General features: G+C 41.7%; 4 protein-coding genes and 1 long non-coding RNA gene across 10 annotated transcripts; 2 read left to right on the top strand and 3 right to left on the bottom strand.

Moving 5' to 3' along the window:
- Window positions 1–7709: 7709 nt before the first annotated feature.
- Window positions 7710–8198, top strand: LOC122668470 (putative B3 domain-containing protein At1g78640). The gene has a single exon (XM_043865031.1). It carries the CDS (start codon window positions 7710–7712, stop codon window positions 8196–8198), a length of 489 nt encoding a protein of 162 aa, XP_043720966.1.
- An 8275-nt stretch (window positions 8199–16473) lies between these two features.
- Window positions 16474–21179, top strand: LOC122667539 (protein FAR1-RELATED SEQUENCE 5-like). Of its 3 annotated transcripts, none has more exons than XM_043863844.1 (6): window positions 16474–16537; window positions 16659–16865; window positions 17653–17770; window positions 17898–20623; window positions 20705–20780; window positions 20856–21179. In XM_043863844.1, exons 3-6 carry the CDS (start codon window positions 17695–17697, stop codon window positions 20897–20899), a joined length of 2922 nt encoding a protein of 973 aa, XP_043719779.1. In that variant the 5' UTR covers window positions 16474–16537; window positions 16659–16865; window positions 17653–17694; the 3' UTR covers window positions 20900–21179. The 3 variants fall into 3 exon arrangements, with proteins under 3 accessions (XP_043719779.1, XP_043719781.1, XP_043719780.1); XM_043863846.1 differs by lacking the exon at window positions 16474–16537 and having other exon boundaries at window positions 16680–16865; window positions 17898–18497; window positions 18957–20623; XM_043863845.1 differs by lacking the exon at window positions 16474–16537 and having other exon boundaries at window positions 16680–16865; window positions 20705–20778; window positions 20855–21179.
- Window positions 21180–29451: 8272 nt separating this feature from the next.
- Window positions 29452–33282, bottom strand: LOC122667831 (protein FAR1-RELATED SEQUENCE 5-like). Of its 3 annotated transcripts, XM_043864278.1 has the most exons (6): window positions 33179–33233; window positions 32518–32572; window positions 32283–32389; window positions 29888–32154; window positions 29732–29805; window positions 29452–29645 (listed from the first exon to the last, which is right to left on the bottom strand). In XM_043864278.1, exons 3-6 carry the CDS (start codon window positions 32356–32358, stop codon window positions 29627–29629), a joined length of 2436 nt encoding a protein of 811 aa, XP_043720213.1. In that variant the 5' UTR covers window positions 32359–32389; window positions 32518–32572; window positions 33179–33233; the 3' UTR covers window positions 29452–29626. The 3 variants fall into 3 exon arrangements, with proteins under 3 accessions (XP_043720213.1, XP_043720210.1, XP_043720211.1); XM_043864275.1 differs by lacking the exon at window positions 32518–32572 and having other exon boundaries at window positions 32283–32402; window positions 33182–33282; XM_043864276.1 differs by lacking the exon at window positions 33179–33233 and having other exon boundaries at window positions 32283–32400.
- A 5352-nt stretch (window positions 33283–38634) lies between these two features.
- Window positions 38635–104007, bottom strand: LOC122668131 (aspartic proteinase 36-like). 2 transcript variants are annotated; one of them, XM_043864710.1, is made up of 10 exons: window positions 103612–104007; window positions 103226–103355; window positions 102740–102987; window positions 93412–93636; window positions 90117–90279; window positions 89960–90030; window positions 71773–71860; window positions 61224–61302; window positions 60259–60330; window positions 38635–38938 (listed from the first exon to the last, which is right to left on the bottom strand). In XM_043864710.1, exons 1-10 carry the CDS (start codon window positions 103824–103826, stop codon window positions 38790–38792), a joined length of 1440 nt encoding a protein of 479 aa, XP_043720645.1. In that variant the 5' UTR covers window positions 103827–104007; the 3' UTR covers window positions 38635–38789. The 2 variants fall into 2 exon arrangements, with proteins under 2 accessions (XP_043720645.1, XP_043720644.1); XM_043864709.1 differs by having other exon boundaries at window positions 61224–61299; window positions 71770–71860.
- LOC122668133 lies at window positions 65362–65831 on the bottom strand. Its single transcript, XR_006333906.1, has 2 exons — window positions 65776–65831; window positions 65362–65497 (listed from the first exon to the last, which is right to left on the bottom strand). It is a non-coding gene; the product is annotated as an uncharacterized LOC122668133 (long non-coding RNA).
- Window positions 104008–107454: the final 3447 nt, after the last annotated feature.

Genomic DNA, 107454 nt, shown 5'->3' on the forward strand with positions numbered 1-107454 from the left:
AAAACCCTAACTCTAAACCTTTTAAGGGCTAACGCCCCCTGCTATGAGTAAATAATAATAAGGCATTTTCTTTGTGATCTACAGCCGCCCTCCTCAGTGCTCAATTCTATTTCAACTTAAGACTCTATCATTGCAAAATTTTGGCAGGGTCAGTTTGAGAATAGGAGGTAAATCTCATCAATTACTTGGGCTGATTGTTGCAACCCTAAATCGGTCTTGGGTTTAGGTTTAGTCCCATCCATAATGAAAGTCTTTTAATCCATCTAAGTTGGAGCTTTTAAAAGAAGGATTCAGATCTTCCATGGCCTAACAGGTAGCAATCGTCCTGCCCTCTATTGTGAGATCGACACGTGGTATAAGAAAGATCTAACTCATCCATAATGAAAGTCTTTCAAATTTGCTTTATGGCCGGAACATGGTTTGATGAGTTAAACCGATAATAAAACAAAACAGACCATTTCACTTGGACGAAACCGACCAAACCAAAAACAAAAACAAAACAAAACCTTATGTTCCCATTTTCTTCCTCTCAAAGAACTGAACCTATCGTCTTCTTCCTCTCACAAAACCCAATTTTTTTTCATTTTCAAGTCAGGGCATAAACGGGCTGTACGTAAACATGTCAAGCTAGGTCATGTCAAGCTAGGTCGGGATATTAGTCGGTCGGTCTCGGTCGGGTGACCCTCAGGCTGGACCCTTGCACTGGAAACGACTGACTGTTATTCGGGCCGGGCTGAATCTCGACACATGTATTAAACGGGCCAAGCCGGTCTCGGGTTGGGCTCAGTCGGGCCAACCGAACGTAGCCCTACGGTGAACCGTCCGTACGAGATAACAAGCAGAAGTTTGCATGCATGGGGTGTCTCGTCAAAAAGACACAACCGTAGGTATATACGTGGGTGTCTCTTCCAAAATCAAAGTCGCGACACTAGCTGAACCTCTCATGGACAAAAAAAAAACCGTTTCAAAACGTATAAATACTCACGCACTGCTCACCACTATTCCCTGCCAACCCTCCCCAAGTCACGAATAATTATCAAACAAACACAAGAAAGAAAGAAAGAAAGATATATATAATGAGCAGCAGCAGGGCAAGGCCAACCATTTTCTACAACTTCTTAGCACATGAGGAACCACCCCAAGTAGTGTACATGAGGGTGGAGCAAGGTGGTGTCGAAACCAGAGATCTGATGGGAGAATGGCCAGTTAAAAAGACACTGACTTCAAGAGACATAAAGTATAGTCAAATTGTACTGTCCAGGGATGATACTGAATCCCGAGGAGCAGAAGAGGATTAACAGCGGCCAACAGTTGGCGGTTACGGTGAGAGACCTTCAAACATTAACGGAGCACGAGTTGAAGTTGTGGGAAAATGGTTTTTCCTATGTTCTTACTTCTGGGTGGACTCCTTATTTTGTAAGGCGCAGAGCACTGGAGATTGGTGAAGACATAGGGTTTTGCTGGGATGAGAGACTCCGTGTGCTGCGTTTTTCTGTGATTACTCGCCCACCTGCTACTCCACCTGTTGCTCCACCTGCTCCTCCTCGGCCTGCTCCACCTGAAGAGTGGATCAGTTTGGCCATGAGATGAATAAATTAAGGCCTGAGAAGGTCTCGTTAATAAGAAGAAGTACGTGTGAAGTTCGGACTTAATTGGGGTGGGGTGGTTGATCATGATCATTGCAGCTGGCAATGGATATTTTAATGAGTGGTGGGCCAGGTTTTACTGTCCATTAATTTGTATGCCCATATTTTGAAATTTCCATACTGTTGCAATGTTGCTACTTAAATAAATAAATAAATTGGTTGCATATAAGAATAAGAATTCTCGTCTCAAGGATATATCATAAGGGGGAGAGGGTCGTGGTTGTAGATTTGAAACCAAATACAGGGCTGCATGTGATAGAGAGGCTCCACGGATCCGGATCCTCCAAATAGCAGAGGCTTTGCCACGTGGGAAGTCAATGTAGATCAATAGCACAAATGTTTATCTATTGACAAATAACCATGAAATTGAGAACATCTTTGACAAATGCTCTCCTTCCCCTTTTGATTTTTTTTTTCTATTTTTCTTTTTGAGATTTGAAATTAAATTCAGGTTCAGAGCACTGAAAGAAGCTATTGTTGTTAATAATCTGTTGTTATATTCGATGATCGATCAGATTGTAGTGGTTACATAGGTTTTCTGGATTTCATTTTTAGAACCTTTTCATAAATCCGCCACGGTTACAAAGAGAGGGAGAGAGGAGTGGGAGCAGATCTGTTGCAGAGGTGTGAGAGATCCTTCGCGTGCGAGAGAACCGTGGTTGCAGACCATCAACGACTGATACGTCTCTGTATCAGAGAATTAGAAAGTAGACGAAGGAGAGAGAGGACGAAGGAGAAGAAGGAAAGAGATAGAAGAAGAAGACGAAGAAGAGACAGAGAATTGGGTGGAGATTGAGAATTCACTATTCATGCCCTCTTACATGGGGTACTCGCCCCTATTTAACCATCTACCCCAACTTGCTTATCCATCTAGCATATTGACCCATCTACCCCCACAAACTAACCAAATACCATAGGTTCTAACTATTTTCTGTTATACTAGATACAAGGTTTGCCACATCAGCCTATGATCGTATCATTGCCAACCCCTTCGGAGAACCTTGTCCTCAAGGTTCAGTTGCATACAATGCCGCAAGTATAGCTTCCCACAATTGAACACCAAAAGTATTCTAATCGGTAGCTAAGTGTTTACACCTTCACAGGAGAGATGATTGTCCTTGTCGACAGAGATCTTCGTTTCTGCGTCAATAGTGAAACCGAAATGCTGGAAGGGGATTTCAGAACACGGTGTTTCCTGTGTAAATTTATAAAGCATTTGACCTACCTCAATCACTCCACAGCAAGTGTACCTTTCAATCATTTGCACTTTCATGAAATTCCTTTTCCCTGCCTTCTTTGCCCATCGACCAAAACCACCATAGACATTTGACAGAAGCACATAATCTCCATTATAATTAGGATCAAGCATAGAGATCTGCTCCTTTACTCGCTTCATCAATTCAAGGTTACCATGACAAGCACAAGCCCCAAGCAGAGTCCTCCAAACAACAACATTGAGCTCAATTGCGTGCATTGAGCTCAATTGCGTCCTTGTCAAACCCATTAACGGCCAAACCAAAAATCAAATAAGTCCAAGAGACAACATTCCTTCTCTCCATCTCAAAAATTACTTTATGCGCCTCTTTAATGCTCCCACATTTTGCATAGGGGTCTACAAGGGCATTCCCATTTAAAGCAAGAATCACAAAGTTCCATGTCATGAGGGTCCCTTCAGGCATTAACCCAAACAACTTGTGTGCGCGCTCAGAAAACCCACAGGCAGCATACATGTGAACTAAAGTGTTTTGAACAAAGACCAATGCCTCACATCCATTTCTTATGGCAGTGCACTGTATCTTCTCACCCTCTATGGTGGTAAGTAGCTTTGTGCAGGCCTTGAGAATAAAAGGGTAGGTGCTGGTGTCAGGTGTAACGGAGGAAATCTGCAAAAATGGCCGGTACAATTGAATGGCTGGTGCAGGGTTTTCACTCTCAGCATACTCCAAAATGGCCCAGTAACTCTCAAGATTCCCAATGATATCTTCAGCTCGAAACGAAGGGCTTCTGCTACCTTCCTTGACATCCATCGGCATGAGCCCAGTAAATCCAAGGATTCCCTGCTCAAGGTCATCAATGTGAGATTTCCATGGCGGCTTCGCCGTTGGCCGCACGTCGCTGCTCGACTCATTCAGGGAGTTTTCTTTAAGAGAGAAGAATAAAAATGGGAAATGAAGAAAAACAAATGGAAAACATGGGAGCGATGGATGTGGATGAGAAAAATGGAGAAAACGGGTTAGAGATGTAAAACTAAGAAGGTCGGTGATCTGATGTAGGAAGAAGATAGAGTGAAAGTGGCTGTCGGGTTTGTAAGGTGGGTTTATGGAGAATAGAAATTGAGAAAGAAGAAATAGGAAGAAATAGAAAATGGAATCCTTGGTGTCCATATAGGCCGGACCTTCGCTGGTCCAACAGCTGAGACGCCGGCAGCTGGATACGTGCAGAGGTGGTGGAGGCTCCGATGGCGGCCGAATAATCACATCCTCCTCTATTTCTTGTTTCTTCATTTCCCTCCAAAGCAGAACAGGGGAGGGAGTGAGATGAATGCATTGGATGTGCTCTGCCATCATCGTGAAACGAAGAGCTAGAATGAGCTCTGTTCCGGTGTTCTCCAGATCGACTTTGGGCATTCGGAAAGATACGAAGGCTGGAATGAGCTCTGTTCCGGTTGGATTTTGACCGACGAAGGAAGGGAGCTGTGATGCAACGATTACTGAAGCGATCGGTTCTGGCGTTGGTTGTGTCGCCGGCTGCGTCTGGTCGATGCAATCGGTATGAAGGTGGTCATCAATCACAACGCTGGAATCTGGATCTGATGCTACAAGAGCTGAAACCAGTGAGGTTTGGTGCAGGGCAGTAGGAGAATGATGGAAACTAGTTGTGAGAGCTTCAGTGAAGGTGGACCAGGTGGTGAACGGTGTGGAACGATGTACCTGTCGGAACCATTGGCGAGCTGATCCATCCATGTGAACGGAAGATACAAAGAGACGCAGATCGTCGGAAGTACGATGAAAATCAAAAAACCTTTCGGCTTTGAATATCCAACCAACTGGATCGGGGCCAGCGAAGCGAGGAAACTCGAGAAGCACGGTGCGGGCCTGAATTGGCGGAGCAATGGTAAGATCACGGGCGGTGGATGATCCTGGAGTGGGTAGAATGCCAGAACGCCGATCCGGCGACGTTGGAGGTAGGCGTAAGACCTGGTCTAACTGGCCGGTGATAGCAGCGAGTTGCGCGGAGATATCAGAAATCGTAGCCTGCTGGCCAACGATTGTCGCACGCAATTCCTGGAGAATGGCACCGTGAGCGGTAGATCGCTCCTGCAGAGCTTTGACAGACTCGTCAAGTTGGCGCAAATGGGTACCCTCTGCCATGCTGGAAGAGCCGAGAGCAGGTCGGACCAATGATACGTCTCTGTATCAGAGAATTAGAAAGTAGACGAAGGAGAGAGAGGACGAAGGAGAAGAAGGAAAGAGATAGAAGAAGAAGACGAAGAAGAGACAGAGCATTGGGTGGAGATTGAGAATTCACTATTCATGCCCTCTTACATGGGGTACTCGCCCCTATTTAACCATCTACCCCAACTTGCTTATCCATCTAGCATATTGACCCATCTACCCCCACAAACTAACCAAATACCATAGGTTCTAACTATTTTCTGTTATACTAGATACAAGGTTTGCCACATCAGCCTATGATCGTATCAACGACCTTGGACTTCGCCGGAGGTTTCAGACCAAGAACTGCCTTCGTCTTCGCCTTTGCCGGAGGTTGCTGACCAAAAAGCTCCTTAAGCCTTCGCCGGAGGTTGCTGCAAAGAGGGGTTGGATTCCGGTAGGACCGTGCAATCCAGACACGGTGCTGTGTGTAAAGACCACTTTATTCCCACTTGGACAAGGCATTTGGACAAGAATAAGGTGAACATTGCGTGCAGGACCATGTCTGGCAGCACGGTCCTACCGGGCAGGCAGTTTGACAGTAGAGAATCCAAATTGGATTTCACCGGTTTGGGAGGAATGGAGAGAGAAGTGGGCCAGAAGAGAGAGAAAACCCAGAGAATGGAGAGAGGAGAGAGAGATAGAAGGTATTAATGAAAAGGTTTTGGAAATCGTTTAACTTTTTTCAAAATCCACCGTTGGATACAAAATATAAACGCGTTGACTACTATTCGATAAGAGAATAATAGGAACCGTTGGGTGTCAGAACCGTAGACGATAAAAATCCAGGTTTCGGGCCAGCAAATCAATTATCACAAATCTAATACATTGTTCAGCCCCACTACCGGCTCAATTACTAAAAGAGATATTATTAATCTTCTATATGGGACTAAGTGGGAGCCGAAACCGTGGCAAAACCTTGGTCTTCCTACCTTCTTAGGAAAATCAGAAAGGAAGTTTATCAACCCTCCTCTGCAATGTCTGTGATCTTCTCCCTCGTTTTTTATTTTTAGGGGGCGTGGGTGGGAAGGGTTCTCTAACTAGGACTGTGGTTTCTGCACACATGCAAGGGTCAATGGAAAAGAGCATGGGGGCATCAAGTGGGGAGTCATTTGTGCATTTCATGGAGATCGGATAATCATTTCACCCCATGTGTCTGGGCGTAAGGCGCACAACTCTCAGACAGAATTCTTTATCCTTTTTCTTTTATACGTACCAACTCCATTTCATTCTATGGGAGAGGGAGAGGGAGAGGGAGGAAGATGAGAACCAAGAGGCTTGAATCCAAGACGTCCTAATAAGGTGGGCTTTACAATCCACACTTCTACCAAATACACTTGGCAGTTGTTCTCACTTTTTCCCTTCATCTCTTTGCAAGGAATCTGACAAATTATTCTGGAATAGGGAGCGATGTAAATGGATAAATGAAAATCTGAATTCAATCCATATTTGTATCCGTTTAGGGACATCTGTATTTATTTAGAGATATCAAAAAAAAAATCTGAATACTCCAATAAAAATCCGTATAAAAAAAAATCTGAAACTTAATAATAAAAAATTAAGTAAATAATGATCTTGAAGGTTTTTGAAGATTCAACAGGCTCTAGGATATAAGGAAAAGAGAATCATGATTTAAGAGATATGGATTGAGAGTGAATGGTATCCACTAGGGGGAGGAAGGTCCGGGTTACACAAGGCAGAGATGTTGGATTAAATGGAGTACCCTTTGTCGCACAAAATGTAATGGTGGCATTGGTTTCCGTACGTCACTTTGAAAGTTTTAATTAATCTTTCCCATCTTGCAAAATAAGGGGGTGTTTGCTTGGGCAAAGGAAATCATTCTTAAGCACTAGGTGCTTCAAGGGGAAGTATTTCCTTAATACCTCCTTTCTTTCCTTGAAGCTAAAAGACATTATAGGCTAGGGGTTCATGCACGGAGTTCTTAATTAAAGCCCATTGAAAGGATAATAAGATGATGTCCTTTTAACTCTCCCAGTGGTGGCATCGTTCAACAGCTCCTACTTTTCTCTTGATCTAGAATGGATCATCTGCACGTATCAACAGGTGAACGTACATCTCAGAGCAAATCACATTTTAATTTTATTTTCATAAAAACCCCTCCTTCCCTTGTAAATGACAAAAATAGAACAGTTGATTGGCTCCCACATGTACATTCACCTGTTGATACGTGAATTTTTATCGTCTCAATTACACTGCCCGTACTTGACCATCAAGTACATCTAATAGAGGGAGGTGGACCCCACGGCGGGTAGTGTGTTCGGGCAGGAGATAGGATAGTCATTTCTACCTCCTCTGTTAGATGTACTTGAGTCAAGTATGAACAGTGTAATTGAGAAGATAAGATCCGGTTGATACGTGCAGAAGAACCGAACTCAATTCTGCATGGGTTTCTCATCTAAAAGACACAACCGTACGTCCGAGATTTCCAAAGAAGAGTCACGAGTCCCAAGTCTTAATTAAAACTAACTTACGTTGCTGTCTCTTCCAAAATCAAAGTCGCGACTTTTCAAAAACCTATAAATACTGACTCACTGCTTACCACCATTCCCTGCCTCCCCAAGTTGCGAATTATCAAATTAATGAAACACAAGAAAGATATATATATATAATGAGCAGCAGGCCAAGGCCAACCTTTTTCTACAACTTCTTTGAACCAGAGGAACCACCTGAAGTATACTACTTGAGAGTGGAGCAAGGTGGTCTGGAAACCAGAGATCTGATTGGAGAATGGCCGGTTAAAAAGATTCTGACTTCAAGAGACATAAACTATAGTCAAATTGTACTGCCCAGGGATCAAATTGAAAACTCTATACTTCCAAAATTAAATCCCGAAGAGCAGAACATGATTAACCGTGGCCAACAGTTGCCGATTACGGTAAGAGACCTCGAAACCTTAACGGAGCATGAGTTGAAGTTGTGGGAAAATGGTTCTTCCTATGTTCTTACTTCTGGGTGGAGTCCTTCTTTTGTGAGGCGTAGAGCACTGGAGATTGGTGAAGAAATAGGACTTTGTTGGGACGAGAGACTCCGGGTGCTTCGTTTTTCTGTGATTAATCGTCCACCTCCTCCTCCTTCTCCTTCTCCAGGTCGTTCATAAGTGTTAAGTTCGGACTTAATTGGGGTGGTCATGCAAAAATGGATATTTTAATGAGTGGTGGACCAGGTTTTACTTTTAATTTTTTATATATATAAATTGTATGCCCATATTTGAAATATCCATAGTGTTGCTACTTAAATAAATAAATTGGTTATTTTTTCGTATCAAAATTTTTTTTATATGAAATCTCGAAGTAAACCTAATATATAAGGCATGTGATAGAGAGGATCATCGATCAGATTCTAAAGGCCCCCCCCCAAAAAAAAAAAGAAAAAAAAAAAGAAGAGAAAATTTGGGTTTCAATATACGTTCCACCCATAATCTATTTCGATAAATGCATATCATACAAAGCGGTTTGTCTATTCTATATTGAATTTACGAATCGGTTTCGCTTTCTCAGTTTTTAAATAGTTTCGATTTATCGGCTCTAAGTGGTTTTGATCACGGTTTTAAATACTTGGTTCTTAAGCGGTTTGTCTATTCTATATCGAATTTAATGCTTGTTGGATGTATCCAACAAGCAACGTTGAAAAGAATATGATTCTAATGTATAGAAAAACCAAAATATTGATAGAAACATTCAATACTATTATAATAATTCAACCCAATCATTTTATTACAAATTTCACATGCACATTTTCTACCAATCCATGTTTGACTCTCATTGTTTTGAAATTTTGCAACAACCTATTATATTAAGGCACTAATGGTCAATTATTGCCATTACATATTACTAATATTTGTTTCAGTTTAAACGGTTTAAACTATTTAAAATGGTCCTAATTTTTATAACCAAAATCGAACATTTAATAAATGGTTTCACGTTTCGGTGTAAACGGCTTGGTTCAGTTTCGGTTTGATTTTGACACCCGTACTACACATATTTGTACGAATCATGGAAGAACTCGACCGAAATCTGTTGAAACCACTGAGTTAACTCGGTTTCGCAGGTTTCCGAGACGAGTTGTAGGGGGAATTTTTAAAATCCATGGTTTCGACTGGTTTCGATCATATTTCAATAATTTCGACACTTATGCCCATCGAACTTGGGGAAATTTGGCTCGAAATTAGGACATATAGGTATTTATGCCAGAAACTAGGACAGACACTTATTTATGCCAAATATCAAACATTTACTTAAGATATTATTCATAAATAAGCAAATAAGAAAATACCCCCTATTTGAATCCAATAAAAATATTTTAAAAATCAAATTCCAAAAGGAAAAAAAGTCAACCCCTGAGTTCAAGAAAAAAAATTGGATTTTCGACGGTAGGTGCAATTTTCAACTTTCTAATGCTAGGGTCTTTCTCAAATTTAAAAATTCCATAAATCTTAATATGGTAAAATATTGCTAAAAACCCAAAAGTGCGGTAAAATATTCATTTGCTTTGATGTCCAAAAAAATATTTTCATTCAGAGCAATTTTGACAGCATTCGCTTACACCAAATTAACTTTGACCGGTACATAACAAAACTTTCAAACAAATCCAAGATTGCGTAAATCTAATTTATATTGAAGAAGTTATGTTCCGATCAAATCTTATTCGATACCATGTCCAAGAACAATATACAATATCAAACTTGGATCAAAACCTTGTTCTCTATGTGAAACTAATGCATGGATTGTGTTTAAAATGTCAAAAATAGGCAGCAAAACAAGAATCAGGACAAAAAGAACAGCTTCTGGCCCTCAAAACCAAGGTTCGAGTTAGCCTAGAGAATGTCTCAGGTTTCGACCAAAATATAGTTGAAACCAAGACGAACTCGATTTTTGACTAGTCGAAACCCGAGTTTTAGACCCTTGGTAAGAATACATATTTGTACAGAAGAGACAATCTCTCTCGTAGCAAATCCAATGTGAGATAAATCTTTTTATGTGTAAATAATAATATTGTGTCGAGTGAAAGAATGTTACCAGGCTGTGTAAGCTAGCGCCTTCCAATGTTTATCTCTCTCCTCCCCTCCTATGAAATGACAAATTTACCCATATTGTGGGAGGAGAGAGAGATACTGGAAATCGCTAATATGTTATGCAGCCTGGCAAGGAACTCAATCACTATTGTGTAATATTTTAAGGAAAATGATATAAAAACTGTCTGAATATTAACCCCCTTCCCCCTCTCTCTCTCACACAACAGGCTTCATATGTGATGAAAATGGTAGTCCAAAAGACTTCTAACTTAATTAAACTAGGGTCAACTCCCTTTAAGCACAAATGACTAGAGAAGCCACCTCTGCCTTTGGTGGTGATCCATGCCATTCTGGTTTTGTTATCTACTACTATAAATGTACGTAGGCTGACTCCAATGCCATGTGACTGGCAAGGCAAACATACGAAGCAGTGTCTGGTCACACATTGACCGAACTTAAATCAAAATTCGATCGTCCCATTTAAGCGAAATAGATTGGTCCAAAATTGCTTATAAATGTTGGGTCTCTGTGGCAAAAAATGGACTTCGGCATGCTATGCAATTTGAAAACATGGTCAAAAAAGAGTTGAGCTGCACTAATTGTTGCATATGGATTAAATATAGGGATGAAATGGGTGTACTTGGATAAATAATTGACCACCATGAGGGTTGCGCGCGTACCAAACAGTTTTTAAATCAGATTTCAGATGAATCCAACTGACAAATTCAGGGTAACGAAACAGTTTTCAGGAAGAATCAACACACAAAATCAGGCTAACTAAACATGTCACACCCCCATCCCTGAACCACGGGGAATGCAACTGGAGCGTACCAATACGCTCTCTAACCACCAGAATCACTGATGCAGTACCCAAGACTAACTCATTCACAACGACAAATAATAGGTAAAAGGAAAGGATTAATATTAATAACATCAGAGTTAGCAGAAGCTAGGTGATAGCATATAAAATATTGTCTATTCAAATTTACCCCTTCATATCAATGGGTTCTAATCAGGATCTATGTATTATCACTGTATAATAAATACACTTATCAAGAAAGGAATAAAAGAATACACCTTTGAATCAGAAAATAGTTTATCAAAGTGTAACAAAAGATGGCCACCACCAAGAATCATTGTTCCTCGTGGAACACATCTCACAAGAGCACTCCGGTCCATGATCCTCATACTCCAAAGTCCACCACTCTTCATGACCTTCATCAGAGTCTTGAACTCCGTGCGTCATGCTCGAATGTACCGCATCAACTAAAAATATGTTTCCTCGAGGAGTGAGCTCCAATCGAGCCCAATGAGTGGCTAAGCCACACAAGCATACACAATAATAATAATGAATGGGGTTGATCGCAAACCATACATGATGGACGGATACCAAGGTGTCCCATACCACCAAGGTAGACCGTACATCACATACAATTTACAATCATGCTACATGAATGAATGATGATGTATAGTTTTATTGTTATCCACCTAACACACAACTAAGTCAGGTATAGTACTATAGCAACACCTTAGGTAGCATCCCCGACATCGGTACCATAAACGGATGGTATACGGCGATGACAAACCCGAGTCGCACTGAAGCTCTGTCACTGGTCTCCACCAAGAGATATACGCAAACCCCGAGTCAAATCCCGTCCTGGCGTTCGCCCAAAATACGGTTGGCGCCCGAACTTCCCGGGTGGGTATACCCGAATAACGGTCGGAACCCACGGATTTGACCGACACCTAACCCCCGTCGGTAAGGGTCATAGTCTTGGGTAAACATTTATCCTAGCCAAGCATTCACCTATTGTATGAGTGAGGACGCATGTGCATAGGCCGAGGCCGAGTCCATAGATACCGAAATACGGTCGCGGCTATCCTCTCGCCCTCTAGCCCATACGTACGTATACAAGTACGAGATGTGAATACCGAAGGCGCGTCGGTCGGTCACCATCCGTTTCCACCTAATGCAACGGACAACTCTAATGCAATTTCAAGCACGGCAATCTCAAGCCCAAGACCCACCGGCACTTGGATCCCGCTCCGAAGCCCTAGATCTACATGCCATGAGTGAGTCCATATTATGGAATCCTCGGTCCAAGACCAACCAGCACCCGAGTCCCATAACTAATACCAACACCATTCGCACCATAGTGCAGAAATAAATAATATCGCAAGACAAGAATGTAAAGTCCTATCAACATCTAAACATTTATATCGTCCTATATCTTACTAATAATTATATATTATAGCACATATGCATGAATGACATTCGCAAGACACGACACACAAACATTCCATAAATTAAGACGTTTGCTTAACTCACTCACCTTGATTCTCAGTCAATCGTCAGTACGGAGCTCTTCAAATCGAAGTTCGATGCCAAGTACACTGTCCCACGTACTAACACGCCCCCGAGCCGGGTCGGCCAACCTAAAGAGAGTGTACAACGTGGGGAGAGATTAGTGCCTTAGGGTTAGAAGAGTTGGGCCCCATAAGTTATCAAACAAGGCTAAAATAGGGGACCGGCACATACAAGAAGGCTATATCATGTGCTGTCCATGTGCCTGTCCCTCTCGGACTTTCCCACCAGCGCAGATCTAGGTTCTCGGGCGGCACTTGCATGTGCGTCCATGTGCCTGTCCCTCTCGGACCTCCCACCGCAGATCTTTCTTGCATGTGCTGTCCATGTGCCTGTCCCTCTCGGACTTCCCACCATGCAGATCTAGTTTCTCGGGACGCACTTGCATGTGCCTGTCCACGTGCGTCTTGCTTGTTCATGCCATTCCGAGAATGGTTTTGCAGCCCCAAAGTCTTGGGCTAAAATGGGGTATTCTTAGGGGTTTTTAGGGGTCTCTTTGGCCATGAGAACAACTCCAACCAAGGTGCCATAGCACACACCCAACATGGGTTTGTAAACCCCATGATCGATTAGGTTTTTATCCATTAAAATACATATGAAAAGAAAACTCATGGGTTTGGGTATTGGGGTTTTGAAAGGGGCTTTAATCAATGTTATTTAACAACCCACAAACCACACCTCTATGGTCTTCCATGAGGGTTGGTGAAACCCATAAATGGAGGTGAATCCCCAACTTAGGGTTCATAAATGGAGAAAGGGTGAAAGGGGGTTCAAGGTAGGATTAGGTGTCTTTATAACTAAGCTTCAAAGATTAGCCATTAATGGCCTTTCCATTAGGGTAGATGAAGCACTCATGGCTCATAAGTCTAAACCCTAGGTCTATAAATTAGGAAGTGAGAGAGAGAGAGAGAGAGAGAATGCTCACCAATGTAGGAGAGTAAGCTTGGGTTCCACCTCTCTTCCTTCTTCTTCTTCTTCTTTCGTTCCTTCTTCCTTCTTCTTCTTCTTCTTTTTCTTCTTCTTCTTTCTTTCCTTCTCTCCTTTCCTCTCCACGATTTAGGTTTTCTATTGTGAGGTGAATAGTGGATTGACCCCTATTTACCTCACTTTAGTCTTAAGTCATGTTTGGTTGTCTTAGGTCTTTAGGTCCATTTTAAGTTATTGGGCCCATTATACTACTAGGCCCATAATATGATTAGAAGGAACATCAGGTCCTAAGCCCATTCTAGTATTTATACTCATGAGTTATTAGGATATTAACTTACTCCCAATCATCTATAAGTGGGAACGGTTACACCGGGCGAGGGCCGGGCGGATCCTCGAAATAAGGAAATGCTAGGAATGCACCCTCGAAGACAAACTTTCCCCTATCTCTGTCGATGTACCTATCCTCGACGACTTCTCTAGAGTCACGGTCAACAATCTTGTGGGATGGCTTGAGTATCATGGTCCATAGTTCACGAGCGTACTCCGCTCCCGGTTCTACATAAAAGGTTCAAACCAGACCGGTGGTCAGACCGAATTTTAAACCGGGTTTTGGGCACGGATTTAACAAAACAGTTATTCAGGAAGATTCATGTTACAGAATCAAGGTAACCAAACAGTTAAATTTCTAAGTTACGAATCCACAGAAACTGATTTCATAGAATCTGATCCAGAATCAAAATCTAATTTTTCAGAATAACTGAACCAAACACTTCCTAGAGCAGTCTCACTCGAGAGAGTTTCTCAGATTTGTGACGTTGACAAGTATCACATTGAGCAACCTTCTTGTGGATAGTGCTCCTCATTCCCATCCAAAAGAATATTTGTTTTACCTTTCAAATGTCTTTTGGATGCCTTCGTGCGAGTTGTTATGAGAGACATATTTTAAGAGTAAACACAATAATTAAGAAAACAACAAAAGCATGAGTGTATGATCACCATCTAGAGAGATGGGATCACACACCTCTTGCAAGACAAAACATAAAAATAGAGCGATAAAACTGGTAGAAGTAATTAAAAGGATCTTACCTAACTGAAAGAGGCTTGAACTAGAAGAGGTGGAGGATTCCCTTTGTGACTTAGGAGAGAGGTGTTCAGAGACAATTTTACCACTAGCAATGGTTATTCTTGTCTCCCCTTTGGACAACACTTCGTTGTTATGCACCAAAATCACTAAGTATTGATGATTCTAAGCCGTGAACTAAGAGCTTAAAATCCAAAGACCAAGTAGAGACCAAGTACTCAATTGGGGACCCTTCTTAACGTGGGAGATGGTGTATATATAGTTGTAGAGAGTTGTGTGCACTCCTAAATTCAAGGATCAAGATTTTGATCTGGATTGTTGGTAAGGTATCGAAAGAGGTCTCTTTGCGTTGACGGTGAGTGTTTGGTCAAAGTTATGGCTAATGGGATGTGGGCAAGTGGTTTGTTACCAAAATTGAGGTTTCTTAGGGCCTAAGAGAGCCAATATACGAATCCAAGTTGCCAAAATTAAGCTTGGCCGTGAATGGAAGTGAAATCAGAGCTAAACATTGTAAGTTTTGGTGTTTCGAATTTAAACAGAATCAACATTGAAGTGGGGTCGAGTCGACATCAAGTGAGGGTGTAGTTGACATTGATCTGATGTCGATGAACAAGTGTCGACATCGGTGTAGGGGTTTTTCAATATTGGTGAAAAAAGGGCTTGAGTGTCGAGGATATATAGACATTCAAAGGATTTTGCTCGACATTCACAAGGGTGATGTTGATGTCGGTAGAGGGTAGGTTCGATGTCGACTTGAAGTTTTTGGGTGTTGGTCCCAGGTTTGAGTTTCGACCATGAATTTTTGGCTGTTTGGGCCGGTTCTATGCTGGACCAGACTAGTTCCAAAGAGGACTGGGTCGGGTCTAGACCTTCCAAGGATGGTTTGGAGTGTCTAGGGACTCTTATTTTGGCTCCAATGAAGGTTTATGGGTTTTCCCTATCAGAGTTATTGTGGATGAACGATCTGTGAATGAAATTAAGAAGTACACACTTGCGCTACGTCTACAGATACATAGACTCCACGTCTTGGATGGTGTTCATCATTGTCTCAGGAAGTCTTCGAAGAAAATGAAAAAATGAGGTGTCTAGAGAAACCTTTCTCCTTGTCATTCTATTATATGAATTGTGCCAAGTTCTCATCAGTTGCACTTGAGAAGTGCAAACGATACTGGCGGCATAGGAAGCTTCCTCTCATTTAGGTTTTTTTTCCCTAATAATGGCTAATTAGCTTCCTCTCATTTTTTTTTTGTTAGAACTTAAAAGTTCCTCTCATTTAGTAATTATATTTTGGGCTCATGTTCTCTGTGCCGCAACGCAGATTGCGTCCAAACACATGGGCCTGCCACTCAGGGGGGTAGGGTGGTCATTGCGCCCACCCCCATGTGTCTGGGCGCAGCCTGCACCCCGACACAAAGATCATTCTCCCTTATATTTTTCAGAGGTAATTTCTTAGAGATCAATATGTTATCAGTTTGAGATGGAATCTCCACTGCCAAGCCAATTGGAGAATGGCAGGAGTCGCCCTATTTGTACATAGGGGGCCCACATTCAGCAAGGAGAGGTTTTTTAAAATTTTTTTTGGTGAGAACAAAGAGAGTGAGAGGATGCATGTTACCTGCTGTGTGGCCATATCTTTTCAATTATTTATTTATTTTAAAACCAATGGATTTTTTTTGTGGGTGAAAAAACCAATAGATTTCATTACAAAGCATAGTAAAATTTAACCAAAAAGGATCTCAACACAGCCAGCTTGACAAGAATCTCCAAGAAGAAATACTTTTTAGCCGTAGGATTGAAGTAACTTTAAAAAACAACCGTTGAATGTTTATCTGTCTTTCTAAGACAATATGTAATAATATATTAGTAGGTATCTTACATACGACTCCAGAACGATTTTAATATGAATGAAAGAGAAAAATACGGAAAGCGTGCCCCCTAGTATATCCGTAGGTATCCGTTCTTCCCAGTATAGGGTTTTCTCGGGTTTCTCCTCTCTGCTGCAATCTGGGCGACGCCATGGGCGAACAGGGATGATTCCCTGTATTCTTCCAGGTATTCTCTCTCTCTCTCTCTCTCTCTCTCTTGATTCTTCCCGGCCTTCTCTCTGCTCCCTTCGTCCTCTCTCTCTCTCTCCCCGGGATCTTGAAACTAATTCTATGTCATTAGATTGCAGGTTTGTCTGATCATTTTTATAAGAGGCTGAATCTGTCTCCAGATTGCCAAAAAAATATGCTTTTTTGGCAAAATTCACTTTTCAATTGAACTTGTACACAAACATTCTTGTCTAAACCATTACTTTTCTTCTTGTTTATTTCTATTTCAGTATGAATCTCGATGGTTGGGATGGAATGGTGTTTAATGGAATAGATGCTGCTATAAGGTAGAAGATATAGACTCTGACCCATGTCCTACTGCAGTACCTAATTTTTGGCTGCGTTTTGTTACTCCTTTTGCTTGGGAGGGGGAAGGGTTTAATTGCATCCTTGTATCTTATACTGATTGTGGGGATGTACTAGTGATGGTGTAATGTATTTGAAGTTAGTAAATGCTTTGTGTCCCTGTAGTTTTTCACGGTGAGGGTATCATGGACTTGTCCTTTCTGTTTTTCAGGTGATTTTTCAAAATCTCTTATTGAGTTCCTCTTTCAGTGTTCGAGTCTCACATCCGCTAATGTTATGGATGGGCAAGGAGGGTAATTCGTAGAGAGCTTGTGTTCGATCACGTTCATATTTGTAAATTTTTTTTTTTTTTTTTGGGGGGGGGGGGGAGGGGTGGGTGGGTGTGTGACTGGGGATTGATACATGGCATTCTTTTCAGAATTTTAGTCGGTACAACACAAAAGACTTTAAATGTACCCACTGTCACTGAGTTTTTAGTTGGAAATCTGTTGGGTTTTAGTTATTGGAAAGGGTTTTTGCTGTGTAAATTTTGGAATTCTGTAGTTTCTTTAATTTTCGTTGAATACTAAGATTTCACAGATTTGGTTCACTGTAGGTTTCCCTTAAATTTATTGCATCATATATTGGTCTAATTCATCTTGAATGATGTAAGAGTTCCAATAAAATATTCATGCACTTATACTTTGTTGAACTATTTTTTCCAGTGATGGGTTTTTATCTCGCCAACGAAATACGTATCACTTGTATGTGTTGGGTAGGGATGTGCAGTTGTCACTGAGACCCCTTCCTCATAGTTGAAACCTGTAAGAGATGGTCTCTTTAGCTTCATCCGTAGAGATGGAGGAATATGACACGGTTAGGAGTACCTGGTTGTACATGGAAACAGGTGAGATGTTCGGGAAAAAAGTGGTAAAACTAAGGACATTATCATTTGTGTACCCAATTGATTAATATGTCATAAGCAAACTGGTTATTTGTGTGATTGGATGCTATTTTGTTTGATATTTTGACAGAGGATGTATATGGTAGTGAAGAACTGTCAGATTTGGAGAAAGCAATTGAAGCTGATGCTGCGGAGTTGGTGCCTCAACTAGAAGATGGGGGCGCTGAGACACAACAATCTGCAACCTCTGAGCATTTGCATAGTGATGATGAGGGTATAGAGGATGCGATTGATTTTGGAGAAGAGAATGACCAGCAGCCTAACAGTGGCAGTGCTTCTAAGGATGCAAGCGAAGCAGGAACAACCTGTGGAAGCACTGATGAAACAGAGATATTGCCTTATGTTGGGATGAAATTTGTTGACTTAAAAGCAGCCTATGCTTTCTACACTAATTATGCCAGGATAAAAGGTTTTGGTGTTCGTATAGATCGGACACATCTATCAAGGAAAAGGGAGTCAGATGGTTCAAGGCAGGTTCTGTCAAAGAGGTTTGTATGTTATAAAGAAGGTTTTCGAAATGACAACGACAAGCGACAAAAGGGGAAAGAGGTGCGTCACCGGACAGAGGTTAGAGTTGGTTGTCCTGCATTTATCGTGGTTAAATCATCTTCTGATGGTTGGGTAGTTGACAAATTTGAAGCAAATCACAATCACCCAATGGTTTTTCCAGGCCAAACAATCAAACTCCTATATTTTGGAGAAGAGAATGACCAGCAACCTAACAGTGACAGTGCTTCTAAGGATGCAAGCGAAGCAGGAACATCCATTGGGAAGGTTGATATAAAAGAGATATTGCCGCATATAGGGATGAAATTTGTTGACCTTAAAGCAGCCTATTCTTTTTATAGTAATTATGCCCGGATGATAGGTTTTGGTGTTCGCATAGATCGGACAAACCTATCAAGGAAAAGGGAGCCAGATGGTTCAAGGCAGGTTCTATCAAAGAGGTTTGTATGTTATAAAGAAGGTTTTCGAAATGACAACCACAAGCGTTATAGGGGAAAAGAGGTGCGTCACCGGGCAGAGGTTAGAATTGGTTGTCCTGCGTTTATCGTGGTTAAAGCAGCCGCTGATGGTTGGGTAATTGATAAATTTGAACCCAATCATAATCACCCAATGATTTTTCCAGGCCAAACATTTAGGCTCCGATCACCCCAACATTTGATGGATAAAAGTTATATTAGAAGAAATGAAAGAAAGATGATTGCGGAGGATTGCCAAGCTGTTTTAACATATTTTGACTCCATGCAAGTCAGGGATCCCGGATTTATTTATTCCATCAAAATATCTGATGATGGAATGGTCAGTGGAATTTTTTGGGCTGATAGCATAGCGAGGTCTGCTTATGAAGTGTTTGGTGATGTTGTGGTGTTTGACACAACATACAAAACTAATAGGTATAAATGGCCATTTGGGCTGTTCACCGGGGTAAACCACAATGCTCAATCTGTTCTGTTTGGATGTGGTTTGGTTGCCAATGAAACAAAGGAGTCGTTTGAGTGGCTGTTCAAGGCGTGGATGAATGCAATGGGAGACAAGACACCTAAGGCCATTATTACTGATGAGTGCACCGGTATTATACCTGCAGTGGGCAGTGTTTTTCCCCAAACTGTACATCGCCTTTGCTCATGGAATGTTTCGAAGCATGCCCTAGAACACCTCGGTGCCCTATGGTACCAACACCCTGATTTTAAGAAGGATTGGAAGGAATGCATTTATCGTTCATGGACAAAGGAAGATTTTCTAGCTCGATGGGAAGCGATGATGATGAAATATAATTTGAAAAACCACTCATGGCTAAGTGATAAGTTTGCACAAAAGGAGTATTGGGTGCCTTGTTATTTGCGAGGCTCATTCTTTGCTGGATTGAGCTCAACACGGCGAAGTGAGGGGATGAACAGTTACTTTCAGGGGTATTTCAAGGACACTATGTCATTGTGCAGATTTGTCAAGCAATATGAAAGGGCTGTCACTAGGCGTAGAGAGAAGGAAGCTGATGCAGAGTTCAAAACGTTTCCCCAATTACCTCGATTGTCATCACAAAGTCCACTTGAAGAGCATGCAGGAAAGGTGTACACAAAGAGGGTGTTCGAGATTTTTAAGAAACATTTCAATGCAAGCCTTAGCTTATCTGCCCATGAGGAGTTGGCCAAAGGGCCAGTTCGGAAGTTTAAGGTGGGGCCTTTTAAGGTTCCAACTGAGCAGAGATGCATGGTGGAATACAACTCCTTGGAGGAAGAGGTGCATTGTAGTTGTCATATGTTTGAGTTCATGGGGTTAGTGTGTAAGCATATGTTGAAGGTTCTGCAGATGATTGATCGTGACAATATTCCCTCTAAATACATACTATTTAGGTGGACGAATGAAGCAAGGCCTGGGCTGCCAGTTGTTAATATTCCAGATATTGCCCCTACGACTATAACAAGAAGTTCAGTATCAGGCTTATCACATGCAATCAGGAATATGATGGCCATGGCGTGCTCATCCCCCGAATGTTGTGAAGTTGCTACGGGAACATTACATGGGTTGATTGAGAAGCTTGTCCCCATGGTGCAAAATGCTACCGGAGTTGGGGTCAGTGATTCCACTATAGGCACTCAAAAGTCCACTGTCGAATCATTGCCCGTAGCACATGAGCATTTGAAGACACTGCCTCCACCCGTGGATCCTGGCCTGCCGAGTCAAGTCCATCAGAAAAATCCAATGGAGCAATCCATAGAGAAGGGTAAGAGCAGGTGTAGTATATGTCGCGGCATTGGGCATAACAAGACAAAGTGTGAAGCAGTAAACAAAGAGGTATGATCCATTCAACATCATGACTTCTTATTATATCTCGCATCAATAGACTAACCCTAATTGTCTCCTTATACAAAACAGACAGGTGAACCTGGGTTGAAGAGGGGTTTGGCCGTGGATAAGGAGCCTTCTGAAACGTGTCATTTATTTATTAGGTACGTCCATTCTCGGCTTCCATCATTGTTCAATCTAAAAAAAGGGTTTAACATGTTCATAGATCATCTGTCACAGGTTTTGAGATATGGTCTGAGAGGTATGGGGCCTGCTGCCCTATGATTGGTGCAATAAAAGGTACACTGGTCAGTTGAACTTTTAGGTGAATCTCGAGAAAAAGTTTAATTTACTAAACTACTGTCTCTCACTGACTGGACAGCTTTTATCAAATTTAATCTAGGCCACCAGGGGCTCTTTAATATCTTTTGTGAAGATGTAATCTCATTCTCTTTTACTCTGCTTTTCTCTTCTTGAATCATAACTTAACTATATGAAATTGGACAGAATATCGAACAGATCATTTACTTGAGTATAATACTAATTCAGTTTTAGTCATGAGCTTTATTTTATTGGCACAGACATGTATCTTATATTTATTGAAATCTTAATTCTGCAAAATCTGGAAGGGTCAAGAATTAAGGGTGGACTTCCATTTTCCTGTCCCTACCATAGCAGTAATTTTAATACCACCTGAAGGAGTTGGTATATTGTGCTATCAAGTGCAGGCTTTGAGAATGTCCATAACCAATGGCAATCAGTTGGTATCCTGGGTGCACAGTGGTCATACCTTCTTCCATTACTCTCCGAGCTGTAGCTTGTATAGCATGTAGCATCTGTACTATTTGTGTATATCATATATGGATGATTCATATCTGTGTTGAAGCTTTTATCTAAGAAGAAGCAATGTATGATGAGATGACAAATGGAACAAATAGAGGAAGGGAATGAGTAGGGAAGAAGCAAACATTTCTAGATTGGCTTTACTGTGGCGTAAGAAGCTTTGACAGGAGGGAGGGACCTATTGGTCTCATCTTTTAATTGTGCATCTCTTTTAAATCATGTAAATCACCTCACTTACACCTTCCCACAGGTCAAATGCAGGGAGCCAGCGATGGCCAACAATCATAAGGTAAAGGAAAAGAGCCTAAAGGTATGGTCGTGGGTTTTTTCTTTTCTTTTTTTGGTAAAATTTTTTTTAATGGGTTAATTACTGATCCGGCTCCTCTCCAGGGAGCTCAGCGCCCAGGGAGTGCCCAGAGGGCATCCAAGGGTTGGGCTGTGTCGCACACATCTCGACGCTCACCTAGGGATGTGTGCAGCACAGCCCAACGGCTGGATGCTCCCTGGGCGTGCTGGGCTCCTTGGAGAGGAGCTCAATCCGTAAATTACAGTTGATTTACTTCACATTTATGGAAACTACGTTTAAGGTAACGCTTAAAAAACTTCGTTTATAATAGAACCATAAAAGAAAGAATTGAGCGAACTGTAAAATTGCACCACCAGCTGAACGATGACCGCCGCCTCTGACCTCCGATCAGTTTTCCTGTTAATAAGAAATAGAAGAAAATGCAAGCTCTCAGATGATGAGCTTTCCAATCAAAGATCGTCGTGTCTCCAGTTATTTTATTGGTTCAATAAGAACTCTTCACCTAGTGTCAGCACTCAGCGGGCACACCCGATGGAATATTGCCATTCAGGTTCCTGTGACTCCTTGGTCGATGGCCCAGAACTGAGGTGCCAGTCTTCTTGGTATTGCTGTACGTCTCTTTAGTGTACTAGTTTCTGTTTAGTTTTATCTTGATTCACAACTTCTGTTCTGAAAAACTGAAAGACTAATGCTGCGATGGATATGCATACCAAAGACAGCTTAAGATTTCAAAGAGAAACCAATTGTCAGTTATTATGGTTTGGAATTCAAAAAAATGTGATAGTTGGATTGCGAACTAGGGATGTAAATGGATAACCGAAATCCGAATTCGCATCCGTATTCGTTTAGGGGCATCTGTATTCGTTTAGTGATTTCCGAAAAATAATCCAAGTACTCCGATTAAAATTTGTCCCAAAAAAAATCTGAATATTTAATAATAAAAAATTAAATAAATAATGATTTTAAGGGTTTTTGAAGATTAAACAAGTTCTAGAATATAATGAAAAGAGAATCATGATCTAAGAGATATGGATTGAGAGTGAATTGTATCCGATAGGGGAAGGAAGGTCCGGGTTACACAAGGCAGAGATGTAAACGGATGGTCGAAAATCTGAATCCGATCTGCATCCGAATCCGTTTAGAGGTATCCGTATTCGGCCAGGGAATATCCGGCTCCGATCACATCCGATCCGTATCTGATCTGAATCAGATCCGTTTACATCCCTATTGGGTTTACATCCCTATTGGGAACTGTTTGATTCTTATAATGACAACTTGAATTGTAGAGAGAGAGGTCCCAGTAGGGGCCAGCTGAGGTGAGGGAGTGAGAAATCCAGGATCACACAGTAGGAAGAGGTAGGATTGAGGGGGTGCACAGCAGAGGACTGAACAGGGAGAGCAGAGAAGGGGTTTCTGGGGTGGGCAGAAGCCAATTTATGAGTTAAAAAGAGAATCAATTCATATAAAAAAGGGAAAAAGAATTATGGAAGAGTATGCACACTCCTCCCAAACGCATAGGAGGTGAAATGACCATCTCACCCCCATGATTCTTCAGTGTATACTCCCATTGGCTTGCATGTGCTGGGATCAAGCTCCCCCACAGGAAAAACTTCCCCTTTTCAAAAAGAGAACAATGCAAATCAAGTTACAGCATGCCTAGCTTTTTCACTAGCGCCTGATGCCAATAAGACAGCCTTGACAATTATGGGGCCAAGGGCAGCAAGCTGCACACTTTGGAGAGTGGTGGAAGGCGGATCCGGGGAATAGTAGGTGGTGGCATGACGTGAGGTGGTTGATTTGGGTTGTGGGGGGGGGGGGGGAGAGCACGAAGTAGCAGATCGAGCTCCTCTCCAGCAAGCTCCCAGCCCAGGAAATGTCCAGTGAGCATCCAGCTGCTAGGCTGACATGATCTGCATCCAGACACACATCCGGTGTGGATCATGGCGGCCCAACCTTTGGATGCCCGCTAGAGAGGAGCTTGATGCCCTAAGTAGCATATGCAACGACGGGGTTGCAACATTAACTAGGGTCAACCGCGATGGGAATTTCCAATGTGAGGAGCTTGTGGGAAATGGCCAGGTTCAGAACCTTGAACTTTGCCTCAGAACAATGGAAGACATCGAGAAGCGTCCGGAGCCATCCAATAGAGAGGAGGTTGTTAACATCTTTGTTGATGACCGCGATGTTAAAAGAGAAAACCTATAAGAAATCTATTTTAGAGGTGGTGGTTGGATGAGGAAGTGAAATTGAGGGAACGATCCAAATCTATCTTAGAGGTGTTGGCATAGGCGAGGCTGGCTCAGGTTTAAGTACGAGAACATTCTTGTATGTGAACCTGAGCCTCTCTTGGTATAGGCAAAGTTTGAAATATGAAAAAAGTATATGAGACAACCCCTCCTATGGATTTAGTATGTTCAAAATACCCTCTCTATATCCATTCCTGCCCTCTCCTGCCCCTCGGTGAATGGATCTCATTCACCATGGGTGGAGGAAAACTCAATCCTATTTCAAATAGAACATTTCAAATGTGATGGAATTTAAAATATAATTTCCTTTGACGTTAAGTACCTCAAGTATAATTTATCTTTCGGTATTTGTGTATGTTCTTGGTTAGTGGATTACATATGGTTGGCATCCAATGTACGAAAATGTGATCCGAGCTTATCCCAAACACAACATTTCAAACATGAGGTACCGAAAATGTAATTTCTTTAAACATTAAGTATCTCATGTGTAATTTACCTTTTGGCATTTGTGTATGTTCTTGGCCAAGGCATTAATCATGTTATGTAGCTTTGTTTGTTGCGAGAGCTTTGATTCATACTAGATGAGACAGTGGACCACCTAATACTTTTTTTGCCTCTATCTAATGTTGAAAACTGAAATGCCTTGCAAAAACACCTTTATTGAATCAAAAACCTTTCTTAAGTATGGCCTTATAGCAATTCGATTCCTTTACTTCTGCCTACCCCTACTGTCGTGTGTGCCCCACACACAAGCAAGACGGAATGTATCACTTTACCCCTGCCCGAGCGGGGGTAAGACAGTACTTTCCACCACGCTTATTTCTGGGGGTGCACAGGCGAAAGTAGAGGAGTCGGATCCGGCCTTCTAGTCATAGTTTCATCAAGTAGAAATGACGGTAAATGTACATTTACCAAATTGTTTTCTGTGCCGGCTCCCATGCATGGATTTCCACCACATACAATGACTAAACTGATGAATTAAGTAAAATTGAAATATAATTTGATGAATCAGGTTTGGTTCTTACTCGATTCGTATTTGGTTCGGGATGTAATGAACATAAATTGAAACCAAGTCGATTATTAATTGGTTTCAAGTTTTTGGTATTTTTATTTTGGTTCATTATCAGTTTTGATTGTATGATTTGCTATTGGTTTCGGGTTCAATTCTTATTTGGTTCAACCGTAAGCTAAAGCATGGAGATGTAGGCATTGTGGTGAAATCAAGTGAGGAGAAGACTAGGGTTTTGATTGAGAGAGAGAGAGTCGAAATGGCAACCAAAAAATGGTATAGAATTGCCGGTACAATGTGATAGATTGAAAGAGAAAATTTGGATAGAGAGAGAAGGGAAAGAATACATTTGGAAAGAGAATAAATACTAAATAGAATTACAAGGACTTTTTTTTTTGTGGAAGGTGAAGGTGATGTGGTAATGAGATGGCCTCCTCATCATCCTTATTACTCCCCCTCAAATGCGGCATGGAAAAGAAAGAGAAAAAGCCAATTTTGACACGTAAGTCAGTGAATGGCGCCCGTGGAAGAGGCTTGGTAAAAATTATCAGCTAGCTGATATGTAGAGGGAGCAAACCTTTTTCACTCACAAATTGATAAATAATTTCAATATGCTTAGTATGAACATGGAAGATATAGTTTTAAAGACTATATGGGTATTTCAGTAAATTTTCTGTATAGGGTTTCGCTATAAATCTGTAGCGAGAGTTTTTTTTCTATATTGAAAATCTGTGAGAGGTGTAAGGAACGAGCGACTATAACCCTATTCTCCATTGATAGTGAAATAGATCTCATCTCACTGTGGACGTAGGCAACCGTGTCGAACCACGTAAATCTTTGTGCGCATTATGTGATTGTGTTTACGATTTCTATTCTTCTCTGTATCGTGTTAGGTTTTCCACAATAGTGCATTGTTGCTTAGAACTCAATCCGACTAGTTCAAAAAGCCACAGTAGTCAATGGTAGATCGATATCAATCCTCAAGACCAATCCAAAAAGAAAAATCTGTCAAGGTAGAAGACTTTAAAACTATCAATTTTTATATTATCTCTTATAAATTATTGCTAAATTATTTGCAAGTAGGTTGCATTTGGTTTTAGGTAAGTTTATTTCTCCATATCAGGCAACATTTATAAAAGAGAGGTAAATTGTTGATAATGTGTGATTGCTCAAGAGGTTTTCCATTTTTCAAATGGATACAAAATTTTTTTTTTTTATGAAATCAAATGGAGACAAAATTAAAAAGGGATGGGAAGAACTAAATAGTGTGATATGATAGGACATCTTGTGTCTTCTTGCGCATATTCTATTAAATTTGAGGGGAATAATTTTGACTTTATTGAGCCCTGCAGGGGTATTTCAACAAGGTTGTCCCTATGCCTGCAATAGGGTCGGGTTAGGCCGAGCTTTTCAAAACCCTAGCCCAATCCTGACTCAGTGTTAGAAAAATCGAACCCTAACTCTCCCTCAGGGCCGGGCCGGGCCGGGCCGGGCCGGGCTGACCTTGATTGGCCCTAGCAGGGGGGGGGGGGGGAGGGAAGAGAGATGTAGGGGCAGTTGTTGCAGGCAAGTTTATCAAGGTTTCAAAGTGGTAACGTTAGCTGCTACAAAGTGTTTTGGGTAAGGATTGGCTTAAGTTAATTTCTGCAGGGATTTGTATTTCAGTAATGAATATTTGAGTAGTTGTATTAGTTTTTCCCTTGGAATAACAGAACTCAAATTTAGCATTTATTAAGTGTTTAAGGTTTTACAGGGCCAAACTTGCCCCCACTTTGAAAAGATCTTAAAAAATATTAAGAATGTAGTTCTAACTTCCAACCCAATCACCTCTATACATTCTCTAAGTATATTTTATATATTTCTAATCTAATTTATGAATGGAGATTTGAACTCTTTACATTGACAATATGATATTCTCTGTTTTTTATTCCTAACAAAAGCCTAATTGCCTAACAAAAATGAAACCCTAAAACTAAGAGAGTAAAAGGATAATGAAATAGAAAGTTGCAATTTGTGACATGGAAAGCGAAAGCTTAAAACTAAAAGAGTTAAAACTTAAAAGTAATATATGATAAATAATTAAATATAATAATAATTATAAAATCATGGTCGGGTTAGGCCGGGCCAAGCTTAGCCTGAGGCCTCAACCTAGGCCTAGCCCAACCCTGACCTCAGGCCTGAAAAATGAAACCCTAAGTCCCTAATCCACCCTCAGGGTTGAAAAATCTGGCCCAAGCCTTGTTCAGGCTTAGGGCGGGTCAAGGCTCACAAGGACAAACTTGCACCCCTACTTGCCTCCTTAACCCTCATTTAGTTTATCACTGCAATCGAGGATTTATCCAAACTTCTCAATGTTTATCATGATCTAAATTTATTTCATGGTATCAAGCTGAATAGGTTCTGTCCAGAAATTTCATATTTGTTATTCGATGATGATACATTTTTTGTAGAGCTAATAAGAATGATACTATTACTCTAAAATCTGTTCTTGCTCTGTTTCAAGATCTATCAGGTCAACAAATCAACTTCGATAAGAGTGGTATGATTTTTAGTAGAGCCGTAAATAATGAGACTAAGTTGTTTGTATACCATACTTTGTGAATTAGTGATTTAGATCTTGAGTTTTTTCATGTTTGGTTAACTAGGTTAAAAGCCGGTTGGGGAATTGGAAAATGCCCATTCTTATTAAAATCCGTTCACAATGCTATACCAACATATCTCATATCTTGTTTCCTCTTTCCAACCAAGATCTATAAAAAATTAGATTCCATTTGTTCCCCATTTTGGGTTAGGAAACAAGTTGGTAAAAGGAAATTGGTTTCCCTCTCATGGTCCTCCATTATTTGCCATCCCAAAGATATAGGAGGTTTAAGTTTTCGCACAAGTTCTATCCATAACCAACCACTTATTATAAACAGTTGTTTTTATCGTCCAAATATGCAAAATCGACTTGGAATGCATACCAAACACAGCCTAAATCTGTAAATATTCAGGTCAAGAGTAGTACAATAATGTTTGTAGTAACTAGATTATCTGAATTTGCTTGTTCTAGGAGGTATAGGGTACTCATATGAAGGGGGAAGGGTGCTTTAGTGTTTGGCAGAACCAAATAAAAACCAAACCCAAAACCAAAAACGAATCGTACAATCAAAACAGATAATTATCTGAAATTGAAACTGATAACAAACTTTCTGAAACCAATTATATAGGAACTTGGAACTAATTCAGAATCGGTTAAATTTCAGTAAATGTCCATTACATCTCAAACCGAATAAGAACCAAATCGAACCGAAACTGATTCATCAAATTATATTTTGTTCTTACCTGATTCATCAGTTTAGTCATTGTAAGTGGTGGGCATCTGTGGATGGGAGTCCCTACAAAACAGTGGTAAATGCACCAGTGCCATCATTTGTAATAGATGCAACTATGGTTATAATGCCATAATTTGGAAAGGATTTTGATTCAACATGGTGTTGTTGCAAGATATACAGTTTTCAACATTAAATAGAGACAAAAGTATCACAAGAACAAAACGCCTAAGGAACGTCCCTACTCCAAGTGGGGATTAAGGTCTCTAGCTCCGTATCATATCTCAAATGGTTCAGCTGGTTCAAACTTTCTAACCAACCTCAACAGAATATCCACACACACACACTAGCAATGTGGCAATAATACTCCCATAAAGGTGGCTCTTTGTTTTTGATTTTTCTTATCCAGTGTGAACCATAGCTCTGGCAAAAAACAAAGCTACTGAGGTGATATATATGCTTTAAAAGGAATATGAACAATTAAAATAGAGCATTAGGTCCACTCTACTGTCAAAGCTTCTTATGCCACAATAAAGGCTACCTAGTTATGTTTGTTTCTTCGACTACCTAGTTATGTTTGTTTCTTCTTCTCTACTTACTCCCCCCCCCCCCCCTCTCTTTTTCTATTTGTTTGATTTGTTATCTTATCATGAATTGTTTTTTTAAGATAAAGTTCAACATGGTTGAATCATCATATATGATGTACAGAATAATAGTACAGGTGCTACATGCTACACAAGCCACAACTTGCAGAGTAATGGAAAAGGCTTGATAATTACATGCCCAGGACACCAACTGATTTTCATTGCTTGTGGAGCACTTTCTCAAGCTTGCATTTGAGAACACAAGAAACCAACTCCTTGGAGAGGTATTAAAATTACTGCTATGGCAGGGGCACAAAAATTAAAGCCATCCCTTAAATTTTTTATCATCCCAGATTTTGCAGAATTATGATTTCAATAAAAAATAATGGCAATCAAATGAAGCTCATGACTAAAACTGAATTAGTTATACTTGGAGTAAATGATCATTGAGACTACTGTCCAGTTTCATATACTTCTGTCATATTTCAAGATGAGAAAAGAACGGGGGGGGGTTCTATAAGAGATTGAGATTATATCTTCACAAGTAAGATTAAAGAGCCCTTGGTGACCTAGATTAAATTTCATCAAAGCTGGAACCTTGACAGTCAAGATTCAGTAATTTAGTAAATTAACTTCTCTACATATTCGCCTAAAAGCTCAACTGGTCAGTCTACCTTTGATTGCACCAATCATAGGACAGCCCCCATACCTCTCAGTCCACATCTCCAAACCTGCGACAAATGATAGACTTACTCTATGTACATGCTGAACCCAATTTTTTAGATTGAACAATGACAAAGGCCAAGAATGGACGTACCTAATAAATAATTGCCGTGTTTCAGAGGGTTCCTCATACACCACCAAACCCCTATTCAATACAGCTTCACCAGTCTGTTTTGCAAAAAACAACCATTAGGGATTAGTATATTAATGCCTGACACAATAACTAGTCATGATGTTGAATGGATCATACCTCTTTGGTTACTGCTTCGCATTTTGTTTTGTTATGCCCAATGTTGCGACATATACTACACCTGTTCTTCCCCTTGCCTATGCTTTGCTCCATTGGAGGTTTCTGATGGTCTTGACTTGGCCAGCCACGATTCACGGATGGAGGAGGCATCTTCAAATGCTTATGTGCTTCGGGCATTGATTCGACGGTGGACTTTTGAGTCCCTATAGTGGAATCACCAACCCCAACTCCAGTAGCATTTTGTACCATGGTGGCAAGCTTCTCAGTCAACCCTTGTAATGTTCCCATAGCAACTTCAGAACATTCCTGGGATGAGCATGCCATAGCCATCATATTCTTGACAGCATGTGATAAGCCACATAGTGATCTTGTTGTTATAGTAGCAGGGGAAAATTCTGGAATACAATCAACCGGCAACCCACACCTTGCTTCTTTCGTCCACCTAAATAGAATGTATTTAGAGGGGATACTGTCACGATCAACCATCTGTAGAACCTTCAACACATGCTTACACACCAACCCCACGAACTCAAACATATGACAACTACAACACACCTCTTCCTCCAAGGAGTTGTATTCCACCACACATCTCTGCTCACTTGGAATCTTAAAAGGCCCCACCTTAAACTTCCGAACTGGCCCTTCAGCTAACTCCTCATGGGCAGATAAGCTAATGCTCTCATTGAAATGTTTCTTAAAAATCTCAAACACCCGACTTGTGTACACCTTTCCTGCATGCTCTTCAAGTGGACTTTGTGAGGACAATCGAGGTAATTGGGTGAATGTTCTGAACTCTGCATCAGCTTCCTTCTTTCTACGCCTAGCTACAGCCCTTTCGTATTGCTTGACAAACCTATATAACGTCATATTGTCCTTGAAATACCACCGGAAGTAACAATTCATCCCCTCACTTCGCTGTGTCGACCTCATTCCGGCAAAGAATGAGCCTCGTAAATAACAAGGCACCCAATACTCCTTTAAGGCAAACTTATCCCTCAACCACAAGTGGTCCTTCAAATTATATTTCACTATCATTGCTTCCCAACGAACTAGAAAATCTTCCTCTGTCCCTGAACGATAAATGCACTGTTTCCATTCCTTCTTAAAATCAGGGTTTAGGTACCATAGGGCACCAAGGTGCTCTAGGGCATGCTTTGCAATTTGCCGTGAGCAAATGCGATGTACTATTTGGGGGAAAACATTGCTCACTGCAGGTATAATACCGGTGCACTCAACAGTAATAATGGACTTTGGTGCCTTGCCTCCCATTGCATTCATCCATGCCTTGAACAGCCACTCAAATAACTCCTTTGTTTCATTCGCAACTAAACCACATCCAAACAGAATAGATTGAGCATGGTGGTTCACGCCAGTAAACAGCCCAAATGGCCATCTATACCGATTCGTCTTGTACATTGTGTCAAACACCACAACATCACCAAACACTTCATAAGCAGACCTAGCTTTGCTGTCAGCCCAAAAAATTCCACTGACCATTCCATCATCTGATACATTGATAGAATAAATGAATCCGGGATCCCTAACTTGCATGGAGTCAAAATATGCTAGAACAGCCTGGCAGTCATCAGCAACGATCTTCCTTTCATTTCTTCCCATATAACTTTTACCGGTCAAATTTTGGTGCGATCGGAGCCTGGATGTTTGGCCTGGAAAAACCATTGGGTGATTGTGCTCTGCTTCAAATTTATCAACTACCCAACCATTAGAAGTTGCTTTAACCATAACAAATGCAGGACAACCAACTCTAACCTCTGCTCGGCGACGCACCTCTTTTCCCCTCTGTCGCTTGTGGTTGTCATTTCGGAAACCTTCTTTATAACATACAAACCTCTTTGACAGAACCTGCCTTGAACCATCTGATTCCCTTTTCCTTGATAGGTTTGTCCGATCTATGCGAACACCAAAACCTTGCATGCGGGCATAATTACTATAGAAAGAATATGCTGCTTTTAAGTCAACAAATTTCATCCCGATACGTGGCAACATTTGTGTTTCATCAGTGCTTCCACACGTTGTTCCTGCTTCGCTTGCATCCTTAGAAGCACTACTACTGTTTGGCTGCGGGTAATTCTCTTCTCCAAAATCATCCACATCCTTAATATCCTCATCATCACTATGCAATTGCTCAGAGGTGGCAGATTGTTGTGTCTCAGCGTCCCCATCTGCTAATTGAGGCTCCAACTCCGCAGCATCAGCTTCAATTGCTTTCTCCAAATCTGACTGTTCTTCACTTCCATATACATCCTCTGTCAAAACATCAAACACAGTGGCATCCAGTCACATACAAATAACCTTTCTGCATGTGAAATATTAATCAATGGAGTACACAGGATAATATCCTTGGTTATACCATTGGCTTCCCAAACATGCTCACCTGTTTCCATATAGAACCAGGTACTCCTAACCATTGCATAATCCTCCATCTCTATGGATGAAGCGAAACTGACCATCTCTTACAAGCTTCAACTATGGAGATGGGGTTTCAGTGACAACTGCACGCGTACCCAGTACATACAAGTAATGTATTCCGTAGGTGAGACAGCAACCCATTCCACCGAAAATAATAATTCAACAAAGTATAAAGATGGATATTACAGTTGAACTCTTACATCATTCAACCCCGAATGCATTAGACCAATATGGTGTAATAAAGTTCAGGGACACCTGCAGTGAACAACATCTTTTTAATCTCAAAGTATTCAATGAAAATTAAAGGAACTACGATCTCCATTAGATGTACACAACATAAACACTTTCCAATAACTATAACCCAACAGACTTCCAACTAAAAAACTAGTTACAGTGGGTACATTTAAAGATCGGTGGTGCTGTACCGGCTAAAATTCTAAAGTAGAATGTCATGTATCAAGCCAAAGGGGGTGGGGGAAAATACAAATATGAGTATGATCGAACGCGAGCTCTCTGAGAATATTTCTCCTCGTCTATCCATTACATTAGCCCATTTGAGACTTGAATACTGAAAAAGGAAGAAGAATTAGAACTCAATGAGAGATGAAGAACAATCAGCTGAAAAACAGAAAGGACAAGTCATTGATACCCCCATCATGAAAAACTACAGGCCAACAAAACAAGCACACAAATCATTTACCACCTTCAAACACATTACCACCAACATCATCATCACATCCCCACAATCAACATACATACACAATACATGCTGCCATTAAACCCTTCCCCTTCCCCTCCCAACCAAATATTAGGTGCAGTGGTACGACATGGGTCAAAGGGGTCAGAGTCCATCTTTTTTACCTTTGTAGCAGCATTGATTCCAATACACTGCATTCCTTCCCAAAGATTGAGATTCATGCTGAAATAGAAACAAACCAGAAGAGAAGTCATGGTCTAGACTCTAGACAAGAATGTTTTTTTTTTTTGGTAAAACTTGAATTGAAAAGTGAATTTTGAACGAAGAGCATATTGTATTGCATTTTGGAGAAAGATTCAGCCTCTTATAAAAATGATCAGACAAACCTGCAGTACAATGACATAGGATTAGCTGCAAAATCCTTATTTACATTTGGGAAGATAAATAGAACAAATGAAATGCAAAAAAAAAAGGGTTATTTCCTTCTGGGCACACCGAGACAACAAAATTGTTCCCAAGACGAAGTGAATGGGACACAGAGGAACTGGGTAAAGAGAGAGATGATAATGAAACAGAGGGATAAAGAGAGAGAGAGCGAAGGGAACTAAGAGAGTGAGAAGAATACTGAGGAGCAGATACCTGAAAGAATAGAGTGGATCATCTCTGTTCTCCCATGGCGTCGCTCGATTGCAGTCGAGAATGGCTTTTCGTTCCTAGATCCGTGAAATCCCTATACTGGAAAGTGGACAGAATGGGGTACCTACGGATTCCAGGCTTCAGCGGACATGCGTTCCGTATTTTGCTCTACCATACAAAAATCGTTCTATAGTCTTCTGTACTTTTTACAGATGAAATACAAAAATCCAATGGATTTATTTAATTTATTTAACCCACTCTCATCCAACGGCTAAAAATGAATTCCCTTGGGATTCCTTCACAAGTTGGCCATGTGGTGATCTTCTTCTCTTAAATTTTACTTTACTTAATAATGAAAATCTTTAGATTTTAAAAGTAAAATAAATTATTTAAAAAATGATGGCAACGTTGCCAGTATCATGTGTTCCCTATAAAACTCTTCTCTTTCTCTTTGGCATGTGGGTTCTTGTATAAGAACCGTGTGACGATCCCTCTCATGCTCTCATTGATTTGGCATGGAAAATTCCATTATTTGAAAAGTATTATTACTAAATAGGAAGAGGATCTTTATGAGAGTGTAGTTTTCAGTTTTCACAAGTACAACCAATGGAGGGAGAAGCATAGTAAAATAGGGATGAGAAGAATACATAGCATGTATAATTTTTTCCCTTATTAAATATTATTGGTAATGATTATAATAGTAGGGGAAAAATCGGTATCTGGTCGTGCGCAAGGTATAGCGATCGAAATATACATGCTATGTATTCTTCTTAACGGCCCTTCGGACCAAGCTCACTTATGTAAGCAATGAAATACAAGACATCATACCCCAACACACATGACAATTCTAGCATTCATCACCATAACTAGAAAGGAGTCATCCTGATTATTTGTCCCGTTTGACAACCTTAATTGTACATGTTATAGTATTATACAATATTTAACATTGGGGCAAGAGATCACTATCTGGTTGTTTAGCGCCTGCACCAGCACGGGGACCAATAAGAGCGTGTGTAGAATCATTTTACTGAATCGGATTTTATAGTTCATTGGAGGCTGAGTGGTAATTTTATGTGGTCTTGTATCTAGGCACAAGAACCACTCAACCGGTTAGCATTCTTTTTCCCTTAACATTGATTTGCTTAATCTGAAATTGTCTTCTCGTGTTCATCCTTGCATCGATTGTTACGAATATATGTAGGGCTCACTTGGTGATCTTGAATCCGATGTGAATCCTCTCTATCTCATGCCTTATCAATTTTACCTCTAGATTTTACATTAATTTGTACAAACTTGGTTAGTTTGCTTTATTGTTAGGAGATTTTGGGTGTAAAACCAACAAAAAAAGTTCTTGGGTTTAAAACCAACAAAATAAGTTCTTTTTTAAGAGTCTGGGCTCTTTGGCCTAGTGTTATTTTTTGGAATGATATTTACGCGATGCGTGATGCCCAGGCAGACATGCCCTCAGTCTAGGACACAACTTGCGTTCATAACAACAAATGTATGCTATTTCAAACTTGTAATATGATATTAAGAAACCTCTCCTAGTAGGGCTTTGGCTGATTATTAATTGGGCCAGAGTTCTCAAGGGGCAAATATTATCTTCGCCATACTATTCTTGACAAAAATATTAGATGGCGTAATGGATACTAGATTTGGAATGGCTTGAAATCAATCTTTCCTGATCGATCTCCAAAATATGGTTTGTTGGCGAGTTGGTAATGGTCATAATACAAACATTTGGGAGTATGCTTGGATGCCGAAGCTTAATGGTTTCCGGGTCCCTCATTCTATTAATCCTCATCCTTTGTTTTATACAATTGATGAACTCTTGATTAATAGAGATTCAAATCATACTCGAATCTATACTATTTTTCCAAAACATATTGCATATTCTATTAAAGCGATACCTCAAAGTCTATGAGCCTCTAAGCCTGACCATTCATGAGGATCAACTATTCACGCTGCTTTCTAAATTTGGCATTCTATCCGTTAAGGTCACGGTTACATATCCAATTTGGATCCTCTACTACCAAGCTGTCCGGCAGGACCGTGCTGTCAAGACATGGTGAGGTGTGCAATGACCGCCTTACCCCCATTCAAGCAAGGCGCTCGGGCAGAGGTAAGGCAGTCATTGCACGCCTCGCCATGTCTTGGCAGCACGGTCCTGCCGGGCAGCTCGGCAGTAGAGGATCTGGATCCCTACATATTTACAAGTCACTTGTCAGATAGTTTGTTGTGAAAGATTATTCGGGATCTTAAACTTCACCCTAAATTCAAACTTTTTCTATGGAAAATCTTGAAAGGTGGTATCTCTACCTATTCTTCAAAGTTTAAGTAGTTTATTATTGTGCTTTTATATGTTTAATGGAAAAATCTTGTTGTAATCACGGTTGGTTACAACAAGATTATAATCTTACTTTTTTGTCCCTTGTCTAAAAACTTATTTTGGTCATGGGTTAAAAAGGATTTTCAAAATTAGTTGAGAGTGACTTATCATTCTATCCATGTGAAATGACAAGATTAACCTTGTATTAAATAACTTTTGGGAATAAGACATGGACAAAAAAAATAAGTTTACAACTTACAATTTCAAATCTTAGTTCACTTACTTGGTGACAACAAGTGCACCCACGTTTAATTGAATTGTTTTGGGTTCAGTGAATGTATATACTTAGAATTGTAATTGTGTGGGGATTAGGTTGCAATCCTATTCATATATTGTCTATGTGAGGAAACCCTAGATACAAGCCAAGGGATTGTAGAATCAAGAGAAGAGAGGTAGTGCATTATTTTCCGATTAATAGATAATTTTTTAGTTTTCTTGAGGTGGATGCAGGCATTCGTGTCGAATCACGTTACATTTTTTTGTGTTTATGTCTGATTATTTGCTTGATTTCTTTCTCGTGTATGCACACTCAACCTAAAAATTTGAAGCTTGTCATTGGAACTCTCCATGCATTAGCCTCTGTCGGCGATGGTCCGCATTCTCTCTTCTACCCTTAATGCAAATGGATGTATCCATGCACACAATATGAAAATGTATAAAATCTATGGACATTTAATTATGTATACCATGAATTCCCAAAGTACTTGGGTTTTTACAATTCTTCTAAGGAACAATCTATATTTCAATATCCATCTCTGTTTTCACCTCTTGTGGCAATAAATGAACTGTTTTGCTTCAGGATTTCATCCTCTCTGGGTACTATAACATGATATGCAGGGTGGGGCTAGACGTGTGGTGCCAACAGTCCTACAATGACAGACTTATGTAGGGTTTAGCAACCCCACCCAAATTAATGGTGAAAATTCTTCAGATAAAACAAAACAAAAAAAAAAAAACTCTGTTCAGGTTGTCATTGGGTTCCCTCATTAAAATTTCCATCAACCAAAAAAAACAATTGTATCCAGTGCACAAGACTCCCGCCACTGCAAGGTTTGGGGAGGGTCAAAATAAATGTAGTCTTACCTCCACTCCACGGAGAGGCTGTTTCCTTATTTGAATGTGCAACCATTTAGTTGCAATGGAACAACCTTACCGTTGCACCAAGGTCCACCCTCTAAAATCTCCACCAACTATTCTCATCAAAAGTTCGTCTTGTTTCCTATTCTTGGTACTGCAAGTGTGAGTGAAAGTGACCATCACCAATCTAGTTGGTTTCTCTCGAGGTCTTCCTTTTCCCCTTTTTAATTACTTCTCTTAAACTCCTCTACTTATGTTAAGTTAATGAAATTTAAACATGTTATCAACATCAAGGTTAACCACTAATATATCCATATTCTAAGCATTACATTAGGAGGTTTTCTTATTATGTGTAATTTGAGGGAAAATCTCAACTCTCAACTCTCAACTACAAGAAGTTTGAGTTAAAATGGTATCCACAATCCACATCAATATTTCTTCATACAAGATGAGTCAGCTGCGTTAAAACTTTTTAGGCCAAATGTTCTATGTACCGGGGGCATAGGCTGCGCCCAGACACATGAGGGTGGGCAAAATGACCACCCTGCCCCTGAATGGCACTGTGATGTGGCACAGAGAACATCAACCCAACTTTTTATTAAGAGTTTGAAAAACATACCCTTTAAGAGCAAGTGGATCATTCTTAAATAAGTCAAATGTCAAATTTAGTGAGACAAGCTCAAACAATATCACATGGAATTAACTTTTTTATTTTATTTTTATTTTTGATGCAAACCTTTTCAAACAGGTTTAGAAGCCTTACATTTGCAAGTAGAGAAATTAGAATAGATGGAAATTTAAAATTGAGATTTTCATATTGCCACCCCTCATGTGTTAAATAATTTGTTATCTTATTTTTTTGTTCTTTTAGTATGATAAATTTTTTTTTTCAATGAGAATAATAATATCATTTCACATCTTTACTCGAAAAATGTTCATAACAATGACATAATGATAAATCACTTTCAAATTATTTTTGAAAACCCTTTTATATCTCTATCTAACAACTTCTGGGAATAAGGCAAAGGACAACTAAAAGGTGTCGAATTCTAAATACACATATAAAATTACTAGCTGATGCCACATGACAGATAAAGCTACGTACATTATGATCTTCCCCAGACCCTGTAGTGGCAGGAGCTTTATGCACTAGGTGCACCCTTTTTTATACTCATGATATCGTATCAACTCAATCGACTACTCACAACCACCCTACTCTGCAATTATGCCCCCCTCCCCCCTCAAAAAAAAAAAAAAAAAAATAGAAACAAAGATAATATTCAACCAAGTGGTGAACCTGTTCAACTGGTGACCAGCCCCTGAAATGGTTAAACACAACAACCTCATACCACATTTGACAAACTCATGCAGCCATTAGTAACCTCTCAACAGGAACAAAAAGAGAGAGAGAGAGAGAGCAGGTTTGACCATCACAATGTAACATCAAAATTATGAACCAGTTTATAAAGAAAATAAAAGTCACATGTGAAATATTAATTTTAATAAGAATCTTCATGATATGCACAAGGATAAACATCTGTGTCCTGTCTCTCAAATTGTACACTGAACAATAGTGAGGGATTTATAAATAGTATCAACCAGACAATTGAATTAAAAGAATTATAATACAACAAATCAATGGAACCCACATAAACTATTAATCACAAAAAAAATTAGTTAATTAAATTATACAGCATCACTGTTAGTAACAATAATGTAAAAAACCTTCCTGCTTCCAGACTCCAAGCAGAAGAAAGAGTGTGAGAACCTACTTGAAATGTAGCTCCAGATTGACCATTCTGCATTTTAATGCTGGAAGAACCTGGACTCAAACACAACCCAATCAATAGAAATGCAATATTCAGACTGCAGTTAAACTTCCAACAATTTTTATTAAATAACATAAATATCCTTCAAGTGGTAAGGTAAGGTTGCTCCATTGTGACCAAGTGGTCACGGGTTTGAGTCTAGGGAAACAGCCTCTCCGCTGCGTACCTAATGACCCTCCCCCAGACCCCACAGTGGCGGGAGCCTTGTGCACTGGGTATGCCCCCCCTTTTTTTTTTTTTTTAAATAAATATCCTTCAAGCAATTTTCTGTGTCATCCTTGATGAATTTGAATTAATTCGTGTTCAAAAGGAAAAATTTTAAGTTCTTAGAATGAAATATGAACAGATTGACTAATGGCGTTCGTGATGCCTTGGAATGATTACCTAATACTTAGGTCAATGCAATGGATGTGCAGTGTTACAATTTTTTTTGACAAAAACATGGCTGCAGAGTTTGAAGGAAACCGTGCCACCATCGGGAATACAATTGTTGTTTCTTCAGCATGAACAATTTTTGTAGCAGTTTCAGCTAAACACTATTCACATGAAATTTCTTTGCTCAATATATTCTCCATTTGCAGATTTGCTGAAATTATTCCATCCTATATATATATATATGGGAGAGAGTTCTCTGAGCAAATATGGTACTCAACACCCTCTCACATCTTTTTTTTAATCATTATTTTTCTTATATATATATATATATGCATCCGAACAGGCCATCACTTTCACTCCAGTCTTTCCGCTTTGCAAACAAAGAAAGAGGATTTAGTCTGATGGTTAATTTTTACAAGTTCAACAACAACATGCAAATTCAACAACAACAACATAGCCTTATCCCAACTAAATAGGGTCGGGGCTCAGATTCAAATTTTCCTTACTCTCATGCAAATTCTCAAATTAAGTTTCCATTGGGACTGGTTGGTCACAAAAACCTTTTGTTTGGTTAGATTTCAGATATTGTTTTAAAATTGGATGAGTTGATGCACAGAAATAGTTCTATAGCAGTTTACACCACCACCAACCCCCCCCCCCCCCTAAAAAAAGAAGAAAAAGATCTAGTTAATTTTGTGAAACCCGCAAAAAAAAAAAAAAAAAAAAAACATTTTGAACTTTTGGAACCCGAGTGATTTCAGATTTTGGTTCAATATTTCCCATACTAACCTGAAGCTATGGGCAGCATCACATCTTTTTTCTGTTCTTGGCATGCTGGTTTGATGGCCTGCGAAGCCTCTCTCTGTCTTAGGCCGAATCTCAAGTAAGAATCCCATTTTATATATATATATGTTGTATTTTTAATTAATTAGTGTATTAGGGGTGAAATAGTAATTTTTACCTAGTAGGACCCTGCACCAGAGCTACCTGTGTCGGTCTGCTGGCTGGACAGGCTGCAGGACCTCTCCCTTAATTAAACTCAATGTAAGTATAATTTAAAATATATTTATATAACGTTTTGTACGACCAAATAGGGTTAGAAAGGTATTTTAGTAAAATTGACTCTGTGGGACCCAATTCCCCAGTGGGGAATGTAATTCCGGACAGTTACCCGTATCCGGATCATCCCTAATGGCACATGGCATCATTCTGTAGCTGGAATAAGGTAATAAATACAAAAGAATCAATTTTAGAAATAAATTATGGCCAAAAGACCATTCTGCCCCTTAGTGGTTAAGTATCCTATATATATATATATATATATATATATATATATAACTTCTCTTATACTATTTACAAATCACTTTACAAAGTTAGAGAAAACTGAAAATTCGTTCCACCTTAGGAGAGAAAGAAAGAAAGAGGAAAAGAGAAGAGAAGAGGAGAGAAATTGGGGCTGCTCTTGAAGGCCTAGCTCCCTCATCCGATTTTGGACTTGAAACCTCCATTGCAAGGCTGTTCTCTAACAATTTCAGGTAAGTCTTGAGAACTCTTGCTGTTTCTTTCTCCTTCTCCTCTTAATTTACTTGATTTCTGTCTAAGTATACCTAAAATAAAATTCTGCCATTAAAGCTCTAAGTTTGAGCTCAAGTAATAAGAATCTTACCCAATTGCTTGGTGTCTGTTGCGTCAAGAAATCGTCGAGCGGTCCTGCGAGTGCCGTTACCTGCAAGTGGACCAAGGGGGTCAACAGAGAGAACCGGTGTGGTTCCGGCCTAGGGCTCTCCGATGCCAAAGTTAGATCTCCTGGCGCAAACAGATGAATAGTGATTATTCAATATGAGATTAGATGTCCCTTGATGGGGTTGTGTACCTTGCCTTTTATAGTAGCGTATGGCAGTGTGGAGAGTCCCAGTTTGATGGCGATTGTGCCGTTGAGTGGATAGAGGCCCTGGGTGACGGGGCTCTATCCTGATTGATCATCTCCCCGCGGGAGGGAGTGTCCTAGTGGTATCAAGATCCTTGGTGGATAGATACCCGCGTGTGGTGATAACGTCCTTGGTGCTTGAATCCGTCTGGATGACGTGACTTCTAAGCTGCGGCCTAGAGTCCTGGTGGTGACATGAGTCTTGTAGCGATACGATCGGGTCATAGGTGAGTGGCCCCCACCTCACGTTTGTGCCCACAATGCTGTGCCTGGGTGCAGGCCGCGCCTGGGCGAGAGGTCGCGCCTGGGTGTGGCCACCCCTTGGTGAGGCCGCACCTGGGTGCAGGCCGCGCCTGGATGTGTGGCCGCGCCCAAGTGGTGGCCACGCCTGGGTGAGGCCGCGCCCGGATGTGTGGCCACGCTGGGTGAGGTCGCGCTGGTGGTGGCGCGCTGGGTGAGGCCGCGCTGGGTGTGGTGCGCTGGGTGAGAGCGCTCTGGATGTGGCAGCGCTGGTGAGGCCGCGCTGGTGGTGGCGCGCTGGGTAAGAAGGCGCGCTGGGTGTAGCACGCGCTAGGTGGTCGCGCTGAGTGGTGGCGCGCTGGAGTGCGGCCGCGGCTAGCTTGGGTGTGGCGCGCTGGGTGAGAGGCCAGCGCTGGATGTGGCAGCGCTGGGTGAGCCGCGCTGAGTGGTGGCAGCGCTGGGTGAGGCAGCGCTGGGTGTGGGCTGCGCTGGGTGTGGCCGTGCACTGAGTGCGAGGCGCGCTGGGTGTGGCAGCGCTGGTGGTGGCGGCGCTGGGTGTGGCAGCGCTGGGTGGGGCTGCGCCAGGTGTGGCAGCGCTGGGTGGGGCAGCGCTTGGGTGTGGCAGCGCTGGGTGGAGCCGCGCTGGGTGAGAGGCCTCCTGGGTGTGGCCGCGCCTAGGTGAGGCCGCGCCCGAGTGGAGGCCCGCCTTGGTGCTGGCCGCGCCCGGGTATTGGGACCCTGGTTCGTTCCCCTTGGTTCTGGAGCGGGTCGCCCTGTGACACGTGGCGACCGCTGATTGGCCCGATGAATATTGGATGTATCATTTGCCCCCCACTCTCTTGGGATAGGATGTCCAAGAGAGTAGATGCCTTTACATAGTGAGGGCTCCATTGCGAATAGACTTTCCTTGCGGGGCTTGCCTGTAAATCTAGTGATGAGGTAGGAGAGGTTGGGGGTTCAAACCTTTCCTCCTGCACTTTTTCATCTTTTGTTTTTTGTAGACATATGTCCTCCTTCACTTTCTCTTCTTTCACTTCTCATTCCTCTTTCTTGTTTTTTGTCCTCTTTTTGGTGCCCACCATGTGTTTGTCTTTGGGTGCTTCTTTAGCATCCATTTTTGCTTGATTTTGGGTCCTTGTGTTTACTTTGTGCTCCTTGGTGTCTTGTTTCTTTGGGAGGGCTTGGTGGTGCTTGGCTTGAGTGCCTTGCCTCTGGTGGTCTCTGTCGTTGATCGTGCCGGTGGTGTGGCCGTGTCGTCGTGTGCCTGCCTCCCCGTGCGATCGGCCTCCCCTTGAGGTAAGTTCGACCCCTTCTCTTTCTTTTTCCTTTTTTTTTATTTTATTTTATTTATTTATTTTTTTTTTTTTATGCAGGGCTGCGCCTAGGTGAGGCCGCGCCTGCGGGAGCGAGGCCGCGCCTGTGGGGCGTGAGGCCACACCTGGGTCGCCGCGCTTGTGGGGCTTGAGGCTACGCCTGGGGTGGCCGCGCCTGCGGGCGTGAGGCCGTTGGGTCGCCGCGCCTGCGTGAGGCCGCGCCTAGGTGGCCTCCGCCTGCGGGTGTGAGGCTGCGCCTGGGATGGCTGTGCCTGTGGATGTGAGCCCGCGCCTATGGTGGCCACGGCGTGGGTGTGATGGACCCTCATGCTTGTCCACCCTCCTTCTTCTTGTCTGTGATGGATCAGCTGTTTATACTTTGCAGGTGGTCTTCATTTCATTTTTCTTGCTAGCTTCTTGTCTGCTTCATTATTTATCCATGTCATCACCTAATGACTCTGATCCGACTGCGGTCGTGGTTGGATCCCTTGAGGAGTCTTCTTCCCCCGCGGATACTTTTTCTTCTTTGCCTTCCCCTGTTGCTAGTGAGGGGGAGGAGGAGGTTTCTGGAGATTCCACCCCTAGTAGGGGTCGTAGGGCCTCCAGAGCTCCTATTTCTGTTGGTGACCTTAGGAGTAAGTTGGTTTTTATTCCTAGCGTCTTGACTTCTCCGGACTTGGCGGTTCGCATTCTGGAGAAGACCCGTGATTATGACTTCTCAAGGTTCCCTGAGGTCACTACGCTGCTACCTGAGACTGCTATAGTGGCTCGTGTCTCTCCTGAGGATGATGTTGTGGTGACAGAGGAGGGTGCGGTCTTACCAGAGGAGAGTGTTGCTCGTTCGGCTGAGGCTGATATGATGTCTCCTTCTGGATCAGAGGCTGCTCCTCCACTAGATGCCCCCTGATTTTATAGATGTTCTTCCTGGATGTTAACTTTTTGGATGATAACTTTTGGATTGTGATGCTTGCTTTTGTATGTACTTGACTCTTTCTTTGTGATCGCTTTTGCTTTTCTTTGACTGCATTGTCTCCTGGTGATTGTTTGCGCGTTGATACTCTCTGACCCTTGATAGTTATGGGATTTTGGTAGTGGCGTCGTACCTTGGTGATCCTCGGACCTTGGTTGGTTAACGCCTTAGGCGTAGAGCCTCAGTGTTGGCATGACGCCTTAGGCACACAGCCTTAGTGTTGGCAGGTCGCCTTAGGCAGGAAGCCTCAATGTTGGCATGTTGCCTTAGGCATAAAGCCTCAGTGTTGGCATGACGCCTTAGGCACACAGCCTCAGTGTTGGCAGGTTGCCTTAGGCATGAAGCCTCAGTGTTGGCATGTCGCCTTAGGCATGAAGCCTCAATGTTGAACCTCAGTGTTGGCATGTCGCCTTAGGCATGAAGCCTCAGTGTTGGCATATCGCCTTAGGCATGAAGCCTCAATGTTGGCATGTTGCCTTAGGCATAAAGCCTCAGTGTTGGCATGTTGCCTTAGGCATAAAGCCTCAGTGTTGGCATGTCGCCTTAGGCATGAAGCCTCAATGTTGAACCTCAGTGTTGGCATGTCGCCTTAGGCATGAAGCCTCAGTGTTGGCATATCACCTTAGGCATGAAGCCTCAGTGTTGGCATGTCGCCTTAGGCATAAAGCCTCAGTGTTGGCATGTCGCCTTAGGCATGAAGCCTCAATGTTGGCATGTTGCCTTAGGCATAAAGCCTCAGTGTTGGCATGTCGCCTTAGGCATGAAGCCTCAGTGTTGGCATATCGCCGTAGGCATGAAGCCTCAGTGTTGGCATGTCGCCTTAGGCATAAAGCCTCAGTGTTAGCATCTCGCCTTAGGCATGAAGCCTCGATGTTGGCATGTTGCCTTAGGCATAAAGCCTCAGTGTTGGCATGTCGCCTAGGCATAAAGCCTCGATGTTGGCATGTCGCCTTAATGTAGTGGCCGTGATTCGATTGAGTGGTAGAAGAAGACAAGTATTCTTGCAACATTTCTATATTTTGAATGAAATTCACATTGTCCTTGATGTCGTCTCTGCTACTCCCTATCGCTATCGTCATTATCACTACCACTCTTGCTATGCTTCTTGGTAGTACTTCTTGGATGTTTCGAGTTCCAGGTGCACGGTCTACCTTCTTGCCCACAGTCTTCAAACGGTAAGTCCACTGGCGTATCGCTTGGAGACTATGTAGGGTCTGCCGATTGGGTGACGCTTCCCCGCCTTCGTGGCGTGATACACTTGCCCTCCGTAGTACTAAATCTCCCTGGTGGAATAGCCTTTCCTTGACCCTGGCATTATAGTACTGGCGATCACGTTCTTTGGGCGATGTTCCTTAGTAGTGCTCTCTCGCGGACCTCATCTATAAAGTCAGGTTCGCCCGCAGTCCATCAACATAGGTACGTTCATTGAAGTGGAGAACCCTATGGGACATGGCGCAGACCTCTACCGGCGCCAATGCTTGATTGCCGTATGCTAGGCGGAATGGGTTCTCTCCTGTGGGCGTCCGTCTTGTAGTTCGGTATGCCGCGGGACGCTTGTAGCTCTTACACCCACTTGCCTTTGGCTCCTTCTAGCCTTTTCTTGACTCCTTCTAGTAGCGTTACATTGGTGACCTCCGCACGACCATTGGCACAATGGGTATGCTACCGACACGAGGCCGATAGTCGATGTTGTAGCCGTGACAAAATGCTTGGAATTTAGGGTTGTTGAATTGTTTTCCATTATGCGAGACGAGGATCCGTGGTACCGCGGACTGTAGATAGCGTCGTCTGACGAACTTCTCCATCTCTGTCTCTGTTATCTTGGCGAGGGTTTAGCTTGACCAGCGGTGAAGTAGTCGATCGCGACGACCAGGTATTTTGTTTCCGGTGCTGCGGTGAAGTTGCCTAAGATGTCTAGTCCCAGCATGGCAAAGGTATGGGGTTGAGGATTGATGTCGGCTTGGTGGCGGGTAGATGGGTCTTGGGCGAACAATGACATTGCTCGCACTTCTTGGCATATTGGATGGCCTCCTCTTGCATTCGTGGCGATATAGTCCACAGCGGAGGATTTTGTAGGCTAGGGCTCGTCCCCGTGTGGCTTCCACATATCCCCTCGTGGACTTGGTGGGCGTACTCTGCCCCCTTCAGGTCCTAGGCACCGGAGTGGTGGTGCTGTTGCCCCCCGCTTGTACAGTACCCCGTCTAGGACGGTGTACTTTGCAGCTCTCATCCTGATCTTCCTTGCTTCGGCCTTGTCTTCTGGTAAGACATCGTTCTGGAGGTAGTTGAGTAGAGGGTCCATCCAGCTAGGTCCCTCCATGATCTCGTTAACCTGCTTTTCCTTATACGTTGGCTCATGCAGGATCTCAACATAGACTGCGCTGGCCAAATTTCGGAGTTCCTCATTGGCTAGCCTGGATAGGGTGTCAGCGACGGCGTTCTCCTCTCTGGGAACTCGAACCATCTCAAACTTCACGAAACCCTCGATCAATGCTTGAGCACGTGCTAGGTATGATGCCATCCTTTCATCTTTCACCTCATACTCTCCATTCACCTGATTCACCACGAGCTGGGAGTCGCTCCGGGTGGATAGGTGTGTGACTTGGATGGCTTTGGCCACCCGGAGTCCAGCTAGCAATGCCTCGTACTCTGCTTCATTATTGGATGCTTGGAAGGTGAATCGGAGAGCATATTGGATACGAAATCCCTCGGGGCTGGTTAATATAAGACCCACGCCGCTTCCTGCCGCATTGCTCGACCCGTCCACGAACATGTCCCACGATCCGTGATCCTTCTCTTCCGGCTCCCCTGTTTCTGACTCGATCTCAGACAGGGTACACTCTGCAATGAAATCTGCAAGAGCCTGGCCTTTGATGGCTGTCCTTGGTTGGAACCTGATGTCGTGCTCACAGCTCCACCGCCCATGCTATCAATCGCCTGGAGGCGTCCGGCATGCGATATCTTCTTGAGGGGTAGGTGCGCGTGAGGACTATGATGGTATGGGCTTGGGAAGTATGGTCGTAGCTTCCTGGCTGCCGTTACCGTCGTAGGCTACCTTCTCGATCCTAGTGTACCTGGTCTCTGCATCGATTAGGACATGGCCGACGTAATAGATGGGCCTCTGGACTTTGTCTTCTTCCTTGCGACCTTTTGGCCGCGCTGACGAGGGTGGCGGCGGTAGAATTGTAATTCTTCGTTAGGTTACGGTCGCCCAAGCGGTGGTGGGCTCTCTAGGTACTCCTTGATTCTCGAACGCATATGCGCTCTTCCGTCCATGTGAAATCTTTAGGGCTTCGGAGGTTCTTGATGTTTTGAAGAATGGTAAGCACTTATCACCTGATCGTGACACGAACCTGGAAAGGGCGGCGACCCTTCCATTCAACCTCTGCCTTCACGATCGTTTGAGGAGGTGCCATTTCTTGGATGGCCTTGATCTTGGATGGGTTGGCCTATTCCACGGACGAGACCATGAACCCCAGGAATTTTCCGACGTTACGCCGAAGGCGCACTTGCGAGGTTTAGCTTCATCTGGTTCCTCCTCGATCTGCAAATGCCTCCTCCAGGTCGGTCGGTGTTGGGGCGTGGATGCTTTTTACGAGCATGTCATCCACATATACCTCCTGTTGCGCCCGATCTGCTCCTCGAACATCTTGTTGACCATCCTCTCGATAGGTGGCCCCTGCATTCTTTAACCCGAACGGCGTAGCGTGGTAGCGATGTAGTTCTCTTTGTCCGTCCAGGAATGCGGTGTAAGACTCATCATCCTCACAGCATGAGGATCTGGTTGTATCCGGAGTAGGCGTCCATGAAACTCAGCATCTCATGGCCGGCGGTGGCGTCGATTAGTAGGTCGATCCTGGGCAGTGGGTACTCATCTTTTGGGCATGCCTTGTTCAGGTCGGTATAGTCGACACACATCCTCCACTTCCCATTTTGCTTTGGTACCATGACCACGTTGGCGAGCCAGGTTGGGAACTTCTCCTTTCTGATGAACCCTGATCGGCTTAACTTCCCGACCTCCTTGATTGCTGCTTGTCGATCGAGGGCGAAGTTACGCCGCTTCTGTTGAACAGGCTTCTTGGTTGGGTCGACATGTAGTCGGTGTTCCGCTATGGAACGTGGTATTCCCGGCATGTCGGAGGTCGACCATGCGAAGACATCCGTGTTCGCTTGGAGGAGGTGTCGAAGCCCTTCTTTACTGTTCCTTGTTTAGCGGCGAGCGCACTGAGCGCGTTGGAGGAGTCGTCTGGGCGAGGGGCCAGGGATGAGGTCTTCACTGGCCTTCCCTTCTCTCTGTCGAGTTCATCTCTCACAGTCGTGACCGTACTCTCACAAGCGATGCCATTCCACGAGTGTTGCCATTGTTCTTTTTTAATGAAGGTGGCATAGTACTCCCTTGCTTTCTTCTGATCTCCTCGGACTTCGCCTACCCCATTCTCGGTGGGGAACTTCATCTTTAGGTGAAGTGGCGATATGACTCCTCTAAAGGCATGTCATTGATGGTTGCCTGAAGTAGTTGAAGGGCACCACGGACGACTACCGTGAAATTCACCATGATGGTTACTTGTTGAGGGTGTACCCAAGGTGACGGGTAGTTCTATGGTACCTCGATGGAGGCGGTGGCGCACGAGAATCCGTGGAGATAAGTGGGCTCACGGTTTGGTGGTCGTCCCCGAACCCGAAGCGTGATGAGGCGACCCAGGAGAGTACGTCAGCAGACGCCCCTGTGTCTATCGGTACCACGTATGCGGTCGATTGGCTACCTCGCTGTACTACCAGGGCATTTTAAATGCGGGAAGTTTAGTCCTTCAGGTCTTCATCGAGAAGGAGATCACCGCCTCGGTCTGGCTATCTTCTTGGGCTTCTCTGCCGCTCCCTGAGCACCTGCGGCATGAGCTTTAGCTTTTACGGTGGACTCTTGTCCCGGTCCTCAGTATGGTGAGGATAGGAGGTCGCTTGGTGCAGCTAGGTTACATTGCATCTCTCGGCTCTTAAGGCGGTCTCTCTCTCGTCTGTTCTTTCTTCTCGTCTCGGTTCCACTCTGTCTCCGTCGCGACCTCTATCTCCTTGGCCTGAGCGGTTGTCACGTCTCCCCTTCACATACTTGTTCAGGCTTCCTGCTCTTACCAGTTGCTCTATCCCTCTCTTCAATTGATAGCACTCCTCTGTGTCGTGCCCATTCTCTTTGTGGAAGAGGCAGTATTTGTTAGGGTTCCGCTTCTCTGGTCCTGCTAGCATGGGTCGTGGCCAATGGAGTAAGTCACGGTCCTGGATCTGCATGAGTATCTGGGACCTGGTGGTGTTCAGTGGTGTGAACTCGGGGGTGCTTGCCCTCTCACTCCTCTCTGGGCGGCGGTCTGTCCTCCTAGATGGGCGGTCGCCCTTCTCTTGTCGGCGCTCTGTCCTCGACCTCTTACCCTCTTTGCGGTCATCAGGTGCTGACCTCTTGTTGTCTTGTGGCTTGGCCTCAATTATTTTCGTTCTAGCTTGTAGTACCTCGGCCATATTTGCAAACTCGTTGCACCGCTCCAAGAGCTCTTTCATAGTCCTGGTCTCATGACGTGCCAGGTCCTTGATCAAGTCCAGGTCTCTAATACCTCCAGCTAGGGCTGCATGCTGTGTCTGGTCATCCAAGTCTCGAACCTCGGGGACTCTTTGGTGAACCTGGTAACGTATTCCTGAGAGATTCCCCAGGATTACGTACCACGTTGATAGATTGTGGTGGTCTTTATTACAGCATGTATTTGCTGAAGCGGGTGTGTTTGAAGCTTCGCGTAGCTCTGCGAGCGAGCCTATAGATCTCGGTCGTAGCCTGGAGAACCATGATGTGGCTGCTCCCTTGAGGGATGCCAGGAATGCCCGACAGGAGACCACGTCCGACCCCCCATACAGCGTCATCATGCCATTAAAGTAGTTGATGTGGTCATTGGGGTCAGTGGTACCACTGTAGAGTTCAAAGGTGGGTAGTCGAAACCTGGAAGGTAGTGTGGCTGACATGATCTCTGCCGAGAAGTGGTGTTGCCCAGGTATGGAATGCGTCTTGCCTTTGGTCTGCTTCTTCAACCCTTCCAGCTTCTCATCCAGGTCGCGGAGTCTTTTGATCGAGCTCCTCGTCCCGTGTCTGCCCCCTACGCCTGGTCGGACATTCGCTGCAACCCCGTTCATGCTCTCTCCTGGATGTCCCCTCCCGCCTTGAGTGTTGGTGGGATGGGGAATGGTCACGCCGTGATGAATCCTGTCGTGAAGGTGAGGGGCTTTCTTCTCTGTAGGTCCGGCTTCGTCGTGGTATGTGACCTTCCAGATCGTCGTCGAACACGAGACCTCCGGACCCAGATCTCTACGGGCTGACACCTCGCCTACTGGGTGTTGGCGTCCTCCCACGTTCGCCGTGGCGAGAGGTCTCTTGTTCTCCTGGGATCTTGGGAAGGCTCCCCATTGCAGAGTGGGGTTGCACTGTCGCGCTAGTCTCTCGATCTCACGCCCACTGGGAGATGATCTCTAGGGTTCGGCTCTTGTCGAGTGCGGACTCCGCCTTGTTGATGGTGAAGTCCTTCGGCGATGAGGCGTGCAGCGCGTCAGTATTCTCGAAAAGTCGTTCATCGAGGATCTGCCGTTGCAGTCGTTGATCTGACCCACAGTGGCTGGAGCATTGGGGTCAGGTGTCACCTCTACCCCCGCATCGTCGGCCTATCATTGTTGGGCTCGTCGACCACGAACTGGTCATTAAAGGGGATCTCTTCCTCCAGAGGGACGTAGTCCTGATCATTGGCTCTGCGAGAGCACTCTGGGGGTGGTGATCCATTCCTTGCTCCGTTGTTGGTGGTGGTAGTCTTCCTTCGTGCCATTGAATGAATATGGAAGCGAGCTAGTAAATGTTTGTAATGGCTAGCGTCGTTCCCACTGACGGCGCTAATCTGTCTGCGTCGAAAATCGTCGAGCGGTCCTGCGAGTGCCGTCGCTGAAGTGGACGAGGGGTCGTGAGAGAGAACCGGTGTGGTTCCGGCCTAGGGCTCTCCGATGCCAAAGTTAGATCTCCTGGCGCAAATAGATGAATAGTGATTATTCAATATGAGATTAGATGTCCCTTGATGGGGTTGTGTACCTTGCCTTTTATAGTAGCGTATGGCGGTGTGGAGAGTCCCAGTTTGATGGCGATTGTGCCGTTGAGTGGATAGAGGCCCTGGGTGACGGGGCTCTATCACGATTGATCATCTCCCGCGGGAGAAGTGTCTAGTGGTATCGAGATCCTTGGTGGATAGATACCCGCGTGTGGTGATAACGTCCTTGGTGCTTGAATGCATGCTGGATGACGTGACTTCAGCGATGGCACTGGAGTCCTGGTGGTAGACATGAGTCTTGTAGCGATACGATCGGGTCATAGGTGAGTGGCCCCTACCTCACGTTTGTGCCCACGATGCTGTGCCTGGGTGCAGGCCGCGCCTGGGCGAGAGGTCGTGCCTAGGTGTGGCCACCCCTTGGTGAGGCCGCGCCTGGGTGCTGGCCGCGCTGGATGTTTGGCCGCGCTGGTGAGGCCGCGCCCAGTGGTGGCGCGCGCACAGGTGAGGCCGCGCTGGGTGGTCGCGCTGAGTGTGGTGGCAGCGCTGGGTGAGGCGCAGCGGCAGGTGTGGCGGCGCTGGGTGAGAGCCGCTCTGGATGTGGCGCGCTGGGTGAGCGCGCTGGGTGTAGCAGCGCGCTGGGTGGTCGCTGGTGGTGGCGGCGCTGGGTGAGGCAGCGCTGGATGTGGCGGCGCTGAGTGCGGGCCGAGCACTGGGGTGTGGCCGCGCCTGGGTGTGGCGCGCCTTGGTGAGGCGCGCTGAGTGGTGGCAGCGCTGGGTGTGGCAGCGCGCTGGGTGCGGCGCGCTATGTGAGGCCTCCTGGGTGTGGCGGCGCTGGGTGAGGCCGCGCTGAGTGGAGGCCCGCGCCCAGTGGCTTGGCGCGCTGGTATTGGGACCCTGGTTCGTTCCCGCGGAGTTACGGAGCGGGTCAGCCTTGTGACACGTGGCGACGGCTGATTGGCGATGAATATTGGATGTATCGGTGTCTAATGCTATTTAGGCTCGATTATGCTGAATCTCCAGCGGCACTTACAATAAGCCCGATTTGTCCCCGATGACTAGTCATGAACCCCTAGATAAGAAATTTAGGTTTAAATTATGAAATTCCTAAATTAACTAAACAATTGTGAAATTGGAACCCAAAATAGACTGACCCACCTTAATTTGGACTTGAAATATCAAATTGGGGCCATGCATGTTAAGATCTGGCCATGTAGAGCAAAAAACCCCAAATTCGGCCACTGTCCCGAATGGAGTTGCAAGCCAGGGGCGGTTGACCGGCTCCCTGGAAGTCTGCATCCGGCTCCCCCATTTTTGTGCCCTTATGACCTAGACCCCTTGGGACTTGACCTTGGACCATCCCAGGAACTGTCGTGGTGTTTGGTATGTTGTTTAGAAGTTTATTTCTCTGCTTTGCTTGATTTGTTGGATTTTTGGTGGGTAATTGACCTAGGATTCCTTCTATAACTAATCTATAATATTATTGTCTCATATTTAGGATTGTCTTGGTCTGTTCTTGCCTGCTTATTGGAGTTTATTCACTTAGGCTAGCTACAACTACAGGTAAGGGGATTCGACCTTAATTTCCTACGTGTTTATCACATTAATTTCAACTTTATCTTGAATGCCATGCTCTAGCATCATTACCTCTATACCTGGAGCATGTAGTTTTCTAACTTTTATTTAATGCATTAATGCATGTAAAATAGGTTCACAAAGACATCGCATTGCATTTGCATTGATTATTTATATGATGTGAATTTATGATGATGGAATTCGGTAATTTATAACTCGATTATGCTTGCCTCATCGTATTTAGGATAAATTGGCTGGTTGATATTCATTACCTAATCTGCGCCCCTTACCAACAGGGGGAAAGGTGTTGGACAACCCGTGGCAGAGACCAATGTGTTAGTTCCAGGATGCCATCTTCTGTCCCATGTTAGCGGGTCCCTAATTCCATTATGGGAATAAACAGGCAGGGTTGGTCATTTGGGGTTCTGTCGGGGTCCGATGTGTTAGTTCTAGAACTGGCAGGTCCTCACCGTGGTAGAATGATTTCGCTTGGGTGACCGAAGGGTTAGTTCCGGGACCGAGGTTAGCATCTACCACTAGTAGTAGTACTTATAATTCATAAGACTTAGTATCTGTGCTAGGAACATATCAGTTTAGCACATGCATCATGGATTTATTGTGTTTGTATGCTTGTACCCCCCTTACTGGGCTCGAGTTGAGAGCTCACCTTGTGGATATCCTTATTTTTCAGGTGATTTAGTTACTTCTAATGTTAGATTTGCGTTTTGGAGTTTGAAGTGCACGATACTTCGTACGCAGCATGATGATTGCGCGACCTCGATCTTGGCACGATAGTCGGGCTACCTCCCCACTCTTTTATGCTTTATAAATGATTTATATAGTTATAGTATAGTTTCTTGTATACTTTTACTCTGTAGTACCTTTGAGAACTGTATAGTTGTATCACAAGTCTTATCCTTTGTATAAATGAAATATCACTTAGAATTCTCTTACTAATGATGTTATCTCTATTAATTAAATTGTTTCCGCTGCCTCTGATTACTGTGTTTGTGAGCAATGATTGTAAATAGGGTACTGCACTTGTGATCCTTGGGGATTGGTTGGATGTCAGAGACATCCCGCCACACTTGGCCCTTAATAACCGGACCGGGGTATGACATTTAAGTGGTATCAGAGCCTTTGTGCTCTACTCCTATTTACAATCAAGTTCATAGTACAGTAGCTCTTAGACTCATTGATCTGAAGGTGAGTCTACTTAGGATAAATAAAAGCTTCAACTAAAAGCTACAACTAAAAAATAAAAAATAAATAAATACATAAAATGAAATAAAATAAAAATTGATTGTACAACACAAGAGATATTAAATAGAAAATTAAAAACTTCATAAATAAGCTCTGTCTTTAGTACAATGGTTACAACTTTTTACAGACCTTAAGTACAAGGTTCAACAAAGAACAACTGAGGAAAGTAAAGTAAAAGCTAGACTAGGATGCATAAGTCATTACTGCCATGGTAGTGGTAGTGGGCCCATAACCCACAGGTCCCAAGATCTCCACTGGCCCAGTCTCCACTACCTAGACACGACTGCTAACATGAGTGAAGTCTCTCATGCCATCAAATCCCTATGTCATGGATCTCTCTAAGCCCTCAAATCGGCTAAAGAACTGTCCCCAGGGAGTACCATCTGCAGGAACAGTCGCAACAAACGAGGAAGAAGCACCCGCATGACCATGTGAAGGGTGTCGAGGAGGAGGAAGTGGATCTCTGCATGCCTCTGTACGTCCTCTCTCTGTAGCATCCTTAGCATCAGTAGTTTGTACCATGTCGGTGCAGTCAAGATGACCAAGCTCTGGAGAAAAAGGTGGAAGTTCTATACCCATCTTCACTCGGGTAATCCGGTTGATATTCGGAGACTTTACCCCCGAAGCCTCCTCATTCAATAGGTTTACTCCAAATCTGAGAAATACCTTGGTGAGTAGCCTCCCCAGTAACAGATTTTCACGCCTAGGGTTATCATGCAGGTGTGCCATGGTACGCATGATGGCCTTAAGAAGGTAGATCTGGTATCCTGTATAGAGATAGTATGTGGAAAGGATCTGTATTGTGGACAACTCAGTCCGGTGAGCACTCTTCTGGACTACATTGTGTCCACAAATCCTAGATAAGACACGGGCTGATGGAAGCAAAGTCCAACTCGATTTCATCCTCTCATAGAACTTGCCATTGGTGAGGTGAATATAACCATTCTGTTCTTCATCGCCTAGGAACTCGGATGCATCAAGACTTGGAGGGCGTACCTCACTCCCCTTCATAAGATATCATCTCGAATATTAGCTAACAGGGCTGTGCTGAAAGAGATGGGCATGTCTTTCACATAAGAGTTGATGATGAACTCTTTTCCTTCATACCGGTAAGATTGATTGCTCAAAAAGAATCGCACCAATCGAGAGTAGTAATGTGTCTCCGGTTGTAGCATGGATAACTACCTTAGTTTCTCAAATCTTTCCTAGACCTTGAATGGGATAAGGTCAGCCAAGACTACATTCCTTTCTTTTTCCATTTTCAGGAAAATCCTTGGGTTGATTTCAGCTGGAACCGTAGCTGCACCTCTACCTCTCCCTCCACGGCCTTGGGCTGCAGTCATTTATGGTAAATGCTGCAAATTTAAGAAGAAAGTTATTTAGGCAAAGATTAGGACAGCAACAAAACTTGAGGTAAGATTGTTAAACATACAAGTTACTAAGGTAGGAAGCCTATCAATATGTCTAGGTAAACTAATTATTTAGGAATACATTAGGAAGAAATAAAATCTGTTTAGATTCCAATATAAGTATAAATAGATGCAAACACAAAAAAAATAGGGTAGTATAAGGAGAGAATGTAATTATATAAGAATCATAGTACATTAATATAGTATTAGATAGAACACGTGTAAAACATAGAGTAAACTTTAAAAACTTTATAAGAAAATATTAAGAACTAGGTAATCTTATGATTAACATTGTACTATGTTTAAAATGAACAAAACTAATACCTAATATTAAGACCTAACATATTCACAATGATAGATAAGAATCAACAATGTACCTTAGCTAAAACCTAAGATGAAAAGAAGAAAATATAAGAAATGCATAAAATCCAACAAAGAATAAAAGAAATACGTGTTAATGGAGCAAAAGAATAAATATTTACCTAAAATCTAGGAAAAATGCTGAGCCATAGTTAGGTTTTGAAAAGAAGAACAAAAAAATGTACAAAATTTCTAAGTTTAGAACACTTACTTTAGATGTGGAGGAGTGGATCTTATGATTTAAGCTCTTATTTGTGTTATAGGAACCCTAGAATAACCTTAGGAGAAGTTAGAAAGGGTTAGGGAAGAGAAAGAAATGAAGTTTGATGTGTTTTGAGTGAGTTTTATAAAGCCTGTTTTGCCTGGCGGATGATCATTGGATGGGTGTCGAATCCGACTCTTCCATCCGGTGATCCAGAAAATCTTATGAATCTCTTTGCTCGATAGCGGTCGTCCGGCCCATCAGATCTTGAATCCATTGTTGCATCCGGCAGTCAAAGCAGAAAATTAAAATTAAAATAAAATATAGGAAATTACATACATATTATATACTATATATATATTTATATATAAATTAAAATAGTAATAATAGGTATATAATACAATAAATAAATAGAACCTGTGTTTCATCAAAATAATGAAATATATAGAAAATAAAATAAGATTAAATATGCATATTGTATATAAATGTGTATATATATGTATTAAAAGTATATATATTAATGTAGTAAGTGTGAATAGAGAAAGAAACTAAATACATTACGACACTAAGATGTGTATTCTTGTGTTATCATAATTATTAATAATGAATATAGTGTATGATTTGGTTGCTTATGTAATTATAATATATGTAAAGTACTATATGATGCTAATGTTTCTTTTTAGGAATTCGCCATGATAGCTTGTCATGCCTTTGCCTCTCAATAACGAGTTATATATTGAGTACCTAGGGTAAGTAAGCCAAAGTAAAAGACTTGAAAGAAATATAAAAGACTAAGAAACACAACCTGGGATCAAGAAAGGGGAAAAGGTTGAAAAAAATTTTGAAGAGAAAAATTGAGATTGGACAACTTCCTTATAGATTAGGAAGGTATATCTTAGGATTCAATGCCCCAAAATGTGTTGGAAATCTTCTAGGAGAATTCTTGAAAGAATTAGAGAGTAAAAGAAAGAAAGAATAATGCTACATTGCTTAGACTTAGTAAACAAAAAAAAAATAATAATAACTGAGAACGGAGAGAAGCTGGAACTAAAGGATGTGTCAACACTTTGCTCAATAATAGATATGAGTGGAGTAATGGGTCACCGAATGTTCCCTCCGTTTGGGGGTGAACACCAGGGATTCCATCAATATTCTAAGTCATCCTACAGTTGAGTTAAGTATTGCATAACCAGAAGGGAAAGTCTTCATAATAGAAAACCCTATAAGTAAAAAAAATTGTACATACCTATACACTACAACCCAAACCTCGGAAATATAGATAAGAATATAATAATTGCATTATATGAAAAGACCATGAACATAATAGAATTTAGATAAATGAAGCAAAGAAATGAACACTAAAGAATAAGAAGAACAAAAATAATGACGACAATAATAATAATAAGAAAAAGAATATTTTCCTTGTATTTTTAGGTTTAGATACTTTGTCAATATGGTAAGTGAGTCTGGTAATGAATTGTTCCCAAGTTACCTTTGAGACTCTAGGACACCTTCACTTGTATATCCTTGTGTGTTTAGAGAAAGAATAGGAGAGTTTTGGAAAACAGGATAATGTCTTTGGTCGGTTTAAAATATTGTTTGACCCGAAACAGGTCAACAAAAGCCATCAACCGGTAGATTGTACGATACCCAAAACAGGAAACAACTTAAGGGAGTGTAAGTCATGATGTTGTTGAAGTAACCTCAACTGTTCGGATTACTAGGTGCATCAATTTCGAGGATGAAATTCTTATAAGGTTGGGGGAATGTGAAACCCGCAACACAAAAAAAAAAAAGGAACTTTTGGAACCCGAGTGATTTCAGATTTTGGTTCAATATTTCCCATGCTAACCTCAAGCTATGGGTAGCATCACATCTTTTTCCTGTGCTTGGCATGCTAGTTTGATGGCCTCTGAAGCCTTTCTCTGTCTTAGGCCGAATCCCAGGTAAGAATCCCATTTTATATGTATATATGTTGTATTTTTAATTAATTAGTGTATTAGGGGCGAGAATAGTAATTTTTACCTAGTGGGACCCTGCACTGCAGAGCTACTCGTGTCGGTCTGCCTTGACAAGTAGCAGGACCTCTCCCTTAATTAAACTCAATGTAAATATAATTTAAAATATATTTATATAACGTTTTTTCACGACCAAATAGGGTTGGAAGGGTATTTTAGTAAAATTGACTCTGTGGGACCCAATTCCCCATTGGGGAATGTAATTCCGAACAGTTAACCGTATCCGGATCATCCCTGATGTCGCATGACATCATTCTGTAGCTGGAATAAGGTAATAAATACAAAAGAATCAATTTTAGAAATAAATTATGGCCAAAAGACCATTCTGCCCCTTAGTGGTTAAGTATCCTATATATATATATAACTTCTCTTATACTATTTACAAATCACTTTACAAAGTTAGAGAAAACTGAAAATTCGTTCCAGCTTAGGAGAGAAAGAAAGAAAGAGGAAAAGAGAAGAGAAGAAGAGAGAAATTGGGGCTGCTCTTGAAGGCTTAGCTCCCTCATCCGATTTTGGACTTAAAACCTCTATTGCAAGGCTGTTCTCTAACAATTTCAGGTAAGCCTTGAGAACTCTTGCTGTTTCTTTCTCCTTCTCCTCTTAATTTACTTGATTTATGTCTAAGTATACCTAAAATAAAATTCTGCCATTAAAGCTCTAAGTTTGAGCTCAAGTAATAAGAATCTTACCCAATTGCTTGGTGTCCTAATGCTATTTAGGCTCAGTTATGCCTGAATCTCCATGGCAGTACTTCTAATAAGCCCAATTTTTGTCCCCAATGACTAGTCCATGAACCCTAGATAAGAAATTTAGGTTTAAATTATGAAATTCCAAAACTAACTAAACAATTGTGAAATTGGAACCCAAAATAGACTGACCCACCTTAATTTGGACTTGAAATATCAAATTGGGGCCATGCATGTTAAGATCTGGCCCTGTAGAGCAAAAAACCCCAAATTCGGCCACTGACCCGGATGGAGTTGCAGGCCAGGGGCGGTTGACCGGCTCCCTGGAAGTCTGCATCCGGCTCCCCCATTTTTGTGCCCTTATAACCTAGACCCCTTGGGACTTAACCTTGGACCATCCAGAACCTAGTGCGTGGTGTTTGGTATGTTGTTTAGAATTGCATTTCTCTTGTTTTAGCCGATTTGTTGGATTTTGGTGGGTAAGCGACCAGATTCCTTCATAACTAATCTATAATATTATTGTCTCATATTTAGGATTGTCTTGGTCTGTTCTTACCTGCCTATTGGAGTTTATTCACCTAGGCTAGCTACAACTACAGGCAAGGGGGGATTCGACCTTAATTTCCTACGTGTTCATCACATTAATTTCAACTTTATGCTGAATGCCATGCTCATGCATCATTACCTCTATACCTGGAACATGTAGTTTTCTAGCTTTTATTTAATGCATTAGACTGCATGTAAAATAGGTTGCACAAAGACATACTGCATTGCATTTGCATTGATTATTTATATGATGTGAATTTATGATGATGGAATTCGGTAATTTATAACTCAGATCATGCGTGCCTCATCATGTTTAGACTGCATTGGGCTAGATTGATATTCATTACCCAGTACTGCGCCCCTTACCAACAAGAGGAAAGGTGTTGGACAACCCGTGGCAGAGACCGATGTGTTAGTTCCGGGATGCCATCTTCTGTCCCATGTTAGCGGGTCCCTAATTCCACTGTGGGAATAACCAGGCAGGGTTGGTCATTTGGGGGTCTGTCGAGGTCCGATGTATTAGTTCCGGAACTGGCGGGTCCTCACCGTGGTAGAATGGTTTCGCTCGGGTGACCGAAGGGTTAGTTCTGAGACCGAGGTTAGCATCTACCACTAGTAGTAGTATTTATACCCCATGAGACTTAGTATCTGTGCTAGGAACATGTTAGTTTAGCACATGCATCATGGATTTATTGTGTTTGTATGCTTGTACCCCCCTTATTGGGCTCAATTGAGAGCTCACCTCTGTGGATATCCTTATTTTTCAGGTGATTTAGTTACTTCTAATGTTGGATTTGCGGCGCTGGAGTTTGAAGTGTACGATACTTCGTGCGCACGTGATGATTGCGCAACCTCCTGATCTTGGTCTGATAGTGCAGGCTACCTCCCAACTCTTTTATGCTTTATAAATGCTTTATATAGTTATAGTACAGTTTCTTGTATACTTTTACTTTGTGGTACCTTTAAGAACTGTATAGTTGTATCAGAAGTCTTAACCTTTGTATAAATGAAATATTACTTAGACTTCTCTTACTAATGATGTTATCTTTATTAATTAAATTGTTTCCGCTGCCTCTGATTACTGTGTCTGTGAGCAATGATTGTAAATAGGGTACTGCACTTGTGATCCTTGGGGATTGGTTGGATGTCAGAGACATCCCGCCACACTTGGCCCTTAATAACCGGGCCGGGGTATGACAAATTTAGCATTTGCTCCTATGAACTATGAAGAGAAAAACATGCAAACTGAACAAAAAAAGACATGCTTTTGTGTGTGAGTGGGTGGATACAGGTGTGGGTTGCTTGATGGCAAAATATCATGATACCAACACCAACAATCAAAGAATGAAAAGCAAGCAGATTGGCACTTACAGTTGTATTCAGTCCATCCAATGGTCTGATTTTCCAGATCATATACAACTAGCTTATTCGATAAAACTAAATCTGCAAAGAGATTGTTAATAATCAGTTCTACCATCTAGCCAATGAATATTAATCTCTACATACGTATTCCATTCTTCATTTTTGAGAGTATGAGTATGACTCATCATGACTAAGATGCCTCATAGAATTCATGAACATGATACAATTGCACATCATAACATTACAGCCATGAAACAGAGAATTTGGGCATAAATGCTCCACCATATTAAATGAGAAAAAAAATCAGATTCTACAATAGAGATATAGAAAACTTGTTAGTAAAACCATTTCTTTTTTAAGCAAGAGGATTTTTTTCCCAAATAGCCTCTTAGTACAAAGAAACAAAAAATACAGACAGAAACGGTATTCTTAAATGCTAAGGCACAATGTGAGGCATTCCCTTACTTTATAGATAAAAAAACAAGCCTCAGGTGCACATAGAGTGTAAGCCTCACAAAGCATGATTCTTTACAAATTTCACCTTTAAGAAATTTTATATATATATACATATATATATTTGTGTGAAAAAAAGTTGAAAGATTTAAGGAAAATACATACATATATAAATAATTAAATATATTATATATAAACATCCTTCATGCTTGCCTCAAGGCAAGCCCAAAGACATTAGCCTTCCAGGCATTGGAAATAGTTTGCTGAGAGGAAATCACCAGGATTTAAATCCGTAATATTATCTTGATCAACTGAGATATTAAGACCTCCAGAACCTACGGATGCAGTAAGCTTAGATGGAAAAATTATTTCAGATTAGACTCACTGAAAATCTCTGGTCTGAAAATTGGGTAGTTTCAGTAAGGAAAAAAATAAAGAGGAAAAACCCAGCATCACAGTTAAAAGGATGTTTCACAAAAATTAGAATTTCGATTAATGATATATGCATATTTGGAGTGTACCTCCCAAAAGGTTCAAGTCCCTTGCCGCTCTGGACTGATTTCCACTATCTTGCCAACCAATACACCACACATTTCCCTGCAAAGATGTCAAAGAATAGTAAATAGAGTATCGTAAAGGATGATCAGAGAGATGATTTACAAAAAAGGATATTGTAGAACAAAAAAAAATCTGCATTTGAACAACTGAAAAATATTGAAGCTGAAGACAACTGCTTGCTCAGTTGGTTGGTGCCTTGCTGGTAGAGTGCAGGCTCCCAGGGGGTGACGGGTTCGACTCTCCTGTCTTTACCTTGTGCCATTAGGCACCCCTTCGCCCCCCCCCCCAACTAAATATATATATATATTTTTTTTGATCCCGAATATTACCTAGGACCCGGGCTGGCCCCTAAGCTTTTATTAGAAATCTGAAAAAATAATAAAGAATACAGGGGGGGACATTCCACCTTACCCCAACCCACGACTCCAAGAGGACACACCACTCAAGACAGCCTTACCAACCCTTACAAAAGCCTAAAACCACAACCACTATCCTCTCAGGACAGGCAACCCTGCCTTGTCCTCGCGAAGGATTCCGAGAAGGTCTCCCAAAGGCAGGCTCCCAGGCTGAAAACTTGCTGAAATTTCCGTATCACAAGAGAGTTTGGCCAGCCAGTCCGCCGCCCTGTTGCTCTCGCGGAAGGCAAAGGACACAAGAGCCCGCGTGGAATCAACTAATTCTACAATATCCTTGAAAATGTACCATCCTTCCCACAACCTGCACCTCCTCAGGTTAATCACCCTGAACGTAGTCTCTGAATCTGAATTAACCACCACATCCATTAGGCCCATCGCCTTGCATAGTTTCAACCCATCCCTCAGCGCCCTCAATTCCGCCAACGAGTTAGTGCAAGGGCCATAAAAGTTAGAGAAAGCAGCCAGAACTTCCCCATATCGATCCTTGATGATCCCTCCCCTGCCGCCCAGACCAGGGTTACCGCGACACGCTCCATCCACATTCAGCTTCACCGAGACAAAGGGGGGGCACCAATAAACTGGGGTAGGACGTTTCCCCCTGGGGGGTGGAGCCGACAAACCAAAGCACTGAAGAAGTAACCCATCCCTCACCGAACCGTGAGCACCTACCTTGGAAGGAAGGGGTAATTCCCTCACCCAAGCCTTGATGCGATCAATTATGCAGCTAGCTGTCCGTCTCTTTTCCTCGTGCCTTCTGTTGTTTCTTTCCTTCTAGAGTTCCCATATGATTAGAGATGGCAGAATCCCTATGATATATGCACTGAGGCAGTGGCAGCCCGCCAACCCCTGCCAAAGTAAAACCCGGCTTCTGGCATCCTGGGAAGAGAGGGGAACAATGTCAAAAATACGGGAGAAGTAACCCCAGACTTTGGTCGTTGTGCCCCCAGCAATGAAGCAATGGTCCGTCGTCTCACTCCGAGGCCTACCACAACAGCGCCATTTTGAAGCCAGAGGGATGCCCAGCGACATCAGGGAGCCATCGGTAGGAATCTTTCCGTTCAAGAGCTGCCAAGAAAAGAAACCCACTTTCACCGGGAGTGTACTGTTCCAGATCCACTTTGCATAGGGTACCGTTGGGGTCCCACCCCACACCTCATTCCAAACAGCCTTGGTAGAGAACAAGCCATTACTTGAGCGGGTCCAAATTGAGCAGTCCTCACTATCTGACAGGAAGAAGGCGCCTGACGAAATACGATCTCTAATTGCACCTGAATCAATGCTGTCCAGAACATCCTGCCTCCAGGACCCATCTTCACAAATGGCATCCTCAACCCGCAACCCCAAATCAACCAGTAGCCCATTGTCCACAGTGGCTATATATATATATATATATATTGAAATTGAGTAAGGATATGCTAAACCTCATAAATAATCATAAGCCTTTTTTGGTATAAAAAAATTATGAGAAATTTTAGTTGTACAGGACAATCAGTCCACAAAGGAATCATGGAATAAGAATCTAGTCTCAGCTCAACTCAACCTTATCCCAACTAAATGCTTTCGGCTACATATATCCTCTTTCGCCAATCAATGAAAGTTTAGAACACCAGAATCCATTCTAAAAGGTTTGCCTGACGTTTTTACAATGTCTGTTACCGACCTGACACAACAACCCTGCTCCTTTATCTGGGCTTGGGACCGGCAACATAATAACTCTGGCAGTTCATGAAAAAAAATAATTTAGTACCAACATTAAATAGTAAAATGAGTTATTAAGCTCACAACCTTTTTGTTTTATTGTTAAACTCTAATTTTCTGTGAGCACTTGTGTATACCAAATTGTTCATTTTTTCTGCAATCTATTATGTCAAGAGTTACAAGTTATGAACCTCAGGGGTAATTCTGTAATATTATTTTCCTATTTAAGGGCTTTTGTGCTCTCTCTCAACTTGGTATCAGAGCACAATCCCCTTAGGGAATTTTTTCTAGAGTCTATTGCCGCCACTACCGCCACCGCCACTGCCGAGGCTTCGGCCTCTTGGTTCAGCATGGTTGACTGAACAATGAACATGTCTTAATGCATGTCGCACCACACTAACCATCGGTGACCACTAACCACTACTATGCTACCTACCGCTGCCGCCCTACCATGTACCGTCGCTGCCACTCCTGTGGCCCTTTTTGCCCTCCTTTAGGGCGTCTTTTTGTGCCGATCACATCAGCCTCCCACTGTCGCTGCCTGCCGGCCCTCCTCAGGCCACCGCTAGCCCCTCCAATGGCCTTCCATGCTCCCGCTGGACCCTCCAGGGGTCTCCTTTGCGAACTCCAGGCCTTCCAACCCCTGCCGGTGGCTCTGCCTGCTTGCGCTAGGCCCTCCAGCACCTGCCGACTCTATGTTGGCTCTCCAGCTGCTGTGACTTCTCATTGATGCTTCTTTGAGGTGGTTCTGCCCTCTATATTGTTCTTTAGCTCTCCCAATCTTGTGAGTAGCAACTTCTTTCCAAACTGGAGTGCATTTGTTCGGTTTAATGGAGGCTTCTTGCACATCCGTTGGTACTAGGAGTGGCGACCTGAGTCACCCTACTGCTCCTCACCATCAGCACTCCCTCCAACCTAGACCCACTAAATTGAATGGATCGAATTACCTTGCATGGTCTCGTGCTTGGCTCCTTACCATTCGTGGTAATCATTTTTTGGGATATATTATTGGTGACACACCTATGCCCATTGAAACTCCAGCTATGGATAATTGGTTAGCTAACAAAGCCCTGAGCATGTCGTCCCTGTTGAACTCCAATTACTCCAAGCAGCCTTCTATCAGTTCCAGTTTTGTCCTCCTTAATTCAGCCAAGGAGTTATGGGATGCTACGAAGCACACTTATGGCCAAGCCAACAACTATGCCTAAATTTATGAAATTCGTTATAGGCTCAAGAAATTAGACAGAAGAACCTTTCTGTGTCTGCGTATTACTCTGCCCTTATTTATGACATTATGGCAACAATTGGATTTCTATCATGGTACAAGATCTCCGCGAGATCGCCGAGATCTCGCTAATAACTCGGTTTCGGTGGATCTCGAAACGAGATCATAGTCGATACCAAAAAACTACAATATCTCGGCCGAGATCTCGCCAAATATATCAGTCTTGGTTCGACTAGGTTGAACTAGACCAACTTAAGTGTTATAAAACCCCCCTCTCGACGAGATTTTGACCTCAAAGTTGAAATCTCGCACTGTCTCGCCTTTGTTGGTCTGCTATGAAGGGAAAACTCATACAAAGTAGATGTTTTGTGATTTTTTAGGGCAAATCTCACCTCCAACTGAAGAGTGAACCTTCAACATCTCTCTTGGGAGTTGCATTGCATCTCAAGAACACTTTTAGGAAAAAATTCCTTCTTAAATTTTTTTTTTCATAGAAACATGATCTAACCTTGTTTGTTGACTATGAAATTATTATATGTTATACAATGTCCACCGTTCTATGGACTGACGGAGGCGGAATTTTTTTTTTCTACTTTTAAATTATTTATTTATTTTTCTGTAAAATTAAATGATTTTTTGCAAAAACATATGGTTTATACTCATTGTTTGGAACTCAATTAAATGCTTAAATGGTTTATGGTTTGATGTATTTTAATTCCTAATGCTTATTTAAGTTGTTTTACACCTCTACTTTAATTTTATAAGTTCTAAATATTGTGTGGCTTAGCCTAGGGTAGACCCCACATACGCCGTAGACTATCAACCTAGGATCCGAAGTCAAATTACCATTTTGGGTTTGAATTTGTAAAAACTAATGATTCCACTGTGTTTAGAAGGCCTAAAATTAGGGCTGTAAATGAATAGCCGAAATCCGTTTCCGCATCCGTGTCCATATTTGTTTAGCACTATCCGAATCCGTCCGAAAGCTAAACGGATGCGGATATGGATAGGCTATAGCTATCCGAAAAGCTATATTTACATGTAAACGGATAAAATATCCGATCCGTGTCCGTATCCATTTAGCACTATCCGAATCTGTCCGATAGCTAATCGGATGCGGATGTGGATGCGGATATAGCACTATCCGAGCCGAATCCGATCCATTTACAGCCCTACCTAAAATAGGATGGATGTCAAGTTTCAGGACCTATCTTGGCCATATGGCCACCGAAACCAACCATCGAGTTGAGCCAAAAAAAAAAAATGCAAGAACTTGCCGAGATCTCAGTTTCATGGCCGGGCGAAACCAAGACCTAAAACCTTGATTTCTATCATCCTATTACTATGACCAGCCCCATTGATGCAGCCATTTTTGCAAAGGAACGTGAAATGGAATGAGTGTATGCTTTCCTCACTGGACTTAATCCTAAGTATGATCAGATATGCATTCAGGTTTTGACTAGGAACACATTTCCTACACTACTTGAAGCATATAATATGATCCAACATGAGGATCATCACCGTTCTGTCATGATGCCTCCTACTACTTCTCCTCGGCCTGCTCTTTTTTATTTTTGGATGAATAAAAATTTAATTACGAAGAAAAAAGAAGGAAGGCTGGTGCTTCTTGTGATCCAATAAAATGCGACTACTGCGGCCACCTATGTCACACTAAAGAGATTTGCTGAAAATTACATGGCCGTCCCAAAGGGATCGGGAAAGGAGGCAAATCTTGCTCTACTCATCCTTAGGCTTACTTAACTGAGACTACATACGTCATTGTTGGTACTCCATCTATGTCTGCAGACAAGGTTCAAGAACTCGGATTTGGTACAGGTTTTGCCCAGCCAAAAAACTGAGTTGGGCCAAGATCCCCCGAGTTGGTGTAATTTTTTTTTTGAACTCGAAGGCTGGTTTCGATGGGTTTTAGACCTAGTTTGGGCCTGAAACTTGGTACTCAACTTATTTTAAGCCATTTAAACACAATGGAACTATCAAATTTTGCAAAAACAAAGTCCAAATAGGAGTTTCACTTCGGACCCTAGGTTGGTAGGCGACGACGCACTAATAGGCCCTATTCTACACATAATTTAGTAATTGAAAGCAATCAAATCATACAATTAATATAAAATAACTTAAATAAACATTACAAATGTTAAAGTGTACAATACATCAATCTTAGCATATTACATATATCTCTATCATAAACCACCGTCGAAAATCCTAAAAAATAGGTCAAATGCACGCTTCTCTGTCGAGTTCACCGAGATAGTCGAGTTCTGGAGAGATCTCAACTGTCTCGATCGAGATATGTACATTATAGACGTAAGTTTGGTCCAAATCTTGGTCGAACCGAGCATAGTTAAAAAACTCGGCGAGATCTCGAATTTCTCGAGAATCTCAAGCTTCTCGAGATGAGATGACATACAAGACACAAAATATGCACAGTTTTGAATAACTCGACTGAAATTTCGAATATTTCGAGAATCTCGGAGAAATCTTGAATGTTTCAAGAATCTCGACCTCCTTAGTACTCATAGTATTGTATTGCTGGGACTTGGGAGTTGAGAAGTGCAAGACTAGGGTAGTAAGGTGTCTATGACTTATGTATTATTCATTGTACTTGGATTGGGTGTCTATGTAATATGCGTTATGAACACTTCACTGCATCTTGTGGTTTGTAGTAGAAACTTTAAGTCTTTTAACTATTTCTTAAATAATTATTCAATATTATTTGTCTTCATCCATTATTGCATAATTTACTTGTTTTACTTGCCAATTATGTCTCATATTATTCAAATAATGTGTAGAATAGGCAATATTACATTAAGGGTTCGACCTTTACTGCCAACCAAGGGTGCAAATCCAAAACACTATTTTTTTAATTTTTTTTTCAATTTGAAGATTTAAATATGGTTATTAAGCCTAAAACAAGCTTCCCTTAAAGTTTCAAAGCCAACGATGGCCAACTGCCCACCGAAACATCATTCCAAAAAAAAAGGTATTGTCTTGCAGAGATCTCGAGAATCTTGACCTGGTCAAGACGAGTTTTCGAACCATGGAACCGAGATCACGACCGAGTTGGGGTAATATTTAATTTTGCCTTAAGTCACGTCTCGCTTTTTTCAAAAAGAGAGATTATCGAGATCTCGGCGGAGTTCTTGAACTATGTCTGCAGAACAACTTGTGACTCAGTTCCAACGTATGGTGACTCAGCTTGGTTTTACCTCTTCTACCACAACTTCCTCTACCTCATTTGCTTCCCATTTAGCCCAGTTAAGTATTTTCCTTGCGTTCTCTAATACTAATTCTTCATGGCTAATTGATTTTGGAGCCTCAGATCATATGACCAACTCCTCGGACTTGTTTGCATCTTATAACCCTTGTTCGGGCAAGGACAAGGTCCGAGTCGCTAATGGTTCTCTTTCTACTATTTCGGGTAAAGGGTCTACTTATGCTCTCCCCTATTTCTTTATCTTCTGTCTAGCATGTTCCCAATCTTTGTGTCAACTTGCTTTCCATTCACCGTCTTATCACTAATCTTAATTGTTCTGTTCACGTCTTTACATCTCAGTGTGTTTTTCAGGATCTAGCGACGGAGGCAATGATTAGATATGGTAGAATGTAAGATGGTCTTTACTACTTGGATCTAGGTCTTACTACTGCTCCCTCTCTAGTTTCAGCTCATATTAATCAAGAAGACAGTGCTCTCGGACAGCTCCATCATTGGCATCGTCGTCTCGGTCATCCTTCCTTTTATATTTTGCATCGTTTGTTTCCTTCTTTGGTCAAACAGTGTAATTTAGATCATTTTAATTGTGATATTTGTGAACTTCCTAAGCACACTCGGTCCTTGTATTTTTCCAGTGAATAAAAGCTTGATTCCTTTTTCACTTTGACTTGTGGGGTCCTTCTCGAACTGTTGCTCGGGGTTGGTTTAGATGGTTTATCACTTTTATTGACAATTGTACTCAACTAACTTGGGTATATCTTCTTCGGTCCAAATCCGAAACTTTCTCCTGTTTCCAGTCCTTCAACAAAATGATCCAAACCCAGTTCAATGCCCAGGTTAAGGTTCTCCGCAATGACAATGGAACAGAATACATTGACGGTTCATTTCTTCAGTAGCTTGATACACATGGAATCCTCTCTCAAACCTCATATGTCCGCACTCCTGAGCAAAATGGTATCCGAGAACGAAAGAACTACCATCTTCTGGAGGTCACTCGGTCTCTGATGTTTACCAGTTAGGTTCCTAAGTACTATTGGGGTGATGTTGTGCTAACAATTGCCTTTCTTATCACTCGAGTTCCTTCTGCTGCCCTTGATTTTGAGACACCAGTCAGCCAACTTCCCAATCCCACTATTGCTTCTCATCTTCCTCCCTGTATATTTGGGTGTGTCTACTTTGCTTACAAATCATCCCCCTCTCGGTCGAAAGTTGACCTACGGGCTTTCAAATGTATCTTTCTTAGATATTCTACTTCCCAAAAAGGTTATAAGTGTTATCACCCCCTCTCATAAGCTGTTTATTACGATGGATGTGACTTTTCACGAGGATGAACCTTATTACTAGTCTTCTCTTTAGGGGGAGACTCTAGAAGTAGAGAATCTTTCATCTCCTTTTGTCATTGATATTGTTCATCTTCAAGGGGAGCAAGCGGATGAGATGGATGCTGCCACTAAACAAAAGGATCTCATCACCTGTTCTCGGAAAAAGAAAAAGACTATCCCAAACATACCATGTTCATCTACGCCCCCCGAGCAGGTTCTACCAATCCAAGCAACAGGTAATGAATCTCCTGATCCTAATGATCACTCTATTGCGCTTAGAAAAGGAGTAAGGGCCTGCACCAAGCACCCTATTTCTAACTTTTTTTTATGAATAAAAATTATATTACGAAGAAGAGGGGAAAGAAGGTACATTCCCTTAGGGCAGCAAACAAAGAAAATCAAAAGCTAACCAAGGCTAATGGGTAGCCGGCTACAAAAGGGAAATGGGAAGACTCCAGGAGACAACAATGAGTCTGTTCCTTTGGGAATCCCTTACAGGTTTGTGGGAGTAAGGAGGCCCACTTGGTGGAAACCTCGAAGAAGATGGCGTTCCAAATTTTGTCGAATGGATGGGAATTTGGAGTCCATCTCCGAAGATTGATCTCCATCGAAATGTGCGAGATAGTAGCACAAAAGGCGAGCTTGTCCACGGTGTCACAAATAGTCTTCCCTCCAAAAGTCATGTTGATCCAGAGCCATTCTCTTTGTAGAGGGAGAGCTCTTCTACTGCAGGCCAGCAGTGGTTCAAAATTTTCTTCCAAATAGCAGCAGCAAACACCCTATTTCTAACTTTATTTGCCTTTATTTCTTCTGTCTTTTATGTCAATTCCACAGGGTTGGAAGGAAACTATCACAGACCCAAAATGGAAGAATGCCATCGTAGAGGAAATGCAGGCCTTGAAGAAAACTGACACTTGGAAGCTTGTACCTTGTCTTAACGGAAAGAAGATAGTTGGATGCAAGTGGGTATTCACAATAAAGCAGAATGCAGATAGAATCATTGCTCGCTATAAGATCAGACTGGTTGCCAAGGGATTTACTCAGACCTATGGCATCGATTACCAAGAAACATTTGCCCCAGTAGCAAAAACGAACTCCATTCGAGCCTTGTTGTCTTGTTCCTTCTTCTTCCCCCCTTGCACTACCTTGGACACTGGTTAGTTTGTGAACTGATTCTGTTACATATAACATGAGATGGCAAACTTGGTTAGTGCTTTTGCACTACTAATCTCAAGCAGGGAACAAAAAATGAAGGTGTGTTAGGTTGGCAGTCCGTATAGAGCAAACCCCTTGCCAAACATTTCAGGATGAAACCTGAAATTCACTATTTCAACCTGCTGCAAAGATGATCCAAGAAATAATATCAGAGTGACCATCCTACTCTTGGCATGCTACATCTTATTTGGCTTCCTCACCTCTAGATTCTATCAAATTGAACTTTGATGGATGCACTTTGTGGTAAATGGCCTAATTGGAGGACTTTCTGACAAATTTGCACAGGTAATATATTTTAGTGCATACTCAGGACCAGCAGGGGAGGAAGATGTCCAAACATGATCCTATCAACCAAAGAGATGTAATTCTCTTCAACGTATCCAAATTTTCAGAGTATGTCTCAATGGAGGGATCCCAGAAAGAAAGAGATCTAGGGTTATCTCCTAAAAGGAAACCAAGTTATTTTGAAGGCAAACTTACAGCCTAAGATCCTAAAATGGGAGCAAAATGCTCAAGCTGCTCACTAGAAACGTTGTCACCTGCTGCCATGGACTTGTACAAATTTGATTCTCAAGCCCAGTCTTCTGAAAACATCTTAAAACATCTCCCGAATTGCCAAACAGTTCATCCTCTGGCCCAGAGAAACGGATCATATCATTCCCAAATCGGTGATGAGAGACCTCTTCACATTTTCCTAACCACTTCCGAACAGACCCTGGTCACTAGCTCCATCCAAAAGGTGGCTGAACTTTGTGCAGAGAGAATGAAGTTCCCCTTGCCTAAGCACTCTATGGGCAAAAAAGATAGTTTCAGGGAGAACAGAGACGCATAATAGTGAAATGAATATTATCATTGCAGCATTTCATCCATATCCTCCATCTCGCACCAAAAGCTTATCTTTCAAGATATATAACTGGTAAGCCCCACAAGATATTGTCATAAGCTTTCTCCAAACCAGGCTTAAAGACCACCTTTCTCGCCACTACAGTTACTATTGTCAATTCAATCAGAATATTATCGATAAATTCTTAATGAGAATTGGTTCCACTAAACTGTGAGACTTGATGGATCTTGGATAAATTAAGCACAAGGTTGAATGTAATTGGACTAACAAAGTAATGGTGGATAAGTTCAAAAATATTATCACGTAATTACTTAACTTTAATCAAACATATATGAATAATAACTCCAACGATACCATTTACCACATTACTCCATAATGGACATTGCAGAAGAAAGTTGTTGAATGCTAGTAGATTATGAGAGCAAGCCCACAGGCATTTGTAAGCCTAATTAGTAATTTAAATTGCAAAGCATTTGATAGACACAGCCATGCTAGTGGACAAGGTAAAATGAGAGAGAGAGAAGACCTTTAATGAACATTTGTAACTCAGTACTTACTGTGAGCTGGAATAGATAATCATGAGGATAAACCACCAAAGCGAGTGAATTTTCAAAATTGAAAGTAACAGTTGGAAATCCATCATCCACACTGTAATAATAAATGAAAATGAATTATATTTGCATAAAAGGGGGGAAAAAACAAACAAATGTGTTCCTGCTGCTTCAGCATGTAATAATTATAGAGAAGTTAGTTAACTAAGCCAGTGTTCAACATTGCAACTACACATCCAATATAGTAAGCAGGGATAGGACTGGAGTGAAAAGGCAACAGATCTTTCACTTGAAGGAAGGGAAAATAACTCTTATTATGTCTTCTCTCTCCAACATTGTGACTTCTAAGAAGCCCTTATTCTTGAAGCCACCTTTTTTGCTTTTGGTTGGAAAAAATACAACAATTTTTTCATAAGGGCCAGCTAGAAGGTGGGCAGTGATGATACAATTCAGTTTTCAGAAGAAAGATTAGGTACCCAAAATTTTTAGAGACTTGTCCCAGGAAAGAAACAGAAATAAGTCAGCATTTTGGAGTGATTAATGAGTTGTTCACTTGGTATCTCATGTATGGTGCTGGTGGATGGAGAATATAATGAGTGTCTCCTCCTCCTTAAAGCACTCGATCAAGAGCCAGTCGGTCCATTGGGGAGAGATCCCATATTGGAAAGAAAGTGGCTCCACAATGTTCTAGGCTACATCACACTAAAAGAACATGATTCAAGAAGAAAAAAAGTAGTGTCATCTTAAAAATTTTTGGAATAGACCGATCCTGCCAAGAGGGGAAGCCTTAACATTTCCACGGGTTTAGATTTGTGACAGATTACTGAAAGTTGACAATTTAGAGGAGCTGGCACCAACTGAGCCAATACATGTTTGATGTATAAGAGAAAATGAGGGATGAGAGGATGGTTTCCCATCTTATTCTCAACTATGGTGCATCCAAGGTGGTCTATATGGTGCTGTCAAAACATGGTGCTGTTTTTGACACAATATGAATCACAAGAAATGTCAAAGAGCTCTTCACATCATGGCCTGAGATACTTCATAGTTAACAGATGTCTTTTTACTGATGTGCCTGTATTAATTAGATGATATTGAGCAAGGTTTACAAGAGAATTGGTCATCAGCCTTTGTTTTGGTGATAGTTGAGATACCATAGGTAATGTGCATTGCCTCTTATGTACATGATACACTATAATAATACAAAGGTTTTTTAATAGGTTTTCTAATGTTGATAAAAATATTAAAAACAAAATGGAAAACCATAGGGCGGCAGGAACTTCTGTGGTTTCTCAGAAGAGTATATGCTTGCCCAAGATGATGTAGAAGAATCGCCAGTGAAGACTCTTAGCCTTTCACTATTAATAGCGTTTAATATATCATATTGTTGTATTTGGGAGTATATTGGTAATGATAGGATAAGCCACATGGGATTAATTAAAGCAGTTTGGGTCAAAATTCTGTAACTTCTTTTTTTTTTTAAGATTTAAAGAGACCTTGTCATATTAGAAGCTAGGAGAGTTAGTTTGATCTTGAATGAGGCGTATTCTTTATGGGGTTTTTTTCTCGGTAAAGTTTGTATTAATTTTAGGAAAGCTATATAGCTTCTAACATAGTTTTCAAGGTGTCGCGTCCAGGCACCCTTTGCTGGATGTCAAGTTGTCAAGGTGTTGCTTGGGCGGTGCCTTGGTGTTGCCTTGATTTTTTCCCTCCTCCAACGCCTAGGGTCACCTAGACGCCGTGACAACTATGCTTCAAAATATATTAGCTGTTTCTAAAAGATAGGCTTCTTAATAAGGTCATAATTAGGTGACTTTGTTAAGTTCAAGTAGGAGCCCTTTAGGGGTGTTGGAATATGTACTCCAGAATACCGTGGGGGTATTCTGGTCTTTTTGGGGGTAGTTTTATGCTTCTTGTGTTATTAAGTTTATGTCAGCTATGTGGGTTTTAGTCCCATATCGCCTAGTTTAGTCTATTTGTAATTTCCCCTCTATTATAAATAGAGGGGCTTACCTATCAATTAATTCAGTCAAGTATTTTACAACTTCCATCTTCTCTTCTCTCTTTTCTTCTCTCTAGAGTTATTGGTTACAGGTCCTAGGTTTTCTACATGGTATCAAAGCTAGGCAATCAGTGACTGATTCTCTTCACAATTTGCAGTTTTGAGAGTCGTTTAAATTTCTAGGTTGGAAGAGAAAACCCTAGTTCATAAAAGGAGGAGAACTAGGGTTTTGTTTGTCAATCGAAGGAGTGTTCTTCTCGAGTGCTGTTGCTCTGGTTTCTTTCTTGCGATTACTGCTGCTATGAATCTGGTTTCTCGTAATATTGGTATTTCTGCTGGTTTTCTCGGTGTGTTTCGTCCTACCTCGATTCATTGGTTTCGCCTCTGGTTCACGGTGGAGTTTCACGCTGGAGGTCGGTGATGAGTTCTTCTGATCGACATAGAAGCAGGTTTCCGCTTTTGCTATTGACGGATGTTGAATCGAGTGCCGCAGTTGAATTGTCTCCTGGTTTTCTTGGTTTGTCTCTTGATTCCTTTCCGCTGGTTCCACCTCTGTCTGCCGCTGCTACGGTTTGTGGTGTTTTCTAGTTCGAAGGATTGGTTGATGGCTACTACAGCTGATCTGAGTATCGATTAGCTGTTGTTGGTTGCACCTGTTATGCAATCTCTTGGTTAAGTGTCGCAAGCTCCTTTTTGCCTCTGCTAATGACATCACTGGCCACTGATTTTGCTACTGATTTGAAGTAGATACAAAGATCCTTCTTCGGTTTGCTATTGTTGGTGAGATCCCTTCTTCTCTGGTTTTCTCTCCCAAGTTTATCGCCATGGTGTTACAAGGTTACCACCCTGCCCCACCATTGGTTCTGGTTTCTGTTTTTGTCTCCTACTTTATCGTTTTTGGTAAATCCTACTTTATTGCCTAGTGTTGCTCCTCTGTCAACAAGTTTTACTCTTGGTTTCAGAAACCGTAAGGAAGAAAGACACAATTTTTTGGTATTTACACTCAAGGCCAACCCTTTAAAAATATACAAAAGTTGTTCTTTCCTGAAGTTATTTCTGATTGGCCCCTATATTCTCTGAAATTCCTACTCTGTCCTTCCCTGTTGAATTTAATGCCCATTATATCCTTGTTTTGTTACAATTTTCTTAATGGGTTTTTAAATTTACATTATTTACAAGATTGCCACTCTCCATAGCCATTATTTTACTTATTGCATCCCATTGCTTTTTGTTTACCAAAAAGGCCCTTGCAAAATTCTGGTTATTTACGGAACTGCCATTACCTTTTAATATATTCCCCTATTTGACTACCCAATTGACCCTTGAAAATTCTGATTTATTACCAGTTTGCCCTTTGGCTTGGATTGTATTTAAAAGTGGATTTCCATCAAATTACAGCCATGCCATCCTTTTTACCAACACCATTCCCTTTCAATAATTCTAATTCCCTTCATATCCCATACCTTTGGTATTTACCCATAACACCTTTGGAAACTTTTGGTAAATTATAATTTTACCATTCCTTCCTTTTTAATTACCCATAGCACTTTTAGAAAATTCTGGAATATTATGTTTTTGTCCTATCTTTTACATTATCTCTATTATGTCCACGTGTATTACACGTGAGGGGGGGATTATGTACAGTACACCTGCAGACATTGTAAAAGCAGAACTTGTAGGAACACTTGGTGCAAAGCATAGACGATCAGAGTTTTCACCATTGCCAATGGGTATCTACTTTGTTATTGGGTTGAGTTTGCCGTAAGGGGGAGATTGAAGTATTGAAATATTGAAGATATTTGGTTGTTGCCTATTTGAGGACTTTCGATTGGGTTGATACAGTTTTTTTTTCCGCTGCCTGATTCAGTTTGTTTTCGCTACTTGCTGCTCTAGTTATTTCACTTCAAGATTTTATGTCACTATGACAATCTGAGATTCATCACTGGATAGCTATTGAAGATCGTTGAAAGCTGCCTTTTTTGGAAGACATTCCAGTCCTAGTTTGCTGATCATGTCTGTCCAAGTTTTGAACATCTATTTTTTCAAGTTCTTGAAGGTTTATTTGGGAGCTGCATTCATATGTCAAGCTGGATTCTGCTGCAACTTAGTTTTTTCTCATTTTTGTTCAAGTTGGGCATTAGTACCTTGTATGCGTCAACTTGAGGGGGAGTGTTAGCATTATTATAGAGTTCTTTTTTTATTTAGTTCAAGCTGGATTTTTCCTTCTTCTCTTATTTGTATAATCCAGCTTGAGGGGGAGTGTTGGAATATGTACTCCAAAATACCGTGGGGGTATTCTGGTCTTTTTGGGGGTAGTTTTATTCTTCTTGTGTTATTAAGTTGTGTCGGCTATGTGGGTTTTAGTCCCACATTGCCTAGTTTAGTCTATTTGTAATTTCCCCTCTATTATAAATAGAGGGGCTTACCTATCAATTAATTCATTCAAGTATTTTACAACTTCCAGCTTCTCTTCTCTCTTTTCTTCTCTCTAGAGTTACTGGTTACAGGTCCTAGGTTTTCTACATAGGGTTTCTTGAGTTTGAAAGGAATTTGAAAAGTAGTCCAATCATGATCATGGTTTATATATATGCATGTGATTCAAATTTCTATTTCAGTTTTATTTTCGATATTGTGTTTGCCTATCAAAAAAAATTAGTTCAGTTTATGCAACGGTATTACACATGTTGATAAGGCATGGATCCAGAGTGTGTTGAGCAAAGTGGCCATGTATCAGGCTGTTGTGCAAAGGGTGGTACATGTTGGCTGTAATTGTTGTTAACTCACCTTGTTCGGCAACACACTCTCCTATGTGTAGCCAAGGTGAAAAAGTAAGAAGGGAAACTGAAGAGGAGTGAAGAAGTGAAGGTTGTGGCAATTCAGTTCAGATCAACCTCCAATTCATTTGAGTTGACGCTTAATAGTGAGCAAGGTTTAAAGTATCAGTATTGGGTATCGTATCGGTCGGGTGATTTTAAGAGACATATCGTATCGTATTGCATCATATTGTATCGTGTCGTAACGGAGATACGTATCAAACAATACAGATACGCATAGAAATGGTCAAGATACACATGGCAATACACTTTTGGAACAAAAAACAATATAAATAAGCAATATATAGCAAGTGTCATGCATAAACACTAAAATGTTGAATAATGTATAACCAAACAAGGGCATCAAATTGAAATTGTTATAAAAGATGAGGTTTCTTACATGTTGTAATCGTCTATAGCTATGAAGAGTACTGGATGATGCAAAGGATGACGTTGTAAGCCTCATTGATTCTTTTTTTAGTCTAAAAGTGTGAAAAACCAAGATTAAATGCAAGATTTTAGACTCTTGATTGAGAGTTTTCCTTCATTTTTTCGTTAGATTAGGAGTTGTATAGAGTCTGTGAGTGAAAATGGCTTTTTTTATGGAAAGTATCGATGGTATCGGTATGTATCGAGCCGTATCGGCCGATATGTATCGATACATATCGATACATATTAAACTACCCACAAAACCATTTACTGGACGTATAAATGGTATTGATACATATTGGTCGTATCGTATCGGCCCGTATCGACTGATACATTTCGATACAATTCGAGACAGTCCATTTTAAAAAAAAAAAAAGAGATACCGATACCAATACGTATGGGTCCGTATCGTATCGTATCGGTCGATACTTTAAACCATGATAGTGAGTGTCAACGTCAACTGAGGTCTAATCATCACAGTCGACGTTGACTGAGGATCATCAAGTGTTGGACAGAGGGATTTGGCCATCGACATGGATTTTTATCTGTGACTGACAAGATTGAGCTTCATGTCTCTCGGGTCGACGCTCACTAAGAGCCGTCAACATCGACCAAGAGCTATTGACAGTTGACACAAGCCTTTTCAAGGTCAACTAATGGCACACCTGCCCCTTTTTACCTTGAGTCATTAAAGGGTATTTAAGAGGGTTGTGAACCATTCATTGCTTGTGCATCATTCAAGAGGGATTCTTTAAGCTTTGAAGGAATCAATCAAGGGTTTGTGAAGAAAAGGGAAGGCTACACAGCAAATCTAGGGTTTGTGAAGAAGGCTCAAGAAGGGTTTGCTTTCTCAAGAACCTTGGTTGAAGCCCTACATGTGTGGAGTTGGAGCTAGGGAGTGGGAGCAAAGAAAGAATTGCAAGCTTCATTATAGGTAATCTTTACATTTGCATTTTCTGATTTATATGTGGTGGAGACTGTAGGCTAGATGTTTGATAAAAAGCCACAATCAATATTTTGGGTTTATTGTAGGCATTTGTATTTGCCAATTTAATTGATACATTGTAATTATGAAGTGGATGCTCCCTTGTAGTGGGTGCTACAAGAACTAGGGATTGGTGCTCCTTGTGGGTGACACTCAAATGTGTTGTGCATAATACCTAGGCTAGATTTTGGTCAAAACCCAAGTAGCCATTTGAACTGTGGACATAGCCACCTTGGGAACCACATATATCTTATCTCTTGTTTTTGCTTCTTGTGGTTTGTTTTGCCTTCTTGTGTTTTGATTATGGTGTGGCTTATTTGGTGGATGTTGTGGATGTGTATATGAATGTGGAAGACTCACCATCATGAACGTTGACCAGCTCTGTTTATTATATATTTATTTTCTCATATTAGGTCATTACTAGAATAAGTATATCATATTGCATTGATATGGCTTCTATGTTGCATATAAGCATAATTATATAAAATTATTATTGCTACATTACATATAGTCATATATTGCATGCCTAGGGAGCCTTGTCACCTACGAGCCCCTCCAATGCCTTGGGTCACCTAGTTGCCTTGACAACTATGTTTTTAGTACAAGTTTAAAGTTGTCCGTCACAGAATAACCAGCAGATAATGAAATCTAAAGAAAATAAAATTACAAGAAAACTTCTATTCCTGAATACCATTCAGCAAAGAAGACCTTGTAGATAAGCATTGGCATTTACAGTCGTAAAAGATAAAAGAAGCCCCAGTGTAAAACTTGTTCATGCCAAGCTTCAAAAGCAAGAATGAGATCCTTGACCATATGTGTCCTCTTTAGTTATTAGTGTTAGCTATATGGCCAGAATACCGTGGGGGTATTCTGGTCCTCTTTCTTTTGTTATTTTATTTATTTCGTACATGTGGTTTTGTCCCACATTGCTAATGTACAATTGTTTCATCCTTCATTATGATTATAAATAAAGATGTGCTTGGGATGACTAACTCATCCAAGCATCGAGTTCTAAATCTGGTCCTCTTAACATGGTATCAGAGCTGGATTAGAACTCAGATTGCAATTCACGATCTCCTTCCTTCTCTAATTCTCGATCTTTCTCCCTTTCTCTTCTCTTTTCTTCTTTTTTTCTTTTCTTCTCTTCTTCCCTTTGTTTCTGTTGAGATGTGTTACCCGATATTATAAGGGCATTTTTGGTTTTTTATTTATGCTTTATTTATGTACTTTTGAACAAGGGTAGGATTGTATTTTGGGCTGTGACACTGTTCACGTGAACAGTGTCGTGAATAGTGTCGTGAACAGTGTTTACCTTTGAAATCTCTTTTATTATTATTATTATAAATAGAGAGCTTGACTGATCTCATTGATCATTCAAGCCATTCACGAAATTCCTGTTTTGTTAACATGGCATCAGAGCCAAATACACTCTGATCTAGGTTTTCAAAACCCACCTCCCTTTGATTTTTTTCTCCTTCCCTCCATCGAGCTTCTTCCCTTCTTCTTTCTTCCTTTCTTTTGGTTCTTCTTCTCCCATTAAGGCAGCACTACTGAGGTGATTGTAATGATCTAGTTGCTGCCCCAATATACCTCCTTTTTTATGCCTCTTTTTTGGATCGAGTGGAGCTGAAGCACTGTCTGCGATTTGAAGATCCTATTTTTTTTGGAGATCAGGCCTCTACATCTGTTTCGGCTGCATCTTCCATTGTGGGATCTTTATTTGATATTGTTCTCAGCCCCTATTTACTTCATCAGTTGGTTGAAGACCCCAGCCCCTTATCGATCTCTCTTCTCAGGGTTTTTTTCAAAACTTTGACATTAATCGATCTTGGGGTTAGGCTGCTGGTTCCTGCTGCATCTGATTGGCACCCTTGCTGCCTTCATTCGACATCATTCCCAGCCTACACATCTGAGATTTTTTGCTCCAATACAACCCTTTTCTATTGGGGATCGATTCCAGAATTTTTTTGGATATTTTTTGGCTGTTTGCTGCTTCATTGAAGATTGGTTACCTGCTGCAATGACTAGTTCAGATTCTTCTTCGGCCTCTTCTGGCATTGATGGCCAGCCCCGGACTGATTTTCTTCCCCTTGCTGCCCCAATCAAACTTGATGGCTCTAACTACCTGAAGTGGTCTCGGTCTACCTATTTGACAGTAGCTGGCCGTGGCCTTACTGGCCATCTTCTTGGGACAACAACTAAACCAGTGGAAGAGGGTTCTCAGCTCAACAAGTGGTTATCGAATGATGCGATGGTGATGTCCTACTTGATCCATTCTATGCAAGGGGATATCTCAGACAATTTTCTTCTACTGGACACTGCCCATACTATCTGGAATGGTGCCAAAGAGACTTATGGTCGCACGAGGAATGATGCACAGGTCTATGAGATTAGAAAGAAGGCTAATGCCACTACCCAACAGGAGCTCTTTGTCTCCAAATACTCTGCTGCCCTCAAGAACATGTGGCAGCAATTGGATCATTACTCCGACTATCAGCCCTCTACTGCTACTGATCTGGCTGCCTATCGCAAACACGTTGACAAAATACGTGTCAATGATTTTTTGGCTGGACTAAATATGGAGTTTGATCCTATTCGGGTGCAAGTACTTGGGCAGTCCCCTTTTCCATCCCTAGAACAGGCCTTTGCCTTGGTTCATAATGAGGAATCTCGTGGGGCTGCTATGCTGCATTCCTCTACTGTTGATCGCTCTGCCTTGCAAGTTGCTTCCAATACTCCTTCTCTTACCACTACTGATGGTGGTACTGCTGTCCCTAAAGGTCCTGTCAAGTGTGAACACTGCAACAGGCTCTATCATACTAAAGCTCAATGCTGGAAGCTCCATGGGAAGCCTGCTGATTTTGAGGAAAAGAAAGCCCGTGGGAAGTTTAAGCCCAAGGCTCATATGGCTGATTCTCCTACTACTGCTGCTGCTGCTGCCCCTTCATCTGACATTGGGCTTACTCAGGATGAGCTCCTAGCTTTTCGTCGCATGCTACAGGCCTCTTCCGCTGCCTCCACTACGGCATCTACACCTGCTGCCCCTCCTGGTTCTAATTTTGCCTCAGGACTCCAGTCAGTAGTCTGTGTGCATCGGCTGTATCCAGTCCTTGGATTATAGATTCTAGTGCCACCGACCACATGACTGGCTCCTATGTATTTCATCTTTATTCTCCATCTTCTGGCAAAGACAGTGTTCGAGTAGCTAATGGTTCCCTTTCTCCTATTAATGGGAAGGGTTCCATATGGTGCTCACCTACCCTTTCATTAAAACCTGCTTTGCATGTTCCGTCCTTTTCTACCAACCTTCTCTCTATTAGTAGTCTAACTAGAGATCTGAACTGCAAACTGACTTTTTTCCCTTCTCATTGTGTCATACAGGATCTGGAGACGGGGCACACGATTGGGGGTGGTAAGATGCAGGGTGGTCTCTACTTACTTGACCCAGGTCAGCCTTCTACTTTACATTTGGCCTCCTCTACAACTCATCATTTACAGTCCACCTCGTCCCCTGACCTTCATCTCTGGCACTGCCGACTTGGTCATCCATCCCTTAGTACTTTGTCTCTTTTGTTTCCGAGCTTGATTAAGCATTGTAATAGGAATGAGTTTTTATGTGAGGCTTGTGTTTTGGCCAAACAGACTCGTTCCAGTTATTCTTCATTAAATAAAAGAAGTGAGTTTCCTTTTGCTTTGGTTCATTCTAATGTGTGGGGCCCTGCCCGTTGTACTTCCCTTTCTGGTCATCGATGGTTTGTCTCGTTTATTGATTGTTATACTCATGCCACTTGGGTGTACATGATGAGCCATAAAAGTGAGGTCTTCCACTGTTTTCAGTTATTTCATCATATGGTTCAGACCCAATTCAATGCCACCTTTCGCATTTTACGCAGTGATAATGGCAGAGAGTACATGGAGGGTCAGTTCCAACTTTATTTGGCTACACATGGTATTGTCCATCAGACCAGCTGTGTTGACACACCTGCCCAGAATGGGGTTGCTGAAAGGAAAAATAGACATCTCCTTGAGGTAGCCCGGGCCATTATGTTTGCACGGCAGGTTCCTTCTCACTACTGGGGTGATGCCATTCTTACCGCTGCTTATCTCATCAACCGTGTGCCTACCCGTGTCCTTGATGGTCGTTCCCCCATTGATCTCCTCCAGGGTTCCTCCTCCTTTGTGGTTCCCCCCAAAGTTTTTGATTGTGTTTGCTATGTCCACAATCATCATCCTCATGGGAAATTTGATCCACGGAGCATTCGGTGTATTTTTCTGGGCTATTCTGTGACCCAGAAAGGATACAAGTGTTACCATCCACCTTCTCGTCGTACTTTTGTCTCCATAGATATTGTCTTCCATGAGTCCTTGTCATATTATTCCCAGACACCTCTTCAGGGGGAGCAGGATTAGGGTTTTGAAGATGTATCTGCTATTCTTCCGGCTTCTATTCAGGGGGAGCCCTCTGTAACTTCAACTCCTATAGTGGCTCCTATTCAGGGGGAGCGTAAACCAGTCAGTCAAATCCCTGTTGATAAGGTATATACCCGGGAGCGCACAGGACAAGTTGAGACTACCACCACCACCATACCACCTCCACAATCGTCTACACTTGATCCAGATCCAGACCCTACTACATCATCTGGTAAGGATCCTTCCCTTGACTTACCTATCGCTGTTCGTAAAGGCGTTAGGTCATGCACCCAACACCCCATCTCCAATGTTGTTTCCTATGATGCTTTATCTCCTTCCTATCGTGCATTTGTTTCTTCTCTTTCCTCTGTTTCTATTCCTCAGAAATGGCAGGAGGCGATTGCAGATCCAAAGTGGAAAGCAGCCATGATGGAAGAAATGACGGCCTTACTTAAAAATGAGACATGGGAGCTAGTTTTTCTTCCTTCGGGTAAGAAACCAGTAGGGTGCAAATGGGTATTTGTTGTCAAGCAGAAGCCAGATGGAACAGTGGATAGATATAAAGCCAGGCTTGTGGCCAGAGGCTTCACTCAGACTTATGGGATCGACTACTAGGAGACATTTGCCCCTGTTACGAAGTTGAACACTTGTCCGGGTCTTCTTGTCTTGTCTTGTCAACTTTGGTGGGACCTACTGATTGGATGTAAAAATGCATTTCTTCATGGGGAGTTGGAAGAAGAGGTTTATATGGATGTTCCTCGGGTTTTCCTCTGACAAGACCCATGGGAAAGTTTGTAGGCTCAAAAGGGCACTCTATGGGTTGAAGCAATCTCCACGGGCATGGTTTGGTAGGTTTCATAAAGCCATGGTCTCCTACTATGGATACAAACAGTGTCATGCTGATCACACTCTGTTCATCAAGCGAAAGGGAGAAAAGGTCACTCTTCTCATAGTTTATGTTGATGACATAGTTGTGACTAGTAATGATACAGATGAAGTTTCTCACCTGAAGGCTTTCTTGGGACGGGAATTTGACATAAAAGATCTAGGACAGCTAAGATATTTTCTTGGGATTGAAGTTGCCCGTTCTCCAAAAGGCATCTTTCTCTCCCAGAGAAAGTATGTTCTAGATTTACTATCAGAGACTGGTTTGCTTGGTTGTCATCCTTGTGACACTCCCTTGGAAGCTACTACCCGTCTACAAGAGAAGGATGGTGAACCTGTTGATAAGGGCAGATATCAACGATTGGTGGGCAAGCTGATTTATCTCTCCCACACCAGACCAGATATTGCCATTGCTATGAGTCTTGTGAGCCAGTTCATGCATGATCCTTATTCCAATCACATGGCTGTTGTTCTTCGTATTCTCCATTACTTGAAGTCAGCTCCAGGAAAGGGGATCCTTTTGTCTCCTCATGACCATCTCCGCATTGAGGCTTACACAAATGCTGACTGGGGTGGTAACCCTGACAGGAAATCTACCTCCGACTATTGTACTTTTGTTGGAGGAAATCTAGTCACATGGCGGAGTAAAAAGAAAAATGTTGTGGCAAGATCTACTGCTGAAGCTGAATTCCGTGCTATGGCCCAGGGCATATGTGAGTTACTGTGGCTTCAGAGTTTACTCCTTGATATCCGTGGTTCTGTTCATCTTCCAATGATGTTATATTGTGACAACAAAGCAGCAATTAGCATTGCCCACAATCCAGTGCAGCATGACCATACCAAACATGTAGAGATTGACAGACACTTCATCAAAGAGAAGTTAGAGAGTGGGCAGATTTGTATTCCTTTTGTGAAGTCTGGAGATCAACTGGCTGATGTCTTCACCAAAGGGTTGAGTGGGAAGTTGTTTTATCCTAGTCTAGTCAAGTTGGGCATGTGTGATATCTATGCCCCAACTTGAGGGGGAGTGTTGAGATGTGTTACCCGATATTATAAGGGTATTTTTGGTTTTTTATTTATGCTTTATTTATGTACTTTTGAACAAGGGTAGGATTGTATTTTGGGTTGTGACACTGTTCACATAAACAATGTCGTGAACAGTGTTTCCCTTTGTAATCTCTTTTATTATTATTATTATAAATAGAGAGCTTGACTGATCTCATTGATCATTCAAGCCATTCACGAAATTCCTGTTTTGTTAACAGTTTCGTTTTGTTCTTCTCTGTCCCATAGGGCAGCACTGATGAGGTGATCAATTGATCCAGCTTATGCCCTCCTTTACCTAATCCATGATATGAAGATTTGATCGATTGGGTGCTGCTCTCTCTTTGCTACGAATATTTAAGACTCCAGCCTTCGTTGGACAGAAACCCTCTATACAACAAGGGATTTGTTCACTATATTGGAGCTCCAGACTTACAGCAAATTTTTTATTCCAGCACCTGCAGCCTCTCAAGGTCGATATTTTTTCAAGATTTCAGGGTTTTTCAAAACCTTGACAATAGTCGACATTGGGGTTTTATATATCAGTTGATTCTGAATTTTTGAGGAGTGATTCTCCTCTGGCCTAGACTGATTCGACTGCAATTTCAGCCTCAATCCACTCACTGGTTGGGCATCTTCTCCTCTTATCGATTTCAGCACATTCAGAGTTTTGTTCAAAACCCTGCAAAAATCGATCTCAAGGTTTCCTCTGTCTGGTATTGCTGATTTTTGGAGATATTTATTCCTTCATTATTAGAAGGCTTTCATCATTGTTCCAGCCCTTATCGTGGAGACTTTCTTGGGTTTCTCTTCACTGTCGTCATGGGTGACTCTGTGGATTCGACTGCTACTTCTGTGGGTGATGGAAACAACAAACCAGATTACCTTACTTTTTCCCCTAATCCAATCAAGTTGGATGGCACAAATTACCCACTTTGGTCTAGGTCTGCCTCCTTTGCCATTGCAGGCCGTGGCCTTACTGGTCATATTAAGGGAACCACTGCTATGCCTACTGAGGTTGGAGCTGCTCAGGACAAGTGGCTTGCCAACAATGGAGTTCTTATGTTCTATCTGATCGGTTTTATGACTACAGAGCTACAGCACAATTTTCTTCTCCTTGACACAGCCGCGGAAATTTGGGCTGCTTGCAAGGAGATTTATGGACAGCTTGGCAATGATGCCCAGGTCTATGAAATCAGGAAGAAGGTCCTTCACACTACTCGGGGAGAGTTGACAGTCTCCAAATATTATACTACCTTGCGCAGCCTTTGGCAACAACTGGACCATTTCTCTGACTTTCACCCGAGTACAGCTACTGATGTTGCCTCCTATAAGAAGCATGTGGACAAGATTAGGGTCTACGATTTTCTGGCTGGCTTAAATGTGGAGTATGATCAGATTCGTGTTCAAGTGTTGAGCCATAAGCCTTTTCCCACACTTGAACAATCTTATGCCTTGGTGTCCTCTGAAGAGAACCGTCGGGCTGCCATGTTGCATCCTCCTGTTACTAACAGATCGGCACTCCAAGCTGCTGCCCCTGCCACTCCTGCACCTAGTGGCACTGCTTCTCTTGGTGATTCTACTACTGGGTTTGTTGTTTGTGAGTACTGCCACAAACCTTACCACACCAAGGAGAAGTGCTGGAAACTTCATGGGAAACCGGCTGACTTTGAAGCTAAAAGGGCTGCCAAGACCAAGACAAAGACTAAGACCAAGGCCCATCAGACTAAGACTTTTACTGCGGCCCCTGCTACTGACCCTGGTCTATCCCAGGATGATCTACAAGCACTCCTTCGTATGCTGAGGTCTTCCGCTGCTGCTGCCTCTACTACATCAGCTACTGCCAATTCTTCTGCTACTTCAGGTTCCCACTTTGCCCGGTCAGGTATTCCATTTGGGGGTCATTGTGCTTTTGTAGCTTCACATCCTTGGACCATAGATTTTGGGGCTACAGATCATATGACCGGTTCCTCTGGTTTGTTTCATAGATATTCTCCCACTTCTGGGAAAGACAAGGTCAAGGTAGCTGATGGTTCCCTTTCTTCTATATCTGGAAAAGGAATCATCAACTGCACTTCCTTTCTTCCATTAACTTTTGTTTTGCATATTCCTAATTTTACTACTAACCTTCTTTCCATTAGTAGTATTACTCGTGATCTTAACTGCAAAGTCACTTTCTTTCCTTCTCATTGTGTGTTTCAGGATCTGGACTCTGGGAGGACGATTGGATTGGGTAAAGTGCACGGTGGGCTGTACCTGCTTGATGATGGTCGCTTCTCTCCACCACCATTGCCTTCTCCACTACACCAGAACTCCATGGTCTCTTCTGAACTCTACCAGTGGCACTCTAGGTTAGGTTACCCCCCTTTAGGAATTTTAGCACATTTATTTCCTAGTTTGGTCACCCTTCGTACTAAGGATGACTTTTTTTGTGAGGCGTGTGTTCTGGCCAAACAAACACGTTCAAATTATCCTATTTTAAATAAAAGGAGTTCTTCTTGCTTTCAATTAGTGCACTCTGATGTTTGGGGCCCTAATCGTAAACCCTCTATTTCTGGTCATCGGTGGTTTGTCTCTTTCATTGATTGTCATTCTAGGAACACATGGGTGTATCTTTTGCACACAAAAAATCAGGTTTTTTCATGTTTTCAGCACTTTCATAAAATTGTCCAAACTCAGTTCCAGGCTACTCTCAAAATATTGAGAAGTGATAATGGGATAGAGTATAAAGAATCACAATTTCAAAAATATTTGGCTGACCATGGAATCATTCATCAAACTAGTTGTGTTGATACCCCTGCCCAGAATGATGTGGCAGAAAGGAAAAACCGCCACTTGTTAGAAATGGCCAGAGCTTTGATGTTTGCGAAAAATGTCCCGTCTCAATATTAGGGGATGTGGTTCTTACGGCGGCCTATCTCATCAATAGGCTGCCCTCTAAGGTACTTAACTCCCGTAGCCCCTCTGATATTTTGATTGGTAATTCCTCCTTTATTGTGCCTCCCAAGGTGTTTGGTTGTGTGTGTTATGCTAGAGATACCAAATCTCCAGGCAAACTTGAACCTTGGGGGTTAGGTTGTAGTTTCTTGGGTTATTCTCCAACCCAGAAAGGCTATAAATACTACCATCCCCCTTCCCGCCGTATCATGGTTAGTATGGATGTTATTTTCCATGAGTCAATTTCTTATTATTCTTCGCCACCTCTTCAGGGGGAGAGTGCTGGTGAAGATGTGGCTTTCGAAATTCCTTTACCTGAGGTGCCTCTGGCTGCTGCCCAGCCATCTTTACCACCCTCAGCTGCTGCCCAGCCCCCTTTACCACCCACGGCTGCTGCCCCTCCTACTTTGGAGACTGCCCAACAACCTCGGGCTGTTCCTCCCTCACCTAATGGGAATCCTTTACAGGGGGAGACCATAGAAAATAGTGTTGTTAATATTCCTATTCAGGGGGAGCTGACTCCAGTCCAGAGAACTATTGGTGAATTTCATAAGAGAATGGACAACTCCAACATGATCACCTATACAAGGGGCAAATCCACCAGAGGGCAGTTGCATCCCACTGTAGCCCCAGTACCCATCCAATTGCCGGCTCCAGACACAGATCCTACATCTCCTGGTAATCCATCTCCTTCCAACCTACCTATTGCACTTCGCAAAGGTACTAGGACTTGCACTTTACATCCCATATCTCATTTTGTTTCTTATAACTCTCTTTCTCCCTCTTTTCGTGCATTTGTATCTTCTCTTTCCTCTATCTCGATTCCTAGAAATTGGCAGGCAGCATCTACAGATAGAAATTGGAAGGCAGCAATGTTGAAAGAAATGAGAGCACTACACAAAAATAATACGTGGGATCTTGTGGCTCTTCCTCCAGGGAAAAAACCAGTGGGTTGTAGATGGGTCTTCGTGGTTAAACAAAAAGTCGATGGCTCGATGGATAGGTATAAGGCACGTCTGGTTGCAGAAGGGTTCACTCAGACTTATGGAGTTTACTATCAGGAGACCTTTGCACCAGTGGCAAAGCTCAACACCGTCAGGGTGTTAATATCTTGTGCTACAAATATTGGGTGGGATCTTCAGCAGTTAGATGTCAAAAATGCCTTCCTCCATGGAGAGCTTGAGGAGGAGGTATATATGGACAATCCACCAGGTTTTTCTGATGACAGGACTACGGGCAGGGTTTGTAAATTGAAGCGTGCCCTTTATGGTTTGAAGCAGTCACCTAGGGCCTGGTTTGGCAGATTTCATAAGGCTATGATTTCAGCAGGTTACAAGCAAAGCAATGCTGATCACACTTTGTTTATCAGACGGCTTGGTAACAAGGTTACTCTTCTCATAGTCTATGTGGATGATATTGTGGTCACGGGTAATGATGATGCTGCAATCAGGGATTTGAAAATTCTTCTTGGCCGTGAATTTGAGGTCAAAGATCTTGGTCCCCTAAAATATTTTCTAGGGATAGAATTTGCTCGATCTTCAAAGGGCATCTTTCTTTCTCAAAGAAAATATGTCCTTGATCTATTGACTGAGACAGGGCTACTTAGCTGTCATCCTTCAAATACTCCTATGGAAGCTACTATAAAACTTAGGGAGAAAGAGGGTGAGCCTGTTGACAAGAGTGCTTATCAGCGGTTAGTGGGCAAACTAATCTACCTTTGTCACACGCGCCCTGACATTGCAGTTGCTGTAAGTTTGGTGAGTCAGTTCATGCATGATCCCTATTCCTCTCATATGGATGCAGTCCGTCGTATTTTGAGGTATTTGAAGTCTGCTCCGGGAAAGGGAATCCTTCTATCTCCCAATGGTCACTTGAAGATTAAAGCCTATACTGATGTCGATTGGGCTGGTTCTCCTGACAGGAAATCTATCTCTGGTTACTGCTCCTTTGTGGGTGGGAACCTTGTCACATGGCGTAGCAAAAAGAAGAATGTTGTGGCAAGGTCTAGTGCTGAAGCCGAGTTCCGCGCAATGGCACAAGGAATTTTTGAACTTCTGTAGCTTAGAGGATTATTGCAGGATATTGGTGTTGTTGTCCATCTTCCTATGAGGCTTTATTGTCACAATAAAGCCGCCATTAGCATTGCTCATAACCCTGTCCAGCATGATCGTACTAAACACGTGGAGGTTGACCGTCATTTCATCAAGGAGAAGCTTGAAGCCGGCCTCATTTGTGTTCCCTTTGTGAAGTCCACTGATCAACTGGCTGATGTGTTCACTAAGGGGCTGAGTAGCAAGCTGTTTCATCCTATCTTAGTCAAGTTGGGCATGCATGATATATATGCACCAACTTGAGGGGGAGTGTTAGCTATATGGCCAGAATACCGTGGGGGTATTCTGGTCCGCTTTCTTTTGTTATTTTATTTATTTCGTACATGTGGTTTAGTCCCACATTGCTAATGTACAATTGTTTCATCCTTCATTATGATTATAAATAAAGATGTGCTTGGGATGACTAACTCATCCAAGCATCGAGTTCTAAATCTGGTCCTCTTAACAATTAGATTTCATCACATTAAGAATACACAACTGTTGAAGTTTAAGTCAAATGATGCAGAACCAATTTCCTATTATACTATTATAAGAACACACAAGCTGCTATATGGCTATGCAGTTGGTTGATAGAACTTACCTGTCAGCATACTCAAAGCATGAGAACTGATCCTGAGTTTGAAATGTCAAATTGGAGTGTTGAGCCAGTATCTAATGAAAATATGAAAAAAAATATGAGCAGGCAATATACAAGAAGAATGTTGAACTGAAAAAACTCCACACACACTATCACAAACCGCGTTCATCATAGGCTCATAAATTGCTTCTGCAAGATAAGCCAAGGTTGTGCCACTGTCAATTATAGTCCCTTTCTGACTCCCAGTATCAAATACATCTGTGGGAAGTTGGAGAACAGTACCACCAACCTCAACTGACTGCATATTAACATTGTAGTGTGGCCTATCATAAAAAAGGGAGAAAATTAATAAATACATAAAAATATACTAGAATCTAACAATATCGAGAAGAAAAAAAATCAAAAGAGGAACAATCCTGTTGGTGCAGATGATTGAGACAGACACGCATCTCGAAAGAGACCACTAGCAGAACACAATAACTTTCTCTGGAGCCAGTTTATTAGGGGTTGGTGCTTTTCAATGTAAGAAAGGTGCTTCTCAGGGTTGTAACTAGCTTTTTATTTCTTTTCTTTTCTTTTCTTACCTTTTTTTTTTTTTTTTGGGAGGGGGGGGGGGGGTGGAGGGGCGATGGAGGTGTCAAGTTAGATTGGGGATTTGAAGGACTTGTGGGTAATATCTACCTCCTCACAAGAGTCCAGGTTTTATTGCTAGCTAGGGACCTCCATTTAAGAGAAATCAGCTTCCTTAGGCCTTAAAAAAAAGAAATCAGGTTTTATATGGCCTTAGGCATAGTTGTCAAGGTGTCGCCTAGGTGTCCAGGCACCTTGGTCACCTGGTTGGGGTCCCCTTGTGTCCAGACCCCCTCCAACGTCTTGGGTTGCCTAGACACCATGACAACTATGGACTTGGGTTGTCTATTTTTTAATTTACTAATGTAATGAGCCTTTTCTATAAGCCCACATATTGGGTTGTCTATTTTTGGCCTCATTCATTTCCCTCTTTTTTGTAGGCAAGTAACCTGAAAAATAAACTACATTTATATATACATATGTGTGTGCAAGCAGTGCCAGCTAATAAGTGAAACTGCTATATTTGTTCTTAAGCAAAGTAGGAAAGACAATATTAAAACCTAATGGGTAAATTACACCTGGGGTACCTAACATTTGGAGAAACTATGCCTATGGTACCTCACGTTCGATATATTATGATACCTTTTTTCATATTTCCAATTTTGCCCATACCAGCACCTCCGAAACTCCTATCACCCCATCACCACCACCACCACAGATGTTTCTTACAGAACCCATGATAGAAGCGACTAAAGAGGTCAGATGGGATAAAAGCTGGGATACATTTGAAGGCCTCAAGCAGGATCCGAGAAACATCATCCAGCTCTTCTTGGGTGAATGTCTTCCTTAAGGCAACCTACGTAAAGGACCTCAACTTCATCTTCCCCAAAACCATCTTTTCAGCTGAAGAGGTGTATCTTTTTTATTTTTGGATGAATAAAAATTTAAATTACGGAGAAAGAAGAGGAATATACAAGCCCTAGGGTCAACAACAAAGAAGCTAGAGGCTAGCTAGAGCGCAAAATTGAGGTAGGAAGACCCCAGGAGACAACAATAAGCCTGTCCCTTGGGGTATCCTTTACACCAGAGGGGGGGAGGGAGCTAGCTTTAGATGAAACATCAAAGAAGATGGCTTTCCAAATCTTGTCAAAAGAACGAGAGTTGGATGTCCATCTTCTTAGGTTTCTCTCCATCCAAATGTGGGAGATAGTGGCACAAAAAGCAAGCTTCCCAATCATATCGCAGATCAATTTCCCACCAAATGTCATGTCGATCCAAACCCATTCTCTGGATAGGGGCAGAGGAGATCTCCGGGCGGGCCAACAGAGGCGAAGGACACGGCTCCAGATGGAGGCAGCAAAGGGGCAAGAGAAGAACAGGTGCTCCACATCTTCATGCCCATTCCAACAAAGACAGCAGTTGGAGGAGACTTGCATATTGCGATGCAAGAGGAAGTCTTGGGTAGGGAGGCAGTGTGATAGGGCGCACCAAGCGGTGAAGCTCTGACGAGGGATGTGCCCTCTAAACCAAACCACTTTGTGCCAAGGACTGAGGGTCCCTCTATGTCTGACCATGTCCCAAGCGAAGTGGGAGCTGAAATTCCAGCTCTTGTTATCAGGTCTTCTGTAAGCCCTAATTGGAAGTTGGTTATCTACTATGATGATACAATCTCAGGGTATAGAGGAGGAAGAAGGATCAGAGCAGACACTATCAGATGGGTCATCATCAAGGTTTGAGATTATTCCTGCGACCGTCATTATATGGGGAAGTCGACGTCTCATATGTCCAAACGAAGGAGACTGGCCTGAGGCAAGCTCCAAGAGAATTGAGTATGATCTCAAGACCATTGTTCTTACTTACCCTTCACACACTAAAAAAAAGAAATCTAACCCAGAGAAAAGCTTGCTTCAGTATGTAACGAAGAAAGCATCACATTAAATGGACATCATGGATGGAATTCCTCTATTGTTGAAAGAAATTTAGCTTCAACACAGCACTCAATTGAGCTAAAGAGAGAATTCAGTGAAACCAAAAACTTCACAAAAGCTGAAAACTGAAAAAGTAAACAAAAAAGTGACTTTTTTCCAGGAGAAATAACAGTGTGAAGTGAACCCACTATAAAAGCACCGAAATTTCTTGGTAGAGGAATCTCAGAACACTGAATCAAGCTATACATATTATAACTTATCTAAAACTTCAAAGATGGAAAGAGAATCGATTTGGTTCTGTTCATTACAGCCAAGAAATACACAAGACAAGACTCAATCAGCAATAAATGGATTCACTCAAAGTCAGAAGTAATAAAATCAAAAAACAAATAGAGAAACAAAATTGATAGATGGATTATAAAGCTTCAGAATTTTACGATCACCAAAAACACATCTCCATCCTTCAGCTCTTACCCTCATATATGCATACACTTCAGAGTTTACTCTCTCTCTTTCCCTCTCTCCCCCTTGTTTTTTTTTTCTCTCTCCCACACTATCTCCCCCCCCCCCCCCCAATATCTTTTCCTCAATTTACTCTCCACATCTCTCTCCTCCCTCTGTTTCTCTCTCCCCTGTAGCGGGTGGATGCTGTGATAGATTGGCCGGAGAAGAAGGAAAACTAAACAGAATATCTATGAGTAAAATTGGAAATCTGAAAAAAGAAGGTACCCCAAGCATAACATTTATGAAACATGAGGTACCTCAAACATAATATTTATGAAATGTGAGGTACTCCAAACATAATAAATTAAATTTGAGGTACCCCAGACGTAGTTTCTCAAACTGTTAGGTATCCCAAGTGTAATTTCTTGCAAATCTAATTAGTAAAACTGCATCATGAAACCATAAATAAGTAACTCAACGAACTGCTCCATAAAGTAAGATAACATCACATACTGATTCTGTACCAATGGAGTCGTCTTTACTTTCGGCTGTACCACTTCTCCAATAGCAAAGATTCCACCTCCATTTGCAGTACCTAAGCAGTGAGAAAATTTCTTTTTTACTGTTCCGGATGAAGCTAGCTGTGAAATCATGGATGAATTTGACTGTCCAAAACCAAGTATGCCGTCAAGTGCTCCATTAGATGAACCTAGATCACCAGATTGTTTATTACCACACCTATCACAAAACATGGAGAACTCTATTATATATGCAGTTTAATGAGGAAACTTTGAAGTGCAAAAATGGGCAAGGCAGACACCAATAAAAATGAAAGCTCCTACAAGGGAGAGAGAGAGAGAGAGAGAGATTTAGAACAGAAACAAAGAAATCAGATAATGGCACAAACAACAGAAAAGCAAAATGAGAGCTAGGATATATAATGTATGTCATGTAAAGAGGCAAGGATATGACTTGTATTAATTTTCTTCAAAAGAAAAAAAAATTAAAAAAAAGTCATGCAAGGGAAGAGCTCTTAATGAGATGGTAAAAAAAGCAACTAAAAGGAAAAGAATTACAAGTTTCCTCCACAAAAGGTTGGGCCTTATAATGACATTGTGAGGCTTTCTGAATATTGCTTGTTAGCACTTCTGCCTTCTTCATCAACTTATCAGCCCTCAAATAGATCTCAGATGACGAAACCCCTAATTTAAAACAATTTTAAAGACAATTTCATAAATACCGCAAAATATCATATAAGGAGAATAGGAATATTTCCAAAACTAAAAACCCAATGGTCCCACTCTAACAACCAGCTAGGTTGTCCATTCACTAGAAATTGGTGGGGTCCACTAGAAACATAGTTCGAGGTTTTGCTGAGATCTCGGCATTTGACTCGGTTTCAACAAGGACCGAGATGAGATGGGGTGCGAAACAGGGAATGTGCATTTTCTCGACCGAAATTTCTGCATATCGGCAAGATTTCGGACTGAAATTTTGGTATCTTGCCGAAATGACTCAAAGTCAGTTATATAAATACCATGTTTTGACTTTTCTCAATTGAAATTTCAACCTATTCTCGGCAAACTCGGCTATTTCGCCAGCTTGTGAAGAAAACAGCCCCAAATCTTACCAAAAAAAGCTTGGAACAATTGGATTTGATACTCAAGAACAACATTTGGAGGAGATTTTAACTAGAAGGCCCAGAACTCGTTCAATATTAAAATGAGCATATAGGGATAGGGGTGACTTGGTACTTGGTATTTTTATTTTTTTTGGAGGTAAGACTTGGTATTTGGTAGTTGCTGGCTTGTATTGTTAAATGTTGACCTAAAATATATTTGACTCTGCATAATAAACCATGTTAGATGTATGATTTATGAAATGGTTTGTGGTGTATATTGGTTAACCACTCTGTCTAACAAGATTATGAATACAAGGAAGATACCAGATGAGTGGAGGAGAAGCATTGTAGTCCCAATCTACAAAAATAAAGGTGATATCCAAAGCTGCAATAACTATAGAAGCATAAAGCTAATGAATCACACTTAAAACTTTGGGAGAAGGTTATTGAAGCCTGTTTGAGAAGAGAGACTCATCTCTCGGTGAACCAATTTGGCTTTAAACCTGGTAGATCCACAACAGATGGTATCAACTTATTGAGGAGGTTCATGGAAAGATATAGAGATAGCAAGAAGGATCTCCATATGGTCTTTATTGACTTGGAAAAAGCTTATGACCGAGTCCCTAGAGATCTAATCCAACATGTTCTAGTGAAGAGAGGGGTGTCAAGTAAATATGTGGAGATAATTAAAGATATGTATGAGGGCATGGTTACTAGTGTGAGAATTGAGGGAGGTCAGAGCAAGGAATTCCCAATCACGATTGGGTTACATCAAGGATCAGCCTTAAGCCCTTATCTATTTGCGCTTATCATGGACAACCTAACCAAGAGCATCCAAGACGAGGTCCCGTGGTGTATGCTCTTCGCCGATGATATCGTTTTGGTGGATGAGACTAAAGCAGGGATTAACGCTAAGTTAGAGTTGTGGAGATCAACCTTGGAAACAAGAGGCTTTAAGATTAGTAGAATGAAGACAAGGTATATGAGGTGTAATTTTAGTCTTACTATAATGGATTCTGACATGGTGCGAATTGAGGAAAAAGAGATACAGCAAAGTGAATATTTTAGATACCTGGGGCCAATCATAAGTAAAAAGGGTGACATAGATGATGATGTTTCATAGAGAATTAAAGTGGGATGGATGAAGTAGAGAAGTGCGTCAGGAGTGTTGTGTGACCGACGTAATCCTTTAAAGCTTAAAGGAAAGTTCTATAGGACTCTTGTTCGACCTGCTATGATGCACGGGGCCGAATGTTGGGCAGTTAAAAAATGTCATATTGAGAAGCTTTGTGTTGTAGAGATGAGGATGTTAAGATGGATGCGTAGAAAAACTAGGAAGGATAAAATAAGGAATGAACATTTTAGAGTGGACTTGGGAGTTGCCTCGATCAATGACAAGCTTAGAGAGTCGTTTGAGGTGGTATGGTCATGTGCAACAGAGGTCTAGGGACGCTCCAGTAAGGAGGAGTGATATGATCCCAATTGAAGGAGCTAAAAGAGCTAGGGGCAAGCCAAAAATGACCATAGGAGAAGTTGTGAGGAAGGACATGCATAGTCTAGGTCTTGTACCAAGTATGACCACGGATAGAACATATTGGAGGGCAAGGATCCAAGTTGTAGTATAACACCCCGAACCCAGATAGGGTTCAAGGCACTGCTCTTGGGAGTGCTGACCAAGTAGGTTACAATCTTACATTAATAGTAATAAATAAATCCCAATCTCGCTTACAACGTAGCAGAAGCATTAGATATTGGATAACAGTTCAAGTCAATTGTATACACTAGTGGTAGTTATCTATAATGTTGTACAACTAAAATCTTGTTATTCATTCATCAACATTAAATATTCTGAAACAACTTTGTTCTCAAAATAATTCTCTCTGATCTTCTAACATTACCCATAGTTCAAATACTCCGGAGCTGTATAAGACTCCACACTTGACTCGTCATTTGAAAAATATCAACATATATAGGGATGAGCTTACGCCCAATGAGGTACACATGATCTTATACACACAACTACACAAGCATTCAAAAGAACAATAAATGGAACAAAGACATACATGGCACCTCATAAAACTTCACTCATTAATTAATTAGGTCAGGTCTTGGTCACTTAGTGAACTACCATAGTGCACAAACAGTTAAGGCTGGTAGTCGACTACAAACATTCCTAGGCACTGTAACCCAGCATTATAGATGCGCCCTACTCCCATGTGTCCAGCCGTCCAGGCACCGTAGCCCTGGGGGAGGACCCCTCATCTATATAAACATCATATTAGACGCGCTCTACTCCCATGTGTCCAGGCACCGTAGCCTTGGGGGAGGACCCCTCGTCTAATCAAACATCATAATAGACGTGCTCTACTTCCATGTGTCCAGGCACCGTAGCCCTAGGGGAGGACCCCTCATCTATTCTCTTTCTCTTTCAAAACCCTGGAGCAGCTTAAAGTGTAACTAATTAGTATCTGTTAACAAGGATGCTTGTGACAAAGAGGAGATCAGAAGCTGCTGTGAGTTGTGCAACAGAGGAAGGGTGGAAGACATTTTGAGGCTGTCTTCTTCCAACGGACAACCGGCGGCTGGAGTTCTCTGCCTCTCACTTTCTCTCTGCTCTGAAACTCTTCTTTTTTTTTTCAATGGAAACCAAAGAGGGAGAAAGAAGGCGGTAGAGTTGGTGCTGGGAAAAAACGAGAAGAAGGGGTGGTTCGAATGGTTTGCAGAAAGGGGAAAAGAAACGATGGGATTCAGGTTTGTTTTTTTTTTTTGGGTTCACTGTTGCAGCGAGGAAGAAGAGATAGGGAGAGGAGGGGTTGCTGTGGGTTGAGGTTTCAGTGGGGTCGAAGGTGGGGGGGTGGGAGATGGAGGGTAATACACAGTTTTTTTTTTAATTTTTTTTGGAACAGAACCGAATGGTGTTGTCGGCGGAAAACAGAGTAGAGGGGTGTCGGGGAGGTTACAGCGGGAAGGGAGGAGATGGGTTAGGGTTTCACAGTGCGGGGGAACAAAGGGATAGGGTGTGGTAGGGTTTTGAATTGATATCTTTGTTTTGTAACAGAGATGGGTTTTTTTTTTCCACAGTACTGCAGAACAGTAACAGGAAAGAGAGAATAGGGAAGAAAAGGAAGGAAACAGAATAGAATGGGAAAAGAGATCACAACTGGGAAGGAAGAAGACGGGATCTTTCAGCTCTGATACCAGATAATGGGGGACAGGATCGAAGAGGGGAAATCTGAGAAGAAATCAGAATTTCAGAATTGCAAAGGGGGGGAGGGGGAAGGAGAAGAAACCATAGAAGAAGAAGAAGAGGGGGGGTGCACACACACAATGTCATTTTTCAATTCATTCTTCCATATCCCAATGATGGGGGATTACATCATATATAAAGAAAAATAAAAAAGACTCCTAAAAAAATAAAACTCACCTTCTAACTAAAACTTATCTAAAGAGGGAAACTAAAACAATTCAAAAATCAAATATCCTACGTAATTAACTTCTAAAATAAAAAGAGAATAAAATAAACTAAAACACATTATTTCCCCAAATAAGATAAATTCCTAAAATCCTACTAGATCCAAACACTCAATCTGGACCCGGTTCAACTGGGTTGGGGTCGGTCCAAGGTAGTGCACCAATTGGGTCGGCCCGGTCCAAGATTCTCCTAAATCAGTGCTAGAGGGGCTACGGGGAAGATTCGGTTGCAGCAGGGGGGTTTTCTGATGGCTAGATTGGTCTAGGGAAGATTTAGGTCTTCTGGGTTTTATTTGGAGTGAAGGGAATTAGGGTTTTAAGCAATGGGATGGGGCTGGGGCTTCTGTCGAGTGTAAGAGGGATGATGAAGGAGCTGTGGATGAAATCTGGTGTTGATTGATGGAGGGAATAGAGCTGGACAGGGTTTAGAGATTCTAGGGTTTATAAGGATCGATTAGGGTAGGCTGGAGGAAGAAGAAGAAGGAAACTTGCAGAAAACAAAAGGAACTTACTGATTCGATCTCCTTCAAAGGCAGCAGCACTTGAAGCAGCTTGATGGCAGAAAAGAAGAACCTCCCGATCATAAACAGATGCAAGGAGTCGTGAGAATCCACCCACCCTGTCCCACCTTGAGATCCACAAGGATGCAAGCACTCACAAGGGAACAATGGCAGCAGCAGCAAAGCAAGCAAGCATAATCGATTTTTTTCAAAAATAACTGTGGGGGAGCCTCCCACGATTTTGTTTATTAATAAGGCCTACGGGCCAAAATCCTAATACAATTCAAAATCCTCTCTCTTCCAAAATCGTGAAAGGAGTGTGACTTAATAAAATAACTCAAAGTTAAAAGTCCTAACTACCCCTATTAACTTAAAACACTTTAAACTGTTAAACTAAGAAGATTCCTCATCAACCAATAGGATATAAGATCCTAATAGCCAATAAGAACACTTCACTTAAATAAGACCAGCTTAAATTGAACCAATTGGATGCAACCAAATTGAACCGGTTCAATTAAAACACATTAAAATAAAACTAAGTATAGAATTACCTAAAGCTGAAATAAAACAAAGTATAGGACTATACTATGGCTCCTACTATGACCCTATGCTTAGGATGGCTTCTTCAACTCAAGGAGGCTTGGATCTACATCACTCAGCCTCTATTTTCTTTAATTGTTACTTTAATATACCAAGTTCTTCAAGTAAAACTCTGCTGTTCTTCAATTTTTTTCTTGAATTCCCATGGTTCAGCACCCTAATTTCCCCATCTCAAGTGATTATATACACATGCACTAGTTCCCTTCAATTCCCTACACCTCTTCTTCTCCTTCCTTCTTCCTTCTTTTCTTCTTTCTTCTATAAGTTCCTGAATTTCAGCAACTCCAACAACACCTTTGAACTTCAGCTTCTCATCCTCTTCCTTTCTTCTTTTTCTTCCAAGTCTGAAACTCTGCAGTCTCCATTTCAGTTTCCATCGTCTCCTCTTCTATTTCTTCCTCTACTCCTTCTCTTCCTCTTTCCTTGCTCAGAATTCCAGCAACTATTTCCAATCTCCAACTCTTTCTCCTTAGAATTTCTCTGCACTACCAGCTCCTTCTCTTTTTCTTCTTTTCCTTAGCTCTACAGCAACATAAGCAGCCAAAACAACTCTCCTAGCTCTAACATAGGACTCCCTCTTCCCTATGCTTTCCTTAGTCAATCAACCAGCCACCTCCAACTTGTAACTTTTCCACCACCAGCTTCACTTAGACAGCTTCTTAATCAAAGCTCCTAGCCTCCACCAGCTTAACTTAGGCAGCCTTATCAGCTACCTCATACTTCTACTAATACACCTCCTCCTTGTTACTTAGCAGCAGCCCAACCCTAACTCAATCCATCCTCATCCCTTGGGTTCAATCAAACCCATGGTTGGACCAATGGTTCATATGAGCCAAACCAAACTAAGCCAAGCTAAACCAGACCAGACCAAACCAAACCTGGCCTGACCAGACCATACCAAGCCAAGCCACCTCCTACTTCACTATTCACTTAACTCCGTTTGTTTCGGCTTAAAATTTTACCTGGTAAATTTTGCTTGAAAATTTTACTTAAAAAAAAATTAGATGTAAAATTTAAAATGTTGGAAAGTGTTGCAACGTTTGTTTTTTTATGGAAACAAACATTAGAAAACTTTTCAACATGTAAAATTTTACATTTACGAAGTAAAATTTGCTTGGAAAATTTTACGCCGAAACAAACGGAGCCTTATTGTATTATAAAATTACAAACTATATGGTATATCAATCATATACATAAACATACATATACTATAGTGTATTATATAATATAAAACTCATTTAAATCATATAACTTATATTAAAAATAATAAAATAATTCTCTTCACATTATAATAATATAAACATTATACAATCCACTAATATAATATTAAAATAGACACAATTATTCAAATACTATTAATATTCATAAAAGCATTAGAATATTCCAGGACACCTAATATAAAAATAAAAAATTCATGACCTGCATACGGGGTGTTACATGTAGACCCCATCTAGCTGAGATTCTCCTGACTGGTTGGGCTGTGCCTCTTTCCTCTTACTTTAATCTTCCACCTCTCATTTTTTCTTTCATTTTCCATCTCCCTTTGTGGTTTCCTATTTCTTTTTTCTTATTTTCATCTCATTTTCCTTTTGTTTAGACCGCAGTTTCCCTACTTTGTCTATTTGGATCCATGTAGATGATCCCATTAAGTTGGGATAAGGCTGAGTTTGTTGTATACATATATATATATAGCGCACGCTACCAACCTAGGGTCCTAAGTCAAACTACCATTTTGGGTGTATTTTTTAAAACTAAGGGTTCCACCATGTTTATAAGGCCTAAAATAGGCTGTCTTGCAAGTTTCATGACCTAATTAGGTCATATGGCCCCCGAAACCAAGGGCTGCTCTTGAAAGAAAAACATACTTGGCTGAGATCTCAACGAGTTACCGAGACAACTCAGTTTTTGGGCTGACCGAAACCAGCTGAGATACCAAGACCTCGAACCTTGACTACACCCAATGGCCTGATTTAAAATCAAATCCTTTCTACAGGGACATATTATGTATCCCACATCAAAATATTTATGGAAGGGAATGCTAAGGTGCCAAGGGAGCACCAACGACATGTGGCAAAATCAATTTATCAAAGGGAAAGAGGAAACAGCTGCATCAGAAAATTAGATCCTTCTTAAAGGGTTGTTTTTTCTTAAATAGATAGAGTCTTCTTAAAGTTAAGCACCAACGACATGTGGTATGTTTCTTTATTTCAGCCTCCTAGCCCGCCCCTTTAGGGCTTGTAGGGCTGGAATCTTTGTATAGCTCCCCCCCCCCCCCCTCTTTTCCCTTCCCTCCTTTTGGTAATATATTCGTATTCACCAAACAAAAAAATATCCCCTAGAGGTGTGAAGTTTCCAAGTCTCTCCAGTCTCTAATGTATTGTAGGAAGACCTACCAGTGCAAAGCTAATATGAACCATCCTTCCTCATCTATCTTAATTCTCTTACATTTTTGCTCTTTTCTTTTTTCCTAATTCATTGAACGACGTACACCAAAATCCTAAATCTTGTCCCTAATTGTAGCTAATAACCCAGAACAATTAAAATCCAGTAAATCCCTCAGCTAACCATCCGCATACATATCCTAAAGTTATACTGGTGTTAAGTTTTGGAACACCAGCAGTTAAGTAATTATGATGGGAGTGGTATTGGAAATTCATGCCTAGAAGGAGCATTTAGAGATCATATGGATAACATATTACTGGTTTTCTCAGGCCCCATGGGTAGAGCATATTATAACTCGCCAGAAATTCAACTGTGATCCAGGGGCTAAAGATCTTTGTTACCCATGGACCTAGTGGTTGAAGGAGACTCATTTATCAGATGGTTGTCACAAGATTTATAGCCTCCGTAGAGGCTGGTGCATCTGATTTGAAGGGCAAGGTTCTTAACCAAGGGAATATCTCATTCTCTGGGAGACCAAGGACAGCCAACTCCTTGGTAGATTCGTTAGCCGAGGGAGGGGTTGATAGAAAGGTTCTGTATATAGGGGCATACACAAGTGTATTTAGTTAGGCCAACTGTGCTATCTAAATGGCCCCACTAAATAGATGTTACTTGTGAGCTGTGAGATATAGATATACAGTTTGCATATTCCTTTTATGCCCTTTGCCTATTGGCTAATAGAATCTGTTACTTCCAAAAAAATATATATATATACTGGTATTAAACTTGTCAAACCTATCATTCCTCCCTCTTTTGTGTCTACCTTCTCCCCCTCTGTTTGGGATAGGGTGGTCTTGCTGTGGCCTTTCTTTTTCTTTGATCTCTGGGCTACATTATTGATCAGAGATGTGCAGTTGGGGACTGGAATGAGGAATCTTTTCTTTTCCCTTCAGCTGGAGCTTTGCTCAAACACCCCTTCTCCAACATTGCATACTGCCTGTACTTTCTCGGGTTAAGACAAAATACATTACCTCATACAAATTGCCTATCAGAGTGTATTGCCAACAGAAGTAGACGTAGAGGTCTTGATATATAGAGAATGTCTTTGTTTAGTGTGTGTATATCCTAATAAGTAGACGGATGTTCATATCCTGAGTGAACTCATACCATATCAAATATAAAACAAAGAAAAATGTGAAAAGCAGTCATACACTAAGGTACTTACTTTGAGTTCATTATATGAAACAATAGAAGAAAGGCAGCTTACCCAAATATAACGCTTGCATTTGCTGGTGTAGTCTGGAGGTTTCCAGTTACTCGATTATATTGTACGACATCATTCACATAGTATCCAGAAGTTGAACTCCCGTCCCCATACGCAACAGTATATCCACACAATAAATTAGTATTGCAACCAGGAAGGGTGCCTCCAGATGCAACAGCGCAGAACTCCTTGTCACAAGTAACTCTTTGTGCAGTACTTGAGACATCTGGATCGTACAACTGAAGATCGACCTGTAAAATAACAAAAGCATAATTAAGAAACATGGTAGTGCTGAGATGAAGCTGCTCCAAGAATAGAGATAAGCCCCCTTTTCTGTCTGCCTCATGTTATGCGTTGTATGGTAGAATGACTACGTATGAACATTGCTTCGTACTAAAAGAAAAGCTGCTTCAATTACAAAAGGAAAACAAAGAAAAAAATAGGGATAAGGGATGGAAATCAATTGAAAAAACAAAAGAACAAGCATACACCGAGATCACTTTTCACTGGACAACTAGTACATCCGGCACAATTCACCCATAAAATGTCACTTCCTGTGTCAACTTGAACATAGTATGTGTTTGAAGGAGTGCCGATTCCAAGTTCAGTATAGTAAAGCCTACAAGAAGCAAAACCCAGAATTCATACATAATTGAACAATGCATCGTAAAGTCGATAAAACAACTAACTCCACCAACCAAACCAAATCACACCACATTCTATCATTCTAGTTTCTACCAAAAGAATTCAAAATCAACCCAAAAAAAGAAACTACAAACATCAAGACAGAACACCAAGCAGCTCCAAAAAAGAAAAAAGATTCTTCTTTCTTCTTTAATGAAACTAAGAATGCAAGTCAAGAATTGAAAACTAACCCAGTAGAATCTGCTCGCCCATTCCCCCCCAAGGAGAGATCAATGTTATACAGCATCCGACGGTGACGGCGACTATCATGTTCTTTCTTGGCACTCAGCGACTTCTGCTGACCAGCAAACTTGTGCTGCACATTCAATAACATATTGGCAGCGACATGGGAGACCACAAAGAAAATTAAAATAGAGAGCCCAAAGATCGATCTTCTGAGATCCATTCCTCTCCTTTGTTTCCCTAATTCACCTTCCTAAATCCCAATTCTTCAACTTTCACAAAAATGGAAGAAACCCAGAGAGGAAGAAGAAGGAATGCAATAGTTGACTTTGAAAAAAGAGAGGAAAACACAAAACAAGTACTCTCCACGTCTTCCAATGGCAAAGTATTGTCTATTAGAAGAAACCCATATGGTTTCTCTCTGACTTTCCTTTTCTTCTGGTTACATCTTCTCAGCCTCTTTCAATGATCAATCCATTTGAACACTTTGACTACCTGTTTACAGAATGGAAACGAATCTAAGTACCAACTAACCAAAGAAGAGTTTAATAATTAATATTTAATTTTACGATAATGATGTAAATGTGGGTTTAAATTGAGATTTCTTAAATGATACGTACTTTAGTTTTCAACTGTCGTCACTCATACGTTTCAAGTTTAAACCACTCTTCTTTTGCTGCTTACGGACACACCACACCTCACCTTCCATGTTTTTTTGGCTTTCAGCTTTACACGGTTTGTGCAGTAGTTTTATTTTCTAGTTTTTAAAACCAAACAAAGACCTTTTCGTTCCTCTTCTTCTGTCTTCAACCCCATTTTTAATGGAAATAGTGGTTTAGGTGGCCGAACTACTTCGAAAACCATGTGCATGTTTGGGCCAAAGAAGCTAGTTTAGGTATTGAACAACCTGAAATCAATTAAAACTTTGGGAAAAAGGAGTTTGAACAAATGACTGCCCTGTCCCTGTGAAAGGCAGAAATTCTGCCCCTGTTGATGCTTCTACGTGCAATTCCATTGGCCTCATGCTGGTGCATGGGTCATGCTTTCAGATAGAAAACTCTCCTTTATTTATTAAATCTTTTTCACATAAACGCGAAAAGTCTAATACTCATAAGAAAAGAGAAAATTTTCCTCCGAGGCAAGATAAAGATTCACCAGGGTCACGCTTTCAGATAGAAAACTCTCCTTTATTTATTAAATCTTTTTCACATAAACGCGAAAAGTCTAATACTCATAAGAAAAGAGAAAATTTTCCTCCGAGGCAAGATAAAGATTCACCACATCATTGACCATCTTAGGGTTCACAAACCCCTATAGGGTTTTAGTATTTTTTTAGAATATCTTCTCGACAGCCTCTCGTTCACTAGTGTTTAAGAAAAACTTGGTCCAAAACAAAAAAAAAATAAAAATACATCCAAACGAATTAATCTGTTTTGAAGCAAAAAAATATATATATATTTTACTGAATTTTCATTCACCTTCACCTTGTGATGAAGGAGCCCCCTCACCACTATCTTTAGTCCCGTTTGATCGGACTAAGAAGAAGTGTTTTTAACTGATTCAATAAAGGGTGGCAGTTTATGATGAAATAGGAGTCCAAAAGACTAGTGAAGGAAAATTTTTCAATTTTCTGTATCCTCTAAATTTGGGACTCATCAACCCCCAAATGGTTACAGAGGAATTTGTAGCACACCCCCAAAGAGTTCAGAATTAACAAATGTTTGAAACCAATTTGATGCTGGTCATAGCGGATCGAGTCAAGAATTGTTACCCATTATTTTTGCATTCTTATTTTTTATTTGGAATAATAGAAAAGAGAGAAATATCAAGAAAGCCTTAGCAGAAATCCGGAATTCTAATTTTAGCCTTCTTTGGGATATAATAGAGCAAGATTATTGAATATTTATGGTAAGAAAAACTAGTCCACAATTAAATATGGGAGAAAGAACTCCACCAGGTCGTGCCAGACATGCTGCCTGCACAAAATGAAGGCTGCTAAGGCAGACCCTGTGGGTGTTATGAACAAGATTATGCAGTGGGCTACTGATCTCAGGATCTGCCCCCATCTTTCTCTCCATCTGTTTTACTTTCCAATACTTCTAACCTACTAACTTTATGTTCTCCTACTAACTTTATGACCCAAATGGTTGGTTTAATGGTCGCAAGCTTCTATGAACCCGAACTTAATTTAGCAAAGTGGACATTTAACCTTTTGATAGATGGCAACAATTTTGTCAATGATGCAGGTGTTCTCAATGTACAGGACTCAACTACTGCAGCTCTTTTTGGGTTACTACAGGGCTGAAAGAAATCTAAATAGGAGGGGATTACCGTTCATCATGTGTGGGTGCGAGACAAGGATATGCTTTCGTGGCTCAACAACCCTGATCATGCTACCATCTCATGGCATTCCTTACCTCTTTTTTTGGAATTAGCTGAACTCTCACATAACTTTATGAACATTACTTTTCACTACTTATCGGAGAAGGAGGTTTCTCCTCCTTTTCCACCTCCTGGAACAATATAATTTTTTATATGTTTTTATTTCTATCAAAAAAAAAAAAAAATGACCACCGCACCCTTGGTCATTTTCGGGGTTCCAGGGGGTGCGGCAATGTGATAGTGCATGGGTGGCATGCATTGCGTGACTAAGTGGCACTCTCTTTCCCCATTAAACATATAGAAAAAGGTTATGTGCACGTTCGTGTACGTACATGGTCGTGCCTTCAACCATTGAATGTGGTGAGATCGAAAAATATGTGTAATGACACTTCAACCCCCCCCCCACCCCAATCCAATGGTTGAAGAACAATCATGTACAGTACATGGTCTGGTCATGTATAAAAATTGGTTCCTAAATATAATTTTGGAAAGAGAACATTACTTGGTCGCGTGCAATACGACCCCTACACCTAGACACAGGGCAGCACGATATGACCGTTGTGCCCTTAGGGATTTTCATCTTCCAATGGGGCATGACGATCATTTCACGTGGCCCAGTGTTTGATGCATGACCATGCACCATAGGCAACCTGGTAGCGTTCTTTCTCCCACATAATTTTAAACATTTTGAAAAAAGATTTGATCCTTATCTTGAAAGAACAATAAGGGGTTCTAATTCCTTGTGTGCACATGGGTATTTGTTGCTTGTGGGTAATGGCTGCCTTTTTTTCTTTCCCTTCACAGGATCGAACCGGACCAGTGGTCCTAAGGCTATTGGCTAGGATTTCGTATGGAGCCTTAACTAGCTTAGGTATGCGAAAAGACCCTAGTAGTTTAAGCCCCTTTGGCCCACCACACCTTCACCAATGGGGCAGGGAAAATTAAGGTTGTACTCTAACCTGATTAATTGAAAGGGTCGGGTTCGATATTAAACAAACACACCCTAACCTGATCAATTGCCATTACTAATGAAACCCACACCCCCACTTGATAGGATAGAAGAGATGATGGGGCGGAATTACAATTTCTATCCATCGAGTTTTCCTTAAGCCACAGTGAATGAGAATTCATTCCTTGTGGGACTTCAGATGTGTGCGTGATTATATTGGAAGGATATTTTAGGGAAGATACTACTAAAATCCTATAGGGGTTTGTGAATCCCAGGATGATGTGGTGAAAGAAAGCTTTCTCCAATTTCTATTATCAATAGAATTTAGAGCTTACCTCATGTAGGGTTAATGTATTCAAAACTTTCTTGAGAGGACAAGGGTTACTTCTTGTACCACAACTGTAATCAATATGAAAGATTGGAATCTGACTGGTTTTTTATGGACATCATGACTTTAAGTTAGATGTTTATAAATTTTGGTTATCACATGAGTTGTCTAAGAGGATGAAACCTTAGTTTT

The sequence above is a fragment of the Telopea speciosissima genome, chromosome 7 (genome assembly GCF_018873765.1).
Source record: "Telopea speciosissima isolate NSW1024214 ecotype Mountain lineage chromosome 7, Tspe_v1, whole genome shotgun sequence".
Lineage (NCBI taxonomy): Eukaryota > Viridiplantae > Streptophyta > Magnoliopsida > Proteales > Proteaceae > Telopea > Telopea speciosissima.

Excerpts from the sequence above, each read along its gene's own strand:
- LOC122668470 (XM_043865031.1), top strand. The coding sequence starts at position 7,710 with ATGAGCAGCAGGCCAAGGCCAACCTTTTTCTACAACTTCTTTGAACCA.
- LOC122668131 (XM_043864710.1), bottom strand. The coding sequence starts at position 103,826 with ATGGATCTCAGAAGATCGATCTTTGGGCTCTCTATTTTAATTTTCTTT. Across the intron at positions 102,988-103,225 it reads CAGTGAAAAGTGATCTCGGT|GTCGATCTTCAGTTGTACGA; the intron begins GTATGCTTGTTC and ends GTTATTTTACAG. Across the intron at positions 60,331-61,223 it reads GGACTTGAACCTTTTGGGAG|ATTTAGTTTTATCGAATAAG; the intron begins GTACACTCCAAA and ends ATCTCTTTGCAG.
- LOC122667539 (XM_043863844.1), top strand. The coding sequence starts at position 17,695 with ATGGTCTCTTTAGCTTCATCCGTAGAGATGGAGGAATATGACACGGTT. Across the intron at positions 17,771-17,897 it reads CTGGTTGTACATGGAAACAG|AGGATGTATATGGTAGTGAA; the intron begins GTGAGATGTTCG and ends ATATTTTGACAG. Across the intron at positions 20,781-20,855 it reads GTGTCATTTATTTATTAGGT|TTTTGAGATATGGTCTGAGA; the intron begins ACGTCCATTCTC and ends ATCTGTCACAGG.
- LOC122667831 (XM_043864275.1), bottom strand. The coding sequence starts at position 32,358 with ATGGTCAGTTTCGCTTCATCCATAGAGATGGAGGATTATGCAATGGTT. Across the intron at positions 32,155-32,282 it reads CTGGTTCTATATGGAAACAG|AGGATGTATATGGAAGTGAA; the intron begins GTGAGCATGTTT and ends ATGTTTTGACAG. Across the intron at positions 29,806-29,887 it reads GCGAAGCAGTAACCAAAGAG|ACTGGTGAAGCTGTATTGAA; the intron begins GTATGATCCATT and ends TTTGCAAAACAG.